Source organism: Macrotis lagotis, chromosome 1 (genome assembly GCF_037893015.1).
Source record: "Macrotis lagotis isolate mMagLag1 chromosome 1, bilby.v1.9.chrom.fasta, whole genome shotgun sequence".
NCBI lineage: Eukaryota > Metazoa > Chordata > Mammalia > Peramelemorphia > Peramelidae > Macrotis > Macrotis lagotis.
Window position 1 is genome coordinate 476,156,662 of NC_133658.1, and position 127,351 is coordinate 476,284,012.

General features: G+C 35.5%; 1 protein-coding gene across 6 annotated transcripts; it reads left to right on the forward strand.

The window, feature by feature from the left end:
• Nucleotides 1-37,187: 37,187 nt before the first annotated feature.
• On the forward strand, nt 37,188-109,986 carry P2RY8 (P2Y receptor family member 8). 6 transcript variants are annotated; one of them, XM_074213654.1, is made up of 4 exons: nt 37,188-37,506; nt 77,353-77,393; nt 88,921-89,011; nt 105,980-109,986. In XM_074213654.1, the coding sequence occupies exon 4, from the start codon at nt 106,044-106,046 to the stop codon at nt 107,118-107,120; it is 1,077 nt and encodes a 358-aa protein (XP_074069755.1). In that variant the 5' UTR covers nt 37,188-37,506; nt 77,353-77,393; nt 88,921-89,011; nt 105,980-106,043; the 3' UTR covers nt 107,121-109,986. The 6 variants fall into 6 exon arrangements, 5 of the variants coding, with proteins under 5 accessions (XP_074069755.1, XP_074069754.1, XP_074069757.1 ...); XM_074213653.1 differs by lacking the exon at nt 77,353-77,393; XM_074213655.1 differs by lacking the exons at nt 37,188-37,506; nt 77,353-77,393 and adding an exon at nt 84,497-87,981.
• The last annotated feature ends 17,365 nt before the right edge of the window (nt 109,987-127,351 follow it).

The following is a 127,351-nucleotide window of genomic DNA, read 5'->3' on the forward strand; positions in this document are numbered from 1 at the left end:
TTAGACATAAAGGGCAACACCACAGATAAATTAACATACTAAGAAATACTCTATCTACCAGATGGACAAATTTATGACCAAACAAGAAACAAAGTTCATTATAAACTGCAAAATGAATGATTTTGACTATATTAAATTTAAAAGGTTTTGCACTAATAAAATCAATGCTGCTAAAATTAGAAGGAAAGAAGAAAGCTAAGAAAAAAATTTCACAACTAGGAGTTCTGACAAAGATCTCATTTGTTAAATATAAAGAGAATTGCATCAAATTTTTAAGGTTGCAAGTCATTCCCCAATTGATAAATGGTCAAAGGATATGAATAGACAGTTTTCAAATGAAGAAATTAAAGCTAAATTTAATCATAGGAAAAAATGCTCTAAAATTTGGAATTACGCCAAAAGGGGAACAAAAATGTGCATATCCTTTGATCCAGCAATACCACTACTGGGTCTATACCCTGAAGAAATGAGGAAAAAGGGTAAAAACATCACTTGTCCAAAAATATTCATAGCAGCCCTGTTTGTGGTGGCAAAGAATTGTAAATCAAGTAAATGCCCTTCAATTGGGGAATGTCTTAGCAAACTGTAGTATATGAATGTCATGGTGCACTATTGTTCTATTAGAAACCAGGAGGGATGGGAATTCAGGTAAGCCTGGAGGGATTTGCATGAACTGATGCTGAGATGAGCAGAACCAGAAAAACACTGTACACCCTAACAGCAACATGGGGGTGATGATCAACCTTGAAGGACTTGCTTATTCCATCAGTGCAACAATCAGGGACAATTTGGGGCTGTCTGCAATGCAGAATATCATCTGTAATCCAGAGAAAGAACTGTGGAATTTGAACAAAGATCAAGACTATTACCTTTAATTTAGGAAAAAACTAATATCTTTTTGTCTGATCTTTATGTTTCTTGCTTGGGGATATGATTTCTCTCTCATCACACTCAATTTGAATCAATGTATACCATGGAAACAATATAAAGACTGACAAGTCGCCTTCTATGGGGGGTGGGGGGAAGGAAGTAATATTAGGGGAAAAACTGTAAAACTCAAAATAAATAAAATCTTTTTTTTAATGCTCCAAATCATTATTGATTAGAGAAATGCAAATTAAAACAACTTTGAGGTATCACTTTACATCTATCAGATTGGCTAAGATGAGAAAAAGGGAAAATCAATGTTGGAGAGGGAAAGAAAGAGAAGAATAGGGGAAGAGAGGGAAGAAGAGGGGAAGGGAGGGAAAGGAAAGACGTTTTCTAGGATGATTTTACTCTTTGCTTCAGAAATGATGACTTTCCAGTTTTTAAATCCAGGAGCATTTTATACACTGGTACACTATTTACTCCAGGAGACCTCTCGAGCAGGTTGCCTGTGTTTCTTCACTTGATTTTTTTTTTTATACTTGTAAAATGAAAGTGTTATCTACTGGAGTAAAAAAAAAATAGAAGAGACATCTGCTGCCAGCACAAGTAAATGCTTACTTGTGTGATAAAGAATTGGCAGAACTTTTTTACTCATGTTCTTTGATAGAAGAACCTCATGCACATGGAAATTTCAGAGAAGACAATAAATTGAATTCATTCTCTCTCACTGGAAAAAAAAAATTAGGAAATACTAAATTTCAGTTAGAAGTTAATGAAACCAAATATGTAATTTTTCCCATACAATTCACAGTTTCCTTGAAATCTATCTACAGGCTGAGGTCTCTGTTAGGAAACCCTGAATTAGTCCACCCTTCTCATTTTACAGAAGAAGAAATCGAGACCATGAGGTGTTAATCAATTTGTCAAAGGTAACACAGAGTCAGGATTTAAACCCAGATTCTCTAATTATAAGTTTAGCACCATTTCCACTATCTTTTCTCCTTTGCTCATGTAAAATGGTCTTTATAGTCAGTTGAAATTTGCATACCTTCAGTTTCCATGTATGCATGGAAACAAAGTTATAGTCCTTAGAAGAGCCTATGAGAAAGAAAAATAACTAGTTAGTATTCACATAGTGCTTTATTTAAAGTTTGTTACCTCATTGGTTACTCATAACAATCCCATTATTGCCTCCATTTTACAGAAGAGGAAACTGAGGCAGGGAGAGAGCAAATAACTTACAAAGGGTCAAGCAAGTAAGTATCTGAACCAGGATGATGATCTTTCCTCACTCCAATCCAATACTCTGCCTATTGTGCAACCTAAACATCTCAAATGAAATATATAACTTAAACCATGGGGGGCAGAGCCAAGATGGTGGCTTGAAGGCAGCATTTCCTGGGAACTCCTTCCCCCCAAAACTCCAAAAGCCAATAAATGATGACTCTTGCCAAAATTTAGAGGGGCAGAACCCACAGAAAGACTGAGTGATACATTTTCCCAGTCCAAGATAACTTAAAAGTTCCACTAGAAAGGTATGTTTCACCAGGACCGGGAGTTGGAAAAAGCCCTGGTCACAGCACAGCCCTGGAACAGCTTGAAGGGATGGGGAGAGAATTCTGCTAACCAGAATGAGTGTGGAGTGAGGGAGCACCAGCCAAAGAACCTGCAACAAGAACCTGGAGAAAGCAGGCTGCAACCCAGGGCACAGCCCACAGATGTTAAGGGGGTCAAGGAAGACTGCAGAAATTTCTCTGCTCTCCCTTGGGGTAGGACTCTGCTGTTTGCCCATACTCAGAGCCAAGCTGCAGTTTGGGCTTCCATACTAAGATAGCCAAACAGAACTCCTCCTTACAGCTCCAGGGCAGAGAGAAGTGTAGTGGTCATCTACATATCAAAGCACAGGCAAGAGAGCATAAGACCTTGGAGGAATAAAGGTTCCAGTAGGGTGTCCCAAAAAAAATCCCCAAAGCCTTAGAAGTGCTGTAAATTAGTCTTGGGTTGAGGAAATGAGTAAACAACAGAAAAAGAAGAATCTGACCATAGAGTATTACTTAAGTCCCATGAAAGATCAAAACATATACTCAGATGATGACAAAATCAAAGCTTCTGTATCCAAAACCTCCAAAAGAAATAGAAAATGGGTTCAGACTATGGATGAGCTCAAAAAAAAAAAGACTTTGAAAAGCAATTAAGGGAGGTGGAAGAAAAATTGGGAGGAGAAATGAGAGTGATGCAGAAAAATCATGAAAACCAAATCAACAGCTTGGTGAAAGAAATACAAAAAAAATTGAAGAAAATAATATGTTAAAGTAATATGTTAATAATTTGTTAACTATGAGGAACTTAATGATATTAAACTGTTTGTATTCCTGCATGGGAAGAAGATATTGATAACTGATATGAACTTTCTCATTTATAAGAGCTGTTAGAAGTTTAGGCCTAATGGAAAAAGCAAAACAAAAGGCAAATGAGGAGAAGAATGTCTTAAAAAGCAGAATTGGACAGCTGGAAAAGGAGATAAAAAAGCTCCCTGAAGAAAATAACTCCTTCAAATTCAGAATGGAACTAAAGAAAGCTGATGACTTCGCAAGAAATCAGGAAGAAATAAAACTCTTCCAAAAAAGCCAAAAATTAGAAGAAAATGTGAAATATCTCATTGGATAAACAACCGACCTCAAAAACAGATACAGAAGAAATAATTTAAAAATTATTGGGCTATCTGAAAGCCACAATCAGGAAAAGAGCCTAGACTTCATTTTATAAGAAATAATACAGCAAAATTGCCCTGAGATTCTAGAAACAGAGGGTAAAATAGAAACTGAGAGAATTCACCAGTTACCTCCTGAAAGAGATCCCAAAAAGAAAAACTTCCAGGAATGTTATAGCCAAATTCCAAAACTCCCAAATCAAAGAGAAAATTCTAAAAGCTGCCAGAAACAAATAATTCAACTACCTCGGCTCCACAGTCAGGATTACACAGGATCTGGCAGCATCTACGTACATAAGGCCTTAGCTCATAGGGATTGGAATATGATATTCCAGAAGGCAAAAGATCTTGGTTTACAACTGAGAATCAACTACCCAGCAAAACTGTACATCCTCTTTCAGGGGAAAAGATGGACTTTCTATGAAACAGGGGACTTTAAAACTTTCCTATTAAAATAATAAGAGATGGGGGTGGCTAGGTTGCACAGTGGATAGAGCACCAGCCCTGGAGTCAGGAGTACCTGAGTTCAAATACGACCTCAGACACTTAATAATTACCTAGCTGTATGGCCTTGGGCAAGCCACTTAACCCCATTGCCTTGCAAAAATCTAAAAAAAAAAATCAAAGATGAACAGAAAGTTTATCTCCAAGTACAAAACTCTGGTGAACTATAGAGGGAGTGGAAGAGAAGGACTAACTATGAGGAACTTAATGATATTGAACTGTTTGTATTCCTACATGGGAAGAAGATATTGATAACTCATATGAACTTTCTCATTTATAAGAGCTGTTAGAAGAAGCATATGTAGATAGGAACACAGGAAGGAGCAGAATATAATGGTATAATACAGTAAAAAGATGGAGTCAATGGGTGATAAAGGAAAGTACTGAGAGGAAGGGAAAGGAGATGAAGAAGAAGCTAAGAAATTTCACATAAGAGCCAAGAAAAAGCTCTTTCAATGGAGTGGAAAGGGGGAAGGCAAGGGGGAATGAGTGAGCCTTCATTCTCATTAGAAATGGCTCAGAGAGGAAAAAACATACACACTTGAGAGGGTGAGGAAATCTATCTTACCCTAGAGAAAAATGAGAAGAAAGGGATGGGATAAGGGGGAATGGGGGGAGGGAAGGGGGGGAGTAGGTGATAGAAGAGAGGGAAGATTGAGGGAGAGAGTACTCAGATACAACACACTTTTGGAGGGCCAGGATGAAAGGAGAGAGAGAATAGAATAAATGAAAGTGGGGAGGAATAGAGTCAAGGTACAGTTAGTAATAGCAACTGTGGGGAAAATATTGAAGCAACTCTCTGGTGGACTTATGATAAAGAAAGCAACTCACCCCAGAGGCAGAGTCATTGGAATTTGAACAGAGACTGAAGTACATTTTTTTTCTCTCTCTCTCACTATTCTTAAGGTTTCTCACCTTCTGGGGGGGGGGTATGTTTACTCACAACAAAATTATTGTAATAATAGTAATAATAAATTAAAGTTCACTTGCAAAAAAAAAACAAACCTAAGCCATATGTACTAGAAGGGTCACGATTATGAATTGGCAATTATATATTTGATATGATTTCAGGGATATCAATAAATCCTTCCTCTTACTTAATATCATTTCTCATATCCTTGAGTTCAACTATTAGAGTTTTGTTTTTAAAATATCCTTTGCCTTATTAGAATTAAAGGAAAAGGGATTTTCATTCTTTGCCTATGCTATTAGAGTTGAGTAATCTGCTATTCTTTGGGCAGAGAGAGATTTGGTGGAAGTAGTCACTGAGGAACCACCATGTAGCATAAGTTTGAATTCAGATTTGGGCATTTAAGAAGAGGTTTGGGTCTAATGGAAGCCATCCCTAGATCAGGGAGAGGAGGAGAAAGAAAAACAATGGCAAGATAACTTTATTATGTATTTAGGGAATAGCAATTTGTACACAATAGATTTGCAGTTTCATATGTAATCATCATTTTATTATACTATGTTATAAAAATATTTTATTCCATAAATTAAATTTTAAATAAATAAAATTCAACAATTTAAAAAAAAAGAAGAGCTGGGGCTCAGCTGTTTTCTTTTTCTTACTGTATTTGGAAATTTCTTCAAAGAAGGCAATTACCTTTAGCCTTTACCAGCCAACAACTCAGCAAGGATAATTCTATCTAACCGTTTGCTGAGTACAAGTCTCTGAGGAATTGAGACATAGGCTAAATTAAGTCATATGGGTTAAAGGTAGAAAAATCAAAGGCTACTCAGAGGAGAGAAGAAAAGAAAATGTAAATGTAGACAGTTTTTAAAAAAAACTTAATTGTAAATTCATACATAGAATCAAAGTTACCCCTCCCCTAAGAAATAAAATAAAATAATGACAATAACAATAATGATGCCAATGATAATAATAATAGTAGTAGTAGTTAACATTTATCTAACATTTTAAGATTTGTAAAATACTTTAAAGATACAACCTATACTCTGTTTTTGCTTTTTCTTTGTAGAACTTAGTAGAGTGTCTGGGTACATAGTAAACCATAAAGGCAGATTGATTGATTATCCCATTAAAATTATTATATAACCTGAGGTTGCACACAAATGCTGAATTTTAAAACTCACACAGATGAGAAGATATAAATAGATTCCCTTAAAAGAGAGGGAATGCTCAAGTCAACAAGTCAAATAAACAAGCATTTATTAAATGCTTCCTCCACTGAAGAGGAAGGCATGGTGGTGAGTAAAGTCCAAAGTCTCAGCAGCAGAGATAGGGGAGAAATGAAGAAATGAATATGGATGGTCTAGGCCTTTTCCTTAAAATGAAGGTCCCAGAGAGAACTATCCAATCAGGGAAAGAGACTTCAGGGTAGAGTAATCTTTCAGAAGGCTGTTGTGAAATGGTTTGAGAAATATGTCCAGAATCAGGGAGTGGAGTCCAGAAAGAAATTGCCTATACTTTGATGAGATCAGAGACCTATTTAATCTTTAAATCTTCATCAGCAAGGTACCTATCAACATTGATATATAGCCATCACCAGTCATCTTGACTTTTATCTTGCCTGATGATTCTGAAAGAGAGGTTGATGACTTTATACAACTCTACCTCACTTAAATCTAATTCACTCACAAGACATCATTCCATGATATTCTTGGTCCTCTGTTAAAATGAAGGATAAACAACAACAACCTATCTATGTAGGAGAGATATTGATATGTAGCATTAAATAATTAAATACCCTAAGGAAAAAAGAATGTCCTATTGAAGTCCTGTCATATATCATCACAGTGTAGAGTTCACTCAGGGTTTTCAATAGTTAATACCAAAAGAACATAAGCTATAGCAGTCTCAATCAAGTTAGAGAAGCTTCAAGAATGGCCCTTGTGGCAGATTATTTGCCAGTTGTTAGGAAAACTACCTGCCTTGGTAACCATTTTCCACTAAATATATAAGGAAGTTGTAGTCCATATTGATGAAAAGAGAATTTACACAGGTAATAATAGTTTGAGTCTTTAAGTATTGAAGCAAGTTAGAACATGACAGTTGAAATACAATTTTGTAAAGAACTGGTAGTCATGTGTTGTTTATCTTAGAGTTATGCAACAGAATGGTCTCCAAAGAATTGAAAATAATTAGTACCCATAGGGTTATGGAAAGACACATGGTAAGTATGAGTATGCTACAAAAGCTTATAAACAAGAAATTAAGATGAAGAAGCTGATAAAATGCTGTTATCAAAGAAGTGAACAAGCAAAACAGGATGAATGGATCTTAAGACAAGAATGAGAGATAATTAATGGCTTGTGTGTTCTACTGATATCCACATGAAGACAAGAGAAAGCAAGGAATGATGGACCACCTGTGGCAGACTGCAGGAAGACATATATGAAGGCTGCATGGGATAGGCAGGTGTGGATAAATTACGATCTGATTCATTAGAGGGAATACCTACATTGATGAGATGACACATTCACTTCAGTTGAGTATTGAGAATACCATTAATTTGGAGCAGTTAAGTGGCACAGTGGATAGAACACCTGTCCCGGAGTCAGGAGGACCTGAGTTCAAATCTTGCTTCAGATACTTGATAATTACCTAACTGCCTTGCAACCCCCTCAAAAAAAGAACAACATTAATTTAATAAACTTATTGTAACAGAATCCAGATTAAGAGCTCAAAGAATTGTTTCCATGTGTCAGTTTCTCATTGATAAACTAGGAAGGTATGGTCTTGACACTGTAGTTAGTGTTATGTTGGCAAGGAAGTGGTTTCAGGTTTGTTCCAAATAGTGATGATTCAATTATCCTTGAGAGGCATCCTAGTTTGGGAGGTTTTGCCAAGCAACAAGTCAATCAACTTGCTATCTTTGTTGACAGTCCCATATCCTTTGGGAAGTATGTGAAGCAAAAATACATAAATGGATGGAAGGAGATAGATTTCCTCCTCCATCATTCCCAGTCCCTTACTTATCTTTAATCTCTCCTTGTCTATTATCTGCTTCCCTACTAACCACAAACATGCCTATATCTCCCATCATCAAAAAACTCTCAAATGATCCATCTGTTACCATGATCACATCTCTTCTCCCTTTTGTTTCTGGCTTCTTGAGATAATAATAAATACCCCCACTTCCTTTTCTCTCACTCTCTCCCTAGCATTCTCTAGTTTAACCATTGATATTATCATTAAACCAAAACTGCTCTCTCAAAAATTACTAAAGATCTCTTAATTTCCATCTAATGGCCTTTTCTTAATTCTCATTCTTCTTGATCTTCTGCAGTCCTTTGATACTATCAATCATCCTCTTCTCTTTGGCATTTTCTTCTCTCCAGGTTTCTCCTCCTACCTATTTGATCACTCATTCTTTGATAAATTTTAATCCAGATCATATTCAGTCTCCCAGAACTTTTTCTTGAGTTTTCTTTTATTCTCTCTATACTATTTTACTTGCTGGTATTAGCAGCTCCCATGAAATTAATTATCATCTCTATGCTAATATGATTCTAAAATCTACTTCTCTAACCCTAAACTCTCTGCTGACCTTCATACTTGTATCTCTGACCGTTTATCTGAGTTTGAATTCGATGACCCATAGACATCTTAACCTCAATATGTCCCAAAGCTGAACTCATTATCTTTTTACCCCAAAACTTCCTCCTTCTGAACTTCCCTATTATTCAAAGACACCACCATTCTACAAACACTGAAATAGAAATCTCGATATTATCCTTGATCTTTCCCTCTCCTACACAACATCACATCCAATCTGATGATAAGACCTGTCAATTTTTACCTTTGTAAACTTTCTCACACAGGCCTTCTTTTCTCTTCTGACATTGCAACCACTCTCATCACCTCATGACTGGATAGTTACAGTAGCTTTTTGATTGGTCTCCTTGACACAAGTATCTCCCTACTCCAGTTCATTCTCCATTCAACTGTTGATTTTCCTTAAGTGCAGACATGACCACTTCAACCTTCTACCCAAAAAACTCCAGTGCTTCCCTACCATCTCCAGGATCAAATAAAGTATATTCTGGTATTCAAACTCCTTAGTAACCTGCCCTGCTACCTTTTCAATCTTCTTACACTTTACACTCCCATCCCCATGTGTTCTTTAATTCAATGTCACTGGCATATTTTCTGATCCTTGGCATTTTTCATTGTCCCCCCCACTTCTGGAACACTGTTCTTCCTGATCTCTGCCTCCTGGATTCCCTGATTTCCTTCAAGATCCAGCTGACATACCACCTTCTACAGGAAATCTTTCCCAGTTCCTCTTTATTCTTGTATTTTCTCTCTATTAATCATTGCCAATTTATCTGACAAATAGCCTGTTGGTGCATAGTTGTTTGCAAACATTTTCCCCCCCTAATTTATTTGATTATGAGTTCCTCAAGGACAGGGACTGTTTTTGTATCCTTCTTTGCATCCTCAGCACTTAGCATAATATCTGAAACATAGTAAGTGCTTAAAAATGTTTATTGACTAGCAACTATGGGAAAAAATATTGAAGCAACTTATCTGATGAACTTATGATAAAGAATGCAACCTATCCCAGAGACAGTTGATGGTATCTGAACACAGACTAAAGTGCCCCCTTTTTTTCTCACTTCATTTCTTTTGAGGTTTCTCTATCTTTCAGGGGGAAGGGAATTTATGTCTATTATCACAACAAGGTTATTGTAGTTACATGAAAATAAATAAATAAATCATTTAAAAAATAAATGTTTATTGACTGACATAGAAACAGACACAAAAAAGACAAACTTTACTGATGATCTAAACAAAGGAATTGAGAATGTTTATCAAATTTGCAAATGGTAGTTAAATTGTCTTGAATGGTTATGCTCTAGAGGATTGAAATGAAATCCAAAATGATAGCAAAAACTACTATTTTTCATATGGACCTATATGAAGAAAAAATCAGTTCAATAAGATTACTATACATTCTGTGAGTGAAGAAGACAGTTATGTAGAAAGGGATCTGAATTTGAAGTCAAAAAGACTCCTTGCTCTGCCATTTTCCAGGTGAGTCACTTGGGGCTAGCCCCTTAATCTTTCTGCATCTTGGTTTCCTCATCTGTAAACTAAGAATAATAAACTGCACTAACTATTTCTTAAGGTAATGGTAAGGATCAAAATAGCTAGCATGTGTAAAGTGTCTTATAAACTTTAAAAGTGTTCTTTGCTACTATCATAAATATTCTATGATTCAAAAAACAAAAAAAAAGAGAAAAATGAATTTGGGAATGCCAAAACACTCTTCTTTTTGTTTTAAATAGTTTGTATTTTCAGTTATTAAATAATCAATATATTTTTCTAAACAGTTTTAACCTTTCCATCACCATGAGGTGATATCCTTGGAGGCTACTGTAATAGCCAAATTTCAATGTTGAGCTATAACCATTCAAAAATAACCCTGGAAGAGATGGCAGCCCATTGCTCCAAAAAATATTGCCCATCTTTTATCTGATCATCATCCCAATTGGTGTACCACTAATGCTCTCTGTTTATGGGTTTTCTCTTCCTACTCTAGGCCCTGAACTCATATCTTTGTGTTTGCCATGAATCTGACAGCTAGATATCTATTCTATAGTTTGTTGCTCCCCATCAGTGGTCTACCATTTGCAAAGTAATAACTGGACCTTTGTCTCTGCCTTTTGCTGCATTCTCACAGTTTTGTTCTATGGAAACATGCTACTTCATGATCTTCAACATCAGACTTGAGCACTACCTGGACAATGTATACTCATTTTTCAGGGGAAAAAAATAGCCATTCTGACATGCATCTTCTTTTGCAGTTTGATTTTAATGATTAACTTCACTTTCATGAAAAACTGAATTTAGATTTTATTCTAAGCAATAGAATTACATGTTTTGATACTGGAAGTATTTTGTTGTTGTTGTTATTGTAGCTAAGCACTAGAAATAACAGTTGTCCTTAACTGAGTAGTGGTTGAACAATTTTTCATACCTACGTGTAATGATTGTTTTTACACAGAAAGAAATAATAAAAGGGGATAGATTCAGAGAAACAAGAGAAAACTTAAATGAATTAACTTAGAGTGAAGGAAGCAGGACCCTGAAAAATAATTTCTTAAATAACAATAGCATCATAAAGATAAATGACTTTGAAAGACTTAAGAACTCTGGTCAACATAATGACCAATCATTATTTCAGAAGACTAATGATGAAATGTGCTTTCATCCTCTGGCTAAGAGGCAAGGGACAAAGGGTATAAAATGAAGTATACTTTTTCAGACACAATTGTTTAATTATACTTATTAGTTTTATAAGATTACTTTTTTCCTCTTCTTTTCTTGGTTGAGAGAGAGAGAATTGAATACAGGTACAATTTAGAGGTATTGAGGATTCAATTCCAGACTACCACCACATTAATATTTTGCTTTTCCAGTGGACATAGAAAATTACATTTATACTATAATTTATTAGTGTGAAATAGTATTATGTCTTTTTTTTAAAAACCCACAACATATTTACCTTAATTTTAAAATATTTTATTGCTAAAAATGCTAATCATTACCTGAACCTTCAGCAATTATTGTCTTTTTGTGTGGGGACTGGGGGGCCTTTTTCTGGATATTGATGATTGCTGACTGATCAAGGTGGTCGTTGCTGATGGTTGAGGTGACTGTGATAGTTTCTGAAAATAAGACAACAATGAGGTTTACTGCCTTGAATGACTCTGTCTTTCAAGAAAGATTTCTCTGAAGCATTTGCTGTTTGATAATGTTTTAACCACAGTAACACTTCTTTCAAAAATTGGAGTCAAATTCTGTTATTGCTTCATTAACTAAGTTTATCTAATATTCTTCAGTATTCTTGTGTCTCTCTGGGAACACAGAGACCTAAGGAGAGGGATAGAGTTAGGGGAATGACAAGTTGGAGGAGCAGACAGAAAACATACATTTATCAAATAAGTTTACAGACTTATAAGGGGATGGTTAGTGGTACCCCAAAACAATTACAATAATAGCATCACAGATCACCACAATAGATATAATAATAATGAAACTGTAAAGTCAATATACTGCAGCAGGAATCCTTGCATATGGTTTCGTGGCCCCATTCTATTTGAGTTAGACATCGCTGGTCTAGGCAAATCTCTAGGACTATAAATTGTAGAGAAGGAATTACCAAAATGCTACACAAAAACAAGAAGTGAGCACATTTTGTTGGAAAAATGGTATCAATAGACTTGCTCAATACAGAGTAGCCAGAAACCATTCATTAAAAAAAAGCAGTATCTATGAATTGAAAAAAGTCCAAAAAAATAAGGTGTGCTCATAAATATTTATATAGCATTTACTATATTTGATCACAGCTGTACTGGGGAATTTATATGCCAGGTAATATATTAAGAGTTTTACAACAACCCTATAAGTTGAGGAAACTGAAGGAAACAGGCTTAAGTGACTTTCCTAGGGTAAACTTGCCTAGGCTAGTTGAACTCAAGTGTTCTGAATTCAAGACCTCTGCTTTAGAATAGCAACAGTTGGGAACTAGACTGGATTATTTCAATGCTATAGGAAACTATCAAGTGAGCAAACTCCTTCTAACAATCCAGGCTATTTCCTTCTCTACAATTTATAGTCCTAGAGATTTGCCTAGACCAGCGATGTCTAACTCAAATAGAATGGGACCACGAAACCATATGTAAGGATTCTTGCTGCAGTATATCGACTTAGAAAACCTCTTATCAACATGTGTTTTATTGTGTTATTTATTTATTTTGTTAAATATTTCCCAATTACATTTTAATCTGCTTTGATCTCCCTTGAGAAGTGTGTAGTCAGCATACATCCTCAGGTAGTGGTTTGACATCTCTGGTAGGAACATAGAGAGGTAATGTGGCTTACCTAGTCATACAACCACTATGTGAAAAAGGTAAAACTCAACCACAGTCCTCTAGCTTCCCTATATACTCTTGCATGCTTCTATACAACACTAAATGCATGAATTCATAACTTTATATACAATTCACTTTTCTGTTCTTTTTGTTTTAAAATCTTTGTGTTCATTAAGGTTTTTGAGACAATGGGTTAAGGGACTTGCCCAGGGTGATGCAATTTGGAGATGTCTGGGGCCAGATTTGAACTCAGGCTCTCCTGACTTCAGGGACAGTGCTCTATTGACTGCTCCACCTAGCTTCCCTCTGCTCATTATTTTTTGAGTTCACAATAAAATAAAAAAGGAAATAAGACTGTAGGTACAAATATGCAGATATATGTAACTACTAGGATGGAGGCAAAGTTGGCCTAAAGTTAAATTATGGAGTCACAAAATTTGACTTCAGGACCCTGTCCTGTTTCATGATATCCCACTCAAGTCATCAGTGCCTTCTGGAAGCATGCTAATGATTTCTCAGCAACCTTAATGAAGTAGCTCCTTCAAAGTACCTATGCCTCCACCTTTCCCCTTTGAAGTATTAACTGCAAGCCATGCTTAAAGAGGAGTGTTTATATTCTCACCTGGATCCAGGGTGATGTATTGCTTTCAGGGAGGAGCAAAGAAAAGCTGTGTAAATTTATAGGAATTAGAAACAAGCAAGGAAATGTTAAGAAATATAGTTAAGGGGTGGCTAGGTGGCGTAGTGGATAAAGCACCAGCCCAGGAGTCAGGAGTACCTGGGTTCAAATCCGGTCTCAGACACTTAATAATTACCTAGCTGTGTGGCCTTGGGCAAGCCACTTAACCCCATTTGCCTTGCAAAAACCTAAAAATAAAGAACTAGATTGACTATATATATATATATATATATATATATATAGTTCTTTATATATCTATATATCTAGTTCTTTATTTATCAATATTAACAGTAAATGAAGAAGCATGAAATCAGAAGACATAGACTTTGTATGTATAATGATCATCCCATTTCTTGCCTTCTCAGTGGGTGAAAGGGAGGGAGAAAATTTGGATCCAAAAATAAAATTTTTTAAAAAACTTAAAGGGAGTTGGGGCAGCCAAGTAGAGGAGTGAATGGAGCACTAGCTCTGGAGTCAGGAGGACCTGGGTTCAAATTTGACCTTAGACACTTAATAATTACCTAGCTGTGTGACCTTAGGCAAATTACTTAATCCCTTTGCCTTGCAGGAAAAAAAAAAAAATTAAAAGGAGTGGCTAAGTGGTGCAGTGGATAGAGCACCAGCCCTGGAGTCAGAAAGACCTGAATTCAAATATACCTCAGACACTTAATGTTTACTTAGCCATGTGACCTTGGGTAAGTCACTTAACCCCAATACCTTGTAAAAATCCAAAAAGTAATAAATTAAAGAAGACTAGATCATCCAAAAGAAGAGAATAACGACTCAAAATAATATCGGAAAATAGTGAATTGGGGAGCTAAGGAAAGGAACTATAGGTAAAAAAATCTCAAAGTCGGAAGGATATTGATCTTGATGGGAGGAGCTATTGTTCTGCTTAGAAATTCATGAGGCCAAAAAAAAAATCAAAAAAAAATTCATGAGGCTTTTGTTTGGATTTTGACCCTGTCCCTTTAAGAAGAGGTGAAGAAGCAAAAAAAAGTCAAATAGACAAAACTATCAGTTTCTTCGAAAGAAACTGCATAAATAAACCCACTAAGTCATTATTAGTGATGAAAAATAGCCAAATATGTTGCCTCTCAAGAAATATTTTCATTTAAATGAGGATCCTTGGAGACAGAAATCTCAAGCAATATGACACATGAATCGGGCCAAGGGATCCTTTCCAGGATCTATCTATTAAATATGGCTTCCAAAGAATTGCGTGAGAGGTAGCATAAAGTGCTAGATAAAGAAGAGGTCTCCAAGCCAAGTCCCATTTCTGACACATTGTGGGGCTGTAACCCCAGATAAGTCACTTAACCTATTAATGCTTCTTTCTTAGATTGTAAGTTGCAAAATAGGCATTTATTTGCTTTGATATGGGACTTGGACTTTAAAGAGTTTTCTCAATGGAAATTTCTTAACCACTGAAATATCAGGTCAGTACCAAGAAAAAAAAGCATTAATTTAAATATGACATGACATCCTCCACTTTTACTATTTTCCTGTTTCTTTGAGAACTTAAACCCTCCTTTTGTCTCCACCAGTTATTTCTTATCCATTGGTAATTTAGTAATAAAAATTGGATTGGAGTTTGTAAAACAAATGACTCAAGAAATCTAGATTTTAGGCCCCTCCCCCCACTTTAAAAATCAGCAATACCTGAGCCAGTCAATGTTCCCTGGGTCTTATTTTCCTTAAATGTAAAAATGAGGGAAGTTGAACTAGATTTATTTTCCAAGTTTTTTAATATAGTTCCCTTAAAAAATTTCTTTTTTTATTGTAAACTTAAACATCATCAGTGAACCTTTCAAGATTCAGGGAAGAGGACAAGGAAAAAAAAATAAGAGAGAAAAGAGGAGGATGAATAGATATATGGATGGATGGATGGATGGATAGATAGACAGATAGATAAATAGATAATAGATAGATAAAGATGTACATGCCTATATATAAGCTTAACAAAATAATAATTTTGCACCCTTTTCTACACTTCTTTTTTTTTTTTTAGGTTTTGCAAGGCAAACAGGGGTTAAGTGGCTTGCCCAAGGCCACACAGCTAGGTAATTAAGTGTCTGAGACCGGATTTGAACCCAGGTACTCCTGACTCCAGGGCTGGTGCTTTATCCACCACGCCACCTAGCCACCCCCACTTATTTTTTTCTTTATGAATTTCTTTAAACGTTTAGTTGATCTTTCTTTTTCCTCATGTCTAGCTCTACCACTAACCTCTACCTACACTCATATTTGTACTTTGAAGATCAAAGGAAATAATAGACATGGAAGTGCTTTGATAATTTAAAAGCCTTATGGAAGCATAAATGATTGTTATTAAAATCTGAAGAACTCTCAAATTCCTTAAGTATGCTTCACAACACTCTGTTTGGTTTCTGTGCATTAATGAGCAAAATCTTGGAGGAACTGAAGAACTTATTCAAATTTCAATTTCATTTTAATTTTGTAATGCTTTTAAATGAATTTATATTTATTAATCATAATTTCATTAATTAAAAACAATTTCTTGAAAAACATAATATGAATATATGCAAGAGGTTTTCAAGGGCCGATAGAATATATTAGTTTAATTATAGGTTAATGGACACATTTCAATTTCCTCTTCTACTACTTTGGGACTCTATGGTTGATTCAAAAGTAGGAAGTCCAACCTGCTTATTTTATCAACTAAGTATCATGCCAGGTTTGGGCAACAAAGAAACAAAAATACTCATGAGGAGTCAGGACTAGATGAGACAATGGGTTATGGTTGGTATGGTTGGTAAGGTACTAAAAATCTGGATAAATAAAATTCAGAATCTTGGAGATTGACACTAGTGCAGAATGTCACTAATAAGTGAAAGAGTGATATTACAAGAATGACATTAGTGAGCAGATGATTAATGAAGAGGAAGCCTCAACATAAGGCAGATACTGTTTTCTCTTTATCATGTTTTATACAGTCCAATATTCACAATCAGCCCTGCACTCATGGATATTAAGTAGATCCAGAAGAATATTAGAGTTCTGAAAGCTCCTTGAGGCTCTTTCATTTTTATTTTTGTTTCCCCATAACCTGACACAGAAAAGATCTTTAATAAATGTTTGTTGCATTGAATTCAATTCAATGTGGATGAATTCTTCTACTAACTGGGACAGGGACAGAAAGGCTGGGATCAAAGTAGATTGTAAATAAATATTTTCTGAATTGAGTTTACTAAGTGAATGCTCACAGAACACCCAGATATGCATCAGGCAGAAAAGATACTTTCTCCTCCTCCTCCTCCTCCTCCTCCTCCTCCCCCTTCTTTCTTCTTTTCTCCTTGTTCTCCTCCTTCTCCTTCTCCTCCTCCTCCTCCTTCTTTGCCTTCTTCTTTCTTCTTGACAAGGCAATCAAGGTTAAATGACTTGCCCGTGGTCACACAGCTAGTAAATGTCAAATGTCTGAGACTGAATTTGAACTCAGGTTCTCCTGACTCCAGAGTCAGTGCTACTGTTAAGGATAAATCTTAAAATATCAAGTGGTGCCCTCCAAGAGATTAAAGTTCTTGTCTCTTCCCTAGGAGCTATTATCCACTCTCAAAAATTGTTTGGTATTTAAATATATACTCATATTTGGTATTCACATATACTCTTATTTGGTATTTATATATACTCATTTTGTCTAGTTTCCCTAGTATCTAGTTCACTTCAAGCATGTAGTAGTCATTTAATAAATGCATGTTGAGTGATTGATTCAATAAATTAATGGGAATGAATGTATTCAATAACAGGAATAACCACAGTAGAAATAAACATATCCAAAAGATTTAGTTGCTCAGGTTTGCTTTGGTTCATAAAAATGACTCTTCTCTACTGGTTCACTATTGATCATTCTAGTTCCAGTTCTATCCTAGATCAGTTCATCCTTCCTTAGGCAGCTTGATTAGGCAGTCCTCACTTTCTGGGGACTTTCCATATTGGTGCCACACTGTGAATTTTAGATTGCTGCTTCTCAAAACTCCCAAACTCAAATAATCCCCTCCCCAACCACAGCCTACAGACATTACATACCATGCTTGGCTTGACATATCCATTTTTAGGACCTTATAAATAATTGAATTGTTTAAACTTCTATTTTCTCATTTGAAAACTAGACACACCACCACTTTCTTTTGTGCCCATAGAGGGATTTTCCATGGATTATAGATCATTTTCTTCTAGTGTCATGTTAAGTAGAAAGTGGTTCACTGGGGCTTTTCTCTGTGATATTGAAATCTCTCTAATAGCTTAAAATCTTGGTTTCCCCCTCAACTTGCTAATGTCTACCTCTTCTAAAATTTTTATTTTCTTTTGGATATATATACATATATATAACATAGTTATAGTTACAGTTACAGTTACAGTTACAGTTATAGTTATAGTTATATTGCATTCAACTGTTTGATTCCCTGGCCAAAAAAAATCATCTAAACCAAGTTTTAAAATTTAATCTGTATTATTAACATTTTTTCCATCACAATATCAAGTCTAGAGAATCAACCAAATAATAAATCAAGCCCAGATTTATACTATTTGCCCATTTCCGAGGTATAAATGCTCACAGTGAAAATTTAACAGTTCACATGAATTGCATCCCTGATTTTTAGATGTATCTATATAGATAGCTATTTCCAAATATATATATATATATATATATATTCATATATACACATGTAAATAATTTACATACAAACTTATTTATGCACATGTTGTCTCCTCTCCCTACCTAATAGAACATAAATTCCTTGATGACAAGGGTTGTTTTATTCTAATCTATTGTATCTCTAACACCTAGCATAGTCCCAGATTTCTAGGAGGCTCTTAAAAAATTTTCACTGAATGACTAAATTCTTGATTGAATAGGAGTGAATTCTCTCAATAATATGAATAACTACAATGGAAAGAAACATGTTCAAAGGGTTGAGTTGGGGTGGCTAGGTGGTACAGTGGATAGAGAACCGGCCCTGGAATCAGGAGTACCTGAGTTTAAATCCGGCTCCAGACCTTTAATAATTACCTAGCTGTGTGGCCTTGGGCAAGCCACTTAACCCCATTGCCTAGCAAAAACCTTAAAAAAAAGGGTTGAACTGTCTGTGTGTGACTCTGGGCAAGTCATATAATGTCTCATTACTCCAGAGAATTCTATATGACCATGGGTTCCAAAACAAATTCCTATGTGCATTTTCAGAAGGAGTTCCTTCTCTAGGAGTTACCTATATAAGTGAAATGATGGGTCAATTAAAAAAAAAATAGTGGAAGGCTAGAGTTTAAATAACAACTATTCCTAGTTTTCTTTTATTCATAGCAATTCATGTGTGAATTATCACTATGTTAAGGCATTTTTGTAGTTCAGCTAGCAATTGGACTGTCCTAGTTGTTTAAAGGACACTCCAGAGCCATAAAAAACCTTTTAGTTTTCTAGGTCCAGTGAATCACAGAATTTAAGAACTTTGCAACCATCTAGTCCAACACCAAAAAAGAATCCCATTATATCATACTTGACAAATGTTCATCCAACTTCTGCTTAAAGATCCCCAAGAAAAAAGAATCTACCACCTTTCAAGGAAGCCCATTATATATCTGAGCAGTTCTAGTCCCTAGGAAGTTTTGCAATCTCTATTTATTCTGCCCTCTGGAAATAGGACAAGTATTACCCTACCTCCAATGAAAGTTTTTCAAATCCTTAAAAAGAGTTATAACATGATCCCTGGGTTTCCATCAATTGGGAAATGGCTGAACAAATTCTGGTAAATGAATGAGATGGAATACTATTGTTTTAATAGAAATAATGAGACTTCAGAATAGCCTGGAAGGACTTGCATAAACTACTGATGCCGAGTGAAGTGAGCAGAACCAGAAGAATATTGTACACATTACCAGCAACATGGAATGATGATGAACTGTGATGGACTTGTTCATTTCATCAGTATAAAAATCAAAGATAATTCTAAAAGACTTGCATAGAAAATACCATCCATATCCAGAGAGGGAACTGGGGAGTTTAAGCGTAGAACAAAGCATATTATCTTCAATTTTAAAAGTTGTCTTAGGTATTATGTTTTTTATCTCCCTAATTTTTTTCCTGTTTTGATTTGATTCTTTTTGCACAACATGATTAATATAGATCTACGTTTAGCATAGTTATACATGTATAGCCTATATTAACTTCCTTTCTGTTGGGGGGGAGGGAGAAGGAAGCGAGGGAGGGAGAAAAATGTGAACTCAAACTTTGCCAAAAAATAATTGCTGAAAACTACTGTTGCATGTAGTTGGAAAAATAAAGAAAATATAAAAGAAAAACATGTCCCCTGAGTTTTTCCCTCCTCCATTAAACATTCCCAATTCCATCAACCTGTCTGCACACATAACCCTTTTCTGTCTTCATTAGTCTGATTTAGATATTCTCTAACATATTACTACCCTTCTAAAAACTCAGAAGTGAACACAGATGCCCAGAAAGGATCTGAGGAGATTAAGAGTACAGTAAGACTATCACCACCCTATTCCTGGAAGTCATGCCCTTCTTTAATGACTCTCATAGCACTAAAGTTTTGATTTCACCCAAATCAATGTTTCCTAGGGATATAGTTTCTCAGAAATTGCAGCTTAGTGTGTCATCCTGCTTGTTAGGGTTGATGAATTATAAGTCTATTTTCTACCTGTGAAGCAGCTTGAATCAATTGTGGAACTCTCACTGGAGAGAGAACAGCCTCTCCTCAGACTCAGGACTACTTACTTTATGAATTAATCAATCATTCTCAAAGAATTTATTAAACACCTATCATGTGCCAGGTATATGTTAGAGACATAAAGACAAAAATTCAATAGTTCCTAACTAGTAGAAGTTTCTAATACATTGGAGAAGCTATGCATATACCTATAACAAGACATGTCAAGCAAGATAATATTAGTAAAATACTTAGTATGCTATGCTAGGTGCCTAATACTTTTTTTCTCCCTCCACCCTCAAACATATATAGAGTGCCTCAAAAATAAATCTTCATGTTATTGTCCCTTGTTGTTGTCCTTCATAATCCAAGAAGACAGTTACATCAAGTGAATGATGACATGATATGTACAACGTGTTGATTAAAGTGAGGGAAATGTTGTGCAGTCATCCTTCTCACTACTCCTTCAAGAACCATCTTAACCCAGTGCCCTGATAGCACAGGAAATAGTATAGGACTTCTGATATTGTTCTGGTTACAATGGGAGACCTTGGTCTTTTAGATGTAGATCTTTCCCAAGAAAAGTAATGCCAGGCAGAGCATCAGTATGACTTTTTTTTGGTTACAAATTATGACAGCATGGAAGTGTCAACCTGTTTCTCAGTTGTCTAATCACCAAGTCTTAGTGCAATTTTAAGCTTTAACAACTTGAAACTGCACATTATCTTAAATGCACTATGATTTTGGGGTCACTCTAGGAGTCATTGAGGAGGCAAGGGGAGATGGGAACAAGAATTTAATAAGCACCAACTATTATGTGCCCATGCACTGAATCAAGTATTATCTGGTTTGAATAAATATAGGGTCATTGAGGGAGAAGAGAAAAAGGGAGAGAAGAAAAGTTTTCATGAAAAAGATGGTACTTCAGTTGGATCTTGAAGAAAATTAGATATTTTAAAAGTAGACATGAGAAGAGAGGGCATTCCAAGCATAAAATACAGTCAGTGCAAAATTACAGAGGTGTAAGATAATAGGGTCAGCCCCCAAGGAAACATCTAAACTCTTGCCAGGATCCTTTAGGAAAAGTACTGAATGATGACACAAATTTTTTTCTAATAATAATCATTAGACAAAAAAAACCTTCTTTTCTGGTAAACTCAGACTCCACACCTACCCCTTCTTACTTATATGAACCAGAAAAGCAAAAGGTGGTAAAAATCTGTTCTTTTCAGTGTATCTAGATTGTGATATATATCTTTTTTCTTTTTGCTATTGAAACATTTCTGAAAAACTGATAGTATCTCACCCTACTTAAATCTAGCACTAGGACTTCTACTGATGCTTGAGACAAAGTGGTGATCCTTCAGTTTAGGATAACTTGCCAATACCGTAATCTGAAAAACTGATTTTAAAAAAAATCACACTTTTCAGAAATTCCTGAGCTTTTTCTTTATCTTTATTTTTCATCATCACATCAATATAAAATTTCTGGAGGAAATGACATTGTAAAACAACTTAGAAGAGATTGAATCACTTCATGTTAAAAAGAACTAATAGCTTGAGAGAGATGAAAGTGCAGGGTGTGGTACTTCCTTTTCCGTGCAACCTTTATACTTCTTAGTACTTAAAAGGGGGGGGGGGGCGTTTCAATGAACATTGCCCAAAATGTAAATAGGTCAGTTTTAAAGAATATATAAGACTTGAGAAGCTAAGCTTAAAGGCAATTGCCTGCCTTGGCAAGAGACTTTTGCTAGTGTATGTGCACAATATAAAATAGAAGGTAACATTCGAAAGAATGAATAGAAGCTAGTGGGTGTCTGACTGATTTAAGAAGTTGGTTCAGAACTGAGAGAATTGTGTAGAGTTCTGATAAAAACAAGGACCATCTTAGAACAATCTATGTAAACCCCTTACAATCATATTTATTTTCCCAACATTGTTCTAACTCGAACCCATTTAGGTTTCTAATCTTTCCTCTCTTGTCTTTCCTTTCTTATGATGGGGCTTTGCTATAATTCACTATAAATGCTGGACTGGAAAGTGCCCTATTCCTTCTTAAGATGATCCACAACTAACCTGGATTTAGAGCTTTGAAGGAGGGGGGAAATGCAAGAAAATAGTATTTTCATTAGTAAATCTAGTCTATCATGGGGACTGCCACAACCCCACTCCCATCCTATGAAGCACACATGGGGCTGAAATGAAGGGGCAGAGAGAGAGAGAGAGAGAGAGAAAGTGTGTGTGGGGGGGGGGGGGTTGGGAGGTGGGCCTGGGTAGGAGTGGGAGGAGAGAGCTCAAGAATTTACACATGAGGGGTGGCTAGGTGGCGCAGTGGATAAAGTACCAGCCCTGGAGGCAGGAGTACCTGAGTTCAAATCCAGTCTCAGACACTTAATCATTACCTAGCTGTGTGGCCTTGGGCAAGCTACTTAACCCCATTTGCCTTGCAAAAAAAAAAAAAAGCTAAAAAAAAAAGAATTATTTTAATTTGCATTCTCTAATTATTAGTGATTTTGAGCATTTTATATGATTATAATTGATTTCTTCTAAAAAAGTACATGTTCATATCCTTTGACCATTTTATCAATTGTAAAATGACTTATTTTTATAAATTTTGTTCAGTTCACTATTTATTTTGGAAATGAGACTTTTATCAGAGAAACATCAGATTTTTTTACTTTTCTTCTAATTTTAACTTCATTAATTTTGTTTGTGCAAAAGTTTTTGTTAATTTAATATAATCAAAATTGTTCATTTTATTTCCCATGATCATCTCTATTTCTCATTTGGTCATAAATTCTTTCCTTATCCTTAGATCTGACAGGTAAAATATTCTATGCTCCCCTAATTTGCTTATGCTTTCTGTATACATCATGTACTCATTTTAGCTTTATCTTGTAAAAAGTGTAAGATGTTGATATATGGCTACTTTCTGAAAGAATGCTTTCTATTTTTCTTAGCAATTTTTGTCAGATAGTGAGTTCTTGCTCCAAAAGCTTGGACTTTCCAGGTTATCAAACACTAGGTTACTACAGTCATTTCTTTCTCTGAATTTTATACTAACTATTCCACTGATCCACAACTCTACTAGCCAGTACCAACTTGTATTAATGAATACTGTTTTGCAATATAGTTACATTCCTTCACATTTTTTCCCTTGATATTCTTAACCTTTTATTCTTTCAGATGAATTTATTTTTTAGATCTATGAAATTATTCCTTAGTAGTTTTTTTAGTATATATAATACAATTGTTTGATTGGTATGAATAAGTAATTTATATAGAATTGTCACTTTTATTATATTAGCTCAGACTATCCACAAAAAAATATTTATCCAATGATCTTTATTTGTGTGAAAAGTATTTTGTAATTGTGTTCATATAACTTTTAGATTTATCTTGACTTGTAGATTCCCATTATTTTTATCCTATCTTCAGTTATTTCGAATGGAATTTCGCTTTATGTCTCATTGCTAGGTTTTGTTGATAATATATAGAAGTGATGATGATTTCTTTGGGTTTATTTCATATCCTGCGACTTTGCTTAAGTTGCTAATTGTTTCAACTAGGTTTTTTGGTTGATTCTCTATGATTTTCTAAGTATACTATTATATTATCTTCAAAGAGTACTAGTTTTTTTCCCCTTTGTCTATTTTTATTCTTTCCATTTCTTTTTCTTGTCTTATTGCTATAACTAGTAATTCTAGAACAATATTTAATAATACTGATGATAATAGAGATTTTTACTTCACCTATGATATAACTGGGAAGGCTTTTAGTTTGCTACTGGTTTTACTTAGATACCATTTATAATTTTATTTAAAATTTCATTTATTTCTATGCTTTAAAGTGCTTTTAATCAGTATGTCTATTGTATTTTAAAAAAAAAACTTTTTTTAGATTTTGCACAAACATAACAATTGTAAAACCAAGATCAAAAGAAATGTAGTAAATTGGGAAACCATTTTTACAACTAGTATTTCTGTCAAAGGACTCATTTCTAAAATATATAGAGAACTGAGTCAAATTTATAAAAAAAAAAACAAACAAGCCATTCCCCAATTGCCACATGGTCAAAGGATATGCAGAGGCAATTTACAGATGAGGAAATCAAAGCACTCCATAGTCATATGAGAAAATAACTCTAAATCATTACTGATTAGAGAAATTCAAATTAAAGCTTCTCTGAGATACCATCTCACACCTCTCAGACTGGCCAATATGACCAGAAAGGACAATGATCATTGTTGGAAGGGATGTGGGAAATCTGGGACATTAATACATTGTTAGTGGAACTGTAAATTCATCCAGCCTTTCTGGAGAGCAATTTGGAATTATGCCCAAAGGGCAATAAAAATGTGCATACCATTTGATCCAGCAATACCATTACTGGATCTATATCCTGAAGAGATCATGAAAAAGGGTAAACATCATTTGTACAAAAATATTCATAGCAGCCCTGTTTGTGGTAGCAAAGAATTGAAAATTGAGTGAATGTCCATCAATTGGAGAATAGCTGAACAAAGTGTGGTATATGTATGTTATGGAACACTATTGTTCTATTAGAAGCCTGGAAGGATTTTCATGAACTGATGCTGAGTGAGATGAGCAGAACCAGAAGAATATTGTACAATCTAGCAGCAATATGTGATTAATGATCAATCTTAATGGACTTGCTCATTTCATCAGTACAACAATCAGGGTCATTTTAATTTTAAAAACCTAATTTTAGAGTATCTGCAATGGAGAATATCATCTGTATCCAAAGAAAGAACTGTGGAATTTAAACAAAGACCAAAGACTATTACCTTTATTTTTTTATGTTACCTTTAATTTTAAAAAAGTTATGCTATTATGTAATTTTGCTATCTCATACTTTATTTTTCTTCCTTAAGGATATGATTTCTCTCTCAACACATTCAATTTTGATCAGTGTATAGCATGGAAAAAATGTAAAGACTATCAGACTGCCTTCTGTGGAGGGTGGGAAGAAGGAAGTGAGACTGGGGTGTGGGGGAATTGTAAAATTCAAAAAGCAATAATTTAAAAAACCTTATTTGCTCTATTGATATAATCATAGTTTTGTTGGTTTTATTGATATTGATTATGTATATAGTATTCCCAATATTGAAAAAGTCCTACATTTCTGATATAAATCCTACCTGATGACAGTGTATGATCTTTGTGATTTACTGGTGTAATCTTCTTGCTCATATTTTTTTTAAATTTTTGTATCAATATTCATTAAGAAAATTGGTCTATAATTTTCTTTATTTTTCCTTTTCCTGTTTTAAGTATGAAAATTGTATTTGTGTAATAAAAAGAGCTTTATAGGATTCCTTTACTTATTTTTTTCAAATAGTTTATATGATACTGAATTTTTCTTTTAAATTTTTGATAGAATTCTCTAGCAAATTCATCTGGTTCTGGGTTTTTTTTCTTAAGTAGCTCATTCATGACTTGTTCAATTTTCTTTTCTATGATAAAGTTATTTAAGTATTCCATTAATTAATTCAGGCAATTTTTTTAGTAGATATTTATTCATTTCACTTAGATTGTTAGTTTTAGTGACATACAACTGGGGGGAAATAGCTCCTAATTGCTTTAATTTTATCTTCATTTAGTGGTGCATTCACACTTTTCCTATTTGATATTGGCAATTTGATGTTTTTCTTTTTTTCAAAATCAAATTAACCAATGCTGTCTATTTTGTTGAGGTTTTTTTTTTCATGAACCTAGTTCCTGGTTTTATTTTTCAGTTTAATGCTTTTTTCTTTCAATTTTATTAATCTCTCCTTCAATTCTAAGGATTTCTATTTTGGTGTTTAAAATTGGGGATGTTTAAAGTGTTTTCTCAAGTTGCATGGCCAATTTATTGATTTTTTCTTTCTCTTTTTTTAAATGCAAATTTATAGAGTTATAAATTTCCCCCTAAATATTGCTTTGGATGTATCCCAAAAATTTTGATACATTTTGGATGTCTCATTGTTGGAATTATCTTTAATGAAATAATTGATTGTTTCTTTGAACCTGTTCAGATAAGAGCTTGCTCACCCCCAACCTCATTTTTCCCCTCCTCTGTAAAAACTGTACTTTGTATGTCTCTTGTGTCAAATAATTTTCCCCACTCTTCCTCTCCATCCTTTTATAACACATCCCTCCTTTTCTTCCCTCCACTTATTTGAGATCATTCCAACATAATTGACATACCCATGTCTTCTGTCTCTATAAACTTCTTCTAACTGTCCTAATGTTAAAATTCATTGATGTTACATGTATTCTCTTCCCATATAGGAATATATATATACACATACAATTTAACCATTTAACCTTAAGAGTCTTATGATTCCTCTTTCATGTTAAACTTTTTGTGCTTTTATTGAGTCTTATTTTTGAATGACAACTTTTCAACTCTGTTATTTTCATCACAAATGCTTGAAATTCCTCTATTTAAAAGAACAATTCTGTTCTCCAACCCCATATCCCTCCCCCAGGGAGATTTAATTGAGCTTTGTTGTATGGATTATTCTTGGTTAGCATTCTATCTACTTTGCCTTTCAGAATATCCTATTCCAAGCCCTCTACTCCTTTATGTTGATACCTTCTAAATTTTAGGTGATGCTAACTATGATATTTGAATGATTTCTTTCTAACTGCTTACAATATTTTCTCCTTGATTTGGGAGCTCTGGAATTTTACTACAACATTCTTGGAAGTTTTCATTTTTGAATCTCTTTCAGGAGGTGATCAGTGGATTCTTTTAATTTCTATTTTGTCACCTGGTTCTCAGTAATTAAGGTAGTTTTCCTTTATAATTTCTTGAAATACTGTGTCTAGGTTCTTTTTTTTTTTTTACAAATTATCTCTCCTCAACTATGCCCAAAGGGTCACAAAAATGTGCATATCCTTTGATCCAGCAATAGCACTACTGGGTCTATACCCTGAGGAGATGATGAAAAAGGGTAAAAATATCACTTGTACAAAAAATATTCATAGTAGCCCTGTTTGTGGTGGCAAAGAATTGGAATTCAAGTAAATGTCCTTCAATTGGGGAATGGCTTAGTAAACTGTGGTATATGTATGTCATGGAACACTATTGTTCTATTAGAGGCTGGGAGCGATGGGAATTCAGGGAAGCCTGGAGGGATTTGCATGTACTGGTGATGAGTGACATGGGCGGAACTAGAGGAACGCTGTGCACCCTAGCAGCAACATGGGGTCAATGATCGACCTTGAAGGACTCCCTCATTTCATCAGTGCAGCAATCGAGGACAGTTTGGGACTGTCTGCGATGGAGAGTGCCATCTGTATCCAGAGAAAGAACTATGGAGTTTGAGCAAAGACCAAGGACTGTTAACTTTAATTTAGAAAAAAAAAGACTGATATTTTGTTGTCTAATCTTGCTGTCTCTTATACTTTGTGTTTCTTCCTTAGGGGTGTTATTTCTCTCTCATCACATTCTATTTAGATCAGTGTATACCATGGAAACAACATAGAGATTGGCAGGTTGCCTTCTGGGGGGAGGGAAGTAAGATTAGGGGGGAAACTGTGGAACTCAAAATAAATAAAACCTTTAAGAAAATGGGAGGGGCGGCTAGATGGCGTAGTGGATAAAGCACCGGCCTTGGAGTCAGGAGTACCTGGGCTCAAATCCGGTCTCAGACACTTAATAATTACCTAGCTGTGTGGCCTTGGGCAAGCTACTTAACCCCATTTGCCTTCCAAAAACCTAAAAAAAAGGGGGGGGGATTATCTCTCCTCAATCTAATTTTCAGATCATTTGTTTTTCTTATATTTCACATTTACTATTTTTTTCATTCTTTTGGCATTGTTTTATTGTTTCTTGATGTCTCAGAGTCAGTAATTCCACTTGCCCAATTCTAATTTTTAAGGAATTATTTTCATCAGTGAATTTTTGAATCTATTTTTTTTTACATTTTGCCAATTCTGCTTTTTTTGTACCTTTTTTATCAACTTGTTAATTCTATTTTTTAGTTATTTTGTGCCAATTTTACCAAACTATTAATTCTTTTTTCATAATTTCCTCCATTGTTTTCATTTCTTTTCTCAAATTTTCCTCTACCACTCTTTTTTGATCTTTAAAATCACTTTTTGCTCCTTTTAAAATTTCTTTAGTTCTAGAAATTTTTGATGGGTTTGTGTCTAATATAAATTTTGCTTTTGAGGTTTTACTTATAAGTGTTTTATTTTCTTCTTCTTCTGAGTTGGTATCTTAAATTTTCCTGGCACCATAATGAATTTTTATTGTCAAATTCTTCCTCTGATATTTGCACATTTTTCTAGTAATTGAATAATGGACAATAAAATTGCCAAACAGCACCCAGTCCATGCCCAGAGCCAACCCAGGGGTCCCCTGTAATTTCTTTCTGACTAGTTGTTCAATTCTCTTACCGTCTCTGGGATGAGAGCTCCTAAAGCTGTTGCTTCTATAGGTGCTGATGCCTCCAAGGTCTACTACTGATTTTGCTGCCACATACACTCTGGGACAATCCTCACCTTAGTGTCACAAACCATTTCTTCTGACCTCCTTATTTGTCTTAGGATAGAAAAATGTCTTCTCCTGACATTTTGCTGACTTCACACTCCAGAATTAGATTTGACTCATTATTTTAAATATGTTTAAAGGAGATTGTAGAGAGAATTTCCATAATATTGGCCCTGAACTTTTTTTCCTTTAAAATATTTTAACTTTCTTTTGTAAGAGAAGGTTTGATGGATGAGATAGAGGAAGGAAAATAGAAGAGTAAAAATGATATCAAAACAAAAATAATAATAAAATGTTATTTTTAAAAGAAAGTTTATTATTTTCATTTTGTAGTTTTAATTTGAAATGCCTATAAGACACTCAAGTTGAGCTGTCCAACAAACAACTGGTATTGTGGGCTGGAGTTTAGGAGAGAGTTAAAGGTTGGATATATAGATTTAGGTCTTGAAAATATAGAAATGTTAACAATCTATGGGAAATAATAAAACCTCTAAAATATAATGTCTTATATCTCAAGAATGGGTCAGCAATGAATTGGCAAAAGTAGTTAAAAAGGAAGTATCAGGCAGGCATGAGAAAGTGGAAAAAATAATGGCACAGAAACACAGAGGGGAAAAATGGCATCCAGGAGGAAAGTGTTCATTCAAGAGTGCCAAAAGAAGTTAACAGGAGGGGCGGCTAGGTGGTGCAGTGGATAGAGCACTGGCCCTGCAGTCAGGAGTACCTGAGTTTAAATGCGGCCTCAGACACTTAATAATTGCCTAGCTGTGCAGCCTTGGGCAACACTTAACCTCATTGCCTTGCAAAAAATAAATAAATAAGAATAAAATAAAAAATAAGAATCCCTTAAAAAAAAGTTAAGAAGTTAAGAATGAGGACTAAAATAAATATTGTAGGATTTAGTATTTAAGAGAATAAATAAAAATTTCATTTTGGAGAAAGCAATTTAATGGGTTTTTTTAAAGAAATAATACTAATACCCCAGAGATTTTCTTTTTTTTTTACTTTTCAGTTTTACCATTTCACCTCACTTCTCATTAAACATTTCTTTTTCATAACTTCTCAAATAATTATTGTTAGAAACATCCTACAGTTTACTTAGACTCATGAAGTATCCTTCTAAGCCATTTGGGTTGTCTATAATTTTACTTCTTCTGAGATCATGGTCTTGTTACATGATTCTAATTGGTGAAGAATCTCAGTGAGAATTGGTAGAAGCTCATTTGGATTCTATTATTTCTCTACCCAATGTTCAATGCAATAAGTTGGAAATCTCACTTTAAATGAACCAGGAAGAGTAGCTGACCTTGGCCAAATAAAATCAAGGGATTATAAGCCTGAGAGTTCTAAAGGGATATTAGAAATCATTTGGTCCAACGCTTCCATATTACAGATAAGGAAAACAAGACCCAGAGATATTATGTGACTTGTCCAAGATTACATAGATGAGTTAGAATTTGCATTCAACTCCTTTAACTTCATTTCTGGTGTTCTTGTCATAAGCCCACAAAGAAGACCATCTAGGACTTGATAGACATGTATAAATTCTCAAGATATCTCAAAGTGAAAAAGATTTTAAAATAATTAAAAAACCCATTATACTTTTATTTTTTAAAAAAAGGAAGATTTCAGCAACCAGTTACCCATTTGTCTAATTTGTCATCTTTATAAAATCTTTATGATAGCATACCATATATCCCATTTTTCATTCTTTCATTAATTCATTCCTGTCCTTAGAAAGAAAAATCATTCTCCAGAGGTTCTGACCAAGGTAAATTTGAGTATCTAAATACTTTCTGATCTTGTTAGAATAATTGGACCTTCCCTGACTATCACTGGAGGATTCTTTCTGTTTTATTCTTCAATATGATACTTAGAAATGCATCCCTGTTGATAGCAAAATACTGAGGAAAAAAACCTAGGCAGAGAAAGTTCTATACAGAGAGAATTCACTAATGTTATTCTTAACCAAGTGGTGACTGGTAGTGGAAAGAACAATGAATTCTGAGTAAGAATTGGTTAAAGTCCTGTGCCATTTATTAGCTGGGTGACTGTGAATAATAATAAAAATTCTGTGGTCCTTTGGTTGTTGTTGTTCAGTCATTTTTCAGTTGTAACCAACTCTACATGACACCAATGTAGTTTTCTTGGCAAAGGTCCTGGAGTGGCTTGTTATTTCCTTCTCCAGTTCAATTTATAAGTGAGGAAACTGAGGCAAACAGGATTAAGTGACTTGATCAGGTTCACATAGCTAGTAAGTATCCAAGACTGGATTTTTAACTTAGGAAGATGAGTCTTCCTGACTCCTATCTGACACCTGTCTGAAGAAATAAGATGGGAATAATATTTACATTACTTATATCTTAAGATTATTGGGATGAAATCATTTTGTAAATCTATTACATAAATGTGAATTTTTGCTATCATCAAATGATGGATCCATTATTTAGATCTTTGCTTGTACAAATGAAAGATCAGCTTTTGAGTCAAAAGAATCAAAATTCAATATTCTTTCAAAAAAAATTCAATGTTTACCCATTTATAAATATGGGGAAAGAAATCTATTGACAGGAAATAGTTGCTTCTATCATATACATATTTAGGTCTTTTCAACCTTAAGAAAAAAAAACCTTTTTTCTTCAACCACTTACATCATCTGCTCTCATCTACCTCCTCCTCTTCACTGCCAAAACTCTTTAAAAAAAAATTTCACCCTGGCACTTTCCTCACCTTCATCACTTTCTCCTCCCCAACCCAATATAATTCAACATCAAGAATTATACAGGAACTATTTATTCATAAGTAACTAATGACCTAATTGTTTCAATGGCATATTTTCTTTTTTTAAAATAAATTTTATTAAAGATATTATTTGAGTTTTATAATTTTCCCCCATCTTACTTCCCTCCCCCCCACCCCACCCCCCACAGAAAGCAATCTGTCAGTCTTTACTTTGTTTCCATGTTGTACCTTGATCTAAATTGGGTGTGATGAGAGGGAAATCATATCCTTAGAGAAGAGACAAGAATTCTAAGAGGTAACGAGATCAGACAATAAGATATCTGTTTTTTTCTAAATTAAAGGGAATAGTCCTTGAACTTTGTTCAAACTCCACATCTCCTTATCTGGATACAGATGGCATTCTCCTTTGCAGATAGCCCAAAATTGTTCCCGATTGTTGAACTGATGGAATGAGCAAGTCCTTCAAGGTTGATCATCACCCCCATGTGGCTGTTAGGGTATACAGTGTTTTTCTGGTTCTGCTCATCTCACTCAGCATCAGTTCATGCAAATCCTTCCAGGCTTCCCTGCAATCCCGTCCCTCCTGGTTTCTAATAGAACAATAGTGTTCCATGACATACATATACCACAGTTTGCTAAGCCATTCCCCAATTGAAGGACATTTACTTGATTTTCAGTTCTTTGCCACCACAAACAGGGCTGCTATGAATATTTTTGTACAAGTAATGTTTTTACCCTTTTTCTTCATCTCTTCAGGATATAGACCCAGTAGTGGTATTGCCGGGTCAAAGGGCATGCACATTTTTGTTGCCCTTTGGGCATAGTTCCAAATAGCTCTCCAGAAGGGTTGGATGAGTTCACAGCTCCACCAACAGTGTAATAGTGTCCCAGATTTCCCACATCCCTTCCAACAATGATCATTACCCTTTCTGGTCATATTAGTCAATCTGAGAGGTGTGAGGTGGTACCTTAGAGAAGCTTTAATTTGCATTTCTCTAATAATTAATGATTTAGAGCATTTTTTCATATGGCTATGAATTGCTTTGATCTCCTCATCTGTAAATTGCCTTTGCGTATCCTTTGACCATTTGTCAATTGGGGAATGGCTTTTTGTTTTAAAAATATGACTCAGTTCTCTGTATATTTTAGATATTTTAGAGTCCTTTGTCAGAATCATTAGTTGTAAAGATTGTTTCCCAATTTATTACATTTCTTTTGATCTTGGTTACAGTGGTTTTATCTGTGCAAAAGCTTTTTAATTTAATGTAATCGAAAATATCTAATTGGTTTTTGGTGATGTTCTCCAACTCTTCCTTAGTCATAAACTGCTCCCCTTTCCATAGATCTGACAGGTAAACTAGTCCTTGATCTTCTAATTTGCTTATAGTATTGTTTTTTATGTCTAAGTCCTGTAACCATTTGGATCTTACCTTGGTAAAGGGTGTTAGGTGTTGGTCTAATCTAAGTTTCTTCCATACTAACTTCCAATTATCCCAGCAGTTTTTATCAAAGAGGGAGTTTTTATCCCAATGGCTGGACTATTTGGGTTTATCAAACAGCAGATTACTATAACCATCTCCTGCTTTTACACCTAGTCTATTCCACTGGTCCACCACTCTATTTCTTAGCCAATACCAAACAGTTTTGATGACTGATGCTTTATAATATAATTTTAGATTGGGTAGGGCTAAGCCACCTTCTTTTGCACTTTTTTTCATTAAGCTCCTGGCAATTCTTGACTTTTCATTTCTCCATATGAATTTACTTACAATTTTTTCTAACTCATTAAAGTAATTTTTTTGGAATTTTGATTGGTAGGGCACTAAACAGATAGTTTAGTTTTGGTAGAATTGTCATTTTTATTATATTAGCTCTACCTATCCATGAGCAGTTGATATTTGCCCATCTCTTTAAATCTGATTTAATTTTTGTGAGAAGTGTTTTATAATTATTTTCAAAAAGATTCTGAGTCTGTCTTGGCAAATAGACTCCCAAATATTGTATATTGTCTGAGGTTACTTTGAATGGGATTTCTCTTTCTAGCTCTTCCTGCTGTATCTTGCTAGACATATATAGAAAAGTTGAGGATTTATGAGGGTTTATTTTATAACCTGTAACTTTGCTAAAATTGCTAATTGTTTCCATTAGTTTTGTGGATGATTTCTTGGGATTCTCTATGTAGACCATCATGTCATCTGCAAAGAGTGAGAGTTTTGTCTCTTCTTCCCAATTCTAATTCCTTCAATTTCTTTTTCTTCTCTAATTGCTGATGCTAACATTTCTAATACAATATTGAATAGTAGTGGTGATAATGGGCACCCTTGTTTCACCCCTGATCTTATTGGGAATAGCCTCTCCCCATTGAGTATAATTCAATGGCATATTTTCAATCATCCTCCTTGACTTTTTTGACTATTTAATAATATTTACTATCCCTTCCTACTGGATATTCTTTTCTCCTTTAGCTTCAGAGACATTTTCCTCTTCCAGTTCTCCAATGATCTTTATAATTAAGGTCATTTCTTCATCATCTTCTCAACACCTTTAGTTTAGTTTTCCAAGTTCTATTTTCTACTCTTCTTTCTCTATAATCTCTTCTTTGGCACTCTCATTCACTTTCATGACCTTAGGAACTACCTCTTTGCAGATAATTTCCTAATTTATCTTTTGCATTGATTCCTCTTTTAAACTCTGAACTTGTATCTTCAATTACTTTCTGGCTATCTCTATTTGAGTTGCTAGAAATGTGCAGCATAGTGATTTCCAAATTTTTTTGAACATGCACCTCATTAGTAAATAGGTATATATACCCAACATCAGTGAATGCACCCCATCAGTAAATATGTGCATGCAAACACACATATATACATATATATGTGCATATGTGTGTGTTTGCTTATTTACAAATATACACCCATTGCTGTGCTAAAGTTATGTGCATTATTAAACTTACATATAAATAGACATAAAGGGGGAGTACTGATCGAATGAACCAATGAAATTACTCCATTCCATGTAAAATGTTGAGATGTTAAGTCATGATAGTGGTATTCCAGAAATTTTACTGGGAAAGTCAATAATCCTATGGCACTCTTAAATTCTCAATATCCTCCTCCTACAAAGGGACAAGAAAAAGAGAATAAAACCAAGATTGAATCCCAGGCTGTGACTCTGTTCCTTAAACTTCTGTGGAGTTTAAATAGAATGTTCTTTCCTCTTTGCTACCAACCACTTTAATCTTTCATGTCTCACATTTTATAAGCAACCATGATCAGGTTTCTTCTGTCAGTATCAACACATTTGCGCACTTCCCATACAATGCACACCAATAGATGAAGGACTTTTTCCTCACTTAGTCTAAAGTCTATGATTGATTGGATCAATAGAGAAATATTCTCATCTGGTTAAAGCATCCAGGCCCTTAGCATCTTGACACTTTTTTTTTTTGCAAGGCAATGGGATTAAGTGACTTGCCTAAGATCACACAGCTAATTAAATATTAAGTGCGTGAGGCTGGATTTGAACTCAAGATCTCCTGACAGCAGGGCTGTTACTCCATCCACTATGTCACTGAATTGTTCCCATCTTGATACTTTTTAAGGATAGAGCTATTTGATTTATTCATTAAATATTCCATTTTAATAGTTATTTTAAAAGTATGACAGTAGTACATGACCATAGAAATCTAGTGTTCAACAAACTTAAAGATCCAAGCTTTTGGAACAAGAACTCACTATTTGTCAAAAATTCTTGGAAAACTGGAAAGGTAGAAACTACATAGAATCCAATCTTTCAAACTGTATATCAAAATATAGCAAAAGAAGTTCTATAATTATGAAGAGTGGTATTAGAGGCAAATTAGGGGAGCATGGAAAATTTTACCTGTCAAATGTATGAATAAGGGCAGAATTTATCACCAAACAAGAAATAGAGAGACTATTACAGAATATCAAATAGAAAGTTTTGGTTATTTAAATTAAAAAGAATCTGCACAAACAAAACTAAGGAAACCTAGATTAGAAAGAAAGCTGAAAACAGAAAAAATATTTTAAAGTAAGTTTCTCTGATAAACATCTCATTTCTAGGGGCGGCTAGGTGGCATAGTGGATAAAGCACCAGCCTTGGAGTCAGGTAGTACCTGGGTTCAAATCCGGTCTCAGACACTTAATAATTACCTAGCTGTGTGGCCTTGGGCAAGCCACTTAACCCCATTTGCCTTGCAAACAACCTAAAAAAAAAACAAAAAAAAATCTCATTTCTAAAAAAAAGAACTGAGTCATTCTGACTAATGGTCAGTCAACTAACTATGGTCAAAGGATATGAATAGTTTTTTAAATAAATCAAATTCATCATATGGAAAAATACTGTAAATTACTATCGATTAGAAAAATACAAATTAAAATAGTTCAGAGATACCACCTCACATCTATCAGATTGGCTAATATGATGGAAAGGAAAATGACATTTGTTTCAAAAGATGAAGAATAATTGAATCACTAATGTACTTTTGGTAGAGTTGTGAATGATCTGACCATTCTGGAAAGCAATTTAGAACTATACCCTATGGGATCTAAAACTGTGTATTCCCTTGATCCAACAATACCCCACTGGATCTGTATCCCAAAGAGATATAAGGGAAAGAGAAAGAATCTACATGCACAAAATTATTTATAGCAGCTCTCTTTCTGATGACAAAGAATTGGAAATCAAAGGAATGCTTATTAATTAGGGAATGACTGGATAAATTATGCCATATGATTGTGATGGAATAGTATTGTGCTCTAAGAAATGATAAGTAAAATTCTTTCAGAAAAACCAGGGAAGACTTGCATGAAGTGATGCGAAGTGAAATGAACAGAGCAATTCAAATGTGAATGAATTAGCTATTCTCAGCAATACACTCATACAAGACAATTTCAAATGATTTATAATGAAGTATGCTATATACCTCTGCTAAAGAACTGATAGAATGAGTTGAAGTATAATTTTTGAAATGTTCTTATTTTTCTTTTTTTGTCCATTTGGTTAATCTGGAAATGTTTTGCATAACTACACATGTGAAGTCTATGTCAAGTTACTTGCCTTTTCAAGGAGAGAGAAGGAAAAGGAAGGAAGGAGTTTGCAACTAAATTTTTTTAAATGAATGTTGTAAAAAGTTTACAATGTAATTGAGAAAAATCAAAAATTAAAAAAAGAATTAGTTTGTAATTTGTAAATATTTTCTGTACCACAAATTAGTTGTCATGTTTTTCTCATATAGTCAAAGGATGTTGCAATGTGAACATTTTTAGCACTCTAAACAGGAAAAAAAAAAGACATCAAAATAAAAAGGCCAGGAATTCATGTTCTGTTTAGCACAAAGTTCAAATTGGGTTCACAACATTTAACTTAGGGAAATGGTCTAAATTTAGGGAAATGGTCCTTCCATGCCTCATTAAAGGGATTTTCAAAAGGGTACAGAAACTTATTTTGCCAAAACTGCTTCATATAATTTTGGACAGTCTAAAGCTATCCACGATATGATTTGAGCAATTCAGTGCAGAGAGGAAGTATACTTATAAAAAAGAAGCCAGTTGCTTGTCTTCAACTCCAAATACGTTTTGCTCTGATGACTTTGGCCCTATGTAATTGTCAGCATAGAGTTAAACAGGAAATTTCAAAAATAGTATCTTCTCTGTTTATATGTCAGTACCAGTCATGGTGTTCTGCTCTGGGGTGGAAAGTAATATTTTAGGATAAAATATGAAATATGAAATCACCTCAATTAATGTGATTCATGGCTATCAACTTGAAATATTAGAAAGACTTCATAGCAAATAAGATATACCATGCATTCTGAAATGACAAATTAAGAGACTCTTCAAACTGTTGACTCTTGCAAGCTCACTTCCTGGGTAAAGTGCTTTAACGAATAAGCAACTGTCAATGTTTTCTGAGTTGAAAGAAGTTCCAACCTAGGATGCAGGTAAGCATACTGATTTTTCACTTTCTTTAAATCTTTACTTGGGGATGTTTAAGGATTGCCCTCACTTTGTTTGAGCAGTTCCTCATGTGTGAAAGTAAGGGAGAAGTGGTGGGAAAAAGATGATGGAAGAAGTATGCTACATATGAAGGGAAAGGTTCGATCTTCATTTAGAGGTGCATTAAAAGGGAGCTCAGAATTGCCAAAAATCTCAAAGCATTAGAACTGATGAATGATTTATCTGAAGACTATGCAACAGTCTGAGTTGTCACTAAGTTGCTAGAGACATTTTTTTAATGATTTAAAAAAAAACTGATCCACTGAAAGGATTTTTTCCTGAAACCAAGTATAAGCTGTACATGTTCCTTGAAGAGAGACAACTGAAGCAAAAAAAAATTTAAACAAAGGTTGAAAAAGAAGATACAATAGTCTTACCTCTGGAACCAAAATTCCCTTAATAGCTTTGCTGAGAAATCTGTGTCATATATGTCTCTTTATCAGTTATAGTTATTCCAAAAGGATCCCAATAGGTATACTCCACAGATTCTAGTTTTGCAAATTTATAATATAAAAAGGGACTACATACAAAGATTTGATCCTGTTTGAGGATGATGAAATAAAACTTCCATGACTTATTTTTCTGAATCAAGGGATGAAATTTTATTTTTGTTGATGCTTATTTGTTGTCTTTTTTAATGTATATTTTCAAGTAGTTAGAGGTATATTAGATTTCTTTTTTTGGAAATATTTAGTGATGCTTTTAAAAAAAATTTTCTTTTACCTTCCAGTAACAATTCAACCCTATTTCTTCAGCATAATCTTCCCTTTAACAAGAAATAAATTTAAGCAAAACAAATCTATAAGATTTATATGTGTAATATGCATACACACACACACACACACACACACACATACACACATATATTCATTCTGTAGCAAAATCCATCCTCCTCTTTGCTAAGGTGGGATATATTTCCAAGAGCTGGCAAAGCAGACTCCTGGGTCTAGAGTATAGATATCACATCAGTTCATCAAAAACCCTACTTCAACCAAGCCCTTATTATAATGTTCATAGAGGTATTCACTAAATGCCCTATTGATAAGATTTACTATTTTTTGAACAAATCAAAGAAATTCTACTACAGTTATTTATTTAGATTGGCATACTTTAACTTCTGATTTGGAACTTTAATGGCTATGCAAATGCCAGCTCCTCTTAAAAGTCAGCTCAAAATAAAGAACATTGGATCTGGAATCAGGGGAGATTTGGGATTTAAATTCTACTTCTGACATTTATAATTCTATTATTTAATTTCTCTGAGTCTCAGTTTCCATATATATATATATATATATATATATATATATATATATGTGGAATGAAGACGATAATACCTGTCATATGTATATCATAGGGACATTGTGAAAATCAAATGGAATAATGCAATGTGTCTCCAAGGTCTTACTGACACATGTAGCTATTAAAGCTTAACATGACTCCAAGATTTTGGGGACACTGTGTATTTTAAAAAAAAAGGCTTTACAAACTATAAAATTTTATCCATCAGCTATTATATTATTATCTCAAACTTTTTTTATATAAAAAGTATTTTGTGGATATAGCTGCTGTTCATCCTTTATTCTCAAAAGGGACTTCAGGACTTCTGGAGAATGATTTCTTGACTTGAAAGCAAATTGGATTTAAGTGAGACAGACCTGTGCAAAGTCTTCGGCCTCACTCACTCCTCCAGAGTCATTAGAGTCCAGTGGCAAGACATTGGTCAGGATGACTTGCAATGACCCTTGATGCAATAGGGGACTTTGACCATATTAAGCTAAGGTCTTTCCCAGGTCTCAGTTTGTCTGAGGCAAGGACCATTCAGTAATCAAAGATTAGGTAAGAACTGAGGCAAAAGATGGTCTAGTTGTCCTTAAAAAAGAATAACTCTGCTTGGTCACAGTAGTTCATGATAGGAAAAACAATCAAATTCTAGAACTATGTGAGTACATGTATTTATTCCAAAGCCTGAATTAACCTGGGATCTGTAAACCAAGAATAAGGAGGTGGATAGAGAAATCAGGAAGAAATAAATGCTAATATAATAGTTTGCATTTTTTAAGTTCTTAACCTGTTATCAACTCTGAAAATGACTAAAAGTTACATATTTATCATTTTATCCTTGAAGAAATTTTTTTAATTGAAGTAGACTGAAAAACACAATCCAGAGCTAATAAGGAGGTTTGAGAAACTTATATTATGGTTCTTATGTTGAATGATTCATTTTGTTTACCTCAATATAACCAAATCACTATATTCATATTTTCATTGTTATGTGAAGAAAGAACTCTAAGCACCAGGTCATTTCCTGGCTATGAGTAACCAATGAAGTCTAAGAGATTTGTTTAAAGATATAAAGATATACAGTTTGGGGGCCTTGTACAGAAAACACTTCCCATCTCTGGGTTTCAATGTTTTCAGGGTAAAGTTAAGGAGTGGAACATTCCATCAGTCTTTGATTCTTAAAAAAAAAAGAATACTCCAATAAATAAATGCCAAAGACCTGTTAGGTGGGTGTCTTTCTCAGGGAGTCTGCTGTTTGGGCATCATGACTAGTTGCAACCATTGTCTTAAAACACGAGTTTTTGAATTGTCGGTCTCAATTCATTTCTGATGGTTTATCTTTTCCCTGACTGAGGTTGTCCTCTAGGAATTTCAGAATTCAACTTCTTTTGTCCTCAGTGTAAAGATTTGGTTCATGTCTTTCCTTAAAATGGATGTAAGCTAACAAAAAAAAAAAAAATGAATATAAGCCAATTCTTAATTAACAAAACAAGAACCTCCAAAATATCCAAGACCACAAACAGCCCATCTGGTGAATTCCAGGGACCTGTAAAGTCACTTTACCACCCCGAATCATATAGTGTAATACTTCAGTTCTTAGGGAGCCGAGCAATCCTTTATTGCCCTCTGGAGAACTTCTGCTTCCCCAAGAACTTCACATAGTCCTTCAGATATTTTACTATTGTGAGAAGAATGTCCCTTTGAAAAGAAAGAATGTGGGGTTTCTAAACAGTCAACCACCAGTCCTGTGAATCCTATGTTCCATCAGGATATACACAGGAAAGGGTTAGGTTCGTTCTGTTCTTCCACATTGTGACCTTCTACTATGCAGATTCATCTTTCCCTTCATAGCCACATCTAGCTGTGAAACCCCCTCTTCTCCTGTGTCTCCACATAACATATATTCGTTTATGCATATGGTATTCTCAAGGGCCATATGATTGCCCAAATGCACAAGCATCTTTTAGAGACCATATCTGTACAAAAGTCTCTAACTACCTTTTTTTCTCAATTCTCCTCTCTTTTATGGTTCAAATCTAAGGATATAACTCATGTAAAAATTATGTGTAAACAAGTTAGTAAAGATCTATATAAATCAAAAAGAGTTTATTTCTAGTATAGAGAATTTATAACTTATCAAAGAGAAATACAGGGCTGAAAAGATTCTTTCTTATCTTGAAGTATCCCTTCATCATGATTCTGTAGTTATGTCAACATACAAATAAGCGTAAAGGCTTAAATTCTGTTTTTAAAATGGGGGGAGGGGGCAGCTAGGTGGCACAATGGATAGAGCACTGGTCCTGGAGTCAGGAGTACCTGAGTTCAAATCCAGCTTCAGACACTTGATAATTACATAGCTGTGTGGCCTTGGGCAAGCCACTTAACCCCATTGCCTTGTAAAAGCCTTAAAAAAAAGATTCCTGAAACTAGAGATAGACAGCTCATCAATGAAACTTCTTGGGGCAGCTAGGTGGAATAGTGGATAAAGCACCGACCTTGGAGTCAGGAGTACCTGGGTTTAAAACCGGTCTCAGACACTTAATAATTACCTAGCTGTGTGGCCTTGGGCAAGCCACTTAACCCCATTTGCCTTGCAAAAATCTAAAAAAAATCAACAGGGGGAAGGGGGGGGGGGCAGGAAGTAAGATTGGGGAAAAATTGTAAAACTCAAAATAAATAAAATCTTTATAATTCAAAAAAGGGGGGAAAGATAATAGATAGATGATAGAAGATAGAAAGATAGATTAAATAAGATAGATAGGTGGATGGATGAATGGATGGATAGATGTGAGTTTAATATAACATCTAGTTATGTCATTAACTATTTATACCACTGTCTATATATTTATTTTTTGCCTATTTACACTTTCATTAAAATTTTATCTAGGTGCCTCATTGGGGCATGAAAATGGCTCTTAGTTCTCAAAAGTCCTTTTCAGTAAGCATAAATTCCAGAGGGTCACACCAAGCTGGAAAGATTTAAAGTATGAATTAAATAGTGCCCGGACACTAAGAGATTCATAATAAAACTACTTTCAGAACAATAATATTCATTCTACTTTATAGAAATGATGGGGAAGTGTATTGAAAGAATCCAGATCTAAGAGAGTCAGTATTCTAAGGCCTGCTCTTGGTTCTTATTGTAATTTGGGTAAGTCAAATCAAAATATAAATCAGAACCAAAAAAAGTACTTTAGTTGGAAAATTTCCCCATTTAACAGTAGATTGACTTGTCCACAAGCAATATGAATAGCTAGCATTTATATAGTGCTTCAAGATTTTCATAGAGCTTTACAAATATTATTTCATTTGATCCTTACAACAGCCCTTGGAGGTAGGTTGCTATAATTATCCCCATTTTACAGATGAGGAAATTGAGGCCAAGAAACTTGTTAAACATCATACAGTTAATAAACATCTAACATGAGTTATGAATTCAGGTCTTCCTGATTCCAGGTCCTATACTATAACCATTGCACCACTTGCCTCAAAGTTTTGCAAAATGATCATCTGAGAGCATTGTCTGAAATGTGAAGTTGAGTGTGGACTTTTATTACATAACTTCAGAAATGTTGTCTGAGGGAAACTCCCATTTCCTGCTAGACTCAGAGGAAAATTAGCACAAACAAAAAAAAATCTTAGGCTTTTTCTTCATGTTTCTTGGATTATTCTACAACCAATCTCACTTTTCTTGAAGCACTTTTCATTGCTGAGTACTATCTCTATTAAGAAGACAAAACAATTTGTACCTTTGAAAGTACATCTCTTTCAAGGAGATCCCTTGGAAACTGTACAAGAAATTGTTTAAAAAGATATTCTGTTAAAGAATATGTTTAATTTGAAGTAAACACAAAGATTGTATGATTTCTTTGTAGTTTAGCTAGGTGGTGTCTGAACTGGGGTTACTCATATTTTCCACTGTGTTTTTGAAGGATTCTCAAGATTTCTAGCAATTTTAATGTTGGCCATTTTTAGGCAATTATGAATAATTGTGATGGAAAGAAGGATGTTTTAGTTAGTCTTATTCATATCAGACAAACAGACCTAGGAAAGGCCTTAGCTTATGAAGGCCATGGTTCCCCCACTGCATCCAGAGTTATTGCCAATCATCCTGACCTAGGTCTTGCCTCTGGACTACAATGACACTGGAGGACAGAGTGAGACTGATGATTCTGCACAATCCTGCCTCATATAAATCCAATTTGCTTTCAAGTCAAGATATTACCCTCCTGGTGTCACTGGTCCTCTTTGAAAATGAAGGATGAATATCAAATGACAACAACAGAAAAAAGTGGACGTATGTAGAGAAGACCCCCATGTGGCAGGAAGGCCTATAATTGTGTGTGTGTGTGTGTGTGTGTGTGTGTGTGTGTGTGTGTGTGTAAGAAAATAGAGATTTATTAAAAGAAGTTATAACATATAAAAAAGTGAAAGGAAAGTTAAAAAGACTTTAAGGAAAAGTCACATGGATTTGACAGGTCAGCTGGCAGGCTCAGCTAAAGTTTGGAAAGGAAGAGAGAGACAGAGAGAGAAAGAAAGAGAAAAAGGCAGGCAAAGATGAAGTCTGGGTTAACCAGGCCACATGGTGAAGTCCATGGAGCTTCACATGGTTTAATGAAGAAGCAGAGGAAGGCCTATCCTTCTGGATAGGAAGAGGAAGAAGCAAGAGCCAGGAAGGTCTATTATTGCATGTGTGACTTGAAGAGAGGCAGAATAGGACAGCTTCCTTCTCCATGGGAGACTTTCATCCCTGCCAGGATTGGGGAACAATAAGTTGGAACTAGAGGCCACCACACTGCTCTCTCAGAGGGGGGTGGGGTGCTGGGCTAGAATACATGTATTTGTTCTCTTAAATACTGTTCATCTAAAGCAGGGGCATCCAATCTTTTATCTCTTCTGGGTCACATTGCCCAACAAAAACTTGTTAAGAAACTCATATAGAATTTAATGTGTATTTACAGTGGATATGATTGAATTTGTGCTAAATTTTGATCACTCTCATTTAAGGGAGCAGGGGGACCTGCTTTATAACCAAGTCTTGAACACATAGAGAATAGCAAAGAAACCTATTTATACAAATCATAGAAAAAAGAAGAAATGAGAAAGTACATGTAGGAGAATCTATACCAAACAATACAGAATGAAGGAGGCTCTCCCATTGGGAGCAAGAAAACTCAGATCAACTAAAAAAGAATCCAGGATTTCATCTAAGGATTCAGAACTAGAGCACAAGGATGGGGGCTGGTTTAGAGTGGAGGGTAGGTAAAAAGTAGGGGTGGGAAGATTCTCCTGTTAGGAATCTATTGCAAAGATCTATATGAGTCTTAATAAGTACCTTCAGCATGGTGGTGACAGTGAGAAAAGACAAGAGTTCAGATGTGAGAAATGATGTTGAGGTTAATTCCAGGGGGGTGTGGTCATTAGATATAAAAGATGAAAAAGGAGAGATCCAAATCAATTAGTTAATCAATGTGTCTGGTAATGTTGTGATGTGAGAAATGAAGCAGATGACTTCAGACTAGGAAGACATGTATAAATTGTTGCAGTTATATAACAATAATATTATAAAGACAAACAACTTTGAAAGACTTGGGCATTCTAATCAACACAATGAACAGCTACAATTCCAGAGGGCTTGTGATAAAACATGCAACCTACATTATGATAGAGAGATGATAAAGACTCCATGTGTATATTAAGACTTATTTTAACATATCTAGTTGTATGTTATTTTTCTTATTTTCTCAATGTTTAGGCAGAGAGGTGGAAGGAGAGAAGACAGTTTTTTAAAATAAAATTTAATTAAAAATAAACCCAACATTTGTTAAAACCCTATCCTTTTCTACACACTGTAAGACACTAGAAATACAAAGATAAAAACTAATAGTCTGTGAACTTAAGGAACTTAAATTTTATGAGAGATAATGTCAAGCAGTAAGATAAAGTATTTATTAAGTGATTATAAGTCCTTGACCTCAAGGAGCTCACTGTATAGCACATGAAAATAACTCAGTACAAACAAATGGAAGTCAGTCTCAGAGGAGAGGGCAATAGGAGCTGGGGATATTGGCAAAAAGCCTCTTGCAGCAAGTGAGATTTGAGCTGAGATCTGAAGGAAGTCCAGAGAACTAAATGAGTGATGATTGTGTATGTGGAGAAAAGGAATGTGTGCATGCATATACATGTATATACATATATATGTATGTGTTTAAGTATCATATATTATACTTATATATGTCATAAAATAGCAATGACCAGATTTAACAATGTATTGGATACATAGAATGATTAAGAGTGAGGAACTGATAATAACTCTACTTCAAGTTTGGGAAATTAGAAAGGAAGTTAAAAGCATCTACCTGTTATAGAGTTCTGAAAGAGTTTGGCCACCAAAAAAAGGAGAGATATGGGATGATAATTAGTGGATATGGATGGATCAAGTGAAGATTTCCTCAGATTGGGGAAGACATAGGCCAGTTTTTAGTAAGAAGAGAAACAACTAATAGGAAGAGAACTGAAGATAAGTAAATGAGAGAAATCAAAATTGCTGATGGTTTTGAGGATAATGAGAAGAGAAGAAGTGGAAATAGTTAATGTAGACTGTATTTTTAAGCTTATTCAAGAAAGAGAGAAAAGATATAGGACAAAAGAACCATATACTAATACCTATAAAATATATACTAAATAAATATAAAGTAATTTTGGGAGGGGAAGCATTAGCCATTGAAGTCATCAGGAAAAACTTCATATAGAAAGTGTCACTTGAATTGAGTCACAAGGGAAACAAAATATTCTGTGAAGTAGAATTAAAGAAGGAAATTATTCTAGGCACATGTGATAACTGGTTTGAGAAGACACATAGACAGAAGATAGTGTTGTGGGTTAGCACAGCATTAAATCAAGTTTGTTTGGACCACAGAGTAAAGGAAGGGGAGTAAAGCATAGTAAAGCCGATAAAGTTGTGAAGGGCTTTCAATGCCAGAGTTTATATTTGAACCTTTAGTGATTCCTTGGTACTTTGGTACAACCCAGTAGTTGTATGAAAGATGGATTGGAGTGGGAAAAGATTTAAGGCAGGGAGACCAATGAGGATGCTATTATACTAGTGTAGGTTAGAGAAGTTGAGGACCTGAATTAGGGTAGTGGCTGTGGGGTTTTCAAAAAGAGGTCTGATTGGGGTGGCTAGGTGGCTCAGTGGATAAAGCACTGGTCAGGAGTACCTGGGTTCAAATCCGGTCTCAGACACTTAATAATTACCTAGCTGTGTGGCCTTGGTCAAGCCACTTAACCCCATTTGCCTTGTAAAAATCTAAAAATAAATGAATAAATATATATATATATATATATATCATCTACCAAAAAAAAAAAAGAGAGGTCAGATTAAAGAGATGAGAAAGTTGACCATGTGGAGTTGGGGAGAGTGAAAATTTGAGGATGATAATACTCAGACTGTGAAACTAGGAGATTAGAAGGTTGGTGATGTACTTAACAGAAAGAGAAGTTCAGAAGAATTTCTTTTCTAGTGGGGAAAGATAATGAGTACTGTTTTGGCTATGTTGAGTTTCAAATACCTATGGGATTTCTAATTTAAAATGTTAAAAGCACAGTCTAATGTAAGACTGGAGAGAAGAGACTAAAGTAGGATATATAGATCTAGGAGTCATCTGCACTTAGATGATAATTAAACTCATTAATTTTTAATTTAAATTTTATTTAAAGTTTGTCAGAAAGAAGACCCAAAAAAATAATCTTAAGGTACATTTGAAGTTGAGGGATGATATGGAACCAGCAAAGGAGACTTTTTTTTTTAAATGGTAAGAGAGAGCAGGGTCAAGAAAAGCCAGAGTAGAGAAAGTATAGGAATAGTCAGTTATATCAGATCTGCAAAGAACTAAAAAAAAGGCTGCCAGATTTGGTCATTAAGAAGTCATTGATAAATTTAGAAAGAGAAGTTTCAATTGAGTAATGAGGTTGGGAATTAGAATACAAAGAGTTGACCAGTAATAGTATGCTGATATACTAATATATTTATAATAATGTAAAATAGTATAATATGGATATAAATAGGATAATAGTATGGATATAATAGTATAATAGGATATAAAAGTATAAACAATTTTTCCCTAGGTATGTGGAAGCAAGAGATGATAATGTTGATGATTTGTCCTTTGTTCTCAAAGACCATGACATCAGAGATGTGATCCCATGACAAGCACATGAATTGAATTTGAGTGAAGGAGTGTTGTGCTAAGTCACCAACCTCACTTTCTCCTCCAGAGCTATCTGGGTCCAGTAGCCAGATATGAATCAGAATGACTAGAGATGGCCCTGGATGCCAGTCAACTCATTAAATTACTTGCCCAAGGTCACACAGATAGTTATTGTCAAGTGTCTGGATTCGAACTTTCATCCTCTTGACTTCAAGGCCAGTGCTCTTTTTACCTAGCTGCCATAGGAGATGACAGTTTGAGGGAAAAGTAGTATCTTGGGAGTAGAAAAGAATACTTATTTTTTAAGTATTGGAAAGACTTGGGAGTGGAAAAGAATCATTAGATAGAGGGAGAATGAGAATGAAAATTATGGGGAGGGTTTGTTTGAAGGATTAAGCTGATGGACAAGAAAAGAATGAATGTGGTCAAAAAGAATATGTAGAATAATTAGTCTTGTCAGGGGAAACAAGGTCACCTCCTTATGAGAGATTAGAATAATGGAGGAAAGAATGAAATTAAGGAGTTTTGAGATACAGAGATGGGCAGAAGAGGGAGCTCATAGACAATGGCTTCTTTTCTCAAGTAAAACCCAAAGCTGAACTATGCAGCAGAGAAAATGAGAAAAGGGAGAGGTATAGATTTGGGGATAGGAGAAAGTTTGGAACAGTATCAATGGGGAAATAGGATGGAAAAACAATTAAGGAAGGATAGAAGGATTTGCCTTGCTAATGTGAGTACCTGATTGAGATTAGATAGCATAAATTTGTAACAGACTCAGTCAGCTCAGGTTTAAGACTTTCTCTGGGTCCATTCTGCAGCATATGAATAACCTATCCACTCCCATTTTTCCAATCATCTTACACAAAATTACTTCTTTCCACACTTTATCTCCTGACTGTTCATTTTCACTGACTGTCTTATATTCTTGGAATTTACTCCCTCTTCATCTCTGTCTCCTGACTTTCCTGACTTTCTTCAGATCTCAATTCAAATCTTTAACCACTTCTTAATGCTAATGCCCTCCCTCAGAGATTTTCTCCAATTTATCTTATATGTATCTGATTTACATAGTTGATAGCATGCTATCTACCCCCATTACATTGTAAACTCCTCATGGTAGACTTGTTTTTGTCTTTCTTTATATCCCTAGTAAGGGCTAACAGACTTGACAATGTAAATAAAAATTCTGTAATTCAAAATAAATCATAGTCTCCCCTACCAGTAATTCTGGTGTTTGAATTTACTTGATGATTTTACATACCCTGAAGGTTTTCATAACTATTTGTAATCTCATTATATTCAACTCATAAATAAGAAATAAATTGTCTCTTTGAATGCCATCTTGAATTTTAAAACACATTTCAATGCCATTTAAGCCTTTTGGTTTGACTCATACACACAGGAAGCAAGGCAAGTGGCCCCCTTTGAAATACAGCCACAAAAAGCCAGTTAAAATCCCAGTGGTATAGCCTGCATCATTGCTGTCGCAATCCGCAGTTCTATTTTTAACTTTTAAAAATTGCAGTAATTTTTAAACAATCATGCAAATTAGTAATAATCTTGACATATAAATATGATAAATATTATTTTAATATACAATTACAAACAAGAAGAGAAATAATATTTCATGATTATAAGAAGATAATATGGTACAAAAGATAGAGTACTAGTTCTGGGTTCAAGTTCTAGCATTTACTACCTCTTTATTTTGAACAAGTAACTTAAGTATCACAATGGATAGAGAGCTGTGCTGGGAGTAAGGAAGACCAGAGTTTAACTTACTCTACTTCATTTTCCTTATCTAAAAAGATAACAGCCTCGGACACACAATAATTACCTAGCTGTGTGATCTTAGGCAAGCCACTTAAACCCATTGTCTTGCAAAAAAAAAAAACCCAACCTAAAATAATAAAAAAAAAAAAGGTAACAATTGTATCTACCTCCCAGGGTGGTTGTGTGGATAAATGGGATATAATATTTGTAAAGCATTTTGTAACGGTGTAAATGTTGTTGTTGTTGTTGTTATTATTATTATCATTATCATTATTATCATTATTATTATTGTTACTGTTATATATCTTGCTGGGACTCAGTTTCCTCATCTTTGATGAGATAATGTGATAGATGTGGACTATTTGTCTTCTGAGATAGCTTCCAACTCTAGGGCAACAATCTTATGATTTGATTCATACTTCATTCAAATGCCAACTCTTACAATGTGGCATGATAAATAAAAGGCTAACATCAGGAAAGGCTTGGTCAGGATCCAACCTCTATTATTTTACTAGGAGTGTGGTCTTGGGCAAATCACTTAATTTCTCTGAACCTGTTTCTTCAGCTGCAAAATGAGATTGGTAATAACTATCTTGAAGGGTTGTTGGGATGCTTAGATAAGTTAACGTGTGTAAGGCATTTTATAACCTGAACAAGGATTATTTAAGCATAAACAGTTATTTCAAAAATGGGTTTTCCAAAATGATTTAATATGGGCAACTAATTGGCACAGTTGGTAGAGAAAAGGGCTTGGAGTTCAAATCTGAATTTAAATGACTGAGATACTTAACTATGTGACCCAGGGCAAGTCACTTAACTCTGTTGCCTCAGTTTCCTCATCTGTAAAATGAGCTGGAGAAGGAAATGGCAAGCCTCTCCAGTATCTTTTCTAAGAAAACCCCGAATTGTGTCACAAAGAGTTGGACTGAAAAATGAAAGACCAATAAATTTTAATTTAATTTAATTTAATCATTGCTTTAAATCTCCACAACCCCTTTTAAACATGCTCATGATCCAATATCGTCTTGATCATATTTCCTTTTACAAAAATCTTCCACTTCTAATACTGTTACACAATTCTGGTTCCTAGTATTCAATTGCTACTTTTCTTTCTTCTCTTGTTTTTTTGATAAGATCCTTCCTACTTCTTGGTTTGGCTATTTGATGGGTTAATAAAAGATGATCTGTTAAGGATTTTAACTTCTTAGCATGAGTCACACCATTGAGTCAGTTATGGGTATTATCATGAATGTGATTAACAAATATAGACAAATATAGACCAGATAATAGTATTCTGCCTCCTATACTAATCATAAAAGTGGACATTAGCTCATGGACCATAGTAGAGAAGATGGATTTGTTCTTGACTCTAGAGAGCAGAACTAGAGACAAAATATAGCAGATTTAGAATCTAACAGAACTTTTTGAAATTGATATGAACTGACCCAGAGAATGGTGGGTCCTCCTTCACTGAAGATTATTATATATGGTAGTTAGTATTTATTTAGCACTCTAAATTTATAAAGCATTTTATGCATTTTTAATCCTCTCAAAAACCCTGGGAAGCATGTAGTATTATGATCACCATTTTACAGTTGAGGAAAATAAGGGAGACAGTGGTTAAGTGACTTGGGCAAGGTCATTCAGTAGCTAAGGTTGGATTTTAACTGAAATTTTCCTAACTCTGGGTCCAGTATTCCTTCTGCTGCACCCTCCAACAGCATCTTGTTGCAGATATTCTCATTCATTTATGGGTTAGGCCAGATGGCCTCTTAACTCCCTTCCAACTCTTAGATTCTTTGATTCTGTTGTTCTAGAACATCAATAATTTCAGGACAAACCTAAAGAAAATATGCCTGTGGGCCTAAAACACACACACACACACACACACACACACACACACACACACACACACACACACACAAAATCAAAATTACAGTATCTATTATCTTTCTTTCTGAAGAAATAAATTTGTAGTAATTTTAATCACTGAAGAAATTTACAGAGAACTAGAACAATCCTTCTAACTCTAGACTGTCTACATCAAACTAGGAAAATGACAAGATAATCAGAATTGCATTACTTCCTTTCCATAGACCTCTTAACATGTTTGAACTTTTGTTGGAAGATAAACAGTACAACTAGCCATTTGAAGCAACTTGTTCTTCAGTCATGTTTGATTCTTCATGACTCTATGGACCATACTATCCATGGAGTTTTCTTGGCAAACTGATTTGACACTTCCTTCTCCCATGGATTAAGACAAAATGATGTTAAGTGATTTGTCCCAGGATCACACAGCTTATAAGTTTCTGAGGCTGATTTGAACACAAGCTTTCCTTACTTCAAGCTCCATGCATTATCCATTGAACCACCAACTGCCTCCTTTGAAACAACTTTAGCCAAGTACAAAAGGTTGATTTCATTTTTAAGATTATAATCTATGAGGTGGCTAAGTGGCTTCAGTGGATAGAGCACTGGCCTTGGAGTCAGGAGTACCTGAGTTCAAATCAGACCTCAGATACTTCATAATTACCTAGCTGTGTGTCCTTGGGCAAGCCACTTAACCTCATTTGCCTTGCAAAAACCCTAAAAAAAAAAAAGATTATAATCTATACATTACTCAAACCAAGTGATGTCTTGACAGAATAATACCAGGGTATTCTTGCCAAAAGAAAAAAACTATCTTTATTAGGGTCTGGAAAGGGACTAGGAAAAAAAAAAAGGTCATAGACTACAAATGTACCAAAACAAAAATAGTAATGTTTTGTAAGGCATCAATAAACAATCTGCTTCTAAAGCTGGAGGTTTTTTTAACAGAACAGGAAGGGAGTATTAAAAATCATACTATTTTAGGACAGCTTAGTTTTATCCAATCAATAAAATGGCTTATGTTTTCTGTTCAATGATCTTGTTCATTATTATGAAATTAAAAGAAATTGACATGCAAATAGTCATTCTAGCTAGCTGTGTGAATCCCATTGATGTCTCAAAATTTCAGTAATCCTCTCCCCTTTTATCCTTTTCTCTTCCCTTTCTAATTTCTTCCTTCTCCTTTCCTTCCCCTCTCAATCTTGCTTAAATGTTCTTCTCCGAAATGTTACCCTTTAATTAGCTCATCTGATCTCCCTGGTCCCTCAGGACCACTACACACACACCTTAGACATGGAACATGTGGCATAAAATCTTGTTAATGTAAGAGTGTTCGTGTAAGGATGATTTGGGCAGGTAAATAAATCACCCTTTTAGAATAGAACCCTATTTCCATATTAGCCTGTCAAAGTTTTGCAGAAAGATATATGACTCCATTGACAATAAAAGTCTGAATGCAACACTATTTATCTGTGTTAGTGATATATTTTAGTTTGTTGAGAGATAAGTGGAATAAGAAACCTTCAGGGAGGCAATTTGGAAAGAGACTTTTCTGTCATTCTGTACTGCAGTTCTCTAAGATATATATGTGTATATAGGAACCAGATGCATCATATTTCTTGAAAACCAGGGTTTGCAATTCTAGATAATACAAAGAATACACTTCTTCCAAACTATCTCTGCATTTGTGTGTCCTCAAGCTTTCAACAAACTCAAACAATGCTTCACACAAATATGCATAGTAGTGCTCAGCTTTTTCTCAGTGTCATGTCTACTTACAAGTACACAGCAAGCAATCCAGGGATGTATCCCTCTGCAAAAACCATTCCAGGCTTGGTTTGGCAGAAGCAAGGTTATATTTATTTAAATCTCCTGATAGCACAAAATAATATAACAGAAGGAAAGAGAAATATATTGAAAAGTCACAGAAAGAAATAATGTAGCTCAGGAGAGTAAGGGAGGAGTACGTTTGTAGAATGGTACATATATTCTAGTCTATGACTTTTGAACCTGCTGAAGTTTTTTTCCAATTGAGCAATCACTCACTCTGATCAGACAGACAAAAGAAATCTGAACATGAACTTTAACTTTATAAATTTGCTTACAGAGAATCAGAATGATTAATTGCAAGGCAGGAAAAAAAATAGATGAACTCTCAGAAGCACGGGGTAAATGACTAAAGAGAAGAAAAGAATTCATAGTTTGGGTAAGATTAGATGATGACTTGGCATAGTGGAAAGATCACTTGACTTGACACCAGAAAGTGTGAGTACCTTATTAGTTTCATGTCTTGAGCTAGTTGTGTTTCCTTCTGTTTCTCTGTATCTATGAAATGAGAAGAGAGAGTAGAAAAGATGGATTCTAAGTTATCTTCCGGTTCTAAATCCTATAACTTTTAGGAGAAAATACTAATGAGAAGAAGGGAATGAAGAACTCTATCCTCCACACAGAACCAAAGGAAATAGACAGCTATTATAATATACTATATCTAATAATAATGACAGCTATAAAAAGAAAAAATACAGCAAAGGGAATTAAAAGAATAATAGTTTCCTTGTGGATATTTTGCGCTGGACATCACCATCAGCAGTTCTATTAACCAGTTGCTTCTTTGGGTTGAAATCATGGATTCAGGCCCTTCATGGGTTTGTTAGTTTTGCAGGGAGAAAACCTCTTATCCTTGGTTCTAAACAGCTTTATTTTCCTGGTACTATTGCTGTCCTGAAAATACATAACATTAGTTTGATGGGGACCTGGGATCAGAAACTGTGGATTTCTCATAAAAACCCATCATCAGTATCTGTTAAAAGGCAAAAACGCAAAGCAACAAATAAAACATGCCCTAGCAAGCTCATTATGAGGGAGATTCAGTTTGAGTTACAACCACTTCCTTTTGAACTACAATGTCTATGTAAATATTCATTTTATCTGAGGTTTGTTAAGTTCAGGATAAAAGGAAAAAAATAAGTTTACTGGTGATAGAACTGTAGCATCATCTTTGCCTATAGACGTATTATTTCATTGCTCCTGTTGTTGTTGTTGTATAGTTATTCAAATTACTAATGCAAGAAGACAGGAGTTGATGACTGTTTAGAACATAGCTGAAGCTACCGAGAACAGGACGGCAAAAGAGAGGCGAACCGAAGCCCTCCCAAGTTGTTAATTACCTGTTATTTTAACTGCTCTGTCCAGAACAAACTTGGAATTCCTAATTACAATTATATGATATAGAAAATTCCTTGTAATTCATAAATACAATTCTTATATAATATATATGATTATTATAATATATATAATTCTTATATATAAACATCTTATTCCTCTAAAACCTAGTTTGGAAACTCCGCCTGCCCCCTCAGAAAAAAACATTAGCACAAAAGCTCTGTGAAGGTTAAGGCTAAGATGCCCAATTTACTCCCTGTGATTTTTTGGCATGAGAATGAATTTGATCAAGAATACAAGTTGAGGAAACATGGTCTTGAAGTCATAAGACCTGAATTTAAAACCTAGATCTGATCTATGTAAACTTGGGCAAATCACTTCCTCTGTCTGTACTTCAACTGCTCAAGTAATTGGACTCTTAAGTTGCTAAAGATCTAAGTTCAGCTAAGATCTTGAAGACTAAAACCTAGGTAAACTTCTAGTGCTCCTCCTTCCTAGTGCTCGTTCTTTCTCATTCATAGATAGAGATAGAGAGATAAATAGACTATATATATATATATATATATATATATATATATATATATATCCATATATACTTTTTATACACTCTCTATATAATCTATATATTTCTCATACATAAATACATACATACACAATTTAATATATATATTTCTATACTTTAATATATGTGTTTATTGTAGGTATATACATATACATATATACGTGTGTGTAGGTCAATTAAAAAAAAAAAACCAAACCACAACTGGCATTTTGGGTTATTCCATAATCAAAACAAAACATTATTTCCCTACTTTAGTTATTAATGTGGTAGTTAGAGCGGTCATGTCAAAAGAACTGGGTTCTACCAGCTCCAACACTTATCAACTCTGTGACCACAGGCAAATTTATCCTGCATTGTAAAATAAGACTAATAATGTTTTTTCAATTCACCAGGAGGAAAGTATTTCATAATTTTTAAAGCTATATAAAAATTTAAGTTGTTGCTTCTGCTTCCCTTTGGTGATTGCGTCTCCTTCCTTCTTCTACACAGTTATGCAAATAATTCGAACCATGAATCCTTTTCAAAATCCAGCTTTAATTAGAACATTTGGCCAGTTTAAATGTGCCCTTGATTAGTTCACCAATAGGGTCTGTGACTTCTTGAAACTGTGATTCCATTTCCGATAAGGAAAAAACCAAATCCCTGTGGTAAAATGTTTAGATGTTTGATAAAGTCATTAAACAAAAGATATGTGCTCACAAATATATGTACAAACACATGCCTTAGAAACAGAAAAAAAGAATTCATGAACAAAATAGTCATGTTTTGGACAAAAGTTGCTTATTTTTGTTTGTTTGCTTTATTGAAAACAATCTAATATACTCCTATTCCTCTCTCAAAAATATCCTCACTGAGCACTGGAAAGAACAGGTTTAGATTTCCCTGCCCCAGTGTCAACTTTCATATTTTCTAACTCAGTGATAAAAGGCTTGAAGTCTTCCTCTGCTCCTGTCTGCCTCCTGGGTGTTGACTTCTCTTGCCCAGCACTTCCTCATCTCATTATATAAATAAGTCTAACCACCCCTTTCAAACAAAGAAGAGTGCTATCTACCCCATGAAGCTTTTATCTACCCATTTCAGGCCACAGTGACCACTTCTCTGAACTACTTTGAACTCTTAATATCACTCATTGCAACTGATTTTTTTCAGAGCTAGCTCTTGTCTCACTAGTTATTTAAAAAAATAAATCAGAATTCAACTGACATGGATGAACTGACTAAATCATTTCTGGACCTGAGTTTTTTTCCTTCTGCAAAATGAGGATTGGACAATACGGCCTCCAAGGTTCCTTCTGAGTCAAGGTCCATGATCCTATTCCCCCTAAACTAATCAACTCATAAGTCACTATTCTAGAGCATTTTTCAAATTGAAAACCCTGCCCAAACCTCAATCATAACTAAGAAAATAACCAAATGCCTTTTTTTACAACTAGGACTCTTCAAAATGGAATGGGTTGTCTTTGAGTGATAATGAGTTCCCTGTCCCTAGTGAGCTTCAAGAGGAGACTGGATAACCACTTCTCACAGATTTTGTAAAGAAGATTCCCTCTCTCTCTGTACTCCTTCCTAACTTTGATATTTCATGGTTCTATAAATCCCTTAATAACATTACCCCCTTACAACATGTGGTGCTCTGAACCACCTAAGTGCCAAATATTAATTGAATCGAATCAAAAATGACTTCTATTGCAAAGGAGCTAAGATATTAAAAGCAAATAGCATGTACCATGATATGCCCTTAGTAGCCAATTTGGAAATCTGTGTGTGTAGACAAGTCTGGTAAAGGGGTAAAGGTGGATGATAGAGTACATAGAACATCTGCTTGGTAATTGCTGACTATTGACACTTGTTAATTGATCAATCAATTTATTGATTAACCATAGTCTTATCTGCTCTGAGTAGAGATATCTGTCAAGACATCAAAGATTGGGCAGCTAGGTGGCACAGTGGATAGAGCATCAGCCCTGGAGTCAGGAGAACCTGAGTACAAATCCAGCCTCAGATACTGAATAATTACCTATGTAACTTTGGGCAAGTCACTTAACCCCATTACCTTGCCAAAAAGAAAAAAAAGAGATCAAAGACTGCCCACTTCAACTTATCATACTCAATCTTGATGTCTTAGATCCTGTGTTCTTCCTCTCAGAAGTTCTGTATCACATATATTCAAATAAATTTTTAATCAGTTTTTACAACACAGATAATTTTGTAGTGGATAAATACTAACACTGGATTCGGAGGAGCTGAGTTTGAATTCCAGCTCTGCCATTGACTATCTCTTTGAACTTTGGAAGTTCTCCAGAACTCTCTAGCTTCAGTTTCTTCTTCATTGATAGTAAAAGTAATAGCTAACATTTAGGTTTAGGAAGTTCTTTACATATGTTATATCAGTTGATCCTCATAAAACCCTGAAATTAAATGACTTGCCTTGCACTCTATCAATTATACCTCTGTAAAATCTTTTTTTTTCTTTTAAAAGGAAAGTTGTGAACTAGACAGCTTTTATGTTTCCTTCAGTTCTAAATTTTATATTCTATAAAGTAGAGATACTCTAAAATGAAATCAGTTATGAAATGGAAATAGCCCTGGGCTTGCAGGCAAAAGGCCTGGGTATGAATTCTAGTATTGTCATTTACTACCAATTGTGTGACCCTTTGCAAATCCAAAGAGACTTCATCTCTACAAATTTTCTCAGATTTTTCATCTTTAAAATGAGAGGGACAAAGATCTCTAAAATCTTTTCTGGCTTTAAAGGGTATGATTTTTTTTTTTCATTTTAACAAACTAAGCCAGAGCTGGAATACCTACTTGGAATGGGGTTGGGGAGGGGGGGGGGCAGTGCTCCTCGTTTCTTGTTCCTTGTTCTCCATCTGAGACAAGTTTTGTTCATGGTTTTATTCTCCAAATGAATCATTTTAACCCTTTGTAGTGAGCTAAAAGTATCTCAGTTTCATCTTGTTTTGGTTTATTGAAGAACAACCTATGATTTACTAGCACAGACCAACATCTCAAGAATCTTACAAACACCTCTCAAAAACTCCACTTCAAATACTGACTTTGGTGTGGGGGAAAGGAAAAGAGTAAGAATAAAAGATGACTCTATTGCTGTGGTTATGATTGTGAATCAGAGCAAAGTCAGATGAGTGATGCTAAAGGAGACATAAATTTCTCAATATTCTGTCACTGAGATATTGTAAATTCAATGTTTTGTTAGCATTTTATACTATTATATTGTTTATCCCAATAACCCCACTAAAATAAGAAAAAAGTTCCTTTTTTAAAGAAAGCCTTTATTAAATGCTTACTTTGCCAAGCAATTTAAAAATGTAATCTCATTTGAACCTTACAACAACTCTGGGAGATAGATTCTGTTATTTCCCATTTTAGAGATGAGGAATTAGAAGTAAACAGATATTAAATGACTTGTTCAGGGTCACACAGCAAGTAAATTCTGAATCTGGATTTGAACTACAGTCTTCTTGACTCCAAGTCCAGGGGTCCATTCATTGTACCACCTTTTACAAAGAAAAATAGTTAAGCAAAAAAAGTTTTCAGTCTCCCAATATGTACAGGACTCTGTAGCTATAGTCTGTCACCTCTACCAAGAAACTGCATGGTGCAGCTCTGGTATTGGAATCAGGTTCACAACTGACTTAGATATTCATCAGCTGAGGAACCCTATGCAAATCACTTAATCTCTTTCAGTCTCAGTTTCATCATTGGTTCAATGGGTTTAGTAATACTTATAGCATCAATTCTCCAAAATGCAGTGAGGATTAAATGAATTTATACCTGAAGCATTTTCCTCTGCTGAATATTTTCATATAAATTTTGGAGAATCAGAATGCTCCAATATATAATTTCCTTTGTTTAGGAATCTCTAGCTAGGGAAATTCTCTCTACTAATATAATAGAGATCAGTAGCTCTTTTGTAACTTAACTTGCCTAGGACACTGGATGGTTAAATGATTTGTCCAGCATCACATAGCCAATGTTGAAAGTGAGTTATGCTTATTCCTTGGACAGACACTTTTTTCCCCCTTATAAATCTAGGGGTTTCTCTTATAAATCAGAGAATGAATTGGTGCATATGGCTGTGAGTGTCTGTATCTCAATTTTGGAATGAATCTTTCCTTTTTCCAAGTTGTCTAGATATAGAAAACTCATAATGGAAACCAATGATGAAGCATCTGTCACTTCAAATATATGGTCTATCTATGACAACGCATCTATTGTTGACTGTCACTGGGATCAGGTTCTCCACATGTTTCATGATAATAATAGACATTTTTATCATACTTATTAGAATGGGTAAAGGTTAAAAAAATCTTTCTTCTTTCTTATATGCATATATTTATATATAGACACATATAAATATATACATAAATTTCTTATCTTCTTGCTCAGTAGTTTTCAGTCATGTTTCTATACCATTTGAGGTTCTTCTTGGCAATGATATTGAAGTGATTTGCCATTTTTTTCCCCAGCTCATTTTACAGGTAAGGAGATTGAGGCAAACAGGTTAACATAGCTAGCAAGTATCTGAGACCAGATTTGAACACAGGAAAATGAATCTTCCTCATTCCAGGACCAACACTGTAACCCATCTTTTTATGTATCATCTATCTTAAAATACATTGTAATGATATGTACAAAAATAGATGTATAGATAGATGAAAGCTAAATAGAAGGATGGATAGGTAGAGAGATAAAATGATAGATTGATAGATCAATAATGTATTATGTATTATATATTACAAAATGTCATATATTAGATTATATAAAATATATACTATATATTATTTAAAAATATAATATGTAACATTTATTTATAATAGATTTAACATATAAATATACAATGTAAATATACATAAAATGTATATACCCTATATATGTATGCTTATGTATGTATATATATGTATACATACATACACATATATATATATATTAAATTCTCTCTCCATTATGCAAAGTATAAGACTCGTCATAGATACAGAAATTAAAAGGGACCTTAAAATTAATGTGTATATTAAGACTCACTTAAAACTATTTGGTGATGGACATATAACATTCCTATTTGAGAAATCACCTGAAAGTCATATTTATTTGCTCTTTTGGTCTATGACAATAACTTTTGTCATTACTACTAGGTGATTAATATCACCTCTGCCTGAGGTATTTCCCAATGCTTGAGTGGAAAGCTTTGGATATGAGAAACTATCCTTCTAGATGTTCTGGTCTCCTGGAGATATGGAAAACCAAAAATGGATGTCCGTTAAAATTCAGATAAACAGCACAATGTTGGAACTAATCCTAGATTTCATTATTATTCATTTCCCCAATTCTGGGGACCCATTATGTATGAGCAATGGAGTAACATGAGCCACAAACATGTATCATATTCCCACACACCACAATGATAACATGGGAAAGAAGAACTGAACCAAATAAGGTAGATGCTATACACATTTTTTGCATTCCCAGACAGAAAAATATTCTTCTAAAAAGGGGAATTAGACTGACTCTCACCAAATACTCTCTCACCACTTTCTCAAATCAGTTTATGCTAATCTTTACATATAACAAAACCACTGAATATCAGTCCCCTTCCTAATCTATGGTAATCTTAAATGGTTTAAGAGAAAATCCTACACAATTATCCTCATTCCAGCTGTTCTCCTAAAAGTCTCAAGCATTCAAAGGTTTACTTCATACAGTACCTCCTACATTCCCTTACACTTACCAACCTTCCTAATCCTCCCATTACACTAAAAGAAAAAAAAAACCACACATATATTAATTGAGTCTATATTTGATATGAATACATGTATGTATTTAAATTTGTAAGATCAAAAACAAATTTGTTAATTGACTTTGAAGATAAGTAGTTAGCTCAGAGTGTTGGATTTGGGGGTCAAGAAGACCTGAGTGCAAATTTTGTCTCAAAAATGTGTGACCTTGGGCAAGTCACTTAATCCCTCAAAATCCCAACTTCTTCATATGTAAAATGAGTATTATAATAATAGGATCTGCCTCACAGGGTTATAAGTAAATGTATATACAAATATAAATGAATAAACCAAATCATATCAAATAGAACAAAATGAAAATGAAAAACATCTCTGAGTACAAAAGATATATGATGCTCAAATTTATTCTAATAACTGTAAATTGGCCTTCTTAATCTCAATCTTTGTTTAATGCCTTCATCCATTAAAATGTAAGCCTCTTGAGGACAGTAATTATCTTTTATGCTGGCATCCCCAGAATTCCAATAAATCCTTAATGTCTTGTCTTATTTCTTTCACTAGACTACCAAAACAAACCATAAATCAAAAGAGGTTATGAACCACAGTTCTAGATGAAGGGGAAACTTATTGAGCAGGTAAAATAAGTAGTCTCCAATAAAGACATTCTATTACCTACTCTATTAGTAGGTCAAATGATACTTAGAGATTACTGTAAAAGGTTCTAGGAAATTAAACTAGGTAAACAGGGCTACTGATTCTGGCTTATTCATGTGGTCACTGAATATTCTTTTAGAGTCAGAATATCCAACTGGTGAGTAACACAATTATTTTGTAATTGCCCAAGGTGGTCATGAAGGGATGTCTCTGTCTGTTCCAAACTGCATGCAGATATAAAGGAATACTATGGATTTTACCTTAGGAAGTAAAATCACTTTCCCTTCCATGGTGCTAGTGCTAGGATTAGTTCTGTTTTTCCAGTTTAGGAAGAATTGTTTTCAAAGTTCAAATTGGAAATACTAAATTGAAATAAAATTATAATTTCAACTAATTAATTAAACTTTTAAAAACAATACTGGAAAGGGTGGCTAGGTAGCATAGTAGATAGAGCACTGGCCCTGGAGTCAGGAATACCTGAGTTCAAATGTGACCTCAGACACTTAATAATTACCTAGCTGTGTGGCCTTGGGCAAGCCACTTAACCCCATTGCCTTGCAAAATCCTAAAAAAAAAAATGCTGCACCAATCAGTTTTCTTATCAGTTCTAGTTCTCTTAAATCTCAGTGTTTAGGAAAAGGAGGTGGAGTTACTAAATCTAGACACATATATGTGATATAATCTTTTTGGCAAGTGTACTTCTGGCATTCTAATAATGAGGCCAGTCCATCATAGTTTTGCTCTCTGTAGTAATGTTGAAATGCTTGGCAGTTTAGCTCAAGAAATGACCACAGAGTCTGGTATCTTCTGCCAGGTGATCTTCAGACTCTTCCTAAGACAACTTAAATGGAAGCCATTCAGTTTCCTAGTAAATTGTCCAGGTTTCACAAGCATAGAACAATGAGATCAGCACAATGGCTCTGTAGATCTTAAGTTTGGTAGTCAGTCTAATACCTCTTCTCTCCCACACTTTCTTTTGGAGTCTCTCAAATATTGAATTAGTTCTGGCAATGGATGTTTCAACCTCATTGTCAATGTTCTCCTCCCTGGAAAGGACACTACCAAGGAAAGGGAACTTGTCTACAATATTTTAAATTTCTCCATTTGCTGTAATTGATGGTCCCACATATGGATGGTGTGGTACTGGCTGATGGAGTACTTATGTTTTCTTGGTGTTATTTGTAAGGTCAAAATTAGCACAAGCAACAGAGAATCAATCTATATTTTATTGTATCTCAACCTCAGAGGGTGCACAATCATCTGCAAACTGAAGATTATGCACCTACACTCCCTCTACTTTGGTCTTGACTTGTAGCCTTTTCAAATGGAAGAATTTACCATCAGTGGAGTAGCTGACCCTGATGCCACCATCATCCAGTGAAAACATTTGAAAATGTGGTTAAAAAAAATGTGCTAAAAAGCATGGGAGGAAAGATACAGTCTTGTTTCACTGCACTTGTGACTGGGAATCTCGGGAGCATCATCCACTATCCAGAACCTAAGCAAGCATGCCATCATGGTGTACAATATGTACAATATTGATGAACTTCTCTGGGCAACCAAAAATTTTGACATAATTTTCCACAAATTCTCACGACTTACAGTATGAAAGTCCTTGGTCAGATTTACAAACATGGTATACAGATCTCTATTATGCTCCTGGAATTTTTCTGGGAGTTGTTGGGCAGCAAATACCATATTGACTATTTCTAGACTCCTTCTGAAGCCACTCTGGCTCTCAGGAACCATCTTCCAGGTGAAGGAATAGCCTATTGAGAAAGACTCTGGATAGAATCTTGCCAGCAATGACTATAAGAGAAATACCCCTGTGATTGTCATAGGAGAATCTATTCCCTTTACCTTTATAGAGATGAGGAGGAATGGAGGAATCCTTTAATTCTTGGGGGATAACCTCTTCATGCCATATAACCTGGAAAATTTCAGTCAGCTTTTGGATGAGCATTAGACCCTCACCCCTATCCCACCTAGTAAATCTCTAGAATAGAATCAACTCTAGGTGTTTTGTCACATAAAAGGAACCTAATGACATTCAAAACCTCTTCAATTAGAGCTTCAGCTAGGGAGAATTGACTTCATCTTGGCGTAAATGGTCAATGGTTTCTGCATTGATTGATGGCAGTTTGTTAACACTGGAAGTGTTCAGCCCATCTCTCTAGGATCACGACCCTATCACTAATCAATGTGGTTTCATCATCACTGAGTTGAGGTGCACCATGTCTTTGGTCCATAAATAGTCTTCAGGGCATCATAAAAGTATTTTGAATTGTTACTATATGCATAAAATCGAATTTTATCTGCCTTCTTACCGAGCCAAGAATCCTACATCTCTCTAAGCTTCACATGTACTTTACTTTTAAAGAAATTAAATGCTGCCTTCTTAGAAATGGTTGAACTATCTGCTGGTAAACCCTATGGAGTTCTTTTTTTAATTTAGCAGCTTCTATATTTCCCCCATCATTTTTATCAAACCAGTCCTGTTACCAATGTTCTAACTCAGATGAACAAATGCTGTGCTATATACCAAATCTCTGAAACCTGCCCACTCCTTTTCTGCTCCACTGTTGCCAACTGTGTGTTGACTCAACTTTCCCTCCGAGTTAACAACAAACTATTCCTTTTCAGAGAAGTACTCTAATCTCTTGACATTAATTTTTCTAGTAGTCACTTTGTCTTGGGGTCTCTGCTTCTGTTGAATATGAGTATTTAGCTTGGAGAGAATGAGTCTGTGATCAGTTCAGCACCCTGCACCACACATTGTTTTTGTCACCCTCACATCCTGTCTATCTCTTCTCCTTATAGTCACATAGTCTATTAAATGCTACTGTTACTGTGAGTACCTATCCAGTAAGTGTTACTGTGTTTAGGTAAACGGAAGACAGCATTTGTTATGAAAAGGTCATTAGATGTGCAAGGCCTCAGCAGTAGGTGACCAATGCCATTGTTGTTTCCAACTCTATTCTTCCCAAGGACTCCCAATCATGAGTCTACTCCAGCATTAAAGTCATCCAGAATTATAAAGCTATCCTCTTTTGGTTCATTGATGATAAGGATCTTCATGTTTTCATAAAATTTTTCTTTGACTTCATTAGGTTCATCATGGAGGAAGTATACTTAGATACTGATGATGGTGGCATACATATATACATATTTGTAAATACTTCCCAAGTATGTATTCTCTACAAGTGTACCCTACTCATTGATGATCACGGGCTATATATTTCCATGTGTTCACATGGTGATTTTTTGTTATTTAGTTTTCTATATAGCTTGAATAAATATACTTTGCTTGAACTAATTGACATTCTCTAGGCTTACTAGTCTAGTAAAAGTATATATTTCAGTATGAGTTCATTAGCTATGATTTTTAAATGAATACTGACTCATTGAGCATCTCAAACCTGGTATAGCTTTGATTCATATAAGATTCAAATAAGAGAGGTAGTATCTTAGAGATTACATACATAACTGATTTTAAATTATAATTATGAATGTTCTTCCTCATTCTATAAGAATCAGTTTGGACATGGCAACCTGTTGGGTAGATAGAGCAATAGAAAGATCAGTGGATTTGGAGTTTGAAAACCTGAACTCAAATCCCCATTCTGTCACTTACCATCTGGGTGACTTTAAGCAAGTCACTTAATCTCTCTAAGCCTCAGTACCCTTAGATAGAAAATGAGGGTGATGATCAACCTTAATGGACTTGCTCATTCCATCAGTGCAACAATCAGGCACAATTCTGGGGTATCTGCAATGGAGAATACCATATGTATCCAGAGAAAGAATTGTGGAGTTTGAACAAAGACCAAAGACTATTACCTTTAATTTTAAAAAAAAATGTTATCTTATTATATAATTTTGCCATGTGTTATACTTTATTTTTCTTCCTTAAGGATATTTCTCTCTCATCACATTCATCTTAGATCAATGTATACCATGGAAACAATGTAAAGACTAACAGAGTGAGATTTGGGAAAAATTATAAAATTCAAAATAAATAAATAACTTTTTTAAAAAAAAAGAAAAAGAAAGAAAGTGAGGGTGTTGGAATAGAAAATCTCTGAGACTTCTCCCAATGCTCAATCAAGATCTTATGATCCTATAACTTCTCTACTCTTTTGTGCCAGACATGGAGGAGTCCAGGAATATGTCTACCCTGAACCAGCAAAGTTATTTCTCTGAAAGTCTTTCACAGAAATTCAGAGAAATTCTAGAATTGACCACCATTTTGATTCGTGGTCTAAAGAAGCTAATGTAATCTTAGTTGTAGGAAACAATGGGAAAAGGCATGAGTAAAATTCCTTCTTCCAGCTCCTTGTGGTGTATGCAATAGGAAATATGTCCCATCATTCAAGGACATATATTTTATAGGTCTTGTTTTTGTGATGAAATAGTTTAAGTGCATCACAAATTGATGGATTTTTTTTAATTTACTCTATATGTGAGTCCAATAAACCCTAATTCATTCATTGACCTAAATACTAACTATGAAGCTGAAAAATACCTCCTCAAAGGGGATACAGACAAAGTTGAAAAGAAGGTATGAAACTTATTTGGGAAACCTATGAAATATAGTTGAGGTTTCTATAGAGGTTATTATTTCATGCATTTCTTTGTTTGAACAGGTAAGCAACAAAACCACCATGTCCGTTTTCTTAGACACTTTACATCTTGACTTCAAACACTCTTTTTGCAGAAACATACAATCTCCGCTTCTTAAGCAGTAGCAATATCTGGCAATGTTCAAAATGAAAGAAAAATTTCCTCAGAAGATTTCAGCACTACAAGAGTTTATAAGGAATCCCTTCCCATTACAATGTTCTAACCAATAATACAATAATTACAGAAAAAAAGGTGACTAAATCATACATAAACATCCCTGAGAGTTACATACTGACTTAGAAAAGTGCATGTGTTTATATATATATATATATTTCTTTTCTTATTAATGCATCAATACATCAAAATCAGATAGAAATTATATTTTGTATTTGGAAGTGTTGTGAACAGCACATGGTTCTAGAGATGATTGTTTAACATTTCTAGTCTAGTGTGTAATGTTTAAAAAGGCTCAAGAGACATAATTTCTGAATAATTTAATCATTTTATTAATAATTCCAGCATTTTGATAAAATAATGGTCATTCGGTCTCCTCCTAAACCAAAGTCAATCACGGTAGGTAGGTTCAGGCTTAAATAGTCCTTGGAAGAGAAGTCTTCCTGAGGATAGCAATCAACTCAGATTGGTTAACAATTATTAAGAAAATGAATATTATGATGAGAGGCTGAACCTGTACTTTGATTATCTCATTTACTTTGAAGTTAACCCCAGACTTATACAAACTATTAAAAAAATTTATTTCAAGTGGCTGCCCCATTTGAGTGGAATTTGGATAAGTTAACTGAACCTTCAGAGACTGAAGTCTTCAAATGAGGATAAAAGAGAAAAAGAGAATTCTGAATTTTCCCAAATAATTTGTATTTAATAACCATCTTTCTCAAGAGTAAGGAGACTTAGAAATTTTTTCCTATGTATGTTTGTGCCATAGGTACCGTTGACAGATTGGTGAAATCAATGAACTCCTTTTCAGAATAAAGTTTTTAAATGAATAAAATATAGAGGATTACAAAGGAAGATAATTATATTGAAATATAGCTATACAAAATTAAAACAAGTTTATAGACCCTAGAATAAGAACCCCTGGACTCTAGAATGAAGGTAGTAGCAATCTACTAGGCTAAGGGAATAGTCATACAGACAGTTCCAGATGCAGACTTTAACTTTTGTTCAAATTCAACATAAATACTCCCCATATCATCTATCTTCTAGGTTTCAAAAAATGATAGTAGGATCAACCTTGAAGTTAAGTTGGGGATCAACCAGAGCAGAATTTTGAAGAAATGTCTGATATCCCTTTTTTCCCTTTGTGGGACACAGTCCTTTCCATCCATATAAGTACCCAATACTTTTTCAATTAAACAAATTGTGTTTTATAAATGATCTCATAGATTTAAATATTTCTCTATACAAAAAAAAATTTGCATTGTAACAGTGATCAAAGGAGGGATATTCTGGAATCAGTTTTAACTAAAGAATTGACTCTTACCTTTACAAAGTAGCATTTTACACCTCCAAAATGGTCAAATTAGGATGACATTGTTTTGATTGTCTCATCTTAAGAAAGTGATGGGAAAAAGAGTTAATATTTTAATAATGGAAAAAGTGTTAAAATATCCTGGGTTTGTTATTTTTTTACAGTTGGTGGTTATGCATTTACTAGCATACTATATCAGAACCTTAAACTAAATAATGCTAGGGGTTCAGGCATCAGTCATTGATTGAAAGATAGTTGTACTATGGGGGCCTTCCTAGTTTTCCTAGAATCATAACACAATTTCTGTCTTCTCAGAATCAACTCAGTTCAAGGAAAAGAGAGAGAGGTAGGAAAGTTTTGGTAAAACGCCTGAAATGTTGACTGTGAGTCCATTCAGGGGTATCTTCTGTTCCCTTCAGAATTCCAAAACCTTTAGTGAAAAAAATGACACAGCTAATGTTTAAGAACTTCAGTATCCCAGACAAGGAGGATGGAAGAAAGAAAGATGGATTGAAGGAAGGAAGGAAAGAAGGAAGGGGGCGGCTAGGTGGCGCAGTGGATAAAGCACCGGCCCTGGAGTCAGGAGTACCTGGGTTCAAATCCGGTCTCAGACACTTAATAATTACCTAGCTGTGTGGCCTTGGGCAAGCCACTTAACCCTGTTTGCCTTGAAAAGAAAGGAAGGAAGGAAGAAAGAAAGAAAGAAAGAAAGAAAGAAAGAAAGAAAGAAAGAAAGAAAGAAAGAAAGAAAGAAAGAAAAAGAAAGAAAGAAAGAAAGAGAGGCTACTATTTCACTAACAGCTGAGAAGGAAAATGTACATGGCAACAAGGAGAAGCTCTATTATATGTCAGTCTAATCTAGAGGTGGATAAGGAAGCTACTGCATCTAACTCTTTTCTGAGCAATGAATGGCATTCAATGACAATTCATGTAATGGCAGTAAAAGGTTCAGAGACCCTATAACTCCCTTCCAACTCTCTTTCTTAAGTCTGGAATCCTGTAGTAAGATGAAACTACATAAAGCACAAGCATTAAATGTGATTTTGACATCCATAAAGATCTATAAACCAATACCTTATAGTTAGGTCACAATTAGTGCCAATAATTTATCTCCTGAGGCAACTGAATTATTCAAATTAAAACAATATTACTATTGACCTAGAATAAATTCTTATTTTACATAAATCTAGCTTCACATGGTGCAGATATAGGTTCATGGAATTCTTTATTCACACAAATAAAGACATGACTGTATTGTCTGATGTTACCACAATGTACCTAGGCTTTATTGTCAGAATACTTAAGATTACAACCCTAACCTGTAAAACAATGAAAATCAAGATCATTGTACCATAAGAGTTAGGGTATTATCTCTGGAATCAGAGATTCCTTCCTAGTTTTCTTCCTATCTTCGTTCCAGCAGAAGTGAATCAACAAGTAAGATTATGATGAATCTGGGAACTCAACTGATTATCACAAATGCTTCTAAGTGCACTGATGGGGGGATATGACATGATAATTGCCCCCCCCAGAGATGAGATTGGCATGACTTTGTTTTTGCTTGTTTTTATTTCTTTAATCAAGATTTAAAATTGTTATTATTGCTCACCCTTCATTCTCAAAGAGGACCTATTTAGTGTTACAGGCAAAACTGGGGCAAAAGATGGCCTTTATGATACATTTTTACAAGAAAATACTTGCCTCTTTAAAGGCTGCCCAGCTCTGCGAAAAAAGAGTTAATTATGTGAAGCTAGTTAAGGAAAGGGGAAGGAAGGAGGTAGTTAAATTGCTCAAATGTAAATTGTGTAATCCTTTTTAAAAAAGCCTTTTTGAATCCTCCACCTTAATACTTGTTCCTTTTTCTTTAGTTGTCAGAGCCATAATGAACTATTCTCTCCCTCCATGTTTTCCAACAGGAGCTTCCCCAAGGGTCAAATAAGACTGGGTCAGTACATAAGAGAGGAAAAGCTTTACCTATATGCAGACTCAAATTAAAATGCACACATTAAAGGGAAAGCAAAAAAAATGAGATTAAGGAAAATGATATCTTACTGCATATCTTCAACCAGTAAACTGTCACTTCCTGAATGAAAGGAGTTAACTAATCAATCAAAATGGTCTATGACATCTCTTCCTCTTGATTCAAGCACAACTGGAGATTAAATCAGCCAAGCCCAACCACAGACCAAAAGTTCAGTGAAACAAGTTCAGAAAACTCAAAAAAAGAATGCCTTTATTATAATGCTCTGTTATATTGACCTAAAACAATCCCTCTCTATAGTTGGGAACAAGGGGATAGAGATCGCAAGGGAGCATGCTGTCCTCAATATCACAGGTGAACAGCACATCCAGGGTTTAGAGATTTGCAAGTCTCAAAAAAGGGTGCATCCAAATGAAGCATAAACACCAAGGAAGAACTACAGAGAACAGAGGTATGGGGGAAATTTTTCTAATATAGTACCTTGCACATAGGAGTTAAACAAAGATTTGCTGAATTGAATTAAATGTGGTGAACAACAAGGCAGTAAACTTGATTGTAAAAGAATCCTAATTCATGTTTGGGAGAGTTACAAATATGAAGACCACTTAACATATTCAGAATAAAATTGTGCATCACTAATTCTGACTTAATGATTCAGAAATTACTTATTGATGCCCTACTTATTGTAGGGTAGACCGAATAAACATATAGTCTGAAGAGTTAATTCAAGCCTTCTTTCTTTCTTTTCCCTTGCTTCTTTTTTTTAAATTTTGTTTTTGTTTTTGCAAGGCAGTGGGGTTAAGTGACTTGCCCGCAGTCATACAGCTAGGCAATTATTCAGTGTCTCAGGCTGGATTTGAACTCAGGTCCACTTGACTTTAGGGCCCATGCTCTATTCACTGCACCACCTAGCTGCCCTTTTCCCTTCCTTCTTTATCCTTCTTTATTTCCTTCCTTCCCCTTCTTTCTTTCTTTTTTCTTCCATCTTTCTTTCTTTCAACCTTTTTTGCTTTCTTCTTTTTCTTCCATCCTTCTTCCTTCTTTCCTTTCTTTTTCTTTCTTCATCCTTCTTTCCTTTCTTTTTCTTTCTTTCTTCATCCTTCTTTCCTTTCTTTTTTCTTTCTTTCATCCTTTTTCCTTCCTTTCTTTCTTGCTTCTTTCTTCATCCTTCTTCCTTTCTTTGTTCCTTCTTCCTTTCCTTGTTCCTTCCTTTCATTCATCCTTCTTCCTTCCTTCCTTTCTTCTTTCTTCCTTCCTTCTTCCATCTTTTTCCTTTCTTTCCTACATCCCCCCCATATCTATCTATCTATATCTCTATATCTATCTCCATTTCCATTTCCTTCCTCCCTTTTTTCCTCCCTCTCCTCTTTCTAGTTTACCTAGGCTAGAAACAAATTGACCACCCACAGACCAAATACCAATACTATCTGGCCCAGAAGCTTTAATTTGCTCCATTTTGCCACATTTGCCTACTTCAACCTTCCTTAGGTAACCTGATGCTCCTTTCCCCAAGGTGGGATATAGAGGAAGGGTTCACTGCTACAGGACTTAATGCAATGTGAACACCTGATTGCTTTGGTCCAATGCAGCTCAGAATTCCAAAACTCAAGCCACTGAACTCAGTATCCCCAGCAGCAGTGATTATAGGTAAATGCCCCCATGCCTACTTTTTTAAAAAGGTAAAGTCTGGTCCCTCATATTAAGGAACCAATCATTTCCAGATTCTTTGGAAACGTGATTTTCTGTCACTGATTTTAGGATATATCTACATTTCCCATTACTATGATATAATGTCATATACAATCAATTTTTAGTTGTCAAATGAATCAAACTCAAGTTCTTTTTTTTTCATATTTGTGACTTATCTAGAGAAACTGGACAAAGGTGTCACAAAACCAAACCTAAGAATTGTCAATTGTCTTTGAACTCATTTGTTATCCATTGTTTGTTGACAAAGATATTTGAAGATTTTTTTATTGAAAAAAAATGTCTAGTCATTAAAATAAAAACTCTAGAACCAAAATTCTGAACAGCTGCTTTGGGATTGATTACCAAATACATCGGTTCACCCATATTTAATTTTCTGATATTTAAAAAAGCCTTTTCGACAAGATTTAACACTATTTTCCTCTTTTCTCATCCATCCATATCTTTAGGGGCCACATTGTGCTTGCCAAAGAAATGTAATTGTCTAGGTTTTATATAAGGTATCCTTTGCACCTGGCACATTGACTGGTACAGAAAGAAAAAAAGAAATGTATAAGAGATAAATTTCTATGAAATTCTGATCAGATTAATCCTATTTTTCCTGACATGCCATTCTGATGAACTTTTCTGGGTGAGGCCTTGTTCAGATTGATGAACTTTGTATATACATACCTAATATACATAATACATGTGGAACTTCTTATTTGTATATATGTGTGTGTATATATATATATATTTATACATAATATTAAAGACTACTTTTTTAAAATAACTTGTATTTTTAAAAAAACAGAATTTGATTTTCCCCTCCCATTCCCCAACATTAAAAAAAGAAAAAAATTAGAAAAACTTTGCAAATAATAAATATACATAGTTGTGCAAAATAAATTCCTTCATTGACCATGTTCAGAAATATATTGCAGGCTGCACCCTGAGTCCATCACCTTTCTATCAGGAAGGTGAGTAGCATGTTTCACCATAGTTTCTCAGGAATCATGATTAGTCTTTGAGGTGATCAGAATTCTTGAGGCTTTCGAAGTAGTTTATTTTTACAGTTGTTTTTGCTGAATAAATTGTCCTCCTTGTTCATGCTCACTTCACTCAATATCAATTCATACAAGTCTTCCCAGGTTTCTCTTAATTCATTATTTCTTATATTACAATAGCACTCCATTACATTCTTTAACCATAATTTGCCTAGCTATTCTAAAATTGAATACCTCTTAGTTTCTACTTCTTCTTTACTACTACAAAAAGACATACTTTTTTTCTTAGATATGATTCTTTTTTCCTCTTTCTTTGATTCTCTTCAGATAATTGGCCTAGTTTGTAGGTTAAAGAGCATTAATTTTAAGGCATATTTCCAAATTCATTAGATTTATTATTAACAGCCATATTCCACCATTGATTCAAATTTGTAAAATTTCTTACTGCTTTTTTCCTCAAAACATTTCAATAATTATTTTTATTATTTTAATTGATCCTCAGCAGTAACAAAAGTTACTTTGTGTTTAAAGCTAAAGAGATGTTTCTTTTTTTTCTTACTCTTTGTTTTGGTCTAACATTGCCAACAGGCTTCTTTAGTTTAAGATAGGCCTTCTTGATGGCCTATACAATGGCATACTTATTGATTTGAAACATCTTCAGCAGCTCTGCCAGTTTCCTGCATCTTGGGGATGCCAACCATCAAGCCTGTAATGGTGATACCAGATTCACCAATTATGGAGGCAGCAATGACATCTCCTATTTGAACCTCACAGCATTGGTTTTCCACAATCAGAATTCAGTCATTTGTTGCATGGAAGCTATCAAGAATGAGTTTCTTATCCAGAGTCATGCCGTATGTCTGTGATCATCTTGCCCAAGCTTGTAATTTAAGGGATATGGCATTTGGATATTGGTGATGTTAATTGTATTGACATTCTTTTGGGGGATTTGACTACATAGTTTTGATAACTTATTTCATCATATTTTTGGAAAAGTGTTTCATTTGCCAAGATTCCTTGTCTTTCACAAGTGATATTTTTCTGTCCTTGTATGTCTTTGCAATGACAGTCAGTGGCTGTCAAAGGCCTCTGGTCAAAGACCTTCCATATTTCCTCCACACTGTGTTCATCTACATGACAGCATTCCACCCAAAGGAATCACATTACTTCTGGTATACTTCTTGATGTTGCAATGGGACAGGGTCTCTTAGGTCTACCTGGTTAATGTCAAGGATGGCAACCAAGTTGTCCAACTTGTAGAATCCCACAAAGCCATGGATTCCCATACAGAGCCTTCAGATAGTTCCCAGGGCAGTAGCCTGGCATATAATAGACAAAGTAGCAATTTTCTCAATGTATTTACCTGTGTAAGCCAGTCCACAAGCTACTGCAAGCCTTTGTCCCAAGGAGCCAGTAGTCATGTCTATAAAGGCTTGTTTAGGTGACTGTGTGGCCACTGAAAATGGAGTTGAAATTTTTCAAACTTAATAGCTCAGCCTCTGGCAGAAAATTCATCTATATTAAAGGATAGGAGACAGATGACCCTTGGAAAACTCAAAACAGTCATTGCTGGAGTCTCTATATGCATAATATAAGGTAGACCAAGCCAGCCACAATGGTAGCACAGATGGAGTTGATGCAAATCCAGTTGGCAGTCCTCCATGACTAAATGGACTGGTGTGTCTCCTGAATGCATGGGCAAAGGCAGCAGCAGTGTGAACAGAGGACAACCCGCAAAGGAAGAAGTAAGAAAAGCTACTTGCCTTTTTCTATGTAAATGATATCATTGCCAGATTTCCCCAAACCTGTTCTTATGGAATTTATTCTTACTAACCCAACTATATGAAGTGGTTGAATAAATGTTGATTAAATGAAAGGGGGAAGAAACAAGTATTATTAAACACATATTACATAACTATACTGAGTACTTTACAAATATCTCAATGAATCCTCTCAATACAAGATAGGTATCATTATTATCCTTATTTTCCAGTTCAGGAAATTGAGACAACCAGAGGTTAACTAACTTGCCCATAGTCACACAACTAATAAGTATCTCAGGTCAAATTTAAGCTCAAGCTTTCTGATGCCATACCCAGGACTCTAATCATGGTACTTCCTAGTTTCCAAATGAATGAATGAATGAATGAACAAATGAAACCACTATATAAATGTCAACTATTGTACTATTATTATTGTCATTAATTAACTCATTAGCCCTATCTCTACATCATGTCCCCAAAATACCAGGAGAAACTTTTATCAAATGTCTTGCTGAAATGTTCATTTTGTCAACAACTTTATCATATCTACCAATCCAGGTGTGTAAACTTCAAAGGGCTATATAAATATTAGCTATAATTATTATTAGCAATGCTATTTTGTTACTATGCTGAGAATTAGGACAATGTGAATTATTAGTTATCATTTAGTTGTCATTTAATTGACTAAGGTAATGGTTCCCAAATTTTTTTGGTCTCAGGACTTCTTTATACTTTTAATAATTATTAAGAATCTTTAGGGGGTGGCTAGGTGGCGTAGTGGATAAAGCACTGGCCTTGGAGTCAGGAGTACCTGGGTTCAAATCTGGTCTCAGACACTTAATAATTACCTAGCTGTGTGGCCTTGGGCAAGCCACTTAACCCCATTTGCCTTGCAAAAAAAAAAAGAATCTTTAAGTGATTTTTTTTAAAAGTGTATTGTATCAATTGATATTTACCCTATTATAAATAACTGATAAAGTTTTAAAATATTTATCCTGTTTAAAATAAAAATCAAATACATGTTAACATAAGTTTTTGTGAAAAATAACTATTTTCCAAACCAAAAAAGTTGAGAAAAGTAGAATTGTTTTACATATTTTTGCAGATCTTTAATGTTTGACCAAACAGAAGACAGCTGGATTCTCATATCTGCTTCTGTATTCAGTCTGATGTTTTGCAGCCTGTTGTTTTGGTTGAAGTACATGAAGAAAATTAAGCATTCCACAGAGATGTACTAATAAGCAAATAACATTTCATTATGAAAATAATTTGGATCTTGTGGATCCTTGAAAGGGTCTTAGGGAACCCACAGGGATCTATGAACCCCACTTTGAGAAGCATTGAAGAAAGCCGTTGGATTTCTCTTTTCTCTCAAGTTTTCCATCAGCAAGAAGAAGATACATCTACTTCAATTCCATAGAACCTTAGGAATATTCCTCTTTGAAATCTGTCAATAACTATGAAATTCTCAAAAATAAGTTCATTTAATGTTCACCTTGGTTTTTAACCTCAAGGACTGGAAGGTAGGATGATATAAACCTGGAAAATAGTAGTACTTTATCTTTATTATTTCCCTTGATGCTCCAAACAACTCCTAAACATCATAGTAAGGGTATCATTATGCCTCCATTTTAAGGAGGGATCCAGGTTGGTCATCCTTCACTCTCCTCCCAACTTTGCTTCTGACTTTCCTGACTTAGACACTAAACTTCAGTTCCTCCTGGAACATCCCTCTATTTTGAATTCCTCCCAGGGTCTCTATTTTGAGTTGAGCTCAATCATTCATTCCCCTCCAGGCTTAGCATTTCACTTTTCTGATTTAGACACCAGGTCTTTGAAGTTAATCTCTCTCTCTTTTCAACTCCCTTTGCTATGTTGCCTTCCCCAATTGAGCAGTCAGGTGGCACAGGAGATGGGCACAGTGGATAGAGTACCAGGTGTGGAATCAGGAAGACCCAAATTCTGAGTTAAAATCTGGCCCCAGACACTTAATAGCTGTTTGCCTCAGTTTCCTCAGCTGTAAAATGAGCTGAAGAAGGAAGTAGCAAAGCACTCCATTGCCAGGATACCCCACCACAGGAATCATGAAAATTTGGACATGACTAGACAACAACAACAACAACAACAAACTTGTCCCATCAGAAAGTAAGCTCTTTGAGGGCAGGGATTATCTTTTCTTTTTCCCTGAGTGCCTGGCAAATAGTTTGTTGCCTTGACAATTATTTTGTCAGTTTTACAGATAAGAAAAAAACAAGATTCAGTAGAAATGAAACCTTCATCCCAGAGTAGTTGTAAATGAGTTGTAAATGAAGAATTTCCATGACCAGTTTAAAAGAACAAATTATTGGAAGTTATGAGAGGAAAATCCTTTTTACTTTCTATCAGTGCCTGGAATGCAAGATATGCTTTCCCCCACTCCCATTAATTCATGAAATTATTTAACCACAAGTCATCAGTCAGTAAAGGTGATCACAGTCTAAGGGAGGAGGCAACATACAGACAATTGTGTACACATGTGATATATTTATAAGGTCCAAAACCAGTCTCTGCCCTATCACAGTCTAGGAGAAGAGGCAACATACAAACAAGAGTATACAAATCTGATATAGTTATAAGGACCAAATATCAATGCTTAGCCTCAAGGTGATCACAGTCTAGGGGAGAAGGCAACATAGAAACTGTGTAAAAATGTAATGTATTTTTAAGATCCAAAAACCAGTCCGTACCCTCAAAATAACATTCTGGGGGGGGGGGGGAGATGGCTAGGTAGCGCACTGGATAGAGCACTGACCCTGGAGTCAGGAGGACTTGAGTTCAAATTTGACTTCAGACTCTTAATAATTACCTAGTTGGTAAGTGACCTTAGGAAAGTCACTTAACCCCATTGCCTTGCAAAAAAAAAAAATCACAGTCTAGGGGAGGAAGAAATACAGAAAACAACTATGTACAAATGTGCTGTAACTATAAGATCCAAAAAATAGTCCCTGACCTCAAGGTGATAATGGTCTAGGGGAAGAGGCAATATAGAAACAACTACATAGAAATGTGACTTATTTATAAAATATATATGTAATTATCAGTAGAATTCATTGGGTAGAATACCTATTAATCTTTATGTGTGTTTTTTTTTATTTTTGTAAAGCCATAGGGTCAAGTGACTTGCCCAAAGTCACACAGCTAAGTATTATGTATGTCTTAAGAAAGTATGAGACCGCATTTGAACTCAGATCCTCCTGACACCAGGGCCAATTCTCTATCCACTGCACCACCTAGCTGGCCCTGAACTCATTCTTCTAATTTCCAAGTTGACTAAAAACAAGAAACAATTATCAATAGGTTAATGAATTAGGATCACTTCTGTTATCAACCAAAAATCAGTTTATTTTAAATAAAGGCTCTTGTTTATTAAAGTCCTGTGATGAATATCATACTTTTTCTAGGTCACCCTCAGTCACAGTCTTAAGTCAGGAAAACTCACCTTCCTAAGTTCAAATCTGACCCCAGATACCTAGACACTTACTCTGGGCAAATCACAACCCTATTTATCTCGGTTTCCTCATCTGTAAAGCAAACTGGAGTAGGGAATGGCAAATCACTCCAGTATCTTTGGCAAGAAAACCCTAAATTGGGGTAATAAAGAGTTGGACATGGCTAAACAACAACAAAAATTCCACCCTCAGTGGGTATTTTCATAGAGTAATAGTGTTCAGGAAGTAACTACTTTAGCAGTAGCAAAGTGTGCTGCGAGGTTTACCAGCTAGTATCTTCCTCACAATATCCCCTGTCAGTGAACCAAAAGGTATTATTATTCCTATTTTGCAAATGAGGAAGCTGAAGTTCAAAGAAATTAAAGGACACCCAAACTCTCCATGTGAGAATCAGGACTTAAATCCTAATCTTTTTTTTTTTTAATTTGCACTTAATATTCTATTTTTTCCCAATTTCATGTAAAAACAATTTAACATTCTTTTTTCAGATCTTGAGTTCCAAAAATTCTCCCTCCTTCCCACTGAGAAGGTAAGCAATTTGACATAGCTTGTACATGCGTAGTCATGCAAAACACATTCCAAATAAGTAATGCAAAAAAAACAAGAAAAATAAAGAAAAAAATATCTTTTATCTCCTAAATCCCAATATTCTAACTCAAGGTCAGAATTCTTTTTATTGCCTGATGTACAGTTAACAATTGGTCATTCTTCCTAAAGGACCTAGAAATGGACCATCAATGAATTGATTGAACAATCGTTCTTAGCTTATTAACCAAACCTGCATCTTTCACAGTTATATCAAGAAAAGACTTTTCTAACAGTGTGTAGGTGTTAGACAAACGATGTCTGGTCTTTCGAGACTGTAATGGAAAAATCATGCTGCATAATTTTTAGCAAAGGGTCTTTTATCGAGCATGAAAACCGAGATGCATGAAATCTTCCTTAAAACTGTGCTGACTTGTGTGATACCAAAAAAAAAAACCCAACCCTCAATATTTTCTCACTTGAGAAGATCAAAAGCACAAAAATACACAATTGTATGCAAATCAGCCCTAACTTACTGTAAGCTTCACTTCTGCAATAAGTGAAAATATGACAGGAGAAAAAGATAAGGGCATTTTTCATGTACATTTACTCTATCTGTAGGAGAAGAATATTTGGCAAGTGAGCGCAAGTTTCTCAATCTCCTTTGCAATCTGTTCATCTCTTTCATGTTCTAAATTTCCTCTGCAGTCATTATGAGCCAAGGATGCCAAAGAGATGTGAGACAAAAAGTGGAATCAGCGTCTAAAAAAAATACAATTTATAAGGCTGGCATAAATAAGTCATTGTGTCACTGAATGTCAATTTGACTGCAACCTCAGAAATGACAAGACTTTATGAAAAATAATAACCTACCATTATATGCAATCCTACGTATAGTATATGTCATTGAATCCTTATACTAGGCCTATGAGATAACTGGAAAGATCCTCATACCCATTTTACAGATGAGAAAACTGAGGCCCACAGAAGTTAACGATTTACCAGTGGTCACACAGAAAAGTGGTAGAGGTGGAATCCCTAAATCCAAATCTTCTAATTTCAGGTCTTAGGATCATTTTATTCAATTATGTATCATTTTTTTCCTACAGAATTTAAATAAATATTTATCAAATGTCTCATGTTCAAGGGAATAAAAAGATAAAAATAAAACAATCCCTGCCCTCTAAGAGTTTATATTTCATAGGACATCAACACCATTCAATAATCCCTCTGAAATAGAAGTCAATTAAGTGACAGTCAGAAATGAGCTTCTACCTATGCTGCCCAGAGTCAGCTCCAACCTTCCTGGTCCTGACTTACCATAGCAATACTGATCCCACTTTCATGAGCATCTGCTTCTGAGTTTTCAGTTCCCCAATTACATCCCAGACCCACTGTGTCCTAAAGAGCAGTAATCCAAGTAGCTTTTAAATTGCTTCTTTTTAAAAACTGAAATTCAAAAAAGTTTCATAACATGTAATTGGAAAAATGAAATATCAATTTAAAAAAAAAACCTGAGATCCAGTAAATTGAGTCCTTCATTCAGCAAACCTTTCTGGTGTATCACTGAATAATTGCAGAGCTGAATAATATAAAGAATCACAGACTGGATTCTTCCCAAGGGGTTACTTCCATAAGACATAGATAAATTTCCTCTCTCCCTGCACCTCTCTAAAACCAAAAAAAAAACAGTTTTCTGCACAAAATCCTAAGCAACTGTTTTATCCTGTTAGTCATTAGGTATGGGGCTGCTAGGAAAATAGACCTTATCCAGGCTAAATAAATATTTCTGAGTTCCCCAAAAGATTCCAGATGTGTCTGATGTTCTGTTAGGGATAACAAGTAGAAAAAGAAAAGAGGTGACAACCTAGCAATGGTGTTGACCCAAAGAATGAGGAAATGGATGAAGAAATTTGTTTCTGACATTTTCATATTCTTCACATAAAATAATAATAATAGCTAGCATTTATATAGTGCTCTAATGCTGACAAACTTTAGCTTATATTCTCTCAATTGACCCTTATAATTACTCTGTAAGGAAGGGTTGGGTATTATCCCTGTTATACAGATGAGGACTAGGGGATTGAGATAGTAAGTAACTTGTCCAGAGTCATACACCTAGGAAAAGACAGAAGCAAGACTCCAATTCAGTCTTCCCAGCAAGGTCAGTTTGATTGGTCCTTACTCAAAAAAGCCCTGCAGTATATTCCTTTTATTTAGCTGAAGAAACTGAGGAACCAAGAGCTATCTGGGGTTCACTGAATTATTCAAAACCAATTAGAATGTAAGGTGCAATGGATGGAGCACCAGCCCTGGAGTCAGGAGTACCTGAGTTCAAATCCAGCTTCAGTCACTTAATAATTACCTAGTTGTGTGGCCCTAGGCAAGCCACTTAGCCCCATTGCCTTGCAAAAACCTAAAAAAAAAAATTAGAATGCGAGGGATTCCCTTAGATAAGGACTCATAAATAAGCAACACTTTGGGGTAGCTAGGTGGTACAATGGAGAGAATGTCAGGACTAAAGTTAGAACCCAAATTTCTTAGATCAAATCTGGCCTCAGACATTTACCAGCTGGCAGACCCTGGGCAAGTCACTTGACCCTGCTTGCCTCATCTGTAAAATGAACTGAAGAAGGAAATGGCAAACCACTCCAAATATCAAAACTATCTGGGGTCACACAAAGAGTTGGATATGACTGAACAACAGTAAAAATAGCTAACATTTATATAATATTATAAGATTTGTAAATTACACATATCATTTGGTCCTCAAAACTTCTATGAAAAGTAAATGCTATCATGATCCCCATTTTATGGAAAAAGAAACTGAGGGAGAAAATAGGTGGCTCAATATAAAGAGGACTGATACTGGAGCCAGGAGGATCTGAATTCAAATACATCCTCAGACATTTATTAGTTGTGTGACCCTGGGCAATGCATTTCACCTTGATTGCCTTAAAAGACAAAAAAAAAAAAAAAAAAAAGGAAACAGAGGATGAAATGATTTGCCCAGGATCATCACACAGCTAGCAAATGTCTGTGGAGAATTTGAACTCAGATCTTTCTAAGTCCAATATTTTACCATCTATCTGACCCTCATAATACCAAATGAGTGGAGTAAATTCTGCTGTCAACTCTTTGTAAATAATAGCAGTATTTCATGAATCAAACCTAATAATAGCTGCTTCTTTACCAAGCTCATGAAGTAGCATTGGACTGAAAAGAATGGAAAGACACCCCTGCCAAGTCTCACATGTACGATGAGATCATGTTCTACAGTTGTAGGCACCACTCAGGTAGCTCCAGGTAAGGTAAGGTAAGGCTGCCTCCTGGTCATGGAATGACTCAAATCAAGTCCTTTCATCCAAGTCTTTCCTGGGAGCAAGTTCCCAAGCAATTATGATTGTAGATTGCTGTGGACTTGTTAATAGGATTTTTCAACTGCTTTCCTCAGTTACCACACTAGTAAGGGTGAAAGCTAAAGTAAAAAGTGCTTCTGGATGAGAACTTGGAATGTAGTAAAGTCAACAAAATATAGTTGGGTATCTCTCCATAATAAAAGCTGCAAATAGAGGCTTTTGATCCTTTTTCTGCTTTGGAGGATTTGGTATTGAAAGCCCCTGATTTTAGAAGAGAAGACTCAAGCCAAAGAATATATATTATCAAGACAAATGGACAAATGACAGAGAGGATTAGGTCTCTGGGTTTATTCCATTACAAAGACCTGCTACATAAAATGTTCATGTTATTGATGATGTTGTGGTTGTTTGTCCATTTTTAAAGAGGACTATGACATCACAGATGCAATGCCATGACATACAAGTGAATTAGATTTAAGTTAAGGAGGGCTGTACCAAGTCACCAGTCTCACTTTCTCTTCTGGAGTCATCTGGGTCCAATCTCTCCAGTCATACATAAAATAAGATATGAAGGAGGTCTTATGAGGGAAAGGGATTGCCCTCAGAGGGTAGAACTAGGAACAGATAGACTCAGTTTCTCTAACTCACAAATAGAGTTGCCCAAAAGTATAATGTAATGGCTTGCCTCAAGAAATGATATATGCTCCCCATCACTGGAGACCTGATGGCTACTTGTCAAGGATGTTGGAGAAGGAATTCCTGCTTAGTTATGGTAGACTAAATGACTTCTAGAGTCCCTTTCAACTCTGAAATTCTATGAGCTCATCATAACTGTGAGATAATGGAAAGTACATTGTAAATGTTGTCACAGACCCTGGGTTCAAATTCTGATTCTTTTTCTTACTTGTTTAGTTGTTTTTCAGTCATGTCCAAGATCCCTTTTGGTTTTTTTGTTTGTTTTTTGTTTTTTTCAGAAAAGATACTGGAGTAGTTTGCCATTTCCTTCTCATTTTATAGATAAGGAAGCTGAGGCAAACAGGGTTGTGACTTGTCCTAGGTCACATAGCTAGCAAGTATATAAGGCTGGATTTGATCATAGGAAGAAGACTCTCCCTGGCTCCAAACCCAGTATTCCATCCACTGTGCCACTCAGCTCCCCACTCATACTTACTGTCAACTGATAAAAACTTAAGTTGATAGTTTTATCCTGTGTAATAGCACTTAGAAAAAATAAAAAGCACAATATTAATAGAAGATGATATTGTGATATTCCACCTCTTCTTTTTTTATTTTAATTTCCTCAACTATAAAATGAGAGGACTGGGTATTTTATCTCTATGATCCTTTCTGATTTTGGAGCTAAAGAAGCTATTTTGTTTTGTTTTGTTTTGTTTTTTGTACTGTTTTGGCTTAGCATCCCTGTACTCTTACTCAGTTTTTCCATCTTACTGATAAAAGATAAATGTAGTCTTGGGGTAGAAGGTGGGTCTGGGGCTTATGAAAAAAAAAAAGATAAACAGACCTCCATCTACTCCTAACATGAGTTGCTAAGTCAGGTCCTATCGATATAGAATAACTGAATTGATTACTTTTTCAATTAATTCAGTTGAACTGGTCACCTTAAGTTACCCAGTGACTATGATCAGCTCTGTTACACTCTTTTATGGTTGCTGAAACAGCTGGAAACAAAGATCAATCATCTGTTATGCAATTTCTGTCAGATAGAACTTCATCCAGTTTCTGACCACAAGGACTGCATGGGCTGGTGAAAGCCGGTGGCAGTTAACTACATGATTTTCTTTATTAATCATCTGTGCTTCAATGCATGAAGACATTTTTATAAATCTTTGGTCCAATGGAATAAGGCAAGGTCTTTCTAAATGTAGTGTGCCAGAACTCTTAGTTCAGTTTTAAACTTTTGAAGTTAAAAGTTATGAAAGCATAAAACTGCATTAAGATTTTGGGGATGACCTTTAAAATGGATTAACTCACATCCCAGGAGAATGTAAACTCTTTAAGAGTAGACATTAGTTTTGCTATTGTCTCTAAATCCCTATATTTATCATAGTGCTTTTCATTGTAGTAGCATCTACTTGCTTAAATGCTTACTGGATCAAATTAAAAAAATCCCCAAATTAAGGCACCACTGTAAGTAAATTAAGGCATTTCATTAAAGGTAACTTTAGATGATGAGGAAGCCAGGAGTAGTTAGAGCCAGGATAACCTTGGGTGCAAGTCTTGCTTCTGACATATGTTGGCTATGTGACTGTGGACAGGTTCCTTATTATTTCAGTGCTTTAGGTCATTTTGTAAGATTTATAAATTACTGAAGATGTTCTGATCTGCTTGATAGAGAAAGGTCCTTACTAGAAACTCCCTATACCAATAAATTCCTAATTTTAGGAAATCTACATTTACTCTTTTTAACTAATGGGACTAATTAGCTCCATTAGCCAGTCTTAAAAAAAAAGTCTGATAAACTTTAAGTTGATAGTTTTATCTTGTGAGATAATACTTAGAAAAAGTAAAAAGAAAAATAATAATGGAAGATGATATTGTGTTATTTTTTCTTTGCATTGACTCCCTTATGTACTTCCAATGTTCTCTCTCTCTCTCTCTCTCTCTCATCACCTCTTAAAATGGCAGCTCAAGGGTCACCTTCTCTACATGAACTCTTACCTGATCTCCTAACTGCTATTACCTTCTTCCTCAAAAACTATCTTGTAGGGGCAGCTAGGTGGTACAGTGGATAGAGCACTTGCCCTGGAGTCAGAAGGACCTGAGTTCAAATCAAGATCAGACACTTAATACTTACTTAGCTGTGTAACCTTGGTTAAGTCACTTAACCCCATTGCCTTGCAAAAATAAATTAAAAATAATATCTTGTAACTATTTGTTATCTAATTATCTATCTACCTATCAATCTATCTAGTTTTCTGTCAATCCATATAACCTATTTATCTTCCAATCAATCTATCTATTATTTATCTTTCCACCTATCTGCTGTCTCTGTCATTAGAATACAAGTTCCTTGAGGACTTAGCCTATTTCACTCTTATCTTTGTACCTCTGAAACCACAGTGCTTGGCAAATAGTAGAAATTTAATACATGTTCATTGGTGAGCCAAAATTCACTTTTTAACACCAAGCTAAAGAAGATAGTATCATTGAGAAGATTTTGCTAGCTGAGCATAGTACAAGCTAGGCACAAGTTAGATGCCTCCCAGAATACATTTTATTTTCCAGGTCAATGTCAAAATGGTACTAACATAAAAGAGAGAATACATTTGCAGAAATGAGTGTTTCTTTCCCTCATACTGAGGGAAATGTTTACTTGAAAACTACCACCTAACCCAGTGAACTCTACCCAAATGGACTCATGAACAATTACTGACCTTTAAATTAAGGTACATAGTGGCAAATAGTGAAAAGTGCCATATGGTACTACCATATTTGGAGAAATAAGATTATATTAGTTATTTCTGATAATTTATGAGTGGGTTGTATACAATTTGTTTTCTGTATTAAAAATCTACTTTGGGAAATCCTTATAAGATCACTGATTTGAGGGCTAAAAATTATTGAAGTGATTCAATACAGTGACCCTCATTCAATCCATTCATCATTCATTTACATGTGCATTGGTCATTTATTAAATGCCTATTAAAAGCACAATACCATGGTAAATATATATATATATATATATATATATATATATATATATATATATATATATATGGGGATGGAAGAGTAAGTGATGATACAAAAACAATTAAAATATTGTCGACTGACTTCAAGAAGTTTACAGTCTAGGATACATTCAAGGAGAAATATCACCTCTGGTGTGAGGAACTGCCAAGTATTTTTTGAGTTTACTCATCATATCCACCTTCATCCAACTCTCACCCATGGCTCCAAGAAGCTATGGTGTGTGCAATGGTAAATAAACTGATAATGGGCTTGACAATGGGCTAAACTAGGCTGAGGGTAAGTGATAGACCTGGCACCTGTCAGTGAATTAGAGTGATGTCTACCCAAGCATGTGAAGACTTCCTTGGTAGAATAGATAGATGAGAACATTTTGTTCCAGTGTCCATAAAGGTGGCTAAAGTGAGTGCTGTGGAGCTCTTAGAGCTTGGTTAGAAATCAAAGATGCCAAAGTCAATCCCCACATCTCAGGCCATCATCAGTCATCCTGACTTTTGTCTTGCCAACAAACTTTAATGACTCTGGAAGAGAGAGTGAGGCCAATGAAGTCCCACTTTGTTTCACTTAAATCCTATTTAATGCAATACATGTACAAGTCAAGATATCATTCCAAGATGTCATTGGGTCTCTTCAAAAACAAAATCATACAGCAACATTTAGAATCTAGTTAGAGGGATATGACTTATACACAAATACGCTGTAACAATACCATAGCTGCAGGATAACAATCATAAAGTAGAACAGTCTATAGTGAACATTCAAAAGGAACAGAATGCTATGCAAAATTTAAAAAAAGAAAGATAACTCTTAACTGTGCTAGGGTTTACTAGAAGTAGTAACATGAAGTTGGCCTTCTACAAGGAAACAATTATGTGTTTTCTTTATTTCAATTTCACTTTAAGAGATAGGGTTTAGATTTGTGATTATATTAGTACAGGGAACTCCGAGAGGGAAAATTCAATGCATCTTCTCTGCAATACATAATCTTAGAGAATTGCTGAGAACACTGAAAGGATTGGGGTCATATAGCCAGTGTGTGCCAGACCATACCACACTGCCTTTTCATTTTCACAAATATTCTTGAGCTCTATTATATACAAGATATTGTGCTAAGATATATAGATTAAAATCAATAAAATGACCAATAAGCATTTATTAAATGTCTGTTATGTCCCCAGCAATACTCTAGGCACTGGGGATACAAAAGATAAAAAAACATGAGCCAATTCCTGCTCCCAGGGAGCTTCAGGAGAGAAAATATATGCATAAACACAAGGATATACAGAATAATTTAAAAAGGAATACAAAGATATTAAGTAGAATCCAGTTAGGGAGGAAAAGCACTAGAAGTTGAGGGGATAGGGAAATATTTCATTTAGAAAGTAGTTTTTGAAGTGAGTCTTGAAAGAAGTGAGAGATCCTATGAGGGAAAGCATGGAAAATAACCAGTGCAAAGGCACAGTGAGGAATGGAGAGATCATTTGCAAATTATTACAATTACAACTAATTGCTGTCCTCAAGATGTTACAACCTATTAAAAGGACATCGTTAAGCACAAAGCCTGGCCCATAGTAGGCACTTAATGTTGTTGCTGTTAGTTTTCAAAGAGAACCAATGACAACATGGGGAGACATCTTGACTTGAACCTAAACTGGATTGAAGTGAGGCAGAGGTGCACAAATTTGTCATCTTGTCCAGAGTCATCAGAGTCTAATGATAAAACAAAAGTTAGATTACTGGTGACGGTCCAGGAGGCAACAGATGACCTTGGCATCTTTGATATCTGTCCAAGTTCTAATCGCTCCACAGCACCCGCTTCAGTCACCGTTATGGCCATTGAAACATACTGTTCTATTCCTCTAGGAAAGTCTTCACTTGCTTGGGGGTAAATACCTACTAACTCATTGATGGCTTTTAGGTTACCCTCAATCTGTCTGCCAAAATGATTTTACCAAACCTGCTACAATTCCTGATGCATGGTGAGAGTTGGGTGAAGGTAGAAACTAATAGTGTATGGGCAACCCTGAGAAGGACTAGACAAGCCCTCACACCAGAGGTGCTAGTCCTCCCTGAATATCACATACACTCCACAAGGGTTCATTGATTAATAAGACATATATACAAATAACTATATAGCAAATTGATACCAGAGTTCAAGTCCAGCCTCAGATGTTTACTGTGTGACCCTGCACAAGTCACTTAACATCATCTGCCTCAGTTTTCTACAACCATAATATGAAATAATAACATGAATGAAATAATAATAGCACCTGCCTCTCAGGGTTGTTGAGAAGACCAAATAAAATAATATTTGTAAACCACTTGGTATTGCACCTTACACATAATTAATAAAAACCTCTCTCTCTCCTTTAAAAATGTAATAAAGGTATAGGAGGAGTTAGAGGAATGTGAGTTGTTGTTGCTGTAGATTGCTATGACTTCCACAGATGGAAGAGATCAGTGAGAGTGACCACAGGTGAAGAGAACTCAGTTGGAAATGTGTTTCTACCAGTAAGCCTTCAACTTGGGGATCTCTTTCTTCATCTGTGTTAAGAAATGGGTAGATCTCCAAGGAAGTTTTAAGTTCGAACAATCTATAAAAATACTGAAAGAATTGAAAAGAAAACATTGAAAGAATTTGTTCCATACTGGGGGGAGGAAGGGAGAGGAAAAAGAGGGAGCAAATGAGCAGTGGTGGATAAGGGCAGGATAATATTATGGAATGATGAGTTTGACTGGAATGTTAAATATATGAAGAGAAGCTGCATGAATTAAATCTGAAGGAGATAACGTTGGGGCTTGAATGACAGGTTAAGGAGTTTCAGTTTTTAATTTTCAGCAATGAATGGCCACATAGCTTTCAAAACAAAGGACTGACTTGATCAGATCTGTGTATTGAGAAGATTATTTTGTTAGCAATAGGAAATATCGGTTGGAAAAGGGAAGACTTTAAGGAGAGGGAACATTGTGGAAGTCATTAGAATAACCCATTTGAAAAGTTTGGGTCCTACCTGAATCAGAGTAGTGCAGAGTAAATGGAATGGAGGGTGATGTATGCAAAAAAAAAAAAAACCTCACAAAACTGAAAGGATTTAACAACTGATTCAAAATATATTGAAGTCTATAATATCGAAGTTCTTGAAATAAAATAAAATGAAATATATTTATTAACATATATACATATATATATAAAGAGGAAAAAAAAGATTTGTGGTCCTTGATCCATGTTTCTATAATTGCTAGATTATATATCCTGAAAACAGGAAAAATTGCAGGCTCCAACCAAGACAACCTTAGAGTGTTGGTCAAAATAATCAGTTATTATAGATTTTACACCTGGGTATTAACTAGTTGGCCAGAAAATTCACACTCAAAGTGAAACTCTGAGCATTTTAAAATTAGTTTGAGGAAGCTTCCGCATAGGTTCCTTAAAATAATATCAGAGTTATAACAGATAGTGGACCCTTACAGAGAAAGATGGAGAAATTCAGGGCTCTCTGATTAAGGATGGCTCATATTCCAGAGGTAAGCCTTAATCCTTTGTGTTGACCTATTTTTAATGTGCCCATTCAATTTCCATTGGGGGAAACTTGTATGAGTCATATCTCACAGCAAGGCAGCCCTGTTGGTAATTGTCATCTTAAGCAAAGGAGAAAAAAATGAAGTATCGTCCATTTTATGAAAAGAAGCAGAATGAAGATTTGAGTGACCTTTTAACATTTATGAGTTTTCTATAAGGGATCTTATGGTCCTACCATCTCCTGAAATCCATACTTTTGATGACTCCAGTCAAATGACCATAACCCTTCATTTATCTAGAACCCCCAATTCTGTTGCCTCTTAAGCTTATCGGAGCATTTTTGAAAACCTAGGGGAAAAGATAATAATTTCTGAGAAGTCAAATGTGACAAAAACGCTAAAGCTCACTCCCGTGACTCATAAAAAAACACTAATAGATGACTTTACCTTTGGGACATGGAGTAGAATGGTATTCTATTTCTGAAATGATGGTAATACTTTATGTAATAAGTTATATTTCTTTGCCTTTCCTTGATTGAAATAAGGGAAAGTTAAATAATTATTAATGGGGTAGGAATGCATGTGGAATATTCTCCAAGCCCAGTATGCCAACAGAAGGCACTCTATTTGACTGAGAGGGAACCAGGGATTATGGAATAAGTGAATGGGATACACTCAGAACCCCTGGATGGCAAATCTTTAATTGATATAGGAGTATGCTTCCATAGAAAGAGGTCATTCTCATCCAAGGAATCACAAAGTCCTAGAATCCTAGAAAGTCCTTGGAAACAGGGAAAAAAATAGAAAGTTTAAAAGTAAACATGTGGCCATTTGGACTCAGAAAACTGTATGTAACTAAAATAGTTAGAAGTTGAGAACCTTCTTGTATATAATTCAATTCCATTCAAATCAGTAAGCAGTATTTAAACATCTGCTATATTCTAGGCACTTGGAAAACAAAGACAAAAAAATGAAATAATCCCTGCCCTCAAAGAGTTTACATTCTACTGGGAGGAAAGAACATGTAACCAGATGAGTAAGTATCAAACACATACAAATAAATTCAAATTAATCTCAAGTTTGAAGAACATTTTTAAATGGTGTAATAAATGAAGTCCTATTGAAGGAAATGCCATTTGAGCTGAAGTTGATGGGAGTCATGATAGAGGTTCTAAGAACTATAATTTTCTTTTATCCATACTTTTAATTATCTTATCTGCTATATTATTTTTTATTTATATTCTATTTTCTCTTGTGAATATGCTGATGAATGGTAATTAGTCTATTTCTCTTTGGGTTGTAGTCTCATATAGTAGTATATAGCTTCTGAACTGGAACGGACCTTAAAGATCATGTAGTCAAAATCCTTCATTTTACAGATAAGCAAACTGAGGCCAAGGGTTATTGAGTAACTTAACCAAGGTTACACATGTAGCAGAACCATGTTATCTGCCAGTGCTCTATTCACTGTTCCATCTTACCTTTATACCTTCTTATCATATGTGTTTTTTGTTTATTCTTTATCTAAATTCCCCAAAGAAGATACTCCAAAGTATCAATATGCCAAAGAACTTCTCTTGGTTCTTTTAATATTGACAAATACCACTGATGGTTTGGTTGTCCCAGCATAGTGATATTAGTAGCTCATCTACTTTATTGATATTACATATCATTGATTATATGGTTTAATGTACAGTGGTATGCAAGTGATCACTAGAAGTCTAATTTTCAGAGCTTGAAGAGGTATGTCAATTAGATTTAGTCATTCTTGATCATAAAACCCATTCTGCTGCATCAGTGATGTTACTTTACCTTTTGAAAATAGATATTCTGCCTTTTGGTTGGCTGAGGGGAAAATCTTTAAAATATCAAATAGCATGCTACATCTGGTTCATGAAATTTACAGAATGAAATGGAGTAACACAATGAGAGTATAAACCCTGGGAATTTGGGATCCAAATAATAATGATCAAAATTGAAATGATCAAAAGTTGAATTATCAGCAAAACTGAAAATCATTCTTAGTTAAGCAAATTCTGGGGAAATTTATAGTCTACTTTCACTCACCCTGACTCTCTCACTGCCCTTTGAATTACTTGCATTTTTTTATTCTTTTGAGACTGTGGTGAGTTGTGACTTTCAACCATCCAGTCACTGGGAAAATATTGGCAATAACAACTGTTTGAAACATGGTATTAAAAAATGGGCTTTTCCAGTATCAAGCTGCTTAAATAGGTGAAAAACTTGAACAATTTCCTTTAAAAAAAAAATAAACAGCAACAACAATAATGACTAACATTTATATAGTGCTTACTATATGTGGCAGACACTCTGATAAGTGTTGTTATAATTATTTCCTCATTTGATCCTCTCAACAACTCTGGGAGAGAGGGAGATAGGTCCTATTATTATCTTCATTCTACAGAGGAGAAAACTGAGGCAAACAAAGGTTAGGAGTCTCCCAAAGTAATTCATACTGATCTCCTTCTACTTAATTCTGAGGTCAGCTTATGGTCTTTACCACCTGTCCACGTACTGAAGAACAAATTCAATGGGCCCCTCATCCAAATATCCAATTCAAATATTTAAATATCCAATCTGGGCAATAAATTATTTTCATCCACTTTGGTCTAGCCATTTATATTAAAAAAAAAATCTCTTTTGAATAACTGCGGATCTCATTGAGAGGTCCTCTAGTGGTCAAGAGTTCAATTCAAATAAGTGCGAGGTCATCTGTTAACAAGATCAGTTTGAATTCTACAGAAGACATCCTCCATGGTTCTGGTGAATGCCTTAGGTAAAACTCCTTTAAATAAACCATAGGAAATCCATTTTTATGGTCTGTAGCACAATATGATAAAGAAATCAGGATAGTGGGAAAGATGGGATGCAAAGTTTGAGCAACCAATAATATAAGCAAAGGAAAAAGAAAGGGGGGAAGATAATTAGGTATCAGTTGTGTCAAGAAGCATTTATTAAATATCTCCTATGTGCCAGACATTATGCTAAGCCTTGGAGATAGAAAAAGAGCTTATGGTTGTTTTAACAAAAAGGATGGCATAGCGCAAAGGGAGGGGAGCAGAGACTGAGGACTAGGAAGCACTAAAGATTAGTTGAATGTAGATAAGAATTTGAGGAGAGGTTTTCAATGAGAAAGAAGGAGCAGGAAGTCAGATTTTGCTAGCTATAGGGAGTGAGGAATTATAAGTAATCAATCAATCAGTAAACATATATTAAGCATCTACTCTATATCGAGCACTAAACTGAGCTCCAGGGATAGAAAAAGAGGCTAAAGATAGGCCCTGCTAGGGACAGCAAGGTGGTGCAGTGGATAGAGCACTGGCCCTGGAGTCAGGAGGACCTGAGTTCAAATTCGACCTCAGACACTTCATAATAATTACCTAGCTGGGTGACCTTGGGAAAGTCAGTTAACCCCATTGCTTTGCAAAAACAAAAACAAAAGATAGTCCTTGCCCTCGAGGAGTTCACAATCTAATAGGGGAAACAACATGCAAGCAAATATATACAAAACAAGCTAAAAATAAATAGGAAATAATTAACAGAGGAAAGGGATGATAATTAAGAGGGGTGAGAAAGGACTCCTGTAATAAATGAGATTTTAGTTGAGACAGGAAGCTAGGGAAGCCAGTGGGTGGAGTCGAGGAGGGAGAGTAAATCAATCAGTTCATCCATCAATCAATAGTTCCAAAGCTTTAATAAACTAAACTGATTTCAAAGTTCTGACTGGGATGGTATCCAAGAGGCCCTACAGACCCTCACTCTGAGATGGAGTCATTTTAATTGATTACAGCTGAAAATAGGTTTGTTTGTTATATAATATTTCAGTTATAATCACAACAAGAGACAAGGGAAAAGGTGAGACATAGTCTCTTTCCTCGGAGTTTAATTAAGGGACTGGGGGAGATCAAACTTTGTCCCCACCACAGTCTGGCTCTATCCAAAGGACAGGCAGAGCCAATGAGGAAGGAGGGAGAAGGAAACAATTCAGTCTAATGGGAAGGAATACCTTGAGAAGGGTAAAACAGCCACAAACCCTGGAGTTTCCCTGAACTCATTCCCCATCTAGTCCCAAGTATCTGAAAGACTGTCAAATGGAAGATAAACTTGGTTTGTTGAGGATTAGTTTTAGTTTTGTTTGTTTTTATCTCAGAGAACAAAGCTAGGAGCTGCATATGGAAGTTGTAGAGAAAGGCTTGATTTGAAGAAAAATTTCTTAAAAATTTTCAGCTTTTCAAAAAGTGGAATTGGCCACTTTGAAAGGTAATGAGTTCCCCACTACTAGAGTTTCAAGAGGAGGCCAGAAGGTCAGTTTGGGGGATGTTAGAGAAAAACATTACAACTTGTGTAACAGCTACCACTAATAGCATCTAGGTCTCTAAACTCTGAAATTCTCTGATTCTAATAGGGGAAGGAGAACAACTTAGAGGCAGACAAAATGTTGTTTTTGTTTTGTTTTAAGTGGCAGCTGACAGTCAGGCTACAAAGAAGGAAACCAAAAAGCATACACAACAAAAATTTGAAAAAGTAAAGAATAAAACAATCTGGGATCCTTTAGTAGAAGCAGTGTGGCTTCATGGATAAAGCACTGGACTTGGAGGTAGGAACCTTTCAACTGATAACTAGTTTTGTGACTCTGGGCATCTTTTAGCTATATTATATATATATATAATATATATAATTTTCTGATCTCTAAAATGAATATAATAAATATATGTGAAAATGAAATGAGATAAAGTATGTGAAATAAATATTAATTGCCAATACTTCTTAGCAGAACCATTTTCTCTGTTACAAACATCAATAAACCTCAGAGTATTTTGATCCCTTAGAACAAATATTACTTATAAAGATGACCCTGAGCTGTCAAAACAAAACAATAAAAAAAGTTTGTAGAGCTGAGTCTTCTCAATTTAAGAAAACAGGGAGGTATTTATCTCATTTTAGAAAACTTTTCATAAATCTGGTTGAGGTTTTATGTGGTTTTTTGGTTTGGTTTGGTTTTAGTGTTGATACTTTAAAAGGGGTTTGAGCAAAGTCTAACAAAAGGGGAAACCTCCTAATAGCTTTCTTTTTTTTGTTGTTCAGTCATGTCTAATTCTTCACACCCCACTTGGGGTTTTCTTGGCATTTCTTGCCACTTCCCTCTCCAGCTCAAATGAGGAAACTAAGGCAAAGATTAAGTGGCTTGCCTAGGATCACATAACTACTGTCTGTGGATTTGAACTCAGGTTTTCCTGACTTCAAACCCTGCTTTCTATCCATAGTGTCAAATAAATGTCACCTAGCTGCCCTTCTACTAACTAGAGTTCTTCAAAAGTTGGAATAGGCTCTCTCAGTAGGGTAATGGGTTTCTCTTCATTGGAAGTGAAGTCTTCTTCAAGCAGATGCTAGAAGACCACTAGCTGACTACCTGTAGCCAGAATCCTTTAATCTGATCTTTCTAAATGTCATTTTAGGTTTTCTTGTAAAGTTTCCAATGTTACAATGACCCTTAGCTATCTCTAGTGACTCCTTCATCATGGTCTTATTGCAATATATAATTTTTTTAAGCCTGACCTAAAAGATTAATACTAATAGACAGGAGTATGCAGGGCAAGCTCATAGCAGAAGCAACTGTTAAATTTTCTGTGTAAACATCATACCTGGAAACCAGTAAATGCTATCAATTAGGGCATGATGTATTGTTTTATTGATTGTCTAGACTTAAAGTGATGGAGAAAATATTAATCAAAAAGATTAAACTTAAAAATGTGTCAATATCACTGGATCAATTGTAATGGGAATCCTTTTACTAGTTGAGATTGAACTAAATGTCATCTTAGGTCATTTCCCACTTCAGATAACCTTAGCTATATCTACGATTCCTTCTCCATGGTCTGGTTGTATTTTTTTTTACACCTGACAAAAGTTTATTGACATAAGGAACTTTCAACCAGGAAACTTCCTCTACCAATGTCATAGCAACACCAAAAAATCAATTTTTAGTTCAAACTTAAGAAATGACATTTACATGGTATTCCAGGAGCCATAAAATCTTTGAAAGCAAGAATATCTTCTGCTGTGGCTAGAACACAATAATTATTTAATAAATGCACATTGAAAACAAATGCTATTAACAAGTGTTGCTTAACAACTGCTGCTATTAACTCCTGGTAGCAAATATCTACCCTAAGATCTCTACTTTCATAATTCCTCCTTCAACCCCTAATTCTCGGTTAGGAAAGGAAACTTGAACTTTATGTACTTTCTCATGTTATGCCTTAAGATAAAGAGCATTTGCTGAATGAATATGCTGTATTCAATAGAAGAATGGAACTTTTCAAACCTTATTGAAAATACCGGACTTATTTCTTAAGTGAATAAAAGTTTTCTTTATACTTGATTTTTCCCTGCCACTTTTAGTACCATGTGACTTAACCAAATTTGTATAACTTCTCTGAATGTGATGAAAAATATTTACCCTAATTTTCACACATGAGATTTCAAGGTCCACACTTCTGACATTGAAACAAAAATGAATACAATTTCAGTCATATCTCTACTATCACTGTAAAGTAAAAAAAATGGAAACAAAAACAAAGAAAAAGCATACATTCAGGTGAAAATACAATATATGTATGTTTTAGGATCCACTGACATTATCAAAGTATGTTCAAATGAGAGACTGGTCAATAGATAATTTGGAAGACACTTCTACCTCTTTGATCCTATGATCCTCTCAAAAGAAAAAAAAAATAAAATCTAATGAGAAATAAGGTGTCCTGCATATAACAAGACAATTAGTAGACACATGCCTGCTGGAGATGGTTTTTTTTTTATTAGTTTTAGATTATTCTAATTTAAACATTTCTGCTTAGAACTAGAACCAAAGATAGGTAGAGTCTCCATATAACTCTGAGATCTCTCTTTTTCCTGTTACAATAGGACAACAGACCAGGATGACAGACAAAATTTGACAGTATTATAAATTTGCTCAGGGTAAAAGTTCAACTTTCTTTTTTTTACATCAAATAGTCACCCTTGAAGATTTGTTTTCTCTCCTTTTTTATTTTCCATTTTTTAAAATAATTAAATCCTTTTTGACCTCTCCCTTCAAAGATTCCATTCTCCCAATTAATTAATAGCACCAATAGCCAAAGTAATTAAAAAGACTTCTTCCTTTTCTTAGGTTAGAGGGTTTTAAGACTGTGTTTGTGTGTGTGTGTGTGTGTGTGTGTGTGTGTGTTGTATCTTCAAGGAACTTCTTTGGCAGGCTGATAAACCCAAGGACATCTCAGAAGAAATTGTTTTCTTTAAAAAAACATTTTTGAAGGAAATGCCAATTTTCAATTGAAGTTTAGTGAAAATAAAATTTTCTCCTGCAAAGTCACAGATCCCCTGAATTCTTCCTAATTGGAGTTGGAGATCCATGAACACTATGTAAAAAAATTCCAGTGTTAGTATGGAACTTAATCCTTCAGGACATCAAGAAAGAAACTACTATTCTTAGATAGATTAAATAAAGTACCCCTTGTCCTTGTCTAATCTCCACCCTAATAATTTCAAGAGAAGAGTCTTTCTTGGGCTTATCAGAGAGATGAGATCAGTCTATTGTTTTGGAATGGATAGTTAAAGACCAGATATACTTTTTCTTTAAGATTACTAAGAAGGTTTTTAGATTTGGATAATTTTAAATGCTTTCTTAATATTCCTAAAAGAGGATTGAAAGAGGAGCAAATAACCCTTTATATTGGACCTTCTTGTGCATCCCTTCTGTGTGTGCTTAGATTGTTAACAGTATGGGTGGCAGATTTCTGAAGGCTCTAAGTCATAAATTCATCCAGTGTTGTGGAAACAGTAGAAAGAAAACTGGATTTAGACTCAAAGAGCCTAAGTTCAAACTGAACCTTAGTTTCTTATCTGTCAAATGGGACCAAATGACCACTAAGATCCCTTCCAGCTCTAAATCTGTTTCTATGATCCTATAAACAATGACATGCCTGATATGCCTAGTGTCTCATTAAAAAAATATATACTTTCTTTACTGGATATATCTGTCCTGGAAAATTTGGGAGCAATAATTAATTGCTAAACTTATAAGAAATAGGATAAGTGAGGGAAAGTATATGGATAAGGTGATGATAAATAATTGTAAATGTAACCTAGTGTTTTCAAAGCTTATGTGAACCTAATTGAGAGGTAATAGGACATAGTGGACATAGAACTGGTTTTGGAATCAAAAACACTTGGCTTCAAGTTCTGCTCTGATACATATTGGTCATGTGACCATGGGAAAATTGCTTAACCTCCCAGTGTCCCATCCAATTCTTTAAGAATGTATGTTACACACCCTAACGGTAACATGGGGCTGATGATCAATCTTATTGGATTTGTTCATTCCAGTAATGCAAAAATTAGGGACAATTTTAGAGCACCTGCAACAGAGAATACCATCTGCACCCAGAGAAAGAACTGTGGAGTTTAAACAAAGACCAAATTACCTTCAACTTTTTTATAAAATAAAGTGTCTTATGTACTACATAATTTTGCTATCTCTAATATTTTATTTCCTCCTCAAAGATATGATTTCTTTCCCAACACATTCAATTTTGATCAATGTTTAGCATGGAAACAATGTAAAGATTACCAGACTGCCTTCTGTGGGGGGATGGGAGAGGGAAGGGAGGGTGGAGGAAAGATTGTAAAATTCAAAACCTTACACAAAATGATGTGTAGAAACTACTATTGGATATAATTGGAAAACCAATAAAATATTAATTTTAAAAAATAATGTATGTTATAGGGGCAACTAGGTGGTGCAGTGGATAGAGCATTGGCCCTGAAGTCAGGAGGACCTGAGTTCAAATGTGACCTTAGTCATTTTATGATTACCAAACTGAGGGGCAGCTAGGTGGCTTAGTGGATAAAGCACTGGCCCTGGAGTCAGGAGTACCTGGGTTCAAATCCAGTCTCAGACACTTAATAATTACCTAGCTGTGTGGCCTTGGGCAAGCCACTTAACCCCATTTGCCTTGCAGAAACCTAAAAAAAGTAATAATAATAATTACCAAACTGTGTGACCTTGGACATGTCACTTAACCCATTGCCTTGCAAAAAAAGGGGGGGGAAAAAGAATGTATGTCACAGAGGAGTTGGAATCTGCACTGGTGGAAGGAATCCTCAACTTGTAGAGTTCTTGTCAATGAAATCAAGGATCCAGATTCCCCATTACACACCACACAAACACACGCACACACGCACACACAAAGAGTAAAATGAACTTAATTGTTAATACAACTAAAAAATTATAATGGCAATTTTTGTGTTCAGGATAAGTGTAGGGAAGAGAAGCTTATTTGGTGTGCACTTCCTTCTCCCAGGAAAACATTTTTTCCACTGATTTCCAAATCTGCCACCACTGGGGAAGGGCTGAATAGGAGAGGAGAAAAGTGGAATGACTATCACCACTTTCATCTTGAAACCAATGGTGAATTTGATGTCTTCTAAATTTCTTCAGTTGTTCTTTCTTAGGGTTCTGCAGTTAACTCTTAGAGTTAATCAATATTAGTTCTTTCAAAGATCAAAACCAGAAAAAAGAGTTTGTGAAAAAATATTGACCAGCCATACCAATTGCCAAAAGAATATTTTGCAAAATATTCAAAAGTATTTATTTATACAACAATTCAAAATTCAAACAATTCAAAATGGCATTTTGTTTGAAGTTTGTTAAATCCCTAAAGTTTAGTTTTTGGAAACTCTACCCTGTGAAATACTAAGACCCTAGGGATCAACCAGTTTATTTTCTTTATGTGCAATGAATATACTTATCTCCCTTTTCTGAGTCTCTCAGTAAGCCTTATGTTGATCAGAAGGAAAAAAAAACCCATAAGCTCATCGAAACAAAACCCTTTTCACTCATTTGCTGAAGATGTGAATTCAGGGCAGCAAACCACAAATTCATCCTTTCTCTTCCCATTGGTTCAGGAGATTTGTGAGCTGTCTCTTTTGCATTTGTATTCTTGCATGAAAAGTCATGTCTTACCAAATAGAGAGGTGTCTCTAAGACATACCGACAGCTCAAAAGAAAGACTGAAAGAAGGTAAGACCTGACTTCTTTTCAGCTAAAATTGCTATGTGACCAGTTAAGAGCCCATATGTCATTTATTGATAAGGAAAACATTCAGAAAAACTCTCACAAGCCATAAAATGTCTTGCTTTTCCTTATATTTGGCATCTCATCTTGTTTTTGTGCCTTTACCCTGGTTAGTTTCTGTCTTTGCATTTCTACTGTCCATCAGGATACATAAAATGTCAGTCCTTAATAAGTGTTCATTGAATAAATTAATTCCATAATTACCATAGAAAAAATTTTGTATTATTATTGTATGATATCTGGAAACAAATGGAAATAAGTTTGGGACAAACTCCCATTAAGAAAATTAAGGGGTGGGGGTGTAGTGGATAGAGCACCGGCCCTGGAGTCAGGAGTACCTGAATTCAAATCTGGCCTCAGACACTTAATAATTACCTAGCTGTGAGGCCTTGGGCAAACCACTTAACCCCATTGACTTGCAAAAACTAAAAGAAAAAAAAATTAAGGGGGAAAAATGAAAATACGGCACTGAAGTTTTAAAATCAAACTTGATATTATCGACCTATTGGTGTTTATTAAGAATTTCTTGGCCTACCTGTACTTATTCTTTTGATTTCTGTCCATTTTATATACATATATAGTTCTTTTTTTTAAACTTAAATACGAAATAAAGAAAACAGAAAATTGCCATGTGACAGCAGAACATGAGAGAATTCAAAACATAAAATATTAAATTTCTATTTCAAGAAGGTCTATATAATAAATACTACATATTGTATTGAAAATTGTCTATCTTTTCTTTGCTACATTATATGTTTATATGTTTTCTTTTGTTCTCTGCTGTGTACTTTTTACTTTATTTTTTCCTTCCTCTTCTTAAGGTTACAATTAAGCACGTATATGTAAATATTCATATTATGTATATACACACACATACATTATACATATATATACATTCTATACATGTACACATGCATATTCACATATATTCATAGATACCTGTAATTACATATATACTCATATATATGTGTGTGTGTTCATGTGTCTAAGACTGCTCTATGCTGATTTCCATTTAATTTTCTGTTTTTCTGAAGGTAGATAGCATCTTCCTTCATATGTCCAAGTCTTTTCATAGTTTTGTAATTCCAGTAGCTCATCATTCTCTCCCATAGCAATATTTCTACCTTATAAATAAGTATTTTAAATAATATAAAAAATATTGATTAATATTGCTAGATATATAGTGTAGTTTCCCTATTTTTCTTTTGATTAAATCTATTTTAGCTTTAACTTTATCTGAGATCATGACTACTAGTCCTGCTTTTATACATAATAAATTCTACTCCTAATCTTTTATGATTGTGATTATCTCTTAGTTTTATAACATTTCATGAAAGTGATAACCCCCTCCCCATTCCTTTGCTTTAATTCTACTTGATATCTTGCCCTTAGTTGCTTAACCTATCCCCCCAAGAATCCCTGCCTTAACCAACCCTTTATATCCTCCTTCCCTTTAATCTACATATCGTTTTATATGCCCCTTTATCCTATTTCCTTACCCTCTTAGTACTTAGCTTCTTATTTCTTTCTGAATTTAGACGGCACACACACACACACACACACACACACACACACACACACACACACACACACACACACACACACACACACACACACACACACACACACACACACACACACACACACACACACACACACACACACACAGACTCCAATGAGAGTAGATTTCCAGAACTACCAGGCAGCCCTCCTTCCCCATCTAATTCTCTGTTATGAGTTCTTCCTCTAGTAACTCATTTGTAGGAGATGATTACTCTTTTTTATCTTTTCCTACACCATTTTACTTTTTAGAATTATATCCTACTCAAGCCCAATCTTTCCTTTGAACTACCTAATTACTAATAACAATCTTATGTATATAGTTTACATTTATTTCCACATATAGTTGAGAATTTGTGCTTGGGTCCCTTGTAAGTAGTCATTGATGTGATTTCTCTTTTTAATCCATAGCTGTGATTTAATTGGAGTTTCCAAATTAGAAAATTCCTTCTACTAATGCTGATCAGTACCTATACCACAACTTAAGAGTCCAAGCTTCCTAAGCTGCTGAAATTTTAAGCAGCATATCTGAAATTAAACAACTACTGTGTGACAGGAATGGAACTTGAACCCTGGGCTTTCTGCCTTCAAGGTCAATTCTCTATTCCATTATGTTGCCTCTTTGTCTTGTCAAATGACATGATAATTGCAAAACATTTAGCTCAGCAACAACAATAAATCCTAGCCCTAGGTTTTGAACTGTTTTAGTGAATGGCCATGGGGTAGTGAGGAAATATTTTAACACTGCCAGTGAATGCAAAAAAAAAAAAAATTTAAGGAAAAAGAACTGACTTTATTACTTATACAACCAATCATCTGTTAAACTTCTCATAAGGACAATTAGATGGCACAGTGGATAGAGCACTGGCCTGGGAATCAGGGGGATGGGAGTTCAAATTCATCCTCTGGATTAGAACTCCCATCCTCTGACATTACTAGCTGTGTGACTTTGGTCAAGTTACTTACCCCTGATTGCCTCACATTCATCTCCAGTTGTCTGATCCATATCTGGCCACTGGATGCATATGGGCTCTGGAGAAGAAAGTGAGGCTGGTTGACATAGCACAACACCCCCTCACTTAAATCCAATTCATGTGCTTGAAATGACATCACCTCCCTGATGTTGTAGTCCTCTTCAAAAATGAAGGCCGAACATTAAACTCAGACCCATCATTAAACAAAGGAAATTGTGGATAAAAGCCCTTCAGATTATATGATGGTCTTTTGGGGCTTTGTTCCCTCTTGATGGCAGACCACAGATCAGGATACCATGATGTGTAAGGATCAGTTGAAAAGATTAAGAATTAAGGAGAGGGGTGGCTAGGTGGCACAGTGAATAGAGCACCAGCCCTGGAGTCAGGAGTACCTGAGTTCAAATCTGGCCTCAGACACTAAATAATTACCTAGCTGTGTGGTCTTGGGCAAGCCACTTAACCCCATTGTCTTGCAAAAAAACTTAAAAAATAAAAATAAATTAAAAATAAAAGAATTAAGGAGAAAAGAATATTTAGGAGACATGAAAATGGAAAAATATTAGATTTGGAGTCAGAAGATATTCGAATTCTAACTCAGTCACTTATAACTTACATGATCTCAAGGGAATCACTCCATCTCTGGGTCTCAGTTTTTTATCTGTAAAATAAAAAAAAGTTATGTTGTATGATTTCTGAAGCCTTTTCAGCTGTAGATCATATGAAACTATTTGAATGTCAATCATGTAGATGAACCATTAGGCATTCTCTCTTTGACCCCAGAGGGCAGAATTATGAACAATAGGAGAAAATTTATAGAGTTGACAGATTTTATATAAGGAAAGACTTCATAACAACCTACTTTAGGAGTTCTAGATTACTAGAAGGTTTCAAGTGAAGTCTAGATAATCTCAAGTATATTGTAGCAATATTTCTGCTCATCAAGGTTGACATAGGTGACCTCTGAAGTTCCTTCTCCCTCCCAATTCTAAAAACCATGATTCTCTATGACATGTCACTTGGATCAATGTATTGGGAGGGTGGGGAAGAATAGAGAGACACTGGACAATTTGTCTGATCCTTAATTTGAGGACTAATCAAGTTTGAATATTATATGGATTTTGGAAGACTCAAGGTCAGTCAAATAAACAAGTATTTATTGAGATCAGGAGGTGAATTTATCTGTGGAAAGAGATCTGATTTGGAAGCAGGGTTACAAATGAAAAGAGAGAACAGTAGTTATAATAGCAGCAAAAAGCTGGCTTTTATATGGGATTTTTAAGATGTGCAATGTATTTTATATAGATTATCACATTTGATCCTCACAACAACCCTGTTTATAGATGTGAAACTGAGGTAGGGAGAAATTAAAAAAAAAACGTGTTCAGGGTCACAGAACTAGTTAGAATTTGAGGATAATAAGTATATAGTAAAAGAGATCTGAACTACTATTAAGGTAGATTTAGATAGCCTTGGATTTTGAGTTGAAAGAAACCTATATTCAAACCACCATTCTAACAGTTAATAGAAATTTAGCTTTTCAGGGCCTCAGTTTACTCATCCAGCAAATGAGAGAGTAAGTCTAACTGGTATCTAATGTCCTTATTAAATATGACCTATTACACAGGGATATGCTGGAGCCAGCTCTGACCAGAAGCTGATTGTTAAATTTTCAATATGACCATTTACACCTCAGAAATCAGCAAATGCTATATATTAGGGCTTGATTTATTATTTTGATGATTGTCCAGACTTAAATGATAGATAAAATGGTAATTATACAGATTAAACTTAAAGGTATATCATACAGAGGGGTTCTCCCCCCATTAAGCTGGTTGTTAACCACTTACCACCCCAGCTTATGACTGATAGTACAAGACCTCACTGCACAAATGGTTTGTTCTCAAAACCAACATTCAAATTGTGGTCTTTTGTACACTGTCCTCTTGTGTCTAGACGTTTCACTTCAACGATCTGGTTTAATCATCTGAACTAATTATTACAATCCTTGAGCAGAAGCTAACTTGCCCTAAATATTTTATCATTTCTGAGATCTGTTCTTCCAACCCTGACTTACCTGCCCAGTGCAAGTGTTTTGCAAATTTATGTTATGTATTTGCACTTGCATCAGCTTAAATGTCATGTCATATATGAGAAAACAGATTATTTCTTAAATGAAACCGTGAACTCTGAAAGTTCTCACTCCTTTCCAAAATAACTCCCCCCGCCCCCTGCCTTCCAGGTAGCAAGATCAAGCCTTAACTCCTAGCAAATTTTCTCATTTTGACTTTTAACTTTAAATGCAGTCTATTGTGAGAACTTCAACCAATCAAGAAACATGTATTAAGTGCCTACTAAATGTTAGGTGTATCAGTGGATAGGTCAGGAAGATCTCATTTCAAATTTGGCACCAGAGACTTGTTAGCTATGTGACCCTGGGCAAGTCACTTAACTCTGTTTACCTCATTTTCCTCATCTGTCAATTGAACTGGAGAAGGAAATGGTAAACTACTTCAATATCTAAATGAGGTCATGAAGAGTCAGACATGATAGAACAAGTGCTAGAGTTTGAACAAAAACAAAAACAAAATGCAAAAAGACAGACAAAAATTAAATACTACCTTCTCTCATGGAGTTTGCATTTTATCAGGAAGATATCATGTCCACATATATGTATATTCAGAAAAAATGCAAAACAATATTTAAATAATTGTAATGAGGTGGGGTGAATTAGCCACTCTGAGGAACAGAAAAGACTTCAAGTGATTTTTTTTTATTTTTCTATAAGTAATTATGATATGATGTAATTATCTATATTCACTAATTCTACATCCTTTCTGGAAGACCCATAGATAGGAAAAGATGTATTCTTGGGTTCCTAGGACCTGGGTTTTCCTCACAGGCCTGATGGAACAGTGACTTAACTTCTGGAAAGAAGAATTTCATGGTCTCCTATTGATTAGTCCAGTCAATGTCTCATCTGTACACCAACTCAGACAGATTTTTCAAGAATAACTCCCCCCCCCCCTTATTTGTATGAAACTTTTACTCCAAGAAGACCAGCCTATTCATGGTAGCCTTGTCATGCCTCATCTATTTCTGTCTCCAGGTCTAATGGATTAAGCTAAGTGAATTATAGATTCATGATCAAACAAAAAATAGAGAGCATTACTAGATATCAAACAGAAAATTTTGATTATATTAAATTAAAAAGCTTTTGCACAAACAAAACCAATGCAACCAAAAATCTGAAGGCTTAGAAATAATCTTTATAGTGTCAACGATAAAGATCTCATTTCTCAGGGCAGCTAGATGGCACAGTGGATAAAGCACCAGCCCTGGAGTCAGGAGTTACCTGGGTTCAAATCCAGTCTCAGACACTTAATAATTACCTAGCTATGTGGCCTTGGGCAAGCCACTTAACCCCATTTGCCTTGCAAAAACCTAAAAAACAAAAGATCTCATTTCTCAAAGATATAGAGAACTAAGACAAATTTATATTACAAACCATTTCCCAAATGATAATTGGTCAAAAGATATGAACAAGCAGTTTTAAGATGAAGAAATCAAAACTATTGATGGGAATATGAAGTGATCTATATCACTTTTGATTGGAGAAATGCAAACTTAAACACCTCTTTCATACCTAATAGATTGTCTACTATGATTTAAAAAAGGAAAATGATAAATGTAGAAGATAATATGAGGAAACAGGGACACTAATATACTATTGGAGAGCTATGAACTGATCCACCCATTCTGGAGGTTTACCTAAAGGACCATCAAACTGTACTTTCCCTTTGATCCAGCAATCCAATTACTATATACCAAACAGATCACCAAAAAAAAGGGAAAAGGATATATATATATATATATATATATATATATCAGCCCTTTCTGTGGTGGTAAAATATTGGAAATTAAGGAGATGTCCATCAGGTGGGGAATGACTAAACAATCTATAGTATATGAATAAAATGGAATACTGTTGTGCAATAAGAAATGATGAATAGGCAGATTTCAGAAAAACCTAGAAAGACTTGTATGAACTGGTGAAAAGTGAAATGAACAGAAACAGGAAAACATTGTACACAATATCAGCAACATCATGAGAAGGTCAATTATGAATGACTCATTCTTAGAAACACAATGATCCAAGACAAGTACAAAGGACTCACAAGGGAAAATGTTATCCATATATAGATAAAAGAACCGATAGACTCTGAATGCAGATCAAAGCATACCTTTTTCACTTATTTTATTCTTTTTTGTGTTTTTTCCTTTTGATCTGTTTCTTTTTTCACAACAGTGAATAATATGGAAATATGCTTTCCATGATAGCACATGTATAACCTAAATCAAATTGCCTACCAGTCTAGGAAGTGGGGGGAGGAGAAAAATTCAGAACTCAAAGTCTTGTAATAGTGAATACTAAAATTATCTGGACATGTAAATGTGAAAAAGAAAACAATTTTTAAAATCCCAATGGATTCCTCCATTCTACTATTTCTTCTCTATTTAACTAAATCCTACTTCAAGCACTAACTCAAATTTCTATTTCTGAATATTACCTAATACTGCTAGTTAAGTTTTTTTTTATGTGTGTAGCTCTCTCCAAACAGATAATAAACTCCTTAGGAACAGGAATCATATCTGAGACATGGGGCACTGTTCTCCTGAAGGACAGCAGAGGGGGAATTCTGAAAACTTGTGGGTTTGACAACAGGGATTACTTTTAAATAAAGGAAATAGGAAAGTAAGAGAGTATTTCACATACTACTTCACAGATTTGTAAGGGTTTACACCATTCACAGGCCTAGTAATGGTTACTTCCTCCCCTCCACCCTCCCCAATATTTTATTGGGATATGAAACTTCTTAAACAATGCATATCAACACCTATTCTGCAATATATAATTTCTGAACAAAGGTACCTTAACCTATACAGGAGTCCATGAAATTTTTAAAAATATTTTAATAACATTTCAATTTTATTGTTTTCCTTTGTAATAAACATTAACAAAGATAATCCTGAATCAGTAGCCAAGAAACCAAAGTATAAAGATCTAGAACTAGAGTTAGAAAGACTTGAGTTCAAATCTAGATGCTAGCTACCTCAGTTTCTTCATCTGTAAAATGAAGATAAGAGCACCCACTTTCTCAGGTTGTTGTGAAAATAAAGTGAGATACTACTTCCAAAGTTCTCTACAAACTTTTAAAATGCAACATAAATATTAATAAAAAATCAAAATAAACCATAATCAAATTCACTAAGAATTCTTTCAATGTATTTCTGATTATTTCAGGTATTTTTTTTTCAGATGTTCACCTGAACATTCAGGATATGAACCTTCTGGTGATATGAGATCAACAGTCTTGTGAATTATGAATAGCAACATGTCCCAGCTGGATAATGAAACAATACTGATGCTTGAGAACCCAACCATTGCTGTGGTGCTCCCCATCGTGTACTCACTGGTGGCCTTCATCAGTATCCCTGGGAATCTTTTCTCTCTCTGGGTGCTCTGTTGCCATACCAGACCCAAATCACCTTCCGTCATTTTTATGATCAACCTTTGCATCACCGATCTAATGTTGGCTGTGGCTCTCCCTTTTCAGATCTTCTATCACCTGAACAACAATGACTGGCTCTTTGGGAAGTTCCTCTGTAACCTAGTGACAGTTGTCTTTTATACCAACATGTACTCTTCCATACTGACTATGACCTGCATCAGTGTAGAGAGGTTCCTAGGGGTTGTGTACCCTTTGACTTCTACCAGGTGGAGAAGGAAGAGATATGCAGTTTTAGCTTGTGTTGGCATATGGCTCCTTTTATTGCTTGCCCTATCCCCCTTGGCTATCACAGACCTGACCTATGAAGTAAAAGCCCTGGAGATCATCACCTGCTTTGATGTCCTCAAGTGGAATATGCTGCCTAGCCTTGCAATGTGGGCCATCTTTCTCTTCACCTTGTTCATTTTTCTCTTCCTTATTCCCTTTATTGTGACTGTGGCCTGCTACACTGCCACCATCCTCAAGCTGATCCGGACTTCTGGAAGATATGGGAATGGGCAGAAGAACAGGTCCATCTGTCTTGCTGGCATTGTCCTCCTAGCCTTTGTCACCTGTTTTGCTCCTAACAACTTCATTCTCCTGGTACACATGGTCAGCCGCCTATATTTCAACAAGAGTTACTATCACATCTATAAGCTAACCCTCTGTCTCAGCTGCCTTAACAACTGCTTAGATCCCTTCATTTACTACTTTGCCTCCAAAGAATTTCATCAGAAATTAAGGAAGATTCTAGGTAAGAATGCACTCTTCAGCGACAGCTCAGAGGCCAGAAGGGAAAGTTTATTCTCTGCCAGAACACTGTCAGGCCGGTCAATGTCAAGTGGACAAGGGGAAGGGTCAGCTGGAGGCAGTCTGGTCTGTTTGAAAAGGCAGGAAAGCGTGTTTTAATGGTAGTATGTGAGCCAGAAGGGCAGAGTTGATGCCCATCAAAGTGAGTGTGAAGGAATTAAGGTAAAAAGTCCATCTTTTTTTAAAGACCTAGGTTTCCTATCTTTTCTCTAGAGAAAAAGAGCTCCTTTCTTCTTGAAGAGCTAACAGGAGAACACTAACTGCTACACTGGCACAGAATGCCCCATGGGCTTCAAAGGGAGGGATTCTTGGAAAGAAAAAGAGGAAAAGTCAAACAGTATGAAGTCATCTGTCTGGTTCTCTGGTAGGAAGGGGAGAGAATAATTCTTCCCACAGACTCAGCTACTCTCCTACCTCGGTCTCCACTACAGGTTCTCCTTCAGCAGGACTCACAGCCCAAGTCACAAGCAATCACTGGGTGTTCACCAACAGCTGACAAGATGAGCCCATGAAACCAGATTGTCTGTACTGTAGATAATTTCAGCAGCTATGGGAAGATGTGGTTTGAGAGTTCCTTTTTTGTGTACAATACATCCTCTATGAGAAAATTTTAAGCTAAATAGGATCTCCAAGTCTACACAGGTGCACCATTCTCACTGCTTCAGATCAGCATTCACAAAGTTGCCCTTTGGGCAGCCTCCTGTTTTTTTTTTCAGTCTCATATATTCAATGGTAAAATCAAGCCTTTTGTGATATACTAGAACCTTTGATGTGGTTTAAGTTTCCTGACATGTCTTTCTTTGCCAAAATCTTCTCTCTGAGAGTTGCCAACCTGTGATATTTAGCTAATTAATAATGCAGAGATGATGACCTCACTGAAAGTTAATGTGGTTTGGGTGGGCAGGGGAGAAGGGGGAACGATGTTAGCCTATGAGTGAGTGAGGCAAAGGGATCTGTCCACTCTCTACTTGTAAAGTCTTAGAGGTAGGCATATTCTAGGGACAAGAACAACTCTGCCAAAAAGGTATCACAAATGAAAGGACATAAAAAGAGAGAAAGAAAATGATGGAGAGGGGGGAAGCATTAGACCTGTGATTTCATTTGAATACAGAACTCTAAGTGATTAAACTCACAGACCTTTTCCTAATCCAGGGATTTTTCTGCAACAGGAGAGGACAGGGAAAAGTTAGAAAAGGGTTGAGCATCTCTCTGATTAGCTATTATGGAACAGTTGAAACGAATGGACTGAAGTTGGGATCAGAGAGCTATAATACTGAGAGGCAAGGGACTCTGGACTGGTAATCAGAAAAGCCTGTTTTCTCATCCCAAATACACCACTGGTTTGAAGAAGTCACAAGATGCACCCTCATGATGGACCAATTATGGAAGTTCTGCTTGTTTGTCCATAACTGACTCTCATAGAAGGCATACCTTGTGTTTTCATTTGTCTAAATCTACAGATTTCATTTCTAAATCTACAGAAATTTATTCTCTGTAAAATGAAATTATTATCCTAGCTAGCTGTGGGTCTTCTTCTGCTCTAAAGTGTATCCTTTATCTGAAGTTTGTGAATTTTTATAAGAAATAGCCATCATATAAGGGCATTAATAAATTGATATATGGCAATTTTTCTGAATGTCAATGTATTTCGCGTGAATATGTTGGAATTATCAATTCAGGAGAACATTCTGTTACTCTTGACCTTATTATACCAATAGAACATGAAAATGCCTATATTGTTGGATGGGGGTTAAGGAGTTTGTGACATGGTCACAATTAGACCAGGCAATTGGGTCTCTGTCCCAGGGAGCTAATATCAACAGTGATGCAACTCATTCTGAGAAAAGACTAACTTCTCTTCTTTACTAAGTTATAAGGCCACAACCTTTCAACAGTAACATTTCTCTCATGTCCTCTTGTGTTTTTTTTTTTGTTTTTTTTTTTTTGCTATTACTGCATTGGAACTGACCAAGGCAAACTGCCCAGTGTCACACTGCCAAACCTAACATCCATGGTTTGTCCAGGATCAGAAAGGCAACCAAAGATCAGGAATAACGAACTTATCCCTATTGCTAAAATTCCTGATTTATACCTCTAAAGATGAGAATAGAGCAAAACACAATATCATTTTGGTTTCCAAGATAGTATACTGATTTTGCTTAGCAGCATAGAATTTTATCAAATATCTAAGAAAAAGAAGTCTTCACTTAATTTGCAAGTCACAGAAGATAAACAGCATGACCCTATGGTGGCCTGTGCGAATCAAAAGCATGCCGTGTGTGTGTGTGTGTGTGTGTGTGTGTGTGTGTTTGTGTGTGTGTGTGCGTGTGTGTGTGTGTGTGTGTCAGGGGAGGAGGAGGTAGTGAGGAGAAGGGGAAACACACCTATCCAACCAGCAAAAAAAAGTGTAAAATAGATGTCACCTGTTCTGCAACACAAAATACAATTGGACAAACCTTGTTATGGCCAGACTTGCTATAGAGTGGCCCTGGGGTCAGATGAAAAGGCTTTCCACTTTGCATCCTCTTCCTTTACTGGAAATGTTAATGGTAACTGTGTGTTATTGTCTATAGCAGACATTCATTTTGTTTGTTCTGGGTGTTCATGCAGAATACCTAGTGTATGGAACAAAAAGACAAGTTTAAATAACTGTAGAACCAAGAAGGGGAGGGAGAGAAGTGAGGAGGGCAGAGAGACTGGATGTGTCTAGAGGCACTCTCATAGTCAGCCCAGAAGTGGAAGGCCTGACTATTTGGCCAGAATGGATCCTTGAAGAAAATATGCCTTGCATCAGGTCATGACTGAATGGGAGCCCACCCTGTAAAAGAGTCCAGAGTTCATTTACACTAAGTGGTTGAGAAATGCAGATGCTTTATGTGCTCTGTTTTCACCACTGTATCTACTCCCTACAACAATTAAATCTACAACCAGTTCAGGGGACAGATAAATAAATAGAAAGTCAGATCTATAGAGATATTTTTACCCATGCAGATATGAATATCAATTGATATATCTGTATTTGTAAATAAATATTAAAGTTTGTAATCTTCTATTCATCTATTTTATACATTTAGATATATAGATATTATATAACTAAATACATCTATATACATACATATTTCATGCATATAGAATATACATATTCTAATCTCACTTTAAACAAGCTGGTATAGAACCAATTGAAAAATTCCTGCAGCCTTTTCCTTTGATGTAGTGGAAAGAGAACCAGGATTAAATGAGAAGACCTAGGTTCCAGTCCTAGCTCTACTCTTAAATTTAGCTAGTTATAGAATTCTCATCTGGAAAAGGAAGATAATACCTGCTCTACCTACCTCACAGGAGTGTGAAGATTGAATGAGATCTAGGGCTCCATAAAACAGGATGCTTTCTATAAATTTGAGTGGAATATGCCCAACAAAATCATTTCAGGGTTAATATTCCTAGTGAAGTCCTCTCAGGGTTAAGAAATATTAAAGAAAGAATAAACTATTATTCTTAAACTATTTCTTTTTTTTTCCTTAAACTATTTCTAAAGAAAGCCCCTTGTATTCCAAACAGGTAGCTCACTCTCCTAACTTTTGATAAGACTACTTTTACTGACTACTAGAAGGATGGCAGACTTTTTGCCATGAGAAAAACCTTGCATTCCAAAGAAGCTAATAAGACTCCTCTTGTTTGATGATAAGTAGACTGTTCCTTGATCTTCCTTTCCAAGACAAGTTACACTACTTCAATAAAACAGTTATAATCCTGAAGGTTATTCTCACCATCTGGATGGTGAGGTAATATTTTATGAAAACCTTTCATTCTTTTCTTTGTTGTTGGGGTAGATTTTCACAAGTAGAATGTAACTCTGAAGACTAACCAATGAGTTGATAAAGAGGGACAATAAGGAGGAGGAGGGGATTGCCATAATCTTGCTTGACTGTTGATTCGGGGCAGCTCTTCACTACCTTTGTGAGACTTGGAGTGTTCCCTTTTCTTTTTTCTTTTTTTTTTGTTTTGTTTTTTGTAAGGCAAATGGGGTTAAGTGGCTTGCCCAAGGCCACACAGCTAGGTAATTATGAAGTGTCTGAGCCCACATTTGAACTCAGGTACTCCTGACTCCAGGGCCGGTGCTCTATCTACTGCACCACCTAGCCACCCCATTGTGCCACCTAGCCACCCCATGCCCTTTTCTTGAGAAAAGCCAAAATAAACTTTTCTTTTTGCTCAGAGGAGTTTCTATATTTTTAAATGGATTTTTATCTCACACAAATTGAGGACCACCCATTCATTTAGCAGACATTTATTAATGTGGCTGGCCCCACTCTAAGAACCAAAAATACAATGAGAAAAACAGAATGGTCCCTGCCCCCATAGAACCCAGGTTCTTGTTTCACTTACTTTCTTCTCTTCAAATCATATCATATTAGAACTTAAAAAACATTCTGTCAATAATAGGCTTCATGGTTGAAGTTATAAAACCCATGGAAAGGAAAACAGTCACCTTGAAACATGTTATCCATTCTAAATCTCAGCCATATGAAAGAACCACCATTTGAAAGTTCTTATTTCTCAGTTAAACCAGAATTTCAATATAAATCTGAATGGTGAAAGGTTGGCTTCATAGACTATAGACTTCCACTATTAGACTTACAAAGGCAGCATGGGTTCTATGTTGGTTCTAGAATTCAGAGAAGTTTTTTATTTTTATTTTGCAAGCCCTTATCCTATACACAAAATAGTATCCCCTTTTATCTTCCCACAATAATGGCAATGGAGCTCATTTGGCTGACAATATAAAATTGACAAATATTATTTTATAAACATTAACTATTATTACAAATATTAGAGACAAATGTTGACCTTTACCCAAATCTGAGTAGGGGCATTACTATAACTTTACCAGTTTACTCGAGTAAGAGGAGAACAAGTAATGGGTAGTAATAAACAGGAAACAGAGGACATCATTAAAATAAAAAAAGTTCAGAAGCAAACACAAGTTAACTTTCTTACTATCTTACTCAGTTCTCAAATGGACCATCCATCTAATTCACTCCAGTATTCGTCCTAACAATGCAGACCACAGCCCAACCAAACCTGCCAGTCCTGTGCAAAACTCTCATACATTCTTCTCCCAAAAAAACTTTTCCACAAGTGGTATGCTCCAATACAATTAATTAATTAATTGTTTGCTTCCTTTTGACATAGCTAGAGTATCAGTAGAGCAATCTGGCCATCCATTTGTCAACCCTTCCTCTCACCATTGTTATTTTATTCAATTTAACATATTTTAAAAAATAAACTATGTAACATGTTCATGATTTCATATAAAGTCATATTTTTGTACTTGGTATATTGGAATGTTTGTGTTTGTCTATTGTTATGTTCATAATTAAAGAGTTTTAGAAACTCACTAGGGAACAATTTGCTGAAGTGCTACAGGAATCTAATAATGTTAACCCAGTAGTCAAAGATTTGCTGTATGTAGTCTTAGACAAATTATCTAAACTAAGTCTCACGTCCTTCACATGATAATGAGATTACACTGTCTCTAAATTCTCTTCCAAGGTCTAAAATTATATTATTTCAATTCTATAAGTAGTATCTTACAGTCAGAGAAATATTGTGACCACAAGAAAAAAGTCAGACTTTCTATGTATTTTCAAGATGTTTACTGTCATTTTCATTAATCTTCAAAGCAGTCCTCTGAAACCATTTTACAGTTGAGGAAACTAAGGTAGATAGAAACTAAGTGACTTGCCTAGGATCACACAAGCTAGTGCCTGAGGTCATATTTGAACTCAGGTTTTCCTGTTTTCAGGTCCTTGCTCTGTCCATTGAACCACTTGTTAGGTTGGAATTCCATCTCTGTTGTTTAACACCTATATCCTCTTGGCAAGTCCCTTCTCAAGGTCTCAGTTCCTATGTGTAAAATGAGGGGGTTGAGCTCTATGATGTCTAAGGTCCTTTCCTTTCCAGGTCTGGATCTGTGATTGTAAGCTTCTAAGTTCCTAGCCTGCTATAATCATATTTCATTTACCCCCGAAATTTAGTCCCAGAAAACAAGAATTAATACTCCATTATTCATGGGTAGAAACAGTGAGGAAATATTCATCCCCAGAATGATTCAACATTGCAAGTTTTGGGGGTTTTTAGCCTTGTAGGAATTGTGTTAATCCCTGAGGGATGGAGGATGGGGAAAGGGAGGGAAATGGAGATCATTAGCCCATATAGATAAGGCACATTACAATATTTGTACTTCCTTGTGAATAGACTTAGAACCAGGTGATCTGAAATAATGGAGATTTTTGCAACTTTTTAGCTGAACTATAACTAGGAATCCTTTAAAATAAAACAAAAACAGTGCCACTTAACCCCATTTGCCTTGCAAAAACCTAAATAAAAAATAGCAAATGTTGTCTCTAAATAGTAAAATGTTGTCTTTATGAAAATGTGTATTCAGGTATCCCATTCACATCACAACTTTTCCCATTGAGGTTTAAACATATCACAGGTCAGAATAACAAGTTCAATAGAAATTTGAGGGTAGTTTTACAGAAACCATAGACCTGCAGAAGACACAGAAAAGGTTTGTAGTAAAAGTAAAATATATGTATAAGATTATACACTATCAAGCCAAATGTTACAATAAAGTACTGTAAATACCCCATAAAAGAAAAAAGAAAAAAATTCAGACTTCTTCTCTGGTATGAAGGAAGGGCCAAAAGTTCTTACATAGGGGGACACCATCCTCCTTACCCCCACAATGTGAAAGGGATAACTATATTCTATTTCCTTTCTAAATACAAATAAAAATATGATTTCTAGCTTTAGCAACAAAAACAAAATTTCTTTTCATTTCCTGCCATTAGCCTGTTTTGTCATGTCCAAAAATTCATTGTTTTTTAAATTTTCCATAAATTATTTTTTTGGGTTTTTTTATAATCTACATTTCCTAATGTATTTCTATATGTCCCACAAACTGGTTCTTTATAATATAAAATAAAAAAGAGTTTACAAAATAGTTTAACAAAAATTGACCAACATATTGATAAAATATGGCTTTCTACTACTATACACATTCCTATAGTAAGAGATTATAATAAGAATCAAGATTAGGGATAGAACCTGTGATTTCAGAGGTATAGAAAACTTCTAGGTGAAGACATATTTTCTATCAATACATGATAGTACATTATCTGATATGTGTCAGTTTTTGTGATGCATATAATTTGTGTGTATACACATGTACTTATATATTTATAATTTTCTGTTTATATGTATATATGTATATAGTTGTGCATGCTTATGCATATATACTTATATATGCATTTATCTATATATGTTCATATATATTGTACAAACCTATATAAAGTTTCAGAGAAACTTTAAAAATAAATTACTTTTAAAAAATCAAAAAATCAAAAAATAAATTACATATATATCATATATATAATGTTTGAAGTTTCAAAGAAAATAACTATCTACATATATGCATATTTACATAAAATGTGTATATGTCTAGATGATGATGATGATGATGATGATGATGATGATGGTGTTTGTCCTTCATTCTCAAAGAAGACCATGATATCATGAAGGTGATGCTATGATATGCACGTGAATTGGATTTTAGTGAGGGAAGAGCTGTGCTAAGTCACCAGCCTCACCCCACCCCCAGACCCATCTGGTTGACCAAATATAAATTAAGACTGGAGATAGCCCTGGATGAGAGGAAATCAGGGTTAAGAAACATGCCCAAGGTCACATAGCTAGCAAGTGTCTGAGGATAGATTTGAACTTGGGTCCTCTGACTTTAGGGCAGGTGCATTCTATGTTGTATATATGTGTGTGTATTTAAACCACTTCTGTAATTTCATTGTTAGAGGGAACTTGAGGATTCAGAAACTTCCTCTACCTGAGCAGTTATGCAGTTACTCTAAAATCTATGGTCTTAAAGAATTAACTGGGGTGGGGGTGAGTGTAGAGTGATGTGATATTGTGGATAGAGCAGCATCCTTGAAATCAGAAGAACTGAGTTCAAATCCAACCTCAGATACTTAATACTTACTAACTGGATGACCCTGGGCAATTAACTCCAATTGCCTCAGGGAAAAAAATTAACTGAGAAACTAAAAAGTGACTTGAAGGTCACATAACCAGTATGTGGTATTAAGGGCAAGATCTGAATCTCAGTCTTCATGACTCAGAGTTCAGCTCATTGACATTCTCAGCCATCTCACACATTCATCATGCACCTCTCTAAAATTTATCTTTTAAAATTTATCAATGTTGTTTCCCCCTTCATATCAATTATTTCTTTACAATATCACAAGATCCCAGTTCTTCCTTCATTCCAGCTAATCAGGGTTTATCTATTAGTCTCTAATTGAATTCACACTTTTCAAGCCAAAAGGCTCTATATAAAAAACCCAAAGAGGATCCTCTAGGTTTTAGAAATATTATCCTAACAAAATTAAATTTGAAAGAGATTTTATCAAGAAAATTTGTATAGAATGAAGAACGGCATTTTCACTTACCTCCAGAGGTTTCAAAACTCTCCTTTTGGTTAGATCTTTCTCAGTTCTCTACTATGTAAAATGTTGACATTTTATCTGGGAGGAAAAAATTATTTTGATTAAATGTATAATACTACAATATCAAAAGCTTTTTAAAGCCTAAAACTGGACCAAGACTTTTGGCACACCCCATATAAAAATTTTAATGACCTAAGTGAATTGTTGCTAGATTTTCACTGTTTGAGTTTAGATTAATGTGGTATTTCAAGAAAACCCCATAAGATAATAATTCTACTGCTTCCAATCTCTCTACCTCACTTCCCCCTTTTCTTTTTTTTAAGTGTTTGTAAGGCAGTGAGGTTAAAGTGACTTGCCCAAGGTCACACAGCTAGGTAATTATTAAGTGTCTGAGTCCAGAATTGAACTCAGATCCTCCTGACTCCAGGGCTGGTGCTCTATCCACTGTGCAACCTAGCTGTCCCCCCCCCCACCTTTTCCTTTTCATCAAGGAGGTTATTACCTATTATTTTTTCAGCAGGTCACTCAAAGTCATCTAATTTAAATACAAGTAGTTTTCAATTGACAATGGGAAATATGCCACAATTGGGTTTTGGAAATCTTCGACCTTAATGAAAAAAGATCCTGAAAGGGTCAGCCACAACTGAAATTTAAGTCACAGGTCTTAATTTTAGGCACTTTCCCAAATTCTTTCTGGCTTGGCAGATGAACAATTAGAGAAATAATTAGATTATCAAGTTAAAGCTCAAAGAAGTCCTCAGTTATAACCCTTTAATTTTATAAACAAGAAAGCCCAGAGGGACTATGTATCTTTCCCAGGGTCATAGAGCTGATAAATGGCAAAGTAGGTATGTAAACCCATACCTATCTCAAATTTGATACATTTGTTACTTCATTGCACTGCATTTTTTTCACTAAAGAGACCAAATTCAAAGCCCAGTTACTTTTGGGGAGAAGTGATCCATTCCCCCAAGTCTGCCCTTGTTGCCACCACTACCATTCCTGCCAAGGGAACCTAGAATTGGCAGCCAAAGGTTTTATTGGGCTTGATAGAAAATGGAGTATCTTGGAGGAAACCCACTTCCCTTGATGTTGGCTTTGGAGAGTTTCTTAAATTTTGGTGAAAATTAAAATGCTAATAAACCATCAATTAAGGATATACTTCTATCCCTCAGCTTTATTCATTAGTACTCTATTTGTGCTAATGTCTTAATTTAATGTCCCTCTCCAAAGTTTAGAGTATATAACAGCATAGCATTGTGCTCCTATTATTTTGAGAAATGCAATATTAGGTTTGTTTTTGACCTTTCACTAATGTTGCAAGACCCTGAACTCCAAAAAGTGTTACATTAAAAAGTATTATTCCCTGACATTTGGAAAACCATTTAGAAATTTATAATCTAACTTAAAAATGTTTTTAAACTCTCTCATGTTATAAATGATTAGCTGGTGTGGATGGAAAAGTATTCATGCTGCCAAAACCTTCCCTGGCTCCTTCCCCAGCCTTCTTTGCTATTGAGAGCAGAGTGGTCCTGGGATGAATTAACCAGCTAAGCATGTAGTATAACATTTGGCCACCAGATGGTGCTCAGACAACCTAGGAACATTTCTGACTGACTTTCCTGCAATGAGATTTAGGAGGCCCCGGTCGGCTCAGATTCTAGATGTGTGATTTGGAATATGTCCTCCAAATTCCAAAAAAACATGTGAAATCTCATTTTTGTTCTCAGGTTCTCATTCTGAAGTCTCATTCCTTCTTTCAGAATCCCTATCTATAGGATTTTTTTTTAGGTTTGCTTTTTTTTTTTTTTTTTTGGCAAGGTAGTTAAGTGGCTTACCCAAGGCCACACAGCTAGGTAATTATTAAGTGTCTGAGGCTGGATTTGAAATCAGGTCCTCCTGACTCCAGGATCGGTGCTCTATCCACTGCGCCACCTAGCTGCCCCATCCATAGGATTTAACATGCCTTTCATAATGGCCATGTGATTTGATTTATTGAAATAATTAGTTAGCAAAAAAATATGCAAATTAAACAGACTTTTATTCAGCAAATTGTAGGAGTCATTATAGCTTGGATTAGTTACCTTTTCCCTATAGCTTTGCTCTAACCATTTAAAAGGAAGATAAAAAGAAACCATGACAAGTGTTTAGAATTGGCAGATATTTCTTCCCTTAGGACTTGAAGGATAGGGGAAGAGGAAGCACTGAGTTCAGTTGTGATTTCTCTCACCTGTGACTAAGCAAAAGCTTATCATGGTTTCTTTTTCATCTTCCTTTTTAATGGCTGGAGTAAAGTTGTAGACAAAAGGTAGCCAAGTCTTCCCAATTCCAGCTCTGCCATCCCCTGGCCTCTTCCTACCTACTCTAGGTTCACAATTTACCATTTCTTGGAAGGAAGGGTTGGGGAAAGAAAGGGAAGGGAGGGCATAGCTTTCTCCATCTCAGAGATGCTCTTCTTCCAATCTCCCAGACAGAAAAATCCATATTAGAGTTCAGAAAGGTATCTGTTTCTCTGACCTAAAGTCTATAACATAGTCAAGAGCTTTATCAGATTATCAAGGTTTCATATCTTGAATTAAGAGAGGAGAAAGAGAGAAGGAAAATAAGGTTTTAAATAATATTCGAGAATCCTCAAGAGGCCAAGATTGACTAACTTAACCTCCCCAGAATGAAAGTGCCAGAAATATCCATTCTAAGCAATACTTCCCCATCCTCCTTCCACCCTCCAAAGACCTAATAAATTTAATCTCTCAGGCACTTAGTTATGTAAGGGGGGAAAGGGGAAGGATACTGACTAATATATCCATTATTAATCTCCGTATATGAGCATACACAGGTATTGTTTCTGTACTGCAGTAACCAGATGATTTGTTCCCTCTGTTCCCAACTGCCTTCGGGTGCAGAGGCAAGGAATGTTTTAAGCCTCAAGGTATGGAAAGAGTTTTATTGCCCCCAACTGGCCCACCATCACAGTTAGTGCATGACCCTGCCATTGCTTTTTCTTTGTTATTTCTATTCTTTCCTGCTGTTGGGTGATGAACATTGGAGACAAAACAAACCAGTGGAAATCTTGTAAGGTTCAAAAGGTCGGGGAACCAGAGTGCACTGACAATGCTCCATGACCCAAGCAGCAAATTAAAACAAGTCAAAATTCCATTTTCTGGAGCAACTATGTCCATCCATCCATTAAAGCTCATTTGGAAATGAATTTGGTAGAGCAAATGTTTTTAACAACTACTCTAAATTTCAGAGTACTCTCCCTAGGGAACAAGGTGGCAAGGAGAGAATATATTCCCAAGTGTTGGGAAAAATAATTTGTTCTGGCTACATATCATCAGTAAATATCCCTTTGCAAAAATTAATTGATATTAAGTAGTTTAATAAAACCTAGATGCTAATCACTGAAGAGTCTGGCTGATATGAAAGATACTAACTAATGTAGCTAATGATTGACATTGGCACAAGACTGGGGACTTGAGCTGAAGATTCAGATACTGGAGAATTCCTTAGACCTGTCCCTAGAATCCTAAGAGGAGCAGTAGCTGGATCTCTAGAATTTATGAAGTGTACATATAAGAGATAATTGAGTCCATTTTTATAAATAAACAAAATACACTCATGTCAATTTTTTAATTCATGTTGCACAGTTATAAAAGATTACAAATTACATAATATATTACAATATAGAATTCTAAAAAGAAATCCCACTGAGGATTTGACTCTTCAACATTTTCCCAAAGGCTTCTGTAATTTCTACTCTTTTTGTTCACTCAGTTTTGCATCTGTTTCCCTGTCTAGTTTCAACTCCATAGAATGTAATACCCCCATGGCAATTACATTCTAAAACTCTTCCCTTTCACTTTTTAATCTCCTTTTGTGTCTCATCTTCCCCATTAGATTGTAAATTCTCTGAGAGTAATAACTGTTTTTCTTTTAATTAGTTGTATTCCCAACACTTCATATAGTGCCAGGCACATAGTAGCTGCTTAATAAATGTTTATTGGATATTGGGATTTTTGCCAATAAATATTTGATCCTGTAATAGTGGGCTTTTCAGTTCAATTCAACAAGCATCTTAAAGTATTTACTATGTGTGAAGTATTGTGGGTATAAAGGCAGAAATGAAACAGTTCCTGCCCTCAAGGAGTTTAAGTTAAATATATAAATAATATAAATATGTAAATAATATAATAAATATAAAATAAATATATAAAGAGCACATGGATAAGCTATAATAAGAAAATTACTAGAAGTAGTTTTTTTTTTTTAGGTCTTTGCAAGGCAGTGGGGCTAAGTGGCTTGCCTAATGCCACACAAGCTAGGTAATTATTAAGTGACTGAGGCAGGATTTGAACTCTAGTACTCCTGACTCCAGGGCCAGTGCTCTATCTACTGCACCACCTAGCTGCCCCTGGAAGTATTTTTTTTTAGGGTTGTTTTTTTTTTTTTGCAAGGCAAACAGGGTTAAGTGGCTTGCCCAAGGCCACACAGCTAGGTAATTATTAAGTGTCTGAGATCAGATTCGAACCCAGGTACTCCTGACTCCAGGGCCAATGCTTTATCCACTATGCCACCTAACCATCCCACCCCTGGAAGTAGTTTTAATGGAGATTAATTGAGTCGGTCACACCACCTCAATCTACTTAAAGTAGATTACCTTAACTATGTAAGAAAATCTTTATAACAGAAATACACCAACTAATCACTCTCCCTCCCCCATTAAGGACTTCATAAAAAGTGTCAGCAGCCCTTGAAAGCCATAAGACAAAAATGGCAAGATGCCCTTCAGGAGATAATAGTTTAAGACCCTTCTTTTTCCTTATCAAACCAATTTGGAACCCAAGATTTGAGAATCTAGCACTTTAAAGGAGAAAGCTGTTCTAGCCAAGCCTCTGAGAAGCATCAATTGCAGGATTTGAGGGATGGGGACAAGTAGAGTCTCTTTATCCTCCCTTCCCCTTGACCAGTGGATGGTTTTGTGAACTCCAGAGGATTAGAGGATGCACCACAACATGACACACTGAAGAATCACAGCTTCAGGACTACAAGGATCTCAGCAGAAAGTCATTCCATGCCAAAGAGAAATTTCATGACAGCCCACAGAGGGGAGAAAGGAATTCCAGCAAAAGGACTTTCCAGGATTTCCTATCTAAATTGATATCTAAATTTCCTACCTAAATTGATATTGCTATATAAATTGATTCTTTCTGGTTGCATACACTATTTTCTCTTTTATCTGATACTACTGGAATTTGCCCACTTGCTCTAAGCATGAGCCTATCTCCTGAATTACATGTACTTATCAGAGAGTATGCCTACACTCTGTGGAGCTTTTTGTGTCAGTTGTTTTACCTATCCACCTTAGTAAATACCTGTTTCTAAAACAATTATCTGACTATTCAATTGATAATCATGGCAGGAAACACACTGGTGGTTTCTTGTTAGCTATAGAACTAGAAAAACACTCCTGGCAGTGCCTCAGGTTCCTAGGAACCTAAAGTGAGAAGAGGTGTATCACTTGAGGATCCCAACCTGCCAATGTTTTTTTTTTCTTTTTCAAAAAAATTTTACTAAGCAAATTTTACTGTGTTTTAGGAAAGCCAGGACAAAGAACAGAAGGAGCCCTTACTTAAGAGAACATTTAGGTTCAAGTCTCAGATCTGTCACTTTACTAGTATGTGATCTTAGGCAAGAAAACATTGCTGAGCCTCAGTTTCCTTGTTTGTAAAATGGGAATAAAAAAAAAATCCTTAAGGCTGTTGAATTAAATAGAATAACTCTAAAGCACAACTCAAGTTTTATTAATCAATAGAATGAATTAAAACAAGCCACCCCCCCCACCTCAGCTTTTATGGGGAAAATGTTTTGTATACTTTTAAAACCCATATAAATTTGAGCTATTGCTATTACTATTATTATTGTTGTTTATTATGTTTATAAAACCAAGCAGAGCAGAGTTCTCTGCCTGGGTTTTGGACAATGGGGAATCTGCTGCCACCCTGGGTATGGTGTAATGGAGTAAGCCTCTGTAAATTAATACTTTGCATATCATTTGCAATGCCTCTGGGATGTTTACCAGAAATTGCTCCAATGTCCCTTGTCCCATTCCTCCAGCAGTCTTGGAACTTTTTAATTCAGTATCAGTATAGAGCAAGGACTTTTTCAGTCAGACTGTACCAAAACCCCACTCCCCTTTCTCATACCCTACTCCCTGTCAGTTCAACTGAACAACAACTAATAACCACCAGAAGGGGGAACATCCGAATTCCACTGTATTACATAGTCAGTTATCTTACAAGATAGCCCAATGATCAGGCCCTCACTTAGACTGTCTGGAGATAGTGTGCTATTATTGTAGCCAATTATTCTGATTTAATCAATGGAGAAGCTTGATGCTGTTGAGATTCCGCAGAAAAGCAGACTTGATCCCCGGAAAAGCTGACCCTGCATGCTCAGATATCTCCAACAATGAATCCAAGACTCGAACACTGGGGAATAGGGAGGGAGACCTGGCAACAACCCACAGTTGTTGACCGCCATGAGGTCTCCAACCAAGAGGAAAGGGTAGGTCAGCATGCTCACTGCAATCCCCATTACAAACTTGGTGTAACTCCAAACTGCCAATGCCTGGCTGAACATGCAGGGGGTGTGAGAGCACCCTAGACACACACTGCATCACCATCTCATGGGAAGTTTCTTTTACCACCTTCCTCAGTGATGTCTTCACATCATCCTTACTGGATACATGCTCTAACTCCTCCAAAGGGAAGGTATTTTTCACGCGGCCCCGGGACAGAGTGGAGAGAGCACCAGACATAAAGCCTCGGACTCAGGCCTCGGGACAGTCCCTCTCCCCATCCACTTGTACAATGTGTTTGGCATAGGTGAAGAAATTGGGCAAGTAGAAGACCTTCCTCCCCGGCACATTGGTCCCTACAGTGGGAGGTAGTGGTTCACGCCCAACCTGCAGCTTCACGTAGAAGAGCGGGTGGCTCGGCGCCGTCACGCCGGCCCAGGGCCAGGAACAGGGCCTCGGTGGCCGCGGAGCCCTCCCCAGCTCCCAGGGCCGCCCTGGGACGAGGACTGCGGGGCCGCCGGGCCCAGGTCCCAGCCTCTGGCGCAGCAGCGAGCCCGGACCAACCTGCCAATGTTAAAGGAGGGATTGAGAGAATTAGGCCAGAGGATGTGTTTAATATTCAAATATCTTTATAACTGAGTCCCTTCTTGGCTTTCTTGTCTCCTTATACCTTAATACCCAATACATATTCTCTGATTCATTGCCTCTGGCTTCCTGGTCATTCCACAAACAAGACATTCTAATTTTGATCTCTGGGCATTTTCTCTGCTTGGCTTCATTCCTGAATCATTCTCCCTCCTTCCACAACCTCTCTTAATTCCAATGCCTAATCTCTTTTAATTATTTGCTCTTTATCCTACCTATAGCTTGCTTTGTTTGTATGTTGCCTCCTCATTGGACTGTGAGCTAGCTCTTTGAGAGTGAGCTGTTTTGCCTTTTTAGCATGGTGCCTGGAAAACTAGTGTTATTTAATAAATGTTTATTGATTAATTTTTACACTAATTTCTCCTACACCCTACCCCACCTTGAAAAAAAAGATTTGAAAGAAAGAAAAAGGCAATGAATTAATTTAATAACTGAGATCATTTGGTTTGTGTTTTTTTTTTGTTTGGGAATTTTTGGTTTATTTTTTGCATAATCCCAATTTTGTCTTCAGTCTGTTGTTCTCTTGTTATGTAGAAACAGTTTATGGATGACCCTTCCTTGAATGTGCCTACATGTACTAAGAACACTAACTTTAAAAGAAATCATTTTTATCCCTGAAATGCATTTTGTGTATGTGTGCATGTATGTGAGAGTATATTGTGTTTGTATTCTCTGAGCACCCCACATGCTCACAGAATGAAATTTCTGCCCAACTACAAAGCTAGGTCGTGTTGGAAGTCTGAGCAAAGGTCATGAAATGTCAGCTAAAATGGCATTGTCAGATGACTACTCACAAATTCCCATCTTGAAGAGCTTCCTTCATCCTAAGTGTAGCTTGTACTGCTGATTGAACATTTACTCTCTTTGAAACATAATATCTAGAAACCACTGGTTTTCAACAGATCCACCTCTCAGGATCAATACTGAGAGAAATGTTATAGATTTGTAGTTTGAAATCTCTTGGTCTTAGATCTTCAAGTCTCTCATGTAAAGACTTTTGGTTAATTATATAATATTCAAAATTAACTTAACTTTAATATTTTATTATTCTTAAAAGTATCTCGTGACAAAATAAGCATAAGTAAAAAAAAAAAGAGGAGGAGCTAATTGGTATGGTGGACAGAGCACTGGCTCTGGAATCAGGAGATAACTGAGTTCAAATCCAAACTCAAACATTTACTAGTTGTGTGATCCTGGACAAGTCACTTAACCCTGATTGCCAAGAAGGACAGAAAAAAAAAAGATGGAAAGAAAGATAAAGTTTGTGATAGCTACAATAAATAGACTTTATTGGAAACTTTGGTGATCTTACCAAAAAAGGATCCGAAGAGAGTTCAGTAATTTGCCCAGGGTCACACAACTGGTAAGTGTCATAGGCAAGATTTGAACTAGGAAGATGAGTCCTCTTGAAATCAGGGTCAAATTCCATCCACTATGCCACTTACCTGCCCCTTGTTTGTGCATAGCTGGTTCTAGGTTGTCTTCCTCATTAGACTATGTGCTCCTTGAGGGCAGGGACTGTCTTTTACCTTTCTTTTTTCCATCAGTGCTTTGCACAATGCCTGAAACATTAGTAGATACTTTATTAATGCTTATTGATAGACTACTAGACCTATACCACCAACGAGATTGAAGAAAGAAGAAAAGTTCATATGTATATGATCTATTTTTGTAATGTATATGCATGCACAAATATTTATAACAGCTCTTATTGTTGTGGAAAAGAATGAAAAAAACTAAAGTAGTCATTCACCGGGGAATGGTTGAACAAACTTTGGTTTAAAAATGTAGAGGAGGGGCAGCTAGGTGGCGCAGTGGATAAAGCACCGGCCCTAGAGTCAGGAGTACCTGGGTTCAAATCCACTCTCAGACAATAATTACCTAGCTGTGTGGCCTTGGGCAAGCCACTTAACACCATTTGCCTTGCAAAAACCTTAAAAAATAAACAAATAAATAAAATAAAAATGTAGAGGAATATATTGTGTCAGAAAGGAAACAGGCATTTAGTTCTCACAACAACCCTAGGAGGTAGGTGCAATTGTTGTTGTTGTTGCTGTTATTAATGTGTGCAGAATGTGTATGGAATGGATCATAACTTCTCATTAGAAGTGGGGAAAGTATTTCTGAAGTCTGTCTCATTTCTTAGAGCAGCTACCTGGCACAGCCTTGGAGTTAGGAGGTCAGGAGCTCGAATCCAGTCTCAGACACTTGACTTTCTAGTTGTGTGACCTTGGGCAAGTCACTTAACCTGATTGCCTGGCATCCAGAGCCATCTCCAGTCATCCTGATTCATCTCTGGTCACTGGACCCAGATGGCTGTGGAGGAGAAAGTGAGGCTGGTGACTTAGCATAGTACCTCCCTCATTCAAATCCAGTTCACCCTCTTGTCAAGATATCACCTCCTTGATATTGTGATCTTCTTTGAGAATGAAGGACAGGGGGCAGCTAGGTGGCGCAGTGGATAAAGCACCGGCCCTGGAGTCAGGAGTACCTGGGTTCAAATCTGGTCTCAGACACTTAATAATTACCTAGCTGTGTGGCCTTGGGCAAGCCACTTAACCCCGTTTGCCTTGCAAAAAAAAAAAAAAAAACCTAAGAAAAAAAAAGGACAAACCATCAGCATTATTATCTGTTCTGAATCGCCTTTCATACTTAATATGGCCCGGATGTCAATCATTTTTGTGACTGTGGTACCCTTTTAAAATCTAGTCACATAAACATGTTCCCTTTTCCCTTTGGAACAAAATGGAGCATTTCATGAAGGAGTGAATTGTGAGATTATTTTAGATACGGAGGACAGTGAGTATAAGAAGATGGAAATAGTAATGTTGTGTGAAGAATAACATATAAGCCATCATGGCTATACCTTAGAGTTCATGGAATAAAGTGATGTGTACAAAGATTAGAAAGTCAGAAAAGGATCAGGTTATGAAGAGTTTCAGATATCGGGGGATTTTATATTTGATCCTGGAAGTAACAAGAATCCACTGGAGTTTATGGAATGGGATAGAAGAGTCGTCAATTCCTAGTCTCTAACTTCAGTTTCAGTTTCAGTTCCAGTCCCAGTCCAGTTGATAACAGTATGGGAAGTGGGGCTTACAGGGTTCAAATATGCTTAAGGAAATTCAATTTGGCATCTGGGCAGAAAATGAATTAAAGTGGGAGGGGCGAGAGACTTGGAGTAAAATAAATTAGGCATCTTTTTCAGTAGTATCAGTATGAATGAAGCTTTGCCTGCACTAGGATGATGACATTAAATAATGAAATATACTTTTGGACAGGTTGAGTTTGAGATATCTATGGGGCAAACAATTTGAAAAGTCTAATCATGGGGAACTTAAGTCAGAGACTAGGAATTGATAAGTAGATCCAAGAATAATATGCATATAAATAACAATTGAAACCATGAAAACTGATGAAATAATCAAGTGAAAAATAATAGAAATGGGTTTTAGGACATCAGTGGGAATTTGAAAGAGGAAGCAGACAGAATTAGGAAGGGGAGGTTTATTCTTTAGTACCTGAGAATACAATATCTTTGGTATGGGGTGACTAAGAGGGGCTAGAAGTGAGCTAACAATTAGGAAATGAATACAGGTGAAGCATCAGTAAGGAGAGATTTGCTAATGAAATCATGTAATTAGAATAAACAAGGAGTCCGTGCCTTAAAGTCCAGGCACAGAACCTAACAATCTGGTCTCCTGGTAGATAGTATTGTCCTAGGAGCTTAGGTACAAATGGGAGTTACTCTGAGGGTCCTGCCTTGTGGTAATCATTAGAAGAAACCAGAAATGTCACCTGGGGGTCTATCAAAGTTCAGAAGTCAGGAGGTGATATAATCATGATCATAGTAGGTCTACAGGTAGTAGGAGATGGTATGTCTTATTTGGGGTCCTATTCTCTGACAACCTTGAGCTGGGACTGGTGATTGTGGGCCCTAAAGGAGCCAAAAGACTAGTTATGAAGCAGGAACTAGTATATCTGGGGTGGGGACCATGAACATGGATGAATTAATGAAAACCCATCCAAACCACAGAGAATGCATATTCTTTTTTTTTTTTAAGGTTTTTCAAGGCAAATGGGGTTAAGTGGCTTGCCCAAGGCCACACAGCTAGGTAATTATTGTCTCAGTCCGGATTTGACCTTAGGTACTTCTGACTCCAGGGCCAGTGCTTTATCCACTGCACCACCTAGCAGCTCCGAGAATACATATTCTACTGATGAAGACTCATTGAATATTCATTCCACATTTCACAGTGAAATACAGACCTGGCTTAATTATGAATACTAGTCAGAAATGAATAGAATCCTAGAAATTCAAACCTAGAACATACTAAGAAGTGATTTTACAAACTTTGTCCAAACTGAGCTCTTCTGTTTTCAAATATTTGATGGTATATTCCAGTCGAGTTGGATTATTCCTTTACCATTTTAATATATTTATGCAAATTGTCTCTCATAAGAAGTTATTCTGTATAGACTCCTTACCCAGCTTTACCTATTGAAATACTTCTCATATTACAAGGGCATTTCCCTCAATGAAGTCTTCCCTACTAACCACCCAGTCAAAAGTAATCTCCATCCTT

Bases quoted from the DNA above. Each gene is read 5' to 3' on its own strand.
- P2RY8 (XM_074213654.1), top strand. From the start codon at position 106,044: ATGAATAGCAACATGTCCCAGCTGGATAATGAAACAATACTGATGCTT.